The following is a 144,179-nucleotide window of genomic DNA, read 5'->3' as shown; positions in this document are numbered from 1 at the left end:
ACCAAAGCATATGAACAAGGTCTGCATCCTCATGCATGTAGCAGGAGGCACCTGTGAAACGGAAGAACTGGTTAATCCGTGAGGGAGTGAGATACGCTCTATTCAGGATGTAAAACTGTATTGATTTGAGTTGTGCGTTCTGAGAGCGAGTGGCAGGTTATGCCAGTATCATGGCCCATTCCGCGTTGCTGCATGCCCAACCCAGAAACTCATTCCACCGGTCATGGGGCATCGGGAAGCTAGGCTGGTATATTTGTGCAATGCCTTGGTGCACCATGTGATCAAGTGATGCCTGTGCCCAGTAAGTATAGGCTCTGGAGTACTTGATGAGTGCTTGGTTCGGGTTGCAGTGAAGCCCAACGTGCTTGTAGGGTGTTTTTAATTGAATTGTAAGTGAGGAACTGTCCAGGGGAGACCGGTTAGGTCGCTCAGATCAGCAAATGGGATGAGAGGGTCTGAGGAGAGGCCTCTCAAAGGATGGAGACCCCCTTCATGCCCAGTGGCAATTTCTGCCATTGTGAGATGCTCCCGTCCCCTGTCGTGCCAAGCAGAGGGAGTAGGGGGGCATACAGTACTGAGGTAAGGTGTGGGTAAGGTGTTGGCAACAGTAGAAACAGAGAAGCACCACAGACAAGAGACGCCTGAGCACGATGGGAGAATGGGCTAGGGGATGAAAGAGGTGCAATAAGCGCTCCAGTGTTCACAAGTGGAATGTCGCTGAGTCGTCCAGATCGCAATCAGTGAACCACCATGTCACCCAATGCAACTGAAGAAACGACACAATTGCCAGTGCTGAGATCCTTACTTTCAAATTCTTATTCAAAGAAATGGTTATCATGAACATAACATGGAAACCTGCTTTATAAATTGCAACATATCATTTTTAATTGCTTCTTTTTCAAAGATTATACAATTTTTCAATTTTTTACCACATATTTGTTTTGTGCATGGAAATACAAACAAACTATATACATTTATATACAACAGTGCAAAATAAAAATAAATATATACAACAAATTACACACGCTCTCAAATTCAAACACTCTTGGCCATACATTAACCCCACTACTCCCACATACTAGTCCCGGTGTCAATAAACCTGTACAAAAAGCAAAAAATGACTCCTGTTTTTTGGACAATTTATAGTTCCTTGTAAAGTTCAAAGAAAAGGAAACACTCCTCGTGCTGTTTCTAATGACAATTATGAATTGAGTGTTTTTCAAAAATGACCCGGGACCGGGTCGGTCGACGCGTTTCAAACCCCGTGATTGCCAGGGTTCTCCTCAGGACCAATATAAACTAAAAAGAAAGAAAGCATCGTTTTAGAATTCTGATCTATACTAAGACTTATGCCACCCCTATCCACTATCTTACTCCCCTAAGCCTACCTCAATTCTTGGGTCAAGGCTCCAAACCGAAAGGTCAATAACTTGTATTCCAATGCAGAGAAGAGGGAGGAGCTAGAGAGAGAGACACATATGTACACTGTTTTATGAACACAGAAAGTGCAACTCACATTGAATCATCAAACGCTCATTGCATACACTATGAGTGGGCTTACCCGTGAAATCCGCAAGTTAAATGCACACTTGTTTCATCTTCCTTTTGTCAATAGTCACACTGATTTAGAGCCATGTCGATCGCGCTACGTTTGAATCTGATGCTGTTGAGGGAAGAGAAACAGCGCGTGTTATCGCTCGTGTTCGGCTCGTCACTAGGGTTGAGGGTTCTAAGCTAAACTGTGCCTAGCGGTCTTACCGCTAATGCTCGCAGTGACACTCCTCACAGTCAAATCGCTCTGGCTCCTTCAGTCGCTCCTACTCCTTCCATCGCCCGAATGTTGAAGTGGGAAGCGCACTCACTTCCTGTAGGCGCGGCTCCACCCGTTTGAATTGTGGGAATTGTAGTCTTGTCCATACCATGTTTGCTTCGCAATGTTGCTTAGAATTCAATAGAGACATGTGTGAAGTATTTATGAATTTGGTTTGTATATTTCAGAAATCTCGTTCAGCCCCTTAACCGCTGTATTAAATTTCATTATTAACAGCGCTTCTCGCTGACTATGTCGTGCATCCAGATCCTCTCCTCGTGGATCCCTCTCGATTTTAGATAAAACTGTCCATTTTAAATTAGTTTTATCATGATTTTTAGCCACCCAATGGTTCACTAGCGGGGCATTTTCCACTTCTCGGCGAATTCTTGACTTATGCTGCGTTATTCGTTGTCTCGCTTCCTGAGTTGTTTTCCCTATGTATAACATGGGACAGGGGCAGACTATAGCATACACCACGTTCCTTGTCTTACAGTTAGTAAAGGTTTCGTGTTTCCAATTGATGTTATCAAAGGAAAAGACTGTATTTTCAATTGTTTCGTCACAACATATGCAGGTGCCACATTTATGGTGTCCTGATGTTGGGGGGAAACCGAATAGGCTTCTCAAAGTAGGAGCTTTTTCAATTGGCAAAGCTGCTCTAACAATGTGGTTTGCCACACTTTTCTCCTTTTTGTACGCAAATAAAGGGGGTGATGCGAAGTCCTCGTGTAAATCTTTGAGTAAATGCCAATTCGATGTTATTAGTTTTCTGTGTTGGTTTGCCACTGGGCAAAAAGTGGAAACAAATACCAATCTTTTTAGGTCAGATTTAACTTTCCTCTCCAACAATGTTTCGCGTGGCGTCCACCAGGCTCTTTTAAGAGAGTTTTTTAGAAGTTTTTTCGGGTATCCTCTTAGGAGAAGCCGCTCCTTGAGTTGGTTTGCATGTTCAAAATAATCCTCTTTTCTTGAGCAATTCCTACGAATCCTTAGGAATTGTCCGAACGGTAGATTCTGTCTCAGACTCCGTGGATGATTACTCGAAAAGAGTAAGGCTTTATTTTGATCCGTCGTTTGCGGAATAGGGTGGTACATAGGCCTCCTTCATGTGGCTCAACTTTGACATCCAAAAATGTGATGGATTTATTTGATGCCATACAGCTGAATTTGATATCATTTGTTCGTGAGTTCAGCCAGCCCACAAAATTGTCAAGGTCTTCACGTCCTCCAGGCAGGCTAAGAAACACATCATCTATATATCGCATATAGTTAGATATGCAATCAATGTAAGGGTTATCCTTATACACGAATTTTTCTTCGTATGGTCCCATAAATGCAACTGAGCAGCAAGGCAATAGTGCTCAAAGTTAGAGCAGCCCAGCCCAGCCCAGCCCCGCTGGTCGGGTGGCACAGTTTGGATAGCGCCACACTGTGTTGAATACCATGCCAGATAAGGTCACAAAGCAGGTGCTCAAGCAAAGTGAAAAAGGATTTCTGCAAGTAGATTGGGGCATTAACAAAATAATAATGCAAAGACAGCAGCGTCACCATCTTAGGCAGAGCAATGCATCCCACCACCAACAATGGCAAAGTCATCCAGAAAGCGATTTGCTCACAGAGGGGAACACCACTGGGCTTACATTTCCATCCGCCAGTACCTCTGTATCATGGTAAATCCATATAACGATGTAGCGGATGGTGTCCGGTTTCCACTGCACCAGTTCCTCTCCCAGCTGGAGGTCAGGGTCTACTGCACTGGCCAACAAGGGGAAGAGGCAGAATTTGCACCAATTCATTCCCAGGCCCAAGACAGCAGCAAAAGTGATAAGCAGGTGTTCAATTGCAGGCATTGACTCAGAAATATCTTGCACGTAGAGAAGCAGACCATCAGCGTAAAGCAAGACAGCATGCACTTCGCCTCCTAGCGGAATCCCCAGTCTCACCACTGGGCTCTCAGTCCTTGTGCCAGGGGATCCATAGCCAGAGCGAAAAGAAGGGGATAGAGGACTGCCCTGGCAGGTGCCACGATTTCTTCGGATAGGTTGAGAGATACCACCAGTGGTGCAGTATATATGAGTTTGATTAGTCCAAACATGAGGGAGCCCAGGCCAAATGTAGACAGTACAGCCAAAAGGCAACTCCATTCCAGGGAGTTGAACACTTTCTACAAATCCAATACCAAGCAGCCAGATTGGAGCAAGTAGCAGAGTGTCTGCTCCAGAACCCGGAAGAGGCAGAGGAGATTCATAAATGTGCTTCAGCCTGGCACAAAGGCATTTTGGTATTTTTGGATCAACTGCGGAATCATTGATGCCAGACGATCAGCCAGGATTTTATCAGGAATACATTGTCCACAATGAGCATCACCAAGGGTTGATAGCAGCCAAGATTGGTAGAGTTGCGTTATGACTTAGGAACGGAAACAATCAGTGCTTCCCTGAGTGACTGCGGTATGCAGGTGCACGAAAGTGCTTCATCATAAAGGGTTTGAAGATGGGGCGCATGCTATATAGAACTCCTCAATCACCAGAAATGTTCCCGGCTCCAGTGATTGGATGGCCTCACAAACCTCAAAAGTGGTGATAGCCATGTTGAGTTCCATTGTCAAATAAGGTGGGACCCACAGTAGGTTCACGCTCGATAAGAAAGCCTCAACAGCAGAGACAGTGATCCCTGTCGCAGGCGTGTAAAGACGCTCATAATATTGAGTAACAGCTGCATGTATCTCACACTCCGTATGCAGATCCGTGGCTAGAGGCACACCGATGGTCAGAATAGGGTGCTGTGGGTTGTCCTGTTTAATTAACCAGGCCAGCAGAGCACCTGATTTGTCTGCCCCACTATAGGTTTGAGCAGAGTTTTCAGCGCACTTAAGACAATGCAGTTGCTCCAGCAGGATTGTGTGCTCTCGCTTCACCTTGGTGAGTTGGCATCTGCCCTGGCTGAGCAGACAGCTAGCGTCTTGAGGCAGAGAAGGTCTCGGTCCGCAACATACCAGTCCAGCTGCTTTCGCATGCCAGTGACTGCACTCATAGAGTGCCCCCTAATAGTGACATTAAACGCATCCCATTCTACCATGCCTGATGATGTAGTGCCGGTATTCGCTATAAAGCACTCTAAACAAGAGGCACTCAGTGCTGCATCCTTTAGTGCCTTGGCAGAGGTGCCATGTCAGTATAGGTGAGAGTGTATTGTCCCTGCAGACCTGCACATTCCGAGGATTGTGATCTGAGTGCGTCCTCCCCAGCAGTCAGTGTGTATCCCGTGTGTGGCCAACTCTGTCGAGCAGACTATGCGGTCAAGGTGTACATGGAGAGCATGGGAATAGGAGAAATAGAAGTACACTCTTTCCCTCGCATGGCGTTGACACCATATGTCCACAAGCACCCAGTGATGTAACCAAGCACCCAGGTGTTTGGTATTGCAATTCGTGGGGGACTAAGGGAGCAGGGGGTAGGACCTGTCAAGTATAGTGTCCAGTACACTGTTGAAGTCCTTGCCTATTAACCAGGGAATGCCTCCCCAAGGCGCTAGGACCCCCTGATCAAGGAAAATTGGTTGCTCCATGTTCTGAGCATATATTGTTCTGAGCAGCAAATGGCGTCTCTCCAGTATACCCTCCTTGGGCTTCAATGGTGTGAGAGGAATAATCAGTTTTGAAAACCTGGCCTCTGTAGTGCCAGAGGTGGCACGTGGACTCTGGGTAATGTGCATCTCCTTTAAAAATGCTATGTTGGTGCCACGGCGGCGCAGATAAGAGTATATCGAGTAGCACCGGAGGGGGTGTGCAATCCCCCTGATTTTTTATGTGATCATATTAAGGTCAGGCGCAGAAGGTGTCAGGTTGAGGTGACAGGCTGAGGCGGGACGCTGTGAGAGCAGCAGAGTCTAGGTAGGGAGTGTGTGAATGTTGGTGCATGAGGGCCAGTGTACAGTCTAGAACAATAGAACAGTGACAAAATTACTATGGGCAGGGTGAAAACGATGCCCTGCCAAACTTAGCATAACAATACACCATGTACACAGTGCGGTGCAGGAATTCCAGCCAGGGAGAAAGTATGGAAAGCCTCCAGGCAGGACCACATGTGAGGGTAGCAATCATTAAGGTGTCCAGCAGCGCTTAGGCAAGCCAACCAGAGACAAGGATGGAGCAAGCAGCGCCTCTCATTATGCAGCGCGGGTCACATAGCAAGAGAGTGAAGGGGAATGAGGGAGATGGTAGCCTTCCAAGTAGGGCACCTAGTATACAGAGGCGGGCATGTAGGAGCTAAGTGCCACATAGAGAGCCAAGCCATTGACTAACACAGGAGAGGAAGCTCTCCAGAGGGGCAGAGGAGGCGTAAGTCCCAGAGGCGCAGGCGGGATAAAGGAAAGAAAGAAGAACATTTTTAGCAGGGAAGAGATGAGTGACAGGGTGAACGCACAGTGGGGGGGTCAAAGGATAACATCAACCGTCTACGGTCTAACTGCTGGCGGTGTGATCGAGCAGGACAGTGAAGAAACCACTGTCTCTCCTGAAGGAACACTGGAGACTGGCGTCAGATCCGTGGTCCGGTCAGCAGCATGGATGGACGCTGCAGCCTTCAGAGCTCATTTTCTCTCACAGATCACCTGTTCCAGGTCAAGGGGCCAAGGGGATTGTCTTTGCCTGGAAGCCTCACAGCGGCTGTGCACTTGCGGTGCTTGAACGGCACGGTGGTCCATGCTCAAGGCCGGCAGCGAGGATGTTGCATCTAAACTAGCAGTCAGTCAGTGAAGAAGAAAGATTTCCCATCAAGAACCCCAGGAAAGTGGGCAAGAAATAGCAAAGAGTGCCGGAGATGGAGCTCTTGCAGATTATGCCTGACATGTTGAAATGTGGCCCTTTGGTTATGCACCGCCAGCATGTAGTCCGGGAACAGCATCATGCTGCTACTGACCACCATAAGAGGCCTGTGGCTGAATATATGATAGTTTGCCGCATGCGTTTAGTTTAATCCTGAGGTAAGAACTCCTCTGCTAACTGCCGAGACTCGGAAACCATACGTTTCCCAGCAGGGACCAGCCTCTAACCCCCGTTAATCTAATTGCAGGCTTCTCCCAGTGCGACTGAGCGACCGGCTGGCGCACCCTGTTACATTACCTGCCGTTCTGCGGGTAAGTTTTTCCCTTATTGACCCCTTGATTCCTTGTGAATACCTCCCCTACTGTATAGTTAATCCTCTTACAATTTTCCCTCAGGAAATTGTGCCCCGCCCATCCAATCCCTCGGAACTCTACACCCTTTGAGTTCTCCCCTGGGTAAGCTTGCGCATGCAACTTATTTCGTTACTTCACTTCACTCCCTCCGATTAGACCGAGCGGCAATTAACCAAGTGGCTCTGTCCGTTATAGATACCAGCTGACCCCGAATCCCTGCGGCCAGCACCCGGTAAACCAAGCGTCTCTTCATTGCTCTCGACCGCTCACCAAGCACAACCTCACTGTGCTTGCGGCATGCAAACGTTAACTAGATCTGAGTGCTAGCCACTTCTATCTTAATTGTTGATCTTCTCTCTCTTACGTATCTTTGCGCATGTGCACTAATTAGTCACCAAGCCAGTCTTCACAATGCCTAGGGTCATCATTGTACTTAGAGGTTGACACACGATTGTGTCGTTCTATCAGGGAGGTTCACCACTTGGACCTTAATCTTGTCAGGATGTTGTAGGCATGCACGGATCACGTCTCATAGACCGGCCAGTCACATGGAGTTTCCCCTCCTTATCGCCGCTGCTCACTGTCTTGCACGTGTTGCTAGATACGAGCAACAACACCACAGCAATCCACTATCACAGATCCTTTCACTGCATATTGCATGGTTAGCCACGTTAACATAGAGCGCCTCATTTTAGAGACGCGCAACTATATTTTACTGTACCTCCTTTCCTGATTTTCCCTCTTTATTTTCCCCTTAGGCTTTCATGGCTTGTTAAAATTTGGCAACATTTTTGTCGGGATGATGATCCCTGTGACTCCTTAAAAGGGATCGAAACGCCTTCGGCTGTACAAAACACCATATACTGTGTACTGTATTAATTGCCTAGGTTGGCGAGTAATGGTGTTTATTGGAATTCCTGTTATTGAAGCATTTACAGGAAATAACAGCTTTTGCCTAATCACTCTGGTCCACTTTTTAACCTTTTCTTCTTTATGTCAAATTGTATATGTCTGGGTACAGGCTTGTGCCCTCCTCTGTGGAAAATGTTGAAGGTATTCAATTATAATATTCTTCTCTAAAAGTAAAAATTGGACCTCTGTCCGGCTGGACAAGTCACTGCTGAATATAGTGCCATTGTGTCTATATTTATTTTGTGCCATTTTTCTCTTGAGCTTGGGACCACTGTTGTTTTTCTAAAGCATGCGTTTAGGATGCATGCATTCAGAACGCCGTCTTTTGAAAGAACGCGTCTTTAGGACGCATTTGTTCAGCATGCAAGTCATTTTAACGACTTGCCTTAGGTGGGGGCTAAATGTTGGAATAGTTTAATTTAATTTTCCAACTCCAGTCTGGGCAACAGAAGGGAAATTTGTTGGACTTTAAATCCAACCCCATTTCACCAATGTGCCTACCTAAATGCAAGTCGTTGTTATGACTTGCGTGCTGAACAAATGTGTGCTAATGACGCATTTGTTCTATTGCCGGTGCCGTGTTGGCAAGCGTGAGTCTGGCTTCCTGTGGCCGGGGCTGCTTGGAGGGTGGCATCCTTGTCTTTGAAATGCTGGAGCTTGAGGACCACAAAACATGGGAGGGATCCTGGTGGAGGCCGACAAGCAGGTGCCCTGTGTGGCCTCTCAATGGAGATAAAAGCAATAAGGCATCAGATGGCATGAAAGATAGGATCCTGTCTTCCATGTAGGCCACTGTATCTCACCCATCTGCAGTTTCAGGAAGACCCACAATGCACAGATTGATTCTACAAAAGCAGCCCTCCATGTCGTCTGCTTAAGCTTCTAGTTGCTAATCACGGTCTTGTAGTGCTTACAAGCTCCTGTGAGTGGTATCAGATATGGGTTGAAAATCAGCCACTTTGCGTGCAACATCTGTCACTTCGACTGCCAGTTTCTTGTGGTTGTCATGAAGGAGGGTGAAATCCACTACCAGTGAGATAATCTTGTTTTTCATAGAAATGCAAGACCTTTCAAATGCGGCCAGCAGTATATCAAGCTTGTCCTCAGCAGGCGGGTGCATCGTCAGCTCACTGCTGGGAAGATCAGTGCCCGCCGCAGCTGGCATGCGGTCTCCAGAGTGCAGGATTTCGAAGGGTGCAGTAGATCGGAGGTGCCCCATCGTAGAGTATCTCAGCGCCTCGTAGGTCGATGGAAGCAGAAAAAAGAACCCGGGAGGAGTGCAGTAGCATTCCTGGATGCCAGGCAGAGATGTTCCCTGCTGGCCTAGGTAGGGAGTTTCTACAAGTCAGAAGGCTTTTAGTTGTGGCTGTTGCAGTGGGTCTGATAGGGGTCACCTCTCTTAATCCACAACAGGTCGCAGGGCAGACGGGGGGTAGACAAAAGTAGAGGTGAATCCATGTCACTACCAGTGCAGTGCCATGGTAAAATGCAGGGTTGTTGTGATAGTCTCTTGGGGGCCAGGAACCCACATGAACCTCTGCAATATAATGAATCAATAAATCAATCAATCAGTGAACTTTTAAAGCATGCTACTTACCCGTGAGGGTCTTAAGGCGCTGAGGGGGGGGGGGGGTGGTGCTGCTACTGCTCAAAGAGCCAGGTCTTGAGGAGCCTTCTGAAGGTGAGGAGGTCTTGGGTCTGCCGCAGGTGGGTGGGGAGGGTGTTCCAGGTCTTGGCGGCGAGGAAGGAGAAGGATGCCGCCGGAGGTCGTTCATTGGATGCGTGGTACGGTGGCAAGGGCGAGGCTGGTGGAGCAGATTTACCGGGCGGGGGTGTAGATGTGGAGTCTGTCAGGTAGGCTGGTCCTGTGTTGTGGAGTGCTTTGTGTGCGTGGGTGAGGAGTTTGAAGGTGATCCTCTTGTTGACGGGGAGCCAGTGCAGGTCTCTTAGGTGGGAGGTGATGCGGCTGCGGCGGGGACGTTGAGGATCAGTCGGGCTGAGGCGTTCTGGATGCGTTGTAGTCGTCGCAGGTGTTTTGGCCGGGATGCCTGCGTAGAGTGCGTTGCCGTAGTCCAGCCTGCTGCTGACGATGCATGCAGGTCTAGTTGCTCCGTCCCGTCAAACCAACACCATATCAACAAAGTAGAGGCTGGAAAAGACTGGGGTGCAAAGAGGGAAGAGAGGGAGGTCATCTGGCAGCCGCAAGCCAGGGGACAGCCCCTCATAAGCAGGCATGGTGAGGTCCACGTCCCCTCCCCCCAGGCTCATCCCACATCAGATCACAGTCACTGCGGGCCTCTGGGCTGTCTTGGGTCTCCACCTCCGTGGCACAGATCCTAGGTTGTAGCACAGTTAGCTTACATGTGCCATTGCAGAGTGCCTCTCTCCTCTGCTCCTCGCCCTACCCCTCCATGGGCAACAGAACGGAGGGGGATGGCCGCAATCTTCCAGGTGGGGAGAAGAGGGAAAGGGATGACAGTTGTACAGGTAGCAGGCTCATGGGGGCAACCTGCCACTCTCACCCCGCATCCCACACAATGCCCCTACCACTCCCCTCACCTTCCCCACAGGCCAACTGACAGGGGCATTAAGGATGTCCTCAGGGCACCGCTTCACTCAGTGGGCATCCAGTGGTGCTAGGTGGTAAGTGCAGGTGGCGATGTAGGGCCTCCTTTTCGGTCTGTGATTCAGCTGTGCTAAACCGCCGATTTTGCCGCTGGCCACTCTGTAAAATAAAATGTGGCAAAGCAGGTTCTACCGTGCTCCCCCATCTTTAACACTCGGTGGGGGAGGCAGATGCTTGTAGTAGTGGCCAGTTGGATGAGTATAAAGAGGCCTGTGCTTGGGAGTTTCGGAGCATTCATCCCGCCATCTTGGCTTGCCATTAGAATTAATGGAGTCACCCTGTGCCCCTCAGTACCTGGGTAAATTATACCACAAGAAAAAATGGTTCTGTTGGGTACAACAAATAATTTGAGCAGGGTAATCAATACACTTCAAACATTTGTAAGCAACACACCAACATTTTTACAAAGATAATAATACACACAGCTCTTAATCAGCAGTGAGTCGTATCTTTACTTTACAATATATAGAATGGCTGTCAGGTGACCAGCTACAAAAACAAAAACAAAGACTGTACAATGTTCAAGTGAGTCTTGAGTGACTTTCAGTGATTAGTGAGTGTAGTGCTGTACATAAAGTGATAACGTAGACATGTGAATACAACCAAATGGGAAGGGATTTTTTGATGGTCAGGTCCAATTTACAAGCATATCACGCCAAAAACCAATTTGATTTTCAGTTCAATTTAGAGGATTGTATGGACTGGTGGAGAAAGTAATTTCAACGTTTTGACCCTGAGGGATGGTGCAGATGATTATGTGCATCCGGGGCGGTTCTTCATCAGGACAAGGGGTAAACAAAGAAGGGAGGGGGACAGCATGGAGGGTGAGAACCAAAAATTGGCCTAAGTGGTGTGTTAAAAATAAAATAAAGCTGGTAAACATGGCCTACTGTTACGAGTGAGCTTACCAGGGGAGGAGGATTCTTGTGAATTGGTCTCCTATTGTGGCAATAATGCGGAGAGGTGTCAGTCGACACCTGTGACACACACCGGTAGTTCGACGTCTGGGAACAACAAAGTTTGGAACGGTATAAGAATTACAAACAGGTCAGAAGCGATGTGCTTAATTAAGTATTGCATCATGGGCGGGAACGTACCTAAAAGCTTCTAAACTTCACCAGCCGGTTGAAGTTTGTGGGTGGCCACCAAGGCGATCCTGGATCTGTTCAGGGTTAAAATTCTCAATATGTGTCCAGTTGCCAAGCATGTCATACTATTATGGTAATCATAACCCAAGTGCAGTGTTATCTAAAATCAGTGCGCACTGGGGGCTGGGTAATACGTGGTTATATGGTGGCTGAAGGGTACCATGCATTCGACATGGCATATCAAACCGAGGTAGAAACCGGAAGGCCTGTGAAAGTGTATACCGTGCGTGCTGAGGGAGCATAGTTGATGACTAAACAACCGCCAGCGGGCGAAACAGAGGACGATTACTTAGTCAAAAATGCAATGTGCCCGTATTACAGTATATTTTGTCAGCAATCGTCTTTTACTCCGTACCCTGGCCGTTGTTTAGTGAGTAATATAGAATGCACTCAAGAGTCTATTATGCGCCTGGTTTCTGAGAGAGCTCTTAATTTAATGTAACCCCCTGGCTCCACACACTTAGATACTCTGTTCTGCACGCTGGCCGTTGTTTAGTGAATAATGTGTAATGCACGCACAAGTCGATCATGCACCCGTTTTCTGTGAGAGCTTTTATTTAATGTAACCCCTTTCCTCCTTACATTTAGATACTGTAATCCGGGCACATTGCATTTTTTAGTAAGTAATCGTCCTCTGTTTTGCACGCTGGCCGTTGTTTCGTCATCAACTATGCTCGCTCAGCACGCATGGTATACACTGCCACAGGCCTTCCGGTTTCTACCTGGGTTTACCATAATAGTATGACATGCTTGGCGACTGGACACATATTGAGCCTCTTTTTAACCCTGAACAGATACAGGATCGCCTTGGCTGCCACCCACAAACTTCAACCGGTTGGTGAAGTTTAGAAGCTTTTAGGTACGTTTCCGCCCATGATGCAATACTTAATTACAAAAATAACAATTGATGGACGGAATGTTGCACAATGGCAAAACATTAACCCCCTTTGCTTGCTTGCTTTTCCTGGCTGCTGTTTTGCTGGATGTGACACTCTGTCGCTGTTGGACCCGGTCTGCGTCTCCTGAACTATCTCGCCGCTCTCAGCACTTTAAACCGCTGCTCCTTGCCGGACCCGCTTCGAGGGTCCCGCTGCACGGTGCCGTGCTGTTTGTGGGTGTTGGAGCAGAACTGAGGGAATCTCAAGGACAGGGCTGTGAGCGCGCCTGTAGCAGGACTCCATTTCCCAAGAGTCCCTGCTATTCACCTTACTGCAACCACCTGGTGACGCTCTCCCTGTTGGCCCCGCCCCCTTCTCCTCATTAAAAGCTTTTGGACACCGACCTTTCTTGGATTGCTTTTCCTGGCTGCTGTTTTGCTGGATGTGACACTCTGACGCTGTTGGACCCGGTCTGCGCCTCCTGAACTATCTCGCCGCTCTCAGCACTTTAAACCGCTGCGCGGTGCCGTGCTGTTTGTGGGTGTTGGAGCAGAACTGAGGGAATCTCAAGGACAGGGCTGCGAGCGCGCCTGTAGCAGGACTCCATTTCCCAAGATTCCCTGCTATTCACCTTACTGCAACCACCTGGTGACACTCTCCCTGTTAGCCACGCCCCCTTCCTCTCAGGCATATAATAATGATTGTACCCCCGCAGCGCGGGAGCGCGCGGGAGTGTGCCGGGAGAAGCTCGGGACAAGGGCGGGACCGTCTGTGGCCGTCAGAGGCCGAAGTAGGCTGGGCTGGGCCCCGTCCCTTTGAATTTTGTTATAATTAATATTGTTTACTTCCTTTTATTTTCTCATACGGCGTATATGTCCTGATAGGCTATTATTGTGTCATTTCTCTTTGTAAATCCTATAGTATCTTCCCTAGCTTACACATGACGGCAAAAAAACTCCATTCTGGTCGCGTCTTAGTGGGGAGATCTGGTTCTAAAACTAAATCGAACCCTTTACGTAATAAAATCACTTCCTCAATGCAATTGAAAGGCCAATGTCAGCTCTTTAATTTATGGGAGAAAGGGAAGGACAAGGCTTCAGAGACCCATCCCCTCACGGAAGCTTTAGAGGATAATGTTCCTGAGCTAGTTAACATCACTAACAAGGATAACTCTATCCTGGGCACGGTTCCTGTCCAGCTTCAGTTTGCATCTCCCTCTCCCGAAACAGTGGGGGGTTTCCCTTCGGTGTCCACTGAGTCGCAACGGAAAATGGAGCTTCCTCATGAGGCCTTGGGGTGTAATGTTAGAAAATCCGACAATGCCATCCTCCCACAATCTTCTCATTTGGTAGCACCTAAATCCATAGAGAATCCTATTATTTCTTCAGTTTTGCCTACTAAATCTGCTATTCCAGAGGGTGATTTTACACTACCAGATATTGACTTGATAGCTCATAAAGGTTTGTTGAGACTTCCTCAGGATAATGTCAGGGTTAATTCTAACACTGCTGAAGCTATTACAATTTCGAGTCCCTGTCCTCTTAGTAGTACCCCCTCAAACAAATTAGATTTTTCTCTAGCTCAGTTAAATTTTACTTCTTGTTCTGGCCCCAATCTGAACAATATGCCTGTGAGCCCTCCAAATACTAACGATAAGCTAATCTCCAATTCCTTGTCTTCTTTGGAATCTTTATTATCTTCTATTCTGAGTTTACTGGAAAAATTTGTTGGAGGCTGGGATTGCATCCTTGACACTGTAACTCAAATCCTAAGAGTACTCTTACATAATAAGAGCGGGTCAGTTCTTGAATGCCTTTCAATGCCCGTTAATTCCTTGGAGATCCCTAATAAGAGATCCCCGAATGGAAAAGTAACATTACACCCAGTTCAAACGCTGTCATATCCTGAAGGTCAGAAAATAAATAAACCAGTAGTCATATCAGCTGACCCTAAGGTTATCAAGGTGGTTTCAGCTGGAGCTAATTGTATAGTTACTCACAATGATGAGATAGACGTGTTACCTGTTTCCCCTGTCATTCAAAATTTGGAAACGCCCTCTCTTTTCCCTATATTCTCGCTACAGACAAAAAAAGAGGATGAGGCCCTTATAGCTTCTCCAGGTAATGTTGAGAAGATAGTCTCGTCAAAATAAAAAAAGAATAGAATAAAAAAGAGAACACCCATCCGAAGATTTTCTAAAAAGAGACAGAGGAAACTCCTGTTTGAAAAAAATTTGGAACCGATACTAGAAAATTCCGCCCGGACTGAGCAGTCCTTTGCTACTCAGGAAGATATGATTGTTTCTCCTAAAGTAGATTTAGTGACCATAGGGTCTGGTCTTATAAGTTCCTCTAACCACTCTCACCCTAATGTTTTATCATTCTCTGCTAATCCTCTCCCTCCCACTCTTAATCCTTTGGCAAGACCTTTTCAAGACTCATCCACAATTGCACCTATTCCCTTGGTGTCTACTAGGGAAAAAACAAATGTAGATACTTTTTTTCTAGATTTTTCTCCTTTATTTGATACTGATCTAATTCTAAATAGATCAGCCTTGCTCATTTGTTTTCAAGAGATTGAAGGCTTAAAATTAATTCAAACTTCGGACCTGGATGTGGTACTTCTTCTTAACACTACAGTAGGGAGAACAGCAAGGGTGAAATTTCAGTCTAAAGTGGTGCTAAATCATATTTTACAGTGGGCTGAGGAACTACAAATCAGAGGGATTGATGTTACTCCATATTTCGTAGAAAAACGATGTGAAAGTTTACCCTCCAATTTGTCATCTACCTCTAATATTAATTTGAAGCCTTCAGATTGGTCTTCAGTTAGATCTGAGGACTTAAAAATATGTGTGTCTAAAAATGAAAGGCAAGTTCTTTATAAAAATCCCCCTCTTCTTAAACAAACTTTGAAGGATGATAATTCAAAATGGAGTTGGTTACCGGGAGTTCTCTCTAGTAAATCTTCTTCCTGCCCTAAACCGCATTCAAATTTTTAACAGAGATTTGAAGTTTATTTCATGGAATACTGCGGGTTTTAAAGATCATAAGGAAAAACTATGTTTCCTACGTTCCCTAGAAGCGGACATAATTTGTCTACAGGAAACGTGGGTGGAAGGTAAATTAATACTAGAAAAAGAGTACTTTGTCTTAGAAGGTAGTGCAACCCATTCTAGGAGAGGTCATGCGAAGGGTGGAATAGCTTGTTTATTATCTAATAGAATTAATTGGAACTATTCTCATTATCTTGATCCGGATAAATTGTTCCAGGCAATAACTTTAAAAAACTTATTCAAGGATTGCCCCAATAGATTGCTTGTTTTGATAAATACTTATATTCCCCCAAACTGCTGTTTCAATGATGGTTTAAAAGTACTTTTCTCCTTCATAACTAAAATTATGGACACTACCCCCTCCTCTTATATATTAGTACTCGGGGACCTGAACTGTAACATATCTAATTGTGGGCTTGACTTGTTTAGAAATAAACTTAGGGAAGAATCTCTTATTATACCTCAGGCCCTGTTTCCATCTAATATCAAATCCAATAAAAGAGGTAAATTAGTTCTGGAAGGTCTGTATACAGTGGATTGTCTAATAGTAAACGGGAGACTCCCTTCTGACATCCCGGCTGCTTTTACTCACAATTCAAAAAATGGAAATTCTATTATTGATTATGTAATTGCAGATTGTTCTTTTTTTTCTTTTTTGAAAGATCTTTTGGTTATAGATACTAATCTCAGTGACCATAATGCGTTGATGCTTACAGTTTCCCTCAGCCCACCTATGGCGGATTCCTGGAACATCGACACGGATATGGTGAATTTTGGCGCCAGTTCGGGGAAATGTTTTTGGAATCACTGTTCTTTTGAGTGCTTGTTGTCGCTTTTAATCTCTACTGTGGAGAATTTATTCCACTGGGATGGGAGAGAACTGTCAGGATTTGCAGATGTTTTAGAATTAGTGATTTCAATAGCCAAAAAGAGCTCCTTCGTTAAAAAATCCTTAGTAGTCCCCCAATCGCTTTGGTTATTAAACATAGAAATAAATAAAGTAATAAGGGGGCAATATTTATCATTTAGTCAGGAAGCCCACCAGAAATTAGCACTTCTAAAAAGAAGGAGATCTAGGCTTAAGGCCCGTTTAAAAAGAAATAAGGAGGATTCCGTATGGATTCAACTCAGGGAAGCTTCATATAACGGCCAAGCCAAGACATTTTGGTCATTAATCGGCAAAGGCTGCGGTACTAGAGTCAGTCCTACGCCAATTGCCATCGATGAGCAGATCTGGGTTCAGTATATTGAGAATTTGTACAGTAATAATAATCTACAACTAAATGAGGATGTAACTTATGCTGACTCTTGTGTGCACGTTTCCCCATCTGAAAAGGAAATTGAATTTGCTATTAAGAGTATGCGCTCCTCCGGTGCGATGGGTCCCGACGAGGTTCCCATCTCTGTGCTAAAACAACAGAGTGAGTTATGGAGCAAAATTCTTTTTCCTGTGTTTAAATCTTGCTTTGCTGGCGGAATAGTCCCTCCATCCTGGAAAGGGAGTATCCTTGTTCCTTTATATAAAAAAGGGGCAAGAGACCTTCCTCAAAATTATCATCAAATTGCTTTGCTCGACGCCATCGGCAAGGTTTTTGCAAAATGTATTCTCACCTTAATCAACGATTGGGTAACTGAGTTCAAAATTTTGCCTTTTGAACAAACTGGTTTCAGGCAAAAGCATGGAACGTTAGATAACTTGACTGCACTTCAGGTTATTACGGAAAAATATGTGAAAGTCCGTGGAGGGCATGTCTATGGTGCATTTATCGACTTCTCCACAGCATTTGATAAAGTGGACAGAACATTGCTGTGGAGAAAGCTATTTGATTTAGGGATGCCCCCCTTCCTTATTAAATTAATCCGTGCCCTTTATTCAGACACCTGGTGCAGAGTGCTGCTTGGCGGTGAAAGAGGTTTATCTAGAATAATACCCACATCCAACGGGTTAAAGCAAGGCTGCCTATTGGCTCCTTTACTTTTTTCGCTCTATACAGTCGATTTACCTCTGGCTCTCTCAGCATGTTCAGGTATTGCCCCGACTTTGGGGGGCGTTCCGATTGTATGCCTCATGTATGCTGATGATATTTTGATTCTCGATCTTACTCCTAAGAGCCTGAATAATTGCCTGCAAGCTCTATATGAATATGCTGGAAACCATTATTTGTTGATAAATACTGCAAAAAGCAAAGTGATGTGCATGGCTGGAAGGAAGAAACCTACATTTTCTAACTTTCCATGGGCAGTAGGGGGTCAAAAATTGGAAACCGTGAAATCTTATGCCTTCCTTGGTAAAATTGTTATGAGTAATTTAAGTGAGAAAGCTCATATGGCCAACAATTCCCGGAAAGCCATTTCTCAGGGAAAGAGTTTGGTATCCTTGTATAAGGCTACAGGTAGAAGGCATTTTTCTATACTACTGGATGTATTTAGAGCAAAAGTTCCCGCCTCCCTACTCTACGGAATAGAGTTAATTGACCTAAAAAATTGGAGCTTTTTAAATTCCTCGTAAGGAAAAATTTTACGTAGTTTATTATCCGTCAGCACAGCTAATTCAACTGCTGCCCTAAGACAGGAACTCGGCTTACGTAGTAGCTGGGTCCAAGGTCTTGCTGGAATCGTACGCTGGGTTGTTAGCCTTGCAAGGAGTGAGCCCAATACCTTAAGACATCTTATAAAAAATGAGTTGTTGGGAAACTTTAATGACTATTCATTGATCGTAAAAAATTTCAGATATGCTGTGGGTCAATTACAACTGGATAAAGATGTTTTATTTTCCATATCATCTTATCAGTTAAAAACCCTTTTGAAGTCCTCCACGTGGGAACTAGGGTTCAGACTGGATAGAGATTTCCGGATGTTGAAAAAAGGCTGCACTCCTGTTATTGATTCCTGCTTATTGAGGAAAGCTCAACCATATACTCAATGGAACATTCCTCATGGCGTTAGACGCCTATTGTTTTTGGTAAGACAGGATTTGTTCCCGTTGAAATCTCTTTATTCCAGATGGTATGGCCATTCAGCGGTCTGTGATTTCTGTCAGATGTACGAGCAAGATTTGTCTCATGTCATTTTCGTTTGTCCAGCCCTGATGTCTCTCAGGCGAAGATGGTTAAGACCAATCTGCCTTCAACTGCACATTTTGTCTGCCACTGCTTTCAGTGCGGCTATGATTAACCCACCAAATGAAATGTTTTGTTTTAAACTGTACACATTTTTCAAATGTTTTTTGGATCTGTATTAAGTTGGTAATTTTTTTTAGATTGTTGTGTATTTTGATGCTATATACATGCTTGAAATTTTACGTTTAATGCTTTCTCTGTATGTATATTTTATGTCTTTTCATGTGGACCTCGTAAAGAGTTCCGATATCATAATAAACTAAACTTGAACTTGAACCCCCAGTCACAGATCTGGGTTTAATCTATCGTTATTTTGCTCACCACACCACCTCAGTTCAGACATGGCCATATTCAAATCTGTCTTGACCCTGTGCCTCATGGGAACAGTCCAACCCGAACTGCAAAGCCATGTCTTCTCCGGACCGGATTAAACCCAGATCAGTTGACTTGGGGTGAGTGTTTGATTTGCTCAAAAGCTCTGTCCATCATCCCCTTTGGTATCGCTTCGTTCGCCCTAAGTTGGCAGGGTATGCCCAGACGTGGGTTCCTTGCTCACTTTGCCACTGGATTCAAGCTGTCCTGGCTGATGATGGCTGATTAGCCAGAAACCGGTCCCAGGATGCTTGTTTCTAGTCCAGGGAAGATATGGCTTGGCAGTTCGTGCTGGACTGTTCCCATGAGGCACAGAGTCAGACTGATTTGCCTATGGGCATGTCTGAACTGGGGTGGTAGAGTGAGCTAAAGAATGGTGATGGATTAAACCCAGATCAGTTGACTGGGGGTAAGTGTTTGATTTGCTCAAAAGCTCCGTCCATCATCCCCTTTGGTATCGCTTTGTTTGCCCTAAGTTGGCAGGGAGCGCCGTCCATCATCCCCTTTGGTATCGCTTTCTTTGCCCTAAGTTGGCAGGGTATGCCCAGATGTGGGTACCCTGCTCACTTTGCAACTGGATTCAAGCTGGACTGGCTGATGATGGGTGATTAGCCAGAAACCGGACCCAGGATGCTTGTTTCCAGTCCAATGAAGACATGGCTTGGCAGATCTGGCTGGACTGTTCCCATGAGGCACAGGTTCAGACTGATTTGCATATGGCCATGTCTGAACTGTGGTGGTGGAGTGAGCTAAAGAATGGTGATGGATCAAACCCAGATTACTTGACTGGGAGTGAGTGTTTGATTTGTTCAAAAGCTCTGTCCATCATCCCCATTGGTATCGCTTTGTTCGCCCAAAGTTGGCAGGGTATGCCCAGACGTGGGTTCCTTGCTTACTTTGCCACTGGATACAAGCTAGCCTGGCTGATGATGGCTGATTAGCCAGAAACCGGTCCCAGGATGCTTGTTTCCGGTCCAGGGAAGACATGGCTTGGCAGTTCGGGCTGGACTGTTCCCATGAGGCACAGGGTCAGACTGATTTGCATGTCTGAACTGGGGTGGTGGAGTGAGCTAAAGAATGGTGATGGATTAAACCCAGATCAGTTGACTGGGGGTGAGTGTTTGATTTGCTCAAAAGCTCCGTCCATCATTCCCTTTGGTAACGCTTCTGACCTGTATGTAATTCTAATACCGGTCGCACCTTTGTTGTTCCTAGACGTCTACCTACTGGTGTGCGTCAAAGGTGTAGGGTGACACCTCTCCGCATTAATGCCACAATAGGAGAGCAATTCACAAGGATCCTTCTCCCCTGGTAAGCTCACTCGTACCAGTAGGCCATGTTTACCAGGCTTATTTTATTTTTAACACACCACCAAGACCAATTTTTGGTTCTCACCCTACAGGCTGTCCCCCCCTCTTCTTTGTTTACCCCTTGTCATGATAAAGACCCGCCCCGAATGCACATAATCATCTGCACCATCCCTCAGGCTCGAAACGTCGACGTTACTTTCTCCACCAGTCCATACAATCCGCTAAATTGAACTGGAAATCAAATTGGTTTTTTGGCGTTATATGCTTGTAAATTGGACCTGACCATCAAAAAAAAACCTTCCCATTTGGTTGTATTCACATGCCTACGTTATCACTGTATGTACAGCACTACAGTCACTAATCACTGAAAGTCTCTCAAGACTCATTTGAACATTGTACAGTCTTTGTTTTTGTAGCTGGTCTCCTGGCAGCCATTCTATATATTGTTAAGTAAAGATACTACTCACTGCTGATTAAGAGCTGTGTGTATTATTATCTTTGTAAAAATGTTGGTGTGTTGCTTACAGATGTTTGAAATGTATTAATTACCCAGCTCAAATGAGTTGTTATACCCAACAGAACCATTTTATCTTGGCTTGCCGGGCCACGCCCCTAACAACCTCCGATTATACCGATCAAGCTACGCATTCCATTTACTTGTGCAAGAAAAAAGGCAACTTCGGACCGAAGGAAATGGATTTCTGGTTGGACAAGCTTTGTGTCCTTTTTAGCAGATCTGAAACTGAAATGTCATGCAAGGCCATGATTGTGTAGACACAGTATTGCTTCCACTTATTGGTTACAAAAAATAGATTTGTCACCCTCTTGCTGTTTAAAGGTGCAAGTAAAACACTCAGACCCTGTTTTACAAATATTTTGCTTTGGGGCTGCTTAATTTTTTTGATGCAGCCCTGACACCAAATCCTTTGTGCTATTAACAAAGCCATGCAAATGTCACTTGGTGTGACTTTGCAATTGAAAGTAGCGCAATGCAGTGCATTGTACTGCCTTGACTTGCTTTGCATCAGGTAGGCGCTTAAATGGTTGCGCATGGCCGTTTCCGTTCATCCATCCATGGGTTTTGGTGCAAACCCATATTTACAAAAAGATGTAGATAGATGCACCTGCATGAGGCTTGCGTAACGTGGGCTTTCTGCAGCACTCATTCAAAGATGAATTAACCTCAAAGGACATTATTTGTGCAGTAAAATAACCCTTTCTGCTCAAGAACCAGAGCACAGACACAGTTTCAGTATGGTGCAAGGGTGCCTGTGTTGGAGTTAGGCTGCAACATGTGCCAGCGCAGAGAGACAGCAGCATTGCGCAATTTCTTTGAAGATTTGGCACAGTTCTGCTTTCTGCAATTGGCTCAACGCAGTGTAGCAAATGTACTTGCTGCTTCACTTTGCAATACATCTTTGCAAATGCCCCTCATTGCTTTGTGGGTATGCTAAATTTAAGTACGCTGTTTAGAGAACACACTTAGGGGCATATTAACAAGGTGGGGCTATGAAATTATCGCCGCATTTGCAGCCGTTTTCGGCCGAAAAGCGGTGATCATTTTATCGCCTTATCAGCAAAGACACGCTATCGCCTGTTTTGCTGACTTAGCGCCCGTTTCCAGCACGCCTAACTTTGCATCGCTAATGAGATGCAAAGTAGACGTGGCTGTGAAACCAGCCAGGGAAAATATTGCAAAGCAAGCTTCGCGATATTAACAAGGAAGGGTAGCGATTATTTAAATTGCGTTAAGTATGCCTTAATGCAGGAATTTAACATCTGTTAAATTCCTGACTAAGGCACACTTAACATGGGGGGTGGATTCTGTGGCTAAGACCACAGGCCGTATCATTTAGGATATCGCCGTTTTCCACCATGGAAAACAGCGATTTCCACACTATCGCTGGAATTTTTATCGCCTCAGCGATGCGTGTTGTCGATAACGCGCTAACCGGGCGATAAATTCCAGAGACAGCCAGCGATAAATATGCAAGTCCTTAGCGCGCTTTGCAATATTTATCGCTGGCCCTTGTTAATATGCCCCTTGATTCGAAGCTTCATTATTTCAAATATTTATTTTCTAAAAATTGACCTGCAAGCAAAGGCATACTAGGCACTGTTCGGGTTTTCTATTTATTTGAACGACCTTATTGCTAACATAGCAAAGTGTTCGTATAATGAGTACTAGCATGGATCCGTTTAAATGTTGAATTAAAACATAAAACGACAATTTTTTCCTAAATTATATTGTAATATGCAATACATAGGTTAACATCCTGAAACAATGGGTTGGATACCTTCAGTGGAGGTTTTAATTACTTTGCAAATAAACCAATGCAAACATAAGTGCAAAAAATAGCGCAAAACAGAACCAAAATCCTTTAGATGTACAGGTAAGGTGCCTTGCATTACACCAAAACACCATGAAAGTGATTTACGGGGCATACTAAGCAGTGCCAATTTGCGTTTTTCCTTTAGTAATTGCCCTTGGAGTGGAAATATGTACATAAAATGCAACGGATTTCCTTTAAATAATGATTTTCTGAAGGTTATTTGACCATACGAACAATTGGATTTCTTTGTTTATGAAAAATGCAAATGAACCTCATTTAAAACCTAAAGTACATTTCTCGACGCTAACAAACCTTTTAATTGCAAAACATTCTTGACAACCGGTTTGCATATATATATGACTTATTAACATATCTTTTAAGAAGATCAATTCAGTTACTGCGCCTATACAAGGATACATGATTGGGGAAAGGTTATGTATCTTCAACGCCCTGCTCGTTTCATCTAGCCTAAGAAATGATAAAACAGAAAGTAAATGGGTTTATTAGTAAAGCCTGCTTTCAATGGCTTGTGGAAATCTGCCAGAAAAAAGCATACCAGGAGGCTGTTGTTGTTTTTTACTATCTGGCATCAATGACAGGTCACATTTACATGTCTGGAGTGTAATTAGTCATTGTCTGATTACGAAAAATCAGTCATAATTTAAAAAAATTAAATTAGCATAAAATGACACGCATTAGAGGTTAATTCTCGAAATGCTCATTTATTTTTGCATTCTGATGAGATATGTTAGTCCATCAAAAAGAGTACAGTTTTGATCATCAAATAAATGTTGTAACATACTCATTAATATTCTCTCACTAGTCCATGGAAAAAGGACAGTAGTGGCTCTCCAAGAAGCATGCTTTAATGAAGCAGTCTTGTGGCTCTGACTAAGACTATCTATCTATCTATCTATCTATCTATCTATCTATCTATCTATCTATCTATCTATCTATCTATCTATCTATCTATCTATCTATCTATCTATCTATTCACTGAAAAAACATATGTTTCAGGGACATTATAGTTAGAAATTAGCATTTAAAAAACCATAGAAATTCACTGAAAGAACCACAGGTTTCAGGGACGTTTTAGTTAGTTGGACATTTCTCTCGTATAAAGCCTCAGAAATTTGGCCGTTATAGTTAGTTGAGCACCCCTGCAATGCACTGCTGATGACATCACTGATAACATCTCAAATGACATCACTGATGACATCACTGATGACTTCATCCAGTGACTGTGTGTTTCTGTAAAGTTTAAATATGTTTTTTATATATATATATATATATATATATGTTTGTATATATATATATATATATATATATATATATATATGAATTATCGGATAACATGTATTTAAACAGTTACTAAGACAATAGGCACAATAATGGTATGTCCTGTCTTACCCATTGCAATCGCAATATGCTTCTTAACAACCACTTGGGACACTCCCACACTAATTTTCCAACCAATCAAACAGTACTGTTGTTAATGCACGAGCACTTTAAATTCACGCAACTCTCTCGGTGCGTCATGTGACCAAGGCCTCTGCGAAGGCCGAAATGTTATGCTGGCGTGGTGTACTGAGAAATAAAGAAACTCACCTGCACTCTGGGTCTTCCGTTCTCTTTTTGGTTGATGGCTCTGGATTGAGGGCACGTCGCTGAGATATATATATCGCACTTGTAACCTCTTAGCGACGTGCCCTCAATCCAGAGCCATCAACCAAAAAGAGAACGGAAGACCCAGAGTGCAGGTGAGTTTCTTTATTTCTCAGTACACCACGCCAGCATAACGTTTCGGCCTTCGCAGAGGCCTTGGTCACATGATGCACCGAGAGAGTTGCGTGAATTTAAAGTGCTCGTGCATTAACAACAGTACTGTTTGATTGGTTGGAAAATTAGTGTGGGAGTGTCCCAAGTGGTTGTTAAGAAGCATATTGCGATTGCAATGGGTAAGACAGGACATACCATTATTGTGCCTATTGTCTTAGTAACTGTTTAAATACATTTTTATCCGATAATTCATAAATATTCTACCAAGGAAATCCTGAATCTTCCTATGATGTTTTACAAATGTCATATATTTACAACTATTAACAAACGAAGCCATATGCCCAATGGAAATATTTACAATTCTGTAACCGCAAATTAATTGGATAGAATGGGCTTTTTTGATAACTGTATGAATACAATTATATCCGATAATTCATAATTACCCGACCAGGAAATCCTAAAGCAATCTAAAATACATATACAGCATTTCATATATCTACAACTATATACAGGTGAAATCATGTGCACTGCTACCAATAATTACATAATGCAATTCTATAGCAGTAAATTAATCGGATAGAATAGGCTTTGTCTAATGTTTTCCTCATATTCTTGTTCAATTACCTTTTTACAGATATGTAGCGAAAAACTCACATATTTGAACAAAATGGGATAACAATTCTGCCTGCTTACCATAGCTCCTATTAACTTGCTAGTACTGTTGTTTATAAATGCCGTTTGAAACAAGTGTGATTAAAAACAATTATTGCAGATATTGTTATATACATGCAGTTTAACGCACCTGCTGAGGGTCTATAACAGGTTATTACATTGCAGTTGAATTATATAACATAGTGTCTTACTTCATATATAGTTATATTTAATCAACAGCAATGCTTGGTTGGCAGTAAGCATTTTTATCTAAAATAGCAACCAGAGATAGGACGGGTGGTGAGACGGTGTGTTTTATCCCTATTGTCTGAGCGCCCCTACAAACATGTGTAAAAATCCTCCGTAGAGTTGAGACCATTGGGACTTTTACTGTCCATCTCCAAGATGTACCTGGTCTCAAGGGCCCTTAAGATCCCATCTCGATTACCACCTCTCCTAAGGGGACCTACCGAGTCAATGGCATAATATCTGAAGAGTCCACTGTTGTTGTTGTGGTGCTCCTTGAAATGCCTTGCAACCAGGTATGTGGCATAATTTGTGTTGATGGCCCTGATGTGCTGGAGTACCCTTTTGTGGACCTGCAATTTGGTACTACCAATATATTGCAGGCCACACGGGCACTCCAGCACATAAACCACATACTCCGATTTACATGTTAACTGCTTGTTGATTTTACGAGGCACTGTCGAGAATGCTGTTAGGAACTCGGTCTTATTGAGCCCTTGGGAACATGCTTTGCAGCTTGAGCACTTTCTAAACCCTCGACTAGCTGCTAACCAGTTTTTGGGTGGAATCACCTCAGGGCTAGATTTTACTAATGCATCCTGTAATGAGTATGCTTTTCTAAAGGTGATTGCTGGTTTGTTTGGCATGTGTTCTCCAATTACTGGATCTAATTAAATCAGATTCCAGTGTTGGTTAATGATCTTTCTCAGTGCCCCGTGTTGACTGTTATAGGCCCAAATGAGTCTGACTGGCTGATCACTACTGGCCTCTGTGGTTCTCTGTGCTTTCTTGTGGATCAGCGCATAGAACTGGCGGAAGGACGTACGCCTTTAACGCTGCCAAGTTCTGGAATTCCCTCCCGTTTCACCTGAGATCCAATCCTGATCTCGTTTCCTTCCGTAAACAATTAAAAACACACCTATTCAATTCTGTCTAACTTAATTTAGCTTTCCTTCCCTCTTCTTCTGGTTCCCAACCTCTTATCCTTCACTGGTTCCTTTTAGCGCTTGGACGCCTCAGGGCAGCAATCGCGCTGTTATAAATTCACTTTCATTCATTCATTCATTCATCGCTGCGGGACAGGGCATTAGCTTTTCTGATGGCTATGTCAATCAAATTTTCTTGGTAGCCTCTTGCCAGAAACCTTTGTTTACTGGCAGCCTGTGCTGCTTTACAGTGGGAGTCTGTGCTGCAGACACGCCGAATTCTAAGCATTTCCCCGTAGGGAATGCTTCGAATTAAGTGCGGGGGGTGATGGCTACCCGCATGCAATATAGTATTGCCTGCAGTAGGCTTCCTATAGAGCTTGGTTTCTAATCTGTCCTGACTGATCTCCAAGGTTACATCAAGAAAGTGAGCTTCCTTCTGACTGATATGAGATGTGAAGGACAAGTTAAATCAATCAATCAATCAATCAATGAAATTTGTAAAGCGCGCTACATACCCGTAGGGTCTCAAGGCGCTTAAATGAATTCACATTCAAGTCATCAATGAATTTAACCACCTCATCATATGTCCCGCGCCAGATCATTAAAATATCATCGATGTATCTGTACCATCGTATGATATGGCGGGTACAGATCTCCCGGTGAATACCATTGAGGACCTGTCTCTCCCAGTACCCCATGTGCAGACAGGCGTAACTGGGAGAGAAACAGGCCCCCATGGCGACACCTCCTACCTGCTGAAAATACTGGTTTAGGAACATGAAGTAGTTATGATGTAAACAGAAACTAATCATGGTAAGCAACATCTTATTGTGCTCGGCTAGTTCTATCGGCCGCTTGCCCAAGAAGAACTCAACAGCCCTTAACCCATCTGCATGCACTATGCTGGTGTATAGTGATGAAACGTCCAAGGTGATCAACCAATAATCATTACTCCATTGCAATTCATTCAGTTTCCTCAGCAGGTCACTAGAATCTTGGATGTAAGATGGAAGGGCCAACACATGTTCTTGGAGGAATAGATCAATGTAAGTAGTGGCTTTCTCCAAAAGTCCCCCGCACGCCGAAATGATGGGTCTTCCTGGCGGCTTAATCGCATTCTTGTGTACTTTTGGAATTAAGTACAACACAGGGGTTATGGGATGATCATTCTTTAGACATTTTAACTCATCCATACTAATGAGTCCACTGGATCGCCATCCCATCAGGAGTGAATGGAAGTCTGTTTGTGCTTTCCTGAGTGAATTCACATCGCAGTGTCTGTAGCATTTTGGGTCATTCAACTGGAGGTAAGCCTCCTCCAAGTATAGTGTCCAGGGCCAGAGTACGATGTTGCCACCCTTGTCTGATTGCCTGACTATCATGTTGCCATCCATTTTTATTTTTTTGACTAGCTTCTGGTATTCATTGTTGCCATGATGTTTGCCATAGTTAGATTTCAAAGTTTTTACATGTAAGGCCTTCACATGTTTCACAACGGCATCTTGAAAAATGTCTATATTGTCGTGTGGTGTAACAGGAGTAAAGGTGGAACGTGGCTTGAGATTGCTTAAGCCACCAGTTTGAGTATTCAACACCCCCTGAGTGTTCTGAGAATTTGGAGCCTCTGCCCGTAACATTGCCAGATCCTGCATCAAAGGGATATCATTCACCACCAGCCCCGGAGTGGCTGACTCAGCCACTGACTTTCTACCAACATTGCGAGATTTGCTATTGGCGAAATGTTTTTTAAGCTTTAAATTATATGTAAATTTAAAAGATCTATTCTTGTGTTCACGTAATTAAAACTGCTGGGGGGACTGTACGACAAACCTTTTGACAAGATGCCTATTTCCGAGTCAGTGAAAGTAGTGTTTGTCAAATTTATCACAGATAAACCATTGTCCAGTGTTTGAGAAAAATTGCTTACTTGTGTTGTATGTGTTACTTCTTTTTGTTGGAGTTTCACCGTCTGTAATTTCTTTTCTTTGGCTTTACGTCTTACATTGCTCTTTCTGCGTTCTCGTCGTTTAGCGTTTGGGGTTTTGCTAGCGCTGGGATTCTTGGGCGCAGAGTTTCGCGCCTGTCCTGCCGGATACATTCCAGTTCCTGTTCCAGGGTGAGTCGTGTAAACCCCAATTGGTCTGAGATTCTCCCCGCTTCTGTTTCAGACCCGCTGTCCATGTTGGAGCTCAGATCTGTGAGGCTTGAGCCATCAGGCGAGTTGGAGCGTGCCGGAGCCGTGGCACGAGCCGCGTTTTGTCCCGCTCATGAGTTTTGTACTTTGGAAGCTTTAATTGCATCGTACTTGCGGGCAAATGTAAATATTCGGCCTTCATTATAATCCGTTTTACCGCGCTGGAACTTAAACGCCTTGCGTTTTCTAATAACATCCTCCTCTTTTTGGACTCTCTGTTCCATTGTTTCTCGATGTTTATTACATTCCAGTGCAATATCAGCATTGTCCGCACACAGGCTCGCTATTTCTAACTAACATTTACAAAAAAGTGGAGATACCTATACTAGTTACAACAACTAATTCAGTAATTCCACCATCTATATACACATCCACTCATTCACCAACAGTTCTATATAGTCACTCATACATATACTCACTCATCATCTGTACTGATACACCTATACATTCTGTTACACACTGACAGTCATCCAAAAGTTACTCACACACATACTCACACATGCAAATAAACTATTGAACATCCATTTATTTGCATATACAGATATACACACACTACCACCTTACTTCTAAGGAAACTTACACATATCTACTCTCTTAAACAATCACTTATAGAAACACATACTTATTTAAACAGGAACTCTTACAATCTCTCACTCTCACATATACTCACTTATATACATCAATACTCACATATATTAGATTAAAACATATGTCGTTACTGATAAAGACACTAGTGAGACAGTCATTCACTCACTAACACACACATATACACACTCATCCACCCATACAGTTCTGCACATATGCTGTCTTCAAAACACATATACAAACAGTGAGTCAGTCATTGATGCATCTATGTGCTAGTAATACCCCCACCAAACCATACAGACACTCATACTGATACTAAAAAAAACATCTAATAACCCATATACACACACATGTAGCTACTCACCAACCCATGCAGCCACTTATACACAAAGTGAAACACTGATACATATATTTAAATATTTAAACATTACTCGCTAATATATGTATTCACTAAGATACACTTTATAAGCCAGTTAACCAATCAATTTTTTTTTTGAAAAACATCCATTAAGACACTTATTTAAACATTTATTCTTCCATCGACCTTTACATAAACATATATAAAACATATTTATTTTTCAGAAAGACACACATTCACTGGATGGTGTCATCAGTGATGTCATGAGTGATGTCACTGACCATGTCATGAGTGATGTAATATGTGATGTCATCAGCAGTGCATTATACGCGCAAGTTATAGTGAGTCCAACTAACTATAACGTGGGAATTTCAATGGTTTTATGTCAGTAAAATTTCCAGGTAACCATAACTTGTGTGAAACCTATGGTTTTTTTAGTGAATTTAATAGGTTTTTTAAATGCTAATTCCTAACTATAACTGGTGTGAAACCTATGGTTTTTTCAGTGAATTTCATAGGTTTTTTAAAAGGTAATTCCTTTCTATATCGAGGTTCTAACCTACAATTTTTTTATAAATTTGCTGTTTCGAGTAAGTATTAATAATTTTTTTTTATTTTGATTTTTTAATCATTTTTTCCTGGGGCGCTCTGGGTGCGCGCTCCGGTAAGCTCTCTGGAAAGCGCACCCAGAGCGCCCCAGGAAAAAATGATTAAAAAATCAAAATAAAAAAAAATATGAATGAAAAGTAAATAATAACGCAAGACATTTAGTACCATACATATAAATGCAGTTTTTAAAAAATAAGGAAATGATAATGATTTTGCATTTCCGTGAAACTATCAAAACGTCATTTCGGCGCGCCGCGTAAGCGCCCCCGGAAGCGCCTACGTTCGCGCCGCGTATTCGCCCCGGAAGCGCCTACGTTCGCGCCGCGTGTGCGCACCCGGAAGCGCTCCGGTGCGCGCAGCGTCAGCGCGTCAAGTCATGTGACCTTAAAATAACACTTTTCATTGGTTGCTAACAGTTTTTTTTACAAAAAATGAAATCCCCACCCATTTCCTTCACTTCTTCTTTCACTTTTGTGACTGAAAGACCTGGCTTTTTGCTCTTGCATCTTTCTGGGTTAATCATGGCTGCCAGACCATCCAGCAGTGAAGATGAGCCTGAATTCATCGATGAAGAGCCTCCTCAGCCAAAGGTGAAGGAGCATTTCATTTGGAATTTTTTTCAATACCACCTAACCAGAAAAAGGTGAATGCTCCAAAAGTGGAGTGCAGGATCTGCAAACAAGTCCTTTCACGGGGTGACCCCAAAAAGAAATATTCTTTTGGGAACTTTACAATGATACGGCATGGGGAGAGGAGGCACCCCCAGAATTTTGCCCGGGAAAGTGTCAGGGCTCTGGCACAAGAGGTTTCCAGTGATGGGGCCTCTACATCCACCGGAGGAGCAACTACTTCTGGGAGGGGGCGATCGCAGGAGCTCGTTCCAAATATTCAACCTGCTTTCAACAAAGCTACCCTGAAATGCAGATACTGCGATCAACTCCTTACCTATGGGGAGCAAAGTGTCCTGCTCATGGTTCGAGCATTGGAGAACCATCACTGCCGCTCCCAGCCCTAATTTTTTTTGTTTTTTTTGCTCCTGTTGAGCAGTTTCCATTCCCTGTTTTTGTTTATGTTCTTTATAAAGAAAAAAGAAGGAAAAAAAAGTTATTTTCAGAACTATCTCCAATTCTCATCAAAGAGCTATATTCTTAAAAAAAAGAAAAAGAGTAAGTGAAGTGGAGTGCATTCTTAATGGAAAGGAAAATGAGTACGAAAGAACAGAAAAGTATGAGAGGAGAAAGGAAGTGAAGTAGGGGGACTGAAAACAGGTGAGTGTTGGGAAGGAAAGAAAGGAGAAGGAGAGTGAATATGGGGAATATGGATATTCAAAGAAAATGTTGAAAAGGAACAGGGGTGTGGAAGGGTAAGAAAAGATGCATTGCTGGAGTTGAAGACTTGCGACATAATGCGTCATATATTTAATATGACGCATGAGTAGAAGACTGAAGGCCTCATTTATGAGGCCATGCGCCACTTTTACGCCACCGGTACGTCACTTTTTGTGACGCACCAGTGCTGTAAAAAATGCACCTTATTGAGACATATTTACAAAGTGACGCATCTAGGTAGATGCGTCACTTTGTAAGCCCCTGCGCCACATTATTCCTACGTCAGGTGTAATGTATGCAAAAGGGACGTATTGACGCAAGAAAGGGTCTTAGAGGTGACGCAGTGAAATCTATGAGATATCACTACGTCACTTTTATGACGCTGTTGCGTCCAAATATTACGCCTGTTTCACAGCAGGCGTGCTAGCCCTTTCTCATGGGGCCTGGCCCCATGTGAAAGGATGTATTGCTGGAGTTGCTTCATTTTTGAGACACACTCCAGCAATGCATCATTTTTGCGCTTACAGATACGTCTGAAATACTGACGTATCTGTAAGTACTTGCGACATAATGCGTCATATATTTAATAAGACGCACGAGTAGAAGACTGAAGGCCTCATTTATGAGGCCATGCATCACTTTTACGCCACCGGAGCGTCACTTTTTGTGACGCACCAGTGCTGTAAAAAACTGCACCCTATTCAGTCATATTTACAAAGTGACGCATCTAGGTAGATGTGTCACTTTGTAAGCCCCTGCGCCACATTATTCCTACGTCAGGTGTAACGTATGCAAAAGGGACGTATTGACGCAAGAAAGGGTCTTAGAGGTGACGCAGTCATATCTATGAGATATCACTGCATCACTTTTATGACGCTATTGCGCCAAATATTACGCCTGTTTTACAGCAGGCGTGCAAGCCCTTTCACATGGGGCCTGGCCCCATGTGAAAGGATGCATTGCTGGAGTTGCTTCATTTTTGAGACACACTCCTGCAACCCATAAGTTTTGCGCTTACAGATACGTCTGAAATACTGAAGTATCTGTAAGTACTTGCGACACAATGCGTCATATATTTAATATGACGCATGAGTAGAAGACTGAAGGCCTCATTTATGAGGCCATGCGTCACTTTTACTCCACCGGAGCGTCACTTTTTGTGACGCACCAGTGCTGTAAAAAAATGCACCTTATTCAGTCATATTTACAAAGTGACGCATCTAGGTAGATGCGTCACTTTATAAGCCCCTGCGCTACATTATTCCTACGTCAGGTGTAATGTATGCAAAGGGGACGAATTGACGCAAGAAAGGGTCTTAGAGGTGACGCAGTGAAATCTATGAGATATCACTGCGTCACTTTTATGACGCTGTTGCGTCCAAATATTACGCCTGTTTCACAGCAGGCGTGCAAGCCCTTTCACATGGGGCCTGGCCCCATGTGAAAGGATGCATTGCTGGAGTTGCTTCATTTTTGAGACACACTCCAGCAATGCATCACTTTTGCGCTTACAGATACGTCTGAAATACTGACGTATCTGTAAGTACTTGCGACATAATGCGTCATATATTTAATATGACGCATGAGTAGAAGACTGAAGGCCTCATTTATGAGGCCATGCGTCACTTTTACGCCACTGGAGCGTCACTTTTTGTGACGCACCAGTGCTGTAAAAAATGCACCTTATTCCGTCATATTTACAAAGTGACGCATCTAGGTAGATGCGTCACTTTGTAAGCCCCTGCGCCAAATTATTCCTACATCAGGTGTAATGTATGCAAAAGGGACGTATTGATGCAAGAAAGGGTCTTAGATGTGACGCAGTGAAATCTATGAGATATCACTGCGTCACTTTTATGACGCTGTTGCGTCCAAATATTACGCCTGTTTCACAGCAGGCGTGCAAGCCCTTTCACATGGGGCCTGGCCCCATGTGAAAGGATGCATTGCTGGAGTTGCTTCATTTTTGAGACACACTCCAGCAATGCATCATTTTTGCGCTTACAGATACGTCTGAAATACTGACGTATCTGTAAGTACTTGCGACATAATGCTTCATATATTTAATATGACGCATGAGTAGAAGACTGAAGGCCTCATTTATGAGGCCATGTGTCACTTTAACGCCACCGATGCGTTACTTTTTGTGACGCACCAGTGCTGTAAAAAATGCACCTTATTCAGTCATATTTACAAACTGATGCATCTAGGTAGATGCGTCACTTTGTAAGCCCCTGCGCCACATTATTCCTACGTCAGGTGTAATGTATGCAAAAGGGACGTATTGACGCAAGAAAGGGTCTTAGAGGTGACACAGGGAATACACTGGGTTTTCACCATGCTTCGCTCCCCGGTCCGCTTTTAAACCCGCGGAACCCTATTTATAGCCCCCACATCAAACCTAGGGGATCAGGGGGGGTCTACCCTGCCCCCTTATAGTCATTTCCCCCTTTTTTTTTGCCACCTCTTGTGTCTCGATCCTACAGAGACACAAGATGGCGGCTGCTCCGGACTGTTTGGAATGTTTACAGACACCCGTGAACCAATCAGCTTTCCGCGCGCAAGTCGCGTTGCACGCCCGGTGCGCTCCCCGGTGCGCGCACCGGTGCGCGCCTATAGATATATATATTTTTTTGAACCTAAATTACTCAAAATCCACTGGAGCACATATCTTGAGACATAGCAAAGGCACATCGGGCTACCAGTCCCTACAATTTTGCCAAGTTTGGTGGAAATCCATTCAGCCGTTCGGGTTAAAAGTGAGTTCGACCGCCCTATGGAAATTAACATGGGGAAAACGTGTTTTAGGACCCCCTTTTATCTCGGCCCCCTCTTGACGAATCCCCCCGAAACTTTCAAGGACGGACCGGAGCTCCGCGAGGCCACTTTGAGGAAGTTTTCAAGCAGATTCGTCAACCGGCGCCAAAGTTACTCCGAAAAGAATTTTGAGATTTTGCATTGAAAAAAATCCTAACTATAACTACCTACTGGCGACCGCCAGTAGGTAATATATATATAGAATTAGGAGAGCCTGCAGCACATTGTCATCTATGGAAACCGCCCAAAAGGCTGCCAGAGACAGACTCCTAGAACGGGGCTACAAGTCCAAGTTGCTAGATTCTGCATTAGTTAGGGCTAATGCTAAAGACAGGAAGGAACTGTTAAAGACAACTTCAGTCTCTGCAGAAAGTGAACCATTAGCCCCTCTCAGGAACAAGCATGATCTAGAGGACAATACAGGAGACAAATTACCTTGTCTTTTTATATCAACTGACAATAGACAAGCTAAGGCCATAAAAGGTATTATAAATGCCCAGTGGCAGATTGTACTCACTGACAGTGTATTGTCACAGACCCTACCCAGTACCCTACCCAGTAGACCCAATTACACCTATAGGAAAGCTCGCTCCATGAGATCTGATCTTGTAAAAAGCAGTCCTGAATTGTAGAAAGATTGGCTTACAGGTAGTGCAGGATTCCATAAATGTAGCACTTGCCGTGCATGCAAGTTTGGAATTAATACCAAAACCTACACCACAGGCTTTTCCGAAATCCCCGTGAAACTAAAAGGTCATTACAACTGCCGCACTGACCATGCGGTCTATGTGCTACAATGCGGTTGCGGCCTACGCTATGTAGGCAGCACGAAACTGCCAGTCCACCAACGAGTTTTACAGCACCTACGTGCCACTGTAAATTCGGATAGCACATACCCTGTAGCTCGAAGAACATTCAGGGAATCTTGATATGCTCAAATATTTCGTTATAGACAGTGTTCCAAGCAGGAAATAGTGAGGTGATCGTGAAAGGAAACTTAGACAAATGGAAACTAAGTATATACTTAAACTCGAAACCAAGACCCCGAGGGGACTGAACATTTTTGAGGCTATACACCACTTCCTCTAATTTATTTAGAAGATGTCTCATTTTCAGTTCTCCAATACAGTGTTGTTTTTTCTTGAGTTGGGTAATTTGTGCAGTATGGATATAACGATGATATGTTTTCTGTTTTTTCCTTGACGCGCCCTCACCATGTAGTTAGTGAAACAGGCTGTGGCACATATATCTATATTCTCACAAATATCTGTATTTCAACCCAAGATTGATGGGGACAGTTAGATATTTTGGACATCTGTAAAATGTCAATAGAGAATAGCAGTGTATTATAGGCCTGATCATAGCTTTCTTTCATTAATTTGCTTACAGTATTTCAACCCATACGAGGGTTTGTTTTTAAACTACACTATGTGATTTAATCACCTGCACTTTACTATCGATTTATTTTTTACTGCATTGTTTATTAGGTTTGAATATTTCTGCTCAGGTTTAGCCAGAACCTGCATATTTAGGCTAAACAGCATTGGTATTGAGTGTCAGATTGAATATCTTCGTTTGTCCATTAGAAGTGGTATATACAAGTTTATGAGAAATGTTCTGAGTATGATGGCCCCTACGCATTTGCGCATTTATATATGTCAAGTACAATATTGATACTGAATTAAGCATACATTGACACACATATGTATTGGTACAGTTATATGGCGTCCTCAGATGTTCCAACTATTAACATCAAATACACAGTATTCTGGTGTATGTGTATACACTAACGGAGAGCTATTAGAAAAGTCTATTTACAATTGAGTATTACAATGGACCTAATGCTGATGTACTCAATATAACGCAGAAAAATGTATTAACTTTACATCAAAATTGAAAACTACTAAGAGTATTTGTACAGTTATGAGGTTTAAATGTATACGAATACCATTTTGTCATTGGATGAAAATTAGTTTAAAATAACTAGCCCAGCCGTTTGTTGGTTGTAGTTTTTGCATATGCAGTATTTTCTCACTGTTTATTATTTCAGTAGTTTTTTTGACATCACATGATCACAAGCACCAATGTATTTAAATGCACTTGTTCGAGCAGCTCAGGTATGTGAGCAAGGCTACTTGTTAGCCGAAACGCGTCATCCTGACAAAAAAAATCCCGCACCTGGCAAAATAAACAGTCACTGTGGCCAGCAGTGATTAAAGAAATCTTCGTGTTCGTGTTTTTCTCCTGAGGGTGGTACTAGCACCGGAGTGGTAATTGGATATATACAAAAATATACATAGGCCAAGGTGTATTGAAGAATGAGTGGGTGTATGACTGTCTGAATGTATGATTTAGTAGATGTGTGTCTGACTGTATGACTGAGTAATTAAACGTGTCTTACTGAATGCATGGGTTAGTGAATACACTTTGTGAATGTCTGTATCAGTCTGTCTGTTGGTGTGTAAGCGGCTGCATGGGTTGGTGAGTAGCTACATGAGTATCTATATGGGTTACTAATTGCTTATCTGAGTAACTGTATGGTGTTGAGTGTCTTTGTGGGTGTGTGGGGTGTCTGTGACTCACTGTATGGATGTGTGAGTGGGTGATTCACTGGGTGTATGGGTTCAAGAGTGTGTTTATGAGAGGCTGTATGAGTGGGTGAGTGTGTGTATGGCTGTGTTGGTGAGTGAATGGATGTCTCACGGGTACATGTGTGAGTAACTACATATGTGAAAGGCAGTATATCTGTGTTGGAGTATATAAATCACAATAGGTGAGAGGGAGTGATTGTGAGAGTAGCTGTGTGGATGAGTGTGTGCTTGTGTCAGTGATTGCATAACAAAGTAAGTATGTGTTGGTATCTGTATGAATAAGTGAGGTGGTGTCTGTATAACTGTATAGGTGAATACATAGGAGTGTGATTGATTATTTGCATGAATAACTAGCTGTGTAAGTAACTCTATGGGTGAGTGGCGGTGTGTGACTGTCTGTATAGGTGTATGACTGCATATGATAGAGGCGGTATTGATGAGTGACTGCATGTAGGAGTTACCATATGGGTGAGTGAGTGGATGTGTGTGTAGACCTAGGAATCAGTGAGTGGGTATGTAGTAACTGGTATTGGTTTGTGTTGGAGGCAGGAGTCCCCGTCCCGCACTACTGTCAACAAGTGCGAGACCGGGGGCTCCCCACTCAAGGTTAGGCCAAGTAAGGACACCATTTGAGAAAGCCCTGCTCAGCCACTTGGTAGCTTGGCACGAGCAGCCAGGCCTATCTTCAAGGCACAAGTGTACAGTATGTACAACCACGCCCACAGCAACTCCCGGGTGACACCACAAATGGACTATACACAAGTTTGATAAAAAAAGTATAAACTTTATACAAAAATATATAAGATCAGACCACACGATACAAAAGTCAACATAGAATAAAGGGTAATATTTGTTCTGGCTGGTTGGTAGGTTCGAATCCCAACCACCGTTTTCAAAATGCTATGCTGGTCGTAATGCTAGAATCACACATGTTTCAAATAATAGTGCACTGCTTCATGATACTGCTGCTCCTCCCTCCCTGCACTTGGCCATAAATGGCGACTGTGCAGCACAGGTGAGTGTGACCTATTCTTAGGACACCCCCCGCGCCGCACGGCCACCAGCTGTCGCGTGTGCCCCCGCCTGCCGCAGCTCTTCCGTCCTTCCTTCTGGCCACGCCCCCGCCGCCGCTTGTAGTTCTGCCGCACTTCTGCTATTTTGTTGTTTTTGTTGTTTAGTTTTAAGTGTACTGTAATTTTGTATTTCAATCCTTTTCTGCCTTCTGCTTGTATTGTGGTCTCCCCTGTGCAGTTTTCCCCTGCGCCCACCCGCCCCGCTCCCCCCTTCCCGCCGCCGGGAGTGTGGACATGCCCACTCCTTCTGTGCCCCCCCACTCCCGCCTCCCAGCTGCTCCTCCCCCCTGCACTTTGCCATAAATGGCGCCCGTGCGCCCGCGCGTGTGCGCCGATTGTGCACCGAAGGTGCACCAATGGTAAGCCCGTCTGCACCCGTCCGCGCCTGGACCGCGCCCAGTGCCAGGACCCCTGGCTCCCGCAGACACCAACCCACCCGCCGGACCTACGACGCCACCGAACTCTACGCACTCAACGCCGGTCAAATCCCGGGCTGCTATCGAGCCACCCCGAGACGCACCCACGGACCCTTCTGCTGCCACTCCTGCAAGTTCACCTGCATCCGGACCTGCACTACACCAGCTCCGACCAAGCCGAGCACCAGCAGCAACCACCTCAAGTGCATCCTGCTCAACACCCGCTCCATCCACAGACACGCCGTCGAGCTCTGGAACCTGCTCGACACAACATCACCGGACGTCGCCTTCCTCACGGAAACCTGGATGAACGCCTCCTCAGCGCCCGACATCGCCATCGCAATCCCGGACGGCTACAAGATCATCCGGAGGGACCGCGTCAACCAGACTGGAGAAGGCATCACCATCATCCACAGGAACACCATCCGCATCACGACCAACACCGACGACACCCTTGCACCCGCCGAACACCTGCACTTCCAGATCCACATCAACCCCAAGACCACCCTCAGAGGCACCCTCATCTACAGACCCCCGGGACCACGCACACAATTCAGCAAAGACATTGCCGACTTCATCAGCCCGCACGCCCTCCTCTCGGCTGACTACATCCTCCTCGGGGACCTCAACTTCCACCTGGAGAACAACAACGACCGCAACACCACCACCCTGCTGGACAACCTCGCCAACCTCGGTCTCAAGCAGCTGGTGACCACCCCCACCCACTACGCCGGACACACACTTGACCCCGTGTTCTCATCCAGCAAGGACATCACCTTCAGCCACGCCACCGGACTCCACTGGACGGACCACAGCTATGTCCACTTCAGCTTCAGAAGGACCACGATCCACCACCACCAGCAACAGGTTCACGCAGGAGCTGGAACAAGATCACAGCCGACCAGCTCGCGACTTCCCTGAGCATGAACACTCCCACCAGCGCAACGAACCCAGGCCAGGCGGCCACCAACCTCGCGAGGTGGATCAGCAACTGCGCAGACGACCTCGCCCCTCTGAAGACCCCGCCTAGCAGACCCGGCAGCAAGAAAGCCCCATGGTTCACCGACGAACTCAAGAGCTCCAAGAAGAACTGCCGAGCACTCGAGAAAGCCTGGCGCAGAGAACCAACACCGAACAACATGACTGCCCTCAAGCTCGCCACCCGAAAACACCACCAACTGATCCACACCACCAAGAAAACTGCATTCAAGGAACGACTGGACAACAACGCACACAACAGCAAGGAACTCTTCAACATCATTAAAAAGCTCTCCAACCCCAACGCCGGAAACAACGACAACACCCCTTCGCAAGCCCTTTGCAACTCCCTCGCCTTCTACTTCCACAACAAGATCGCAGACATACACAACAGCTTCAGCACTCAACCGACACACGCCACGACTGAACCACCGCCCCCCACCACCACCCTCCGCGCCTGGACCCCGATCAGCACCGACGACACCATCCGCACGATGAACTCCATCCACTCCGGATCACCGACCGACCCCTGCCCTCACCACGTCTTCAACAAGGCCGACGCTGTCATCGCACCCCACCTGCGGGACATCATCAACACCTCCTTCGACACCGCTACCTTCCCGGAGAGCTGGAAGCACGCCGAACTCAGCGCTCTACTAAAGAAGCCATCAGCCGACCCCACCTACCTCAAGAACTACCGCCCCAACTCGCTGCTCCCGTTTCCTGCAAAAGTCATCGAGAAGACCGTCAACAAGCAGCTGGCCGCCTTCCTCGAGACAAACGGATCCCTCGACCTCTCGCAGTCTGGCTTCCGGGCCAACCACAGCACCGAGACCGCCCTGATCGCAGCCACTGATGACATCCGAGCCCTGCTCGACAACGGAGAAACAGCGGCCCTCATCCTCCTAGACCTCTCCGCGGCCTTCGACACCGTCTGCCACCGTACCCTAGTACAGCGCCTCAGCAACGTCGGAATCCAGGAGAAGGCACTGGAATGCATCATCTCGTTCCTCGCCAGAAGGACACAGAGAGTCCGCCTCCCCCGTTCAGATCAGAAGCCACCGAAGTCATCTGCAGGGTTCCTCAAGGCTCCTCGCTCAGCCCTACCCTCTTCAACGTCTACATGAGCCCCCTCGCAGCCATCGCACGCCAACACAACCTCAACATCATCTCCTATGCCGACGACACCCAGCTGATCCTATCCCTCAGCAACGACCCCGTCACCGCCAGAGCCAACCTACACGAAGGGATGACAGACATAGCCAAGTGGATGATGAACAGCCGCCTGAAACTAAACTCAGACAAGACGGAAGTCCTCCTCTTGGGATCTTCACCCTCCGCCTGGGACGACTCCTGGTGGCCCCCCGTCCTGGGCAGCGCACCCAAACCAACAGACCACGCACGCAACCTGGGCTTCATCATGGACTCCTCCCTCTCCATGACCAGACAAGTCAACGCCGTCTCCTCGTCGTGCTTCAACATCCTGCGCATGCTACGTAAGATCTTCCGGTGGATCCCCACCGAGACCAGGAAGACGGTCACCCAGGCCCTCGTCACCAGCCGTCTGGACTACGGCAACTCCCTCTACGCCGGAACCACCGCCAAACTCCAGAAGAGACGCCAGCGGATTCAGAACGCCTCACCACGACTCATCCTGGACATCCCCCGTCGCAGCCACATCTCCGGACACCTGAGAGATCTGCACTGGCTCCCGGTCAACAAGAGAATCACCTTCCGTCTCCTCACCCACCCACACAAAGCCCTACACAACCAAGGACCAGGATACCTCAACAGCCGCCTCAACTTCTACGCTCCCACACGCCAGCTTCGATCGACCGGCCACGCCCTCACCGCCGTCCCCCGCATCCGAAGAGCCACCACAGGAGGAAGGTCCTTCTCCTACCTGGCAGCCAAGACTTGGAACTCCCTCCCGACCTACCTCCGCCTGACCCAGGACCACCTTGCCTTCAGGAAGCAGCTCAAGACCTGGCTGTTCGAGCAGTAGCGGACCCCCCCTCCCCTAGCACCTTGAGACCCTCCGGGTGAGTAGTGCGCTATATAAATGGTTTGATTGATTTATTGATTGATTGATACAATCCTGTGCTGGGCAAAGGAGAAATAATACAATGCGTAACGATACACCCCGGTACCTCGCAATGGGAGAAATAATGCAATGCGTACTGCTACAATCATGTACTGGGCAATGGAGGAATAATGCAATGCGTCACACCTCAATAATGTACTTTGCAATGAAGAAATAATGCAATGCAGGCCACTACAATCATGTACTTTGCAATTAAAGAATAATGCAATGCGTAACTATAATCATGTACTTTGCAATGAAGAAATAAAGCAATGCTGACCGCTACAATCCTGCACTTTGTAATGGAGAAATAATGCAATGCTTAGCGCTACAATTGTGTAATTCATTATGCAGCAATAATATCAGGCGTCATAAGACAGTCTGGCAGTTCGTTGGTAGCAATATTGGCAATGTGTATTAAGACAATCAGCCTCTTCGATAACAGTTGCCCCTCCACACTTATCAACAATAACATAGAGTACAGCTTCTTACTCGGGCCCGAGCACTGCCACTTCTTTTTTCATTACGGGCCGCAATCTGAACAGAAGCAAAGGCTCACATCATCAGAAGGACTGAGAGGCTGAGAGAGTGTCCCTACGAGCCCGCACCCCACCCAGGTAGTGATCCACATTAGCTGGGGGCGCGACCCCACTCTCCTCTCCTCCTTCAGCGAATTGGGCCTTCTGTGCAGAACTTTCTGAATGGGCCTCAGTGGCTCAGCTCGGCCTGGCAGCCCAGCTCCTCCGGGGCTGCCGGTCCGGGCTGTGACTGTTAGGAAGGTTTCAGTGGGCTGCAGGGCACATGTACCACACGCCCCTGATATTACTTTTACACCGGGTACACATTCACCACCGCACCCTCCGGGTCTCCTCTGGCACGAAGCCACAAACACAACGCTGATGGGACTCCACATCAACTCCGAGGTCACGCTCATCAGGCACTCCTTGCTACGGTCTCAGTTGGCACCAAGACACACACACCGCGCTGCAGAGACTCACTTTCTTCTGTTGCACACGATGATCAGCCGATCACCTTCACAGTCCCAGTTTGCACCAAAGTATGCACACTGCTTCACTGAGACTTACTACAACTCCGGAGCCCCGATATCCAGGCGCTCTTCACCAAAGCCTTCGGCTGCACCAAGACACACCTAACGTGTCCAAGCCTCACTTCTCCTCCGGGTCAGTCGATGACCAGGCACTCTTGACCATCGCCTCCAGTGCACCCTGAAACTAGGCTACCAAAACACAATACCCAGCCTCTCCCATACTGTCCTATGGGAAGAATGGCTTTTCACCAGTGAAAACAACATGGAGTGTTTTTCACTGTCAGGACATAGTATATATCTCAGTATATGTCCTGCCTTTAATTACATTGCACTATGCCCAGTGGTTACCCGAGACCTACCACAGGGGTGCCCAATGTGTATGCAAAAAGGAAAGTAAGGCCTGACAAGTGGTTGCACTTGTCAGGACAACATGCTAACTTAGCAAACTGCGCACAGGCTCTACACTGCAGGCCTGAGTTCCCTTCTCTGCACGCCTTTGCATTACTAGCCCTGGCACACACAGTGCACATCACTAGGGACTACTAGTAAGGCAAGCATACCAATCATGGCCAACCAATTACCATTACACTTTACATAGGAAACACTTGTACTTTGACACTGATCAGCAGTGGCAAAGTACCCAAAGGATCTAAAAACAAAGGAGGTAGAGGCAAAAAGTCATGGGTAATCACGCCAAGATATGCCAGGTCTAACAGAGTGTCTCTGGATTTGAGAATGGCAGCCTGTATTTTAGAGTGAGTGTATCAAAGGCTTTTTTGAGCTGTGAGGAGGTGCATCAGGATCACGTGGAGATGTCATCAGTGATGTCACTGACGATGTCATGAGTGATGTAATATGTGATGTCATCATCAGTGCACTGCGGGGGCTCAAGTTATACTTAGCTCAACTAACTATAACAGTCAAATTTCTCTGGTTTTGTACGAGTGAAATGTCCAACTACCTCTATAAGTTCAGTTCCTCTCACCACATGTGAAGCTATACAATTTTCTACAGTACTTACACCTACCCAACGCCTTAAAGGCATTTTACTTTATCGTCCACCAGGCAGTAAAACTGAATTTCTTGCTTCCTTTACTGACATTCTGGAATCCCTTGCTTCTGATAACACAACCACCATTCTAGGTGACTTCAACTTTGCCTTAGAAAATCTGGAAGACAAAGACACCAAAAGACTCCTATCAGATTTAGAATCGTTGGGTCTGACGCAACTGGTCCCTGACAGTACTCATGAAGCTGGCCATACGGTAGATGGTGTATTCTCTAATGACAAAAACATCAAAATAAAGGAAATCCTGCCACTAGCATGGTCCGACCACCATGCTGTTACGTTTCAAATTCAACTTAACTCTCCCATACATACTACTGCCACTACACACTCCGGGACATTTAAATCGTGGAGAGATCTCGATAATAAATCTCTTATTGAAACCCTCTCATCTACGCAGCCAGCTATCTCCAAGGATCCTAACATAGCTGCTAAAGAATACACCCATTGGCTCACCACAGCCATGAATAAATTAGTACCCACCAAATCTATTTTCAAAAATCGTAACTCACCCTCAGCTCCCTGGTTTACCAACGCCCGTAGAAATCAAAAACAGAACGACATTGGAGAAAGGCTTATACTGCCAAGGACAAATCTCTCTACAAAAACGAACTTGCAATATACAAAAAAATTATTCTGGTAGAAAAAAGTCTTTACTACTCAACTCAGATCGAGCAAGCTAAACATTCCAACAAACAACTGTATCAGGTCGTATCAGGTCATATCCAAACTTTCTAAGTTACCCCCTCAGTCACTGCCTACTCCCTCACAACTGTTCTGTAATGATCTTGCCATCTTTTTCTATGACAAAGTGAACAATATCTACACTAATTTCTCCCATAGGAATACTGATCACTCTCATCCCCCTCAAACTACCTCACTTAAGTCTACCCACCCGCATTCAGGCAGTTCTCAGCGATTAATATAGCTGAGGTTTCCAAGATCATGATCACCATCAAATCAGGCTTAGCCTATGATCCCTGTCCTCCTCAAATTCTTTTTCCTGTAACAGATATAGTGGCCCCCCAACTTACAGAAATTTTCAATTCCATGTTTTTCACAGGGGTTTATCCCGTCATTTGGAAAGACACCCTTCTTAAACCCCTTTTGAAAAAACCTCACCTGGACGCTCAGGACACTAACAACTATAGGCCTATTGCCAGCTTGCCTTTTGCAGCAAAATTAGCAGAAAAACTGATGAATATACAGCTATCCCAGTACATCAAAGATCATTCCCTATTAGACAACACCAGTTCGGCTTTCGCAAACACCATAGTACCGAGACAGCACTTATCAAAGCCACAGACGAGATAAGAACTATTCTCGATCAATGAGGGACGGCAGTACTTATCCTGCTTGACCTATCTGCTGCCTTTGACACGGTCGACCACAACATCTTGATCGACCGTGTCAATGCCATGAGTATCCAGGATAAGGCCAAAGATCTTCTCACCTCCTTTCTCTCCAACCGTACCCAAATGGTACAGCTGGGTAATTTCAGCTCCGCCCGGATGACACTCCCCTGTGGCGTCCCCCAATGCTCATCCCTAAGTCCAACGCTTTTTAATGTCTACGTGACAGATCTAGCACGGTTCATCAAGGACTTTGGGATGAGCCTTACATCTTACGCGGATGACACCCAGCTGATCTTAGCTGTAAAAAACAACAGAGAGGAAATTGCGGCCAATATCCATCATGGTATGGTGACCATCAGTAACTGGATGACAACCAACTGTCTCAAATTAAATTCCAATAAAAAGGAAGTAATGATATTCAGAAACCTTTCTCCTCACTGGCCAGGCGCATGGTGGCTCACTGAACTAGGCCCCCCGCCCACACCAGTTACCAAAGTAAAACATCTGGGAATACTGCTAGATGACAGAATAACATTTGCTGCACATGCAAATTCTAATGTGTCTACTGCATTCTACAAGCTTAAGTCCATTAAGAAAATCCTTCCTTTCCTTCCCCCCAACTCAGGTAAAACTTTGGTCACTGCTTTTGTCATGTCATCCCTTGACTATTGTAATGGACTCTTCATCAACGCCCAACAGAAAGTCATTCATAAGTTACAATCTGTACAAAATGCAGCCGCAAGAATGCTTTCAGGTACTCCAAAATTCAAACCTATCACCCAAGTGATCAAAAACTACCACTGGCTGGCGGTGAAGAATCGAATCAAATTTAAGGCACTTTGCATAGCCTATAAAGCCTCCCGTAAATTAGGGCCCCATTTTCTTATGAAATCCTTGGCATTCTATGCCCCCAATAGAGCACTACGCTCTATGAATGCCTTAATAATGACCGTGCCCTGGACCAAAACCGCCTCTTGGGGTGACCGTCATTTTACTGTTGCTACAGCTAAACTGTGGAACTCGCTTGACATGGACATCAGATCCTGCCTTACACTTACTGTTTTCAGAAGAAAAATAAAAACCTGGTTATTTAACCAATAATCTCCCCTACCATCTCTCTGGTCTGCCTCCGTTCACAGTGCCGAGACGCCCTTGGGCATTTGTTTGCGCTTAATAAATTTCATAAATAAATAAATAAACTATAACATCCCTGAAACCTCTGTTTTTTTAGTGAATGTAGGAGAGTAGGGTCTGCTTCCTATGGTTACCCCCACTTTTTGTTGTGATGCTGTTTTTTTTACTTTAGTGTGGCTGTGGACCTGCTAATCAGGCCCACAGCCCAGCTGTTCTCTCTCTAAATTGATACCATGTACTTTAGGTACATACCAGATTGGTTACTGGGTCACCCTTGTGAGCCCCTCTATAGTGTACCATAGGTACCCAGGGCATAGGTATTCCCTAGGCCTACCAGGGGCTGCAGCATGTATTGTGCCACCCCTGGTTTGCCTTCCAAACTGACGCCACAGGTCTGTTCACACAGCCTGGGTAAGGTGGTGTAATCACCCCTTACTTAGCTATAGTATACTTATATCTATATATACATATAGACACATATACACCTATAAGTCACTCCTGTGGCAGGCCTTTCACAATCCTGGAGGCAGAGTGCTTGGTTTTATGTGAGACGGTGCCCTAGCATGAGCTAAGCCCCTCTGCAGCTTTCAGAACCATCTCCTTATAGCTTTTCTATGATATAGCCATACCATATACTCTTCAGTGCATTATAATCCTTGCGGTTAATGCTAACTTTGGTTTGGCTTTATCAAAACATGTCATGTAAGGTGTCAAACACTTTGGAATACTACCCCCGCCACTCCTGGCGGCGGGAGTAGCATTCCACCCTTCTAGAGGGAGAAGACATGTAGTTACTGGTTTACCCGGTTAAAGTTAAACAGAGACTCAGCATCACAAAATGGATGCTGCTGCCACAGACATGAGTCTGCCCTCCTGCTGCTGGATGAAACTCCTTCAGGGGAGGCCTGGACAATAGGTTTCCTGCCCAACTAGGTGCTGGCACCTCCCCAGACAGGCTCTTTGTGTATTGGGGCAGGGAGGGCTGCATTCAGTGAATGCTTTCCAGACACTGGCTGGGGCACAATAGGTGCTCAATGCATTTCCGAGTTCAAACCGGTTGCTGGGACACTCAGCCCCAGCTATGGCACAAAACTGGACAAAGAGGAAGGGGTGTAACCACCCCCACCTCAGGTCCACCGATAGGAGGGACCTTAAAGTTAGTCCAACCCCTAAACTTAGTATAAATATAGGATCCCAGTCCCGAGGACTTTAGATTACCCTGGACGAAACTCTGAATTATATATCCTGGACCTTCGACATTCCATCTCGACTGGAAGACAGAAGATATCTCCCTTGTGGTTAAGGAGTGAACACCCTATCCAAACAGGCACCAAAAGCATCTTTGCTGGTCTGCATTTTCAAGGCTCCCGCCAGATCCTGAAGAATCTGTGACACAAGACATAAACTTCCAGACATCTCTGACCCTGACCTTCTCTCACAGCAAAGCTGAGACCAGTGGCAGACACGAGAGACGTGGGACCAGAACTCCTGGACATCCTGCATTTTGCTACCTGCATCAACTTCCCGAGGTATACTGAAGTTGTACATTAGGGTGCTTGAAGCCCCAGACCCGAGCACTTTTTGCACTGAAGCACAGAGCTCCACACTCCACGAGTGGCCCATGGGATTGCTTTGTGCATTTCCACACAAAGCATCTTTGTGAGTCCTAGTCTGTTGGCTAGTAAGGCCCCAAGAAGACAATCCTTTATTAAAACTTACTTTCCTGGTTGCTCCAGACTTGCTTCAACTTCCCTGCAAAGAAGAAGTTCCACAGAACTTGCTGGTCTGCACCGAAGCCCATCTTGACATCCTGCGTGGGTTGCGTTCAATCCAGATACCGACACAGCAGCCAACCAGATCCTTTGTAGGACAGCTCGAATCCAGCTCCTGGTTGTCGTCGACACCTCCTGGTCCTCGTGGCTGAATAGACAAACTTTACCTTTTCACCTGAAAATAGGCCGACATCTGGTGGCCTCTTTCTATCGCCGCCCTGGCCACTGGCAAGTGACCCAGACTCTGGCCCCTTTGCTTTCAGGTTCTTCATATCTTCAATTCACCCTTGGATCCACCCGGACACTTTTCCTCTGGTCGCCTGCAGCACTTCTTTGCAGATCTCCATTGAAATTGACGATGAAACCCGACACCAAAAGAGACCTATGCACCCGGCTTCTGTGGATGAGGTAACACGAGTACTCTGGGAGTCTTGAGGATATTGGCCCTCCTAGTGTCTAAGTCTAAAAGGGTTCCATCGTAGTTCATTTAGTAGTGTCCTTAAATTGTAAATTTGCAACTTGTTCTTTTCCCATAGAAAGTTAATGGTAACCCGCAGCTGTGTTTAAACACTGCACGCGTCTCCCGTGGGCTTCCTACATCCTAACCTTTGATTGTTTAGAGTAGCCCCAGCGATTCCACAGGCTCCAGGCCTGCTTTCTAATTCTCATGTGGTTCTTATACCACTTTTTTAGTATATGGTTTGTGAGGCCCCTAGGACAAAATGTATACTGTGAAACTTAAGTATGCTAATTAAGTAACTTGTATTGTACTTTTATTTATTTATTTTTATTTATTTAATGGTTTTATAGAGCGCGTAGTAACTCAAAGAGCATCCCAGCGCTAACCTGCTTATCCAGGGGTTTCAGCCGTCTGACGGGATTATGTTTGTGGGAAAAGAAGGGTCTTTAAAGTTTTTCTAAACTGGAGGTGGTTCCGTTCTATCCTAAGTCTCCATGGTAGGTGGTTCCAATGATTGGCCATGTGGACCGAGAAACGACGGCCACCGGTCTTGGCCTTTCTGACTCTGGGAACCGAGATCAGATTTTCTCCACTAGAGCGGAGATCTCTCTCCGCTTTGTAGGGGATTAGGAGATCTTTTAGAAGGGGGGGGGCGTTGTTATTGAGGGTTTTGTGGGCCAAGCAGAGGGCCTTGAAGATGACCCTTTCTCTAACTGGGAGCCAGTGGAGAGACTTAAGCGCTGGTCTGGCAGAGGATCTTGCCGGTGTGCCCGTGAGAAGGCGGGCAGCAGCGTTTTGGACTTTCTGCAGAGTGTTAAGGGTGGTTTCGGGAGCTCCCAAGTAGATGGCGTTACAGTAGTCCAATCTTGCCAGAATTAGACCCTGAATAAGGAGCCTCCTTGCGGTTTCGGGGAGCAAGGGGAAGATCTTCCTGCAGGCTCTGAGTAGACCAAAGCATGTCCCTGCTGTCCTTTTTGCTTGAGTTTTAAAGCTCATGTCCTTCTCAATCCACACACCTAAGCTCCTGACCTCGTCCTTCGGTGCGGGAGGGTCACCTAGGCAGCTAGGCCAGAGGTGAAGAGGCAGAGAGGGCCCCTTGTGGCCCATCAAGAGTATCTCAGTCTTGGACCCGTTCAACTTCAGCGATGAGAGATTCATCCATCGGTGGACTTCGGAGAGGCAGCTGTGAAGATCAGAGGGGGCTTGGTGGGGGTGTGAAAGGGTTACAACCAACTGAGTGTCGTCGGCGTAGTTGATAACTGACACGCCGAACGAGCTGAACCTCTTCTCCAGTGGGGCCATGTACACATTGAATAACGTAGGGCTCAAGGATGAGCCCTGCGGTACTCCACATCGGAGGGGGATGAAGGGTGAGTGGCTATCATTTTCCCGTACCTGAAAGGAACGTCCTGATAAGAAGGATTTTAGCCACTTCAGTGCCATGCCCTTCAGACCAATTTCTCCCAGTCGGTGAGTTAGGGTGAGGTGGTCTACAGTGTCGAAGGCCGCACTGAGGTCTAGGAGGATCACTGCCACTGATCCTCCCGTGTCCAGAATGCTTCTGGCCTTCTCCACTGCTGCCAGGAGGGCGATGTCCGTGCCCTGGCCTGGCCGAAACCCTGTCTGGGAGATCCCTAGTAAGTTGTTGCTCTCTAGATAAAGTGATAATTGCTTGTTTACCAGCTTCTCCACGATCTTGCTGTTTCCTGGGAGAAGGGAGATGGGCCTATAGTTGGAGAGGTCCTGTGGGTCTAGGGAGTTTTTTTTTAAAAGGCCTTTAACTGCTGCCGCTTTCCAGCTAGGGGGGACTATGCCCTCCGAGAGGGAGGAGTTGATTAGAGCCGTGAGGGGAGGGATAATAGTGCTCAACACCTTTTTCAAGAAGCGAAGGGGTGCAGGGTCGAGGGGGGAGCCACTTTTAATTGAGGCCAAGGTTGCCTCTACCTCTTCCGTTGTTACAGGGCCAAAGACGTCCAGGGAGGGTTGAGGGCTGTCCGACGGCAGGGGAGGATTAATGATGGTGATGGTAAGATCCTGATCCGTATGAGCCGGTTCGGGGGGGGTATTGCAATGAGAATTTTTTGGATCTTCTCGCCAAAGAAGGTGGCTAAGTTGTTACATTTAATTTCAGCTTCTTTGGGGTCGAGAGATTTGAGTGGGGGATCTGGAGCGTGGAGGAGTTCTTTAAGAACGGAGTAGGTTTCGTGAGACGAGCAGGCGGCATTTTTTATTCTGTTCTCGTAAAAAACAGATTTTAGTATTACGGAGCTCTTTCTTATAGGTTTTTACAGAGGTACAGAACGTTTCTTTTTTTTCCTCTGTTTTTTCCTTCCTCCAGAGTCGTTCATTCTTTTTACAAGCCTTACGCAAGAGGTTGAGTTCCGGGGTATACCAGGGTGAGGGGTTCACTCTCTTGGTGTGTTTCAGAGAGTGAGTTTTAGGCAGAATGGCGTCGAGCGATTGGGTAATCCAGGTGTTAAATTCTTTGTCCCCTGCTATGGTGTTTTGAGGGGGGTCGGGTGCGTTTTCCCTAAGTTTGGCTGCCAATACATCTGGTTCCAGTTTCTGCCATCGTCTGGTGTACGTACTGATTTTGGGAGGTTGAGGGGGCGGGGTGATAATGTTCCATACGAGGGGGACCAAGAAGTGGTCCGTCCAAGGAAGGGGGATATGGTCAAGGGTTTTCAGGTCAGGGATATTGGAGAAGATAGGATCAAGCAGTTGCCCTCTTTCATGAGTGGCCTGTGGGTTTTTAAGGTCAAGGCCCATGGAGGTGAAGTCCCGAAGTAGTTCACTGGCCTGTTTGTCAGCCGGGTCCAGAAAGTGTATATTGAAATCTCCCAGTAATAGATAGTTGGTGGTAGACGTACATTTAATGGAGGTCTGATCCGTAATTTTATTTGGGAAATCTGCTAAGTTACCTGGCGGGCGGTATACCAGTGTTCCCGACAGCGCGGTAACAGGGGAGATTTGTATCGTATAGTGGCAGCTTTCGTATCCCTTGATGTTGCCGTCAGATGTTCTACAGGTGAAGCCGTCTTTGAGGATTATGGCTAGTCCACCTCCCCTGCCCTCGGGTCTATTCAATGAACACATGAAGTACCCGGGGGAGAGTGCTAGGACGGTGTCGGGGCCACTGCTAGGAGTGAGCCAGGTTTCTGTAAGAAACAGAATGTCTAGGGCATAGTTAGTAATTAAGAGGTTCACTTCGTGTGAGTGTTTCACGAGCGACCTACAATTAAGTAGGCCTAGGAACATGCCCCTGGGTGCCGGGTTTTGTTTGGCGGGGTCGCAGGTGTTACATCCGGAGAATTGCGAATCACCCTTCAGGATGCGCGTGCAGGAAGGATGTTTTTTGGTGTTCAAGGCTAATAAGTCCTCACGGGTGTAGGTCCGGTTGTTCCTGGCTACAAAGGGCAGAGTGGCTGGGCCTAGGGCCGGCTGGGCCCGGACGGGCCCAGACGGGCTTGCCTTTGGCGCGCCTTCGGCGCGCTGACGGCGCGCCCGCTGCGCCCGTCCGCTGCGCATCCGGGGGTTGCACATCTTTTCAAGAGTGGAAAGGGGAGGGTGGGCGCGGCCTAAGAGTAGGCGTGGCCTCGTTCCTCGCCGTCAATGGCGGCAGAATTGTTTGCTTTAGGGCGTTCGTTTACCTCTGATCTCATAAAGAGTGCAGAGGGGTTGTGTTTGGAATACATACATATATGTTTGATATATACCTTGTGTGGTGTGCTTTCATTTGGTACTCAAGGGATTATAATTGGTAAAACAACTCACTTAATTCGCTCTCTGAAGTCTTAGCATGAAGCCTGCTCACCACTGCTACCCCTAGGATAGCTTTCTATGAGGTTGACTTTACAACCAACATCAATAAAGGTTGATTAGACTGGTGCAAGGTACTCACTAGAACTAGTGGACATCATATGCCAGGTTAACTTCTCACAGTGAATTTCCATGTTTTTTTAAATGCTAAATTCTAACAATAATGTCCCTGAAACATGTTTTTTTTTGTGAACTTCAAAGGTTTTTACATGATAATTTCTAACTATAACATCCCTGAAACCTATGGTTTTTTCAGTGAATTTCTAAGGTTTTTTAAATGCTAATTTCAAACTATAACGTCCCTTGAACCTATGGTTTCTCAGTGCATTTCAAAGGTTTTTTTAAATGCTAATTTGTAACTATGCCTGCAAAGGTAGGACATGTGCAGAAAGAGGAAGAAAGGCGCATAAAGAAATAAGAGAAATGCAGAAAGAGGCAGCAGAAGTCGAGAAAGACGAAAAAAAGTGCAGAAAGTAGCAAGAGATATGCAAAAAGAACCAACATAGGTGCCGAAAGAGGCCTTGTTGCTAACTCATCATGTGCCCCCAATTTTTTGCTGACTTTACTGGAGGTAACTGACTCTGACTAACCAGGCCCTGAGCCAGTGCTATGCTGAAAGACACTTAGAATACAGTGGAAAACCTACATACACTAGTTTACACTATGGGATTGGGTACCCCTGTGATTGGCATGACCTCCCCTGTAAGGCCTTAGTACATATTAGGGCAGGCCGATTAAAACTACCTCTAACTCAGAGGTACAGAAAGAGGCAAGAGAAGTGCAGAAAGAAGCAACAGAGTTGCCTCAAGAGACAAAAGTGGTGCAGAAAGAAGCAAGTGAAGGAGAGATACAGAAAGAAAGAATAGAAGTGCAGAAAGAAGCAACAGTGGCGCTGAAAGACAGGAGAATGGTGCAGAAAAAGGTAAGAAAAGTGCAGAAAGAAGCAATAGACTTGCAGAAAGAGGCAAGAGAGGTGCAGAAACAGGCAAGAGAAGTACAGAAGGAGCCATGAGAATTGCTGAAAGAAGCATCAGACGTATAGAAAGAAGCAAGAGAAGTGCAGAAAGAGGCAAGGAAAGTACAGAAAGATGGAAGATAAGTACAGAAAGAGACAACAGGGGTGCAGAAAGAAGCAAGACGTGCAGTAAGAAGCATGGGATGTGCAGAAAGAAGCAAAAGGGGTGCAGAAAGAGGCAAGAGAAGTGCAGAAAGAAGCAACAGAGGTACAGAAGGAGTCAAGACAAATGCAGAGACAATAGAGTAGCAGAAACAGGAAAAAGAGGCACAGAAAGAGGGAACCAAGGTACAGAAAGAGATAAGAGAGGGTAAGAAACAGGAATGGAGGTATAGAAATAGGCAAGAGGGGTGCTGAAATTTGCAAGAGAGGTGCAGAAAGAAGGAAGATCAGTGCAAAAGAACCAACATAGGTGTAAAAAGAGGCAAGTAATGTACAGAAAAGGCAAGAGAACTGCAGAAAGAGGCAAGAGAGTTGCAGAAATAGGCAAAAGGGGTGCAGAAAGCGGGAACGGGTGGGCAGACTGAGGCAAGAGAGATGCAACAAGAGGGAAGAGAGGTGAAGAAAAAGGCAAGAGGGATGCGGTAATTTAGAACGGAGGTGCAAAAGAAGCAAGAACATTGCAGAAACAACCAACAGAGGTGCAGAAAAAGGCAAGAGGGCTACAGAAAGAGGCAAGTAATGTACAGAATGAAGCAAAAGAGGTGCAGAAAGAACCAACAGAGGTGCAAAAAGAGGCAAGAGTGGTACAGAAAGGGGCACGAGAGGTACACAAAGAGGCAAGAGGGAATCAGAAAGATGCAGGAGGGGTGCAAAAAGAAGGAGAGAGGTACTGAAAGAGGCAAGAGTGGTGCAGAAAGAGGGAAGAGAGGTGTAGAAAGATGCAAGAGAGTTGCACAAAGAAGGAAGATGGCTGCAGAAACAGGCAAAAGGGGTGCAGAAAGAAGCAAGTGAGGTACAGGAAGAGGCAAGAGAGGTGCAGAAAGAGGCAAGAGAGGTACAGAAACAGGCAAGAGAAGTGTTGAAAGAGGCAACAGAGGGGCAGAAGGAAGCAAGAGAATTGCTGAAAGAAGCATCAAAGGTGTAGAAAGAAGCAAGAGAAGTGCAGAAAGAAGCAAGGAAAGTGCAGAAAGAGGGAAGACAAGAACAGAAAGAGACAACAGGGGTGCAGAAAGAAGGAAGGCATGTGCAGAAAGAAGCATGGGCTGTGCAGAATGAAGCAACAGGGGTACAGAAAGAGGCAAACGAAGTGCAGAAAGAAGCAACAGAGGTACAGAAGGAGGCAAGAGAAATGCAGAGAGAGACAATAGAGTTGCAGAAACAGGCAAAAGAGGCACAGAAAGCGGGAACCGAGGCACAGAAAGAGTTAAGAGAGGTGCAGAAACAGGTATAGGGGCACAGAAAGAGGCAGAGGGGTGCAGAAATTTGCAAGAGAGGTGCGGAAAGAAGGAAGAGCTGTGCAAAAAACCAACAGAGGTGCAAAAAGAGGCAAGTAATGTACAGAAAAGGCAAGAGAACAGCAGAAAGAGGCAAGAGAGTTGCAGAAACAGGCAAAAGGGGTGCAGAAAGAGGGAACAGGTGGGCAGACTGAGGCAAGAGAGATGCAAAAAGAGGGAAGAAAGGTGCAGAAAAAGGCAAGAGGGATGCAGAAATTTAGATCAGAGGTACAAAAGAAGCAAGAACATTGCAGAAAGAACCAACAGAGGTGCAGAAAGAGGCAAGAGGGGTACAGAAAGAGGCAAGTAATGTACAGAACGAAGCAAAAGAGGCGAAGAAAGAAAAAACAGAGGTGCAAAAAGAGGCAATAGTGGTGCAGAAAGGGGTAAGAGAGGTGCACAAAGAGGCAATAGGGATACAGAAAGATGCAGGAGGGTTGAAAAAAGAAGGAGAGAGGTACTGAAAGAGGCAAGAGTGGTGCAGAAAAAGGGAAGAGAGGTGTAGTAGAAAGATGCAAGAGAGTTGCATAAAGAAGGAAGATGGCTGCAGAAACAGGCAAAAGGGGTGCAGAAAGAAGCAAGTGAGGTACAGAAAGAGGCAAGAGAGGTGCAGAAAGAGACAAAAGAGGTACAGAGGGGGCGTGGCCAAGATGGCGGGGTGAGCGGACGCTTCCTCCCGTAGCTCCTCCGGCCCGGCTCAGCTCGAGCCCCGATTTCAGCGCTTCTCTCCCCCCGCGGTTGCTCTGCGGGTGAGAGGATTGTGTCGGAGTTCCAGGCGCACCTATTGATACAACTTTGACTCCTATCGCCCCGGGGGAAGTACCTCGAAAGTTGGCTTGAAGTTCGGAGCACGGAGGAGAGCCTGGGAGGCGGAGCGTATTGCAGTGCTGTCCAGGCGCCTCGGCTGGGCCTGGTGCTGAAAGCTGTTGATCCCGAGTGTTCGGTTCCGATGTGCTCCGGAGAATAACAGCGCTCCTCGGCCGAAGCCTACGTGACCGGTGCCACCGACGCGCAGCAGACCCTGGACCTTAGCTGGCACTTTGGCCCCTCGCTACCGACAACGGTGCATGGCGCGGCGTGGGGCCAGGACCTGGCGGAGAGGGACGGAGGCTTCTACGAGGCAGCCGACCTGGGCAGACCCACTGGCGGGACTGTGAGACACTAGCTGTGGACTTTCCTTGCTTATTGTGCCCCGGGGGTCGCTGACGGTCTCGCCAACACAGGCCGCTCTATCGGACCCCGCCCTGCCGCCATCTTCTCCCTGAGGAGCTGAAACTGGCGACCTCCACCCGTGCCCTTGGCGGGCAGGTGCCCACTTTCGCATTGGCTCATGTCCTGATCAATAATATACAATGAGACCCAATCCAAATGGCGAGTAAATCTATCAGTGACATAAGGGGGATCCAATACATCCCATTCCCCACTACTCTCTTATCCACTTTATAATGAGATAATGCACTGTGCTCTGCCTTGTTTAAAATATCTGTTCTCCAAGACAACCCAACAGAGCCAAGCTCTTAGAGTGACCCCAATCTTGGTTGTTCACATCAGTCCACACCACACATTGGACTTCACTCTAAATAGAGGAAAAATGTGCGAGAAGCAAGTGACCCCTCACGGAAACACCACCAAGCGGGGTAACTGGTATGCAATTTCCAGACAGGCCCCTGTCTCATCATCGGTGGTCACTTGCTCCTCGGGAAAATAAAGGTGATAGAAAGTAAGACGTGTCCAAAACAAACAACATATAAAGTGCTACGGTGAAGTGCAGAAAATTCTGCTAGTGACAAACACACACAAACATAATAATGGAGTGCCTAAAACCACACACAACACACCAATCCCTTATCCACTTTTATTCGTAGGGTGGTGATTGCGTGCTCTTGAGTGTTAAAAAGGCTGGTAGCTAGTCATGCATACCATTACCTACAGTGCCGACATGTTTCACTGCTGTATAGCGTAGAGCAGTTTCATCAGGGCTGCACTCAAGTGCTGCCACTTCACTCTTATTGGACACTCAGTTCTGTAACGTGCCAGGAGCAGCAAAGCTTTGCATACCAGCCACTCCGGTGTCAAACTGGGACCCTAGATACTTCAAGCGTGAGTGTGCCCCTTGCTTTGTAATAAAAGTATTATATCGTGACGGTCCGGGAAGACGCCTTTCCTCAGCCTCATGTCCTGATCACCCAAGGAGTGCGCTTTTGAAGGACCCTGACTTTGGCCCCCCCGATTGCCACCTTGGTCGATACAACGAGTGTCTCGCCCCGGCCTGAGCCGCCATTTTGTCGCTTGTGACGCAGCACCCTTGTCCTCGGTGGGGTCTCACATCTGGTGCCCGCAGGCGACTGAACGCATCTACAGCGGCCGGCCCTGAACCTTGCCCACTGCAGTGGCCACGATGACTGGGAGAGGAGGCTCGAGAAGGGGTGATCGCACTCTGCCAGACATGCTCAGCAGGGCCCAGCAGCTGAGGGACAGGACGCAGCCATCGCCGGGGTCCTCCCGGGCCTTGGCAGACGCAACTGGAGGAGAACCACCGGTCACGAGGTCCTTTATGGAGGACCTGTTTAGCTCCCTCAAGGACGACTTCCAGACCCTAAAGAGAGAAGTGGCCAGCGAGGTGCGAGAAGTGCGCAAGGAGGTGGAGGGCCTCGGCGAGCGTGTTGACACGGTGGAAACGGCGGCCCAGCGCCGTGACGAGGAGATAGTCCATCTCCAGCAGGACGTTCTCCGTCTCCGAGAGCAGTGCGTCGAGCTCCAGGCCCACTCGGAGGACCTCGAGAACAGGTCCAGACGGAACAACATTCGGGTGCGGGGTGTCCCATCCGCGGACGAGGGGACGGATCTGGTGGCCTATCTACAGGACTTGTTCCGAGAGATTTTGGGAGAGGACGCAGAATTCCCGATCCGCATAGACAGAGCGCACAGAGTGGGCCGACAGCGCCAGTCTTCAGCACCCCCATCGGACATTCTGGCGTTCCTGCCTGATTTCCCCTTGAAGGAGCGCATCATGGCGGAGGCCCGCAGGAAGCAACCCCTCACTTTCAGAGAGCGGCCTGTGGCGCTCTATCAGGACCTGTCCGCCATCACGCTGCAGAAGCGCAGGTCCTTCCGGATTGCTACAGACTTTCTGCGGGAGCATGAGACGCCCTACTCCTGGGGTCACCCCTTCCGTCTCATCTTTCGATGGAACAGAGTGTTGCACCAGCTGCGCTCCCTCCAAGACATCTGTGGGGTGTTGGGACTCACGGCCACGGAGGAAGACGGAGCGACGCCCACATGGAGGCGCTCGGAGAGACGGAGTCGGCGGAGATCGACGAGGAGAAGATCGTCAGCGACTGCGAGTCGCCCTGATTCCCCTACCATCAGGGCGGATATGGAGGAGGCCCTGAGAACGGCGGCCAGGAACTTGCCTGAATCCAACGGCGTGGCCATGACGGCCTGATTTCACTCCGGGGGGAGAGATGCTTAGCTTTTACGATGCTGGGTTGGGGCTGGGTGTTGGGGGGGAACGGTTGGAGGTGAGTGGCTGAACGTCCACTGGATTGTTTTCTACAGACTTGCCCGTCCGGGCTGGACTGAGACAATGGGGTGTTTTTATTTGTTTGTGGTTTTGGCTAGTTGCCATGGGTTGGTTCTGGGAGGGCGTAAGAGTTGTTTTGTTGTTGGTGGGGTCCCGTCCGATAATGCCCAAGCACACGTGAGGCCGGTCCTGGCCTTCCCTGCGCGCCTGCCCCGCGCGCCCCCTCCGCTGATCCCTTGCCTTCTGCATAGCGCTTCGATTCCCTGGGGGAGATGCCGTCCTTGAAAGTGGTGACCCTTAATGTTAAGGGTCTGAATAATCCCGTGAAGCGCAGAGCGATCCTATCCCTGCTAGAAGGGACGCAAGCGGACATATGCCTTTTGCAGGAAACTCATCTGCTACCCAAAGATTGTCATAGGCTGCGCTCTGCCAAGTTTCCCACCCAATTCTTCTCTTCGGCGGCGACCAAGACTGCAGGCGTAGCCATTCTTTTGGCTAGCTCTTTCAGGGGCGAGGTGTTGTACAAATATGCCGAACAAAAGGGGAGGCTCCTAGCGTATCGCATGCGGCTTGGGGGTATTGCCTTCACGGTTGGCTCCGTTTACAGCCCGAATGATCACCAGGATCGTTTCCTGGAATCAGTGTTGGTGGACGTCACTGCCTCGCCCGATCGCCATGTTGTCTTGGGGGGAGACCTGAACATTGTCTTCAACTCGGCTATGGATAGATCTGCCCAGCGCTCCCCACAGACGGGGGAGCTTTCTCGCGTGGTGCAGGACCGGATTGCGGAGCTGGACCTGCATGACCTCTGGCGCGCCATGCACCCCACCGATAGGGACTATTCTTATTTCTCCCACGCGCACCGCACTTATTCGCGGTTGGACTACCTACTGGTGAGTGGACCGCTGCGCACGGCCGCCACGGCGGCGGACATCGGGGTCTTGTCCCTGTCCGATCATGCGCCGGTTTCCGGCGTCTTTGCATGGCCGGCGACCCCCCCCTCCAGAGGGTTGTGGCGGCTTCGGGATACTCTTCTACATAAGAAGTCGGCCGTGAAGCGGGTGGAGGAGGTCATTCGGGACTATTTGGTCCACAATGGCAACTCCGACACGTCTCAGGCGACGCAGTGGGCGGCCTTGAAAGCGGTCCTGCGGGGGGAATTTATCTCTATCTCCTCAGCCGAGAACAGGGAGCGGCAATGTAAGAGGGACGAACTGACTGCGCAGGTCAGGGAACTTGAGCAGGTTCACCGCCGCACGGGGGCTCCACGAGTCTGGAGGCAGCTGAAAGCAGCGAGGAAACTCCTCTCTGCGCTGGACCTAGATCGAGCGGAATATGCGGCGTTGCGTCTGAAGCATGCCTTTTACACGGGCGGGGACAGATGCGGTAAACTCCTGGCCCACCGGCTCAGGACTGCGCAGCAACGCAATGTGGTGAAGGAGCTAGTGGGTGCAGACGGGGTTTCTGTTTCCGGTGACGCGGAGGTGGCGGACTCCTTTCGTAGCTTCTATGAGACGTTATATGCCGCGGAACCCTCCTCACTGAGGGACGCTGAAGATTATTTGGAGTCGGTGACCCTCCCGGTACTAGAGCCCGCCCAAGCGGATCACCTAGAGCGGGACATCCATGTGGAGGAGGTCATCTCCGCCATAGCACGATTGAAACACGGTAAAGCCCCGGGCCCGGATGGCTACACGGCCTTGTTTTATAAGACCTTCGGTTCCACAGTGGCGCCTATCTTGGCTCGCCTTTTCAACTCCTTCTCCGAACCGGGGGCTATCCCAACGGACCTTCTTTCCGCGACTGTGTCGGTTATCCCGAAGCCCGGGAAGGACCGGACCCTGTGTGGTTCTTATAGGCCTATTTCGCTTCTGAATGTTGACCTTAAGCTCTACACAGGGATCCTAGCGGCCAGACTTGGACTGCATCTACCGGGTCTGGTGGAGGCGGACCAGGCTGGCTTTGTACCCGGGAGACAGACAGTTGACAACACCAAGAGGGTGACACACATATTAGAAAAGGCCTCGCGCGTCCCGGGGGAGCGGATGTTACTGTCGGTCGACGCGGAGAAGGCCTTTGATAGAGTTCATTGGCCGTACCTTGAGCTGGTTCTCGGGAAACTGGGAATCGGCGAGAAGTTCCGCACCATGATCTTCAATTGCTATAAAAGACCATCAGCGTCGGTACGGGTCAATGGGCACAGCTCTAGTAGTTTTGACATTGAGCGCGGTACGAGACAGGGATGTCCCCTCTCACCGCTTCTGTTCGCCCTCTACATGGAGCCGTTTGCCCAGAGGGTACGCGATAATCCGGACGTTATTGGGGTAAAGATGGGTCAATATACCCATACCGTTAGCCTTTATGCGGACGATGTCCTGTTGACCCTAGATGACCCCAGGAGGTCACTCCCTGCTTGCGTCCAGGAACTGGATGCCTTTGCACGCGTGGCCGGCTTCAAGATGAATATGGCTAAATCGGCTGCCCTGGACGTGTCGCTTGCCGCGGACACCAGGAGAGACCTTCAGCGTCTCTTCCCCATGCAGTGGTCCTCTTCCACGGTGCCATACCTAGGGATCCTGCTGGCGCCTTCGCTGCCTGAAATGGTTAAAGCAAATTACTCTTCCCTTGGTAAGAAGATTAAGGAGGAACTCGGCCGATGGAACAAGGGCCTGCTCTCGTGGCTGGGCCGTATCGCGGCGGTGAAGATGACGGTGCTGCCTCAGATTTTGTACCTTTTTCGCGCCCTACCTCTCCAGCCCCCTGTGGGCTGGATACAGCAAGCGCAGGCCGACATCTCACGCTTCGTGTGGCAGGGCCGCAGGCCTCGGATGAAGAGAGTTCTCTCTACGCTTGCTCCGGAGGCGGGGGGCCTTGGCATCCCGGATCTCCGGAAGTATTTTCAGGCGGCGCAACTTCGATATTTGGTGGAATGGAGCAGGTGGGAATCTGACAAGCACTGGCTTTTTCAGGATCAGGCGGTAGCGGGACGTACCCTTCGGGAGGTTCCATTCTTGCGGCGCGCACATCGCCCGGCTAACCTCTACGCCTCCTTTGTTACCCGGGTTCCCCTGCGAGTCTGGGATGCGGTTTGCGAGCTCCGCGAGCTGACTACCTTCCCATCACCGTTTACGCCCATAGTTGGTAACCCGGACTTTACTCCGGGCTTGGAGCCGGGAGCTTTTTCCCACTGGGTAAGCGCGGGTTGCCGGGCACTTTTTCAGATTTACGGACCGGAGGGGGTGCTTCCTTTCCAGCAACTTCGACAGGAGTTTGGCCTGACGGAAGTAGACAGATTGCGCTACATGCAGGTCCGCCACTGGGCTCTCCAGCCCCAGGTGCGCGACGTAGCAGCCCGTCAGATCACCCCTTACGAGCGCTGGCTAGTGACCCGGACCTCGGAGGCCAAGCTTATTTCCGACCTATATAAGTTTCTCCAACCCCCGACGTTTTATTTCCATAATCCGGGGAGGGAGCGCTGGCACAGAGAGTTGGGCAGGACCCTGAGTCACAAGGAGTGGGACAGGATCGCATATCGGGCGAGGCACTCTGCATACCACACTGGGCTGACGGAGACCTTTACTAAGGTTTCCACCTACTGGTACTACACCCCGGAGAGGCTCTATGAGATGCACAAACTCACTGACAAGGGCTGTTGGCGGGGCTGCGGACAGGAGGGTACTCTATCGTACATTCTGTGGGATTGCCCGGTACTGACTGCCTACTGGAAAGAGGTCTTGGATGAAGTGGATAGACACTTTGAAATTGAGTTGCCGCGCTTCCCGGCGTATGTCTTGCTGGGCCTGCCCAACGATTTGATGTACCCACTGAAGTCCCGCAGGGGTAGGCAGATTGCTATTGCGCTAGGCTCAGCGGTCCAAAATATCCTTATTCACTGGCGCACCTCCACTGCCCCCTCCATCACTGGTTGGCTACATAGACTCTGGCAGGTTCTGGGTATGGAGAAGATGTCGCTTACAGTGGCTGGAAATGTAGATCAGTTTGAGGAGCTCTGGCACCCCTTCCTGGCACTGCTGTCCACAGAATTCCGTGAGCTCACATGTCCGAGGTACCTGCGCCTTCTTAGGCTGACACCACCGGCGGCCCCGGCAGATTAGGCGGGATGGGGCTGGGGGGATTTGGGGTTGGGGGTAGGCTGTTTGGGGCAGATGCTTCTACTAAGGGCTATTGGACAGGAATGTTGGGGTATTGTTTTCTTCATTTTTCCTTTTCTTGGGGCGGGGGGTTTGGAGGGACTGCGTTGTGTATTGCTGTGTTGCAGTAAGTTACTTGCTCTTAGCTCTGGCTGGGGGGTCGGGGAATATGGGAGGGCTATGCACGTTACTTTAACGCCTTACAGTTGATGCTTCTCCTTCCCCTCCTAGACCACCGACCTCCCCCCTTCCGACCAGAATTGCTGCAACGTATCTCTTTTTCCTTTATTGTACTGTATGTAACCTTGACCTCCTACTTCCCTTCCCCATGTTTCTTTTGTTTTAATAAAAATGCTTTAAACCAAAAAAAAAAAGAGGTACAGAAACAGGCAAGAAAAGTGTTGAAAGAGGCAACAGAGGTGCAAAGGAGGCAAGAGAACTGCAGGAAAAAGGCAAGAGAGTTGCAGAAAGAGGCAAGTGAGGTACAGAAGGAGGCAAGAGTACTAAGGAAAGAGGCATGAGAGGTGCAAGAGAGGTGCAGAAAGAGGCAAGTGAGGTACAGAAAGAAGCAAGATAAGTGCAGAATGAAGCAACAGAAGTGCAGAAAAGGGAAAAAGAGGGGTAGAGAAAGAGGCAAGAGAAGTGCAAAAAGAAGCAACAGACATGCAGAAAGGGGGAAGAGGGCTGGAGAAAGAGGCAAGAGGGGTGCAGAAAGAAGCAAGAAAGGTACAGAAAGAAACAAAAGTAGTGCAGAAAGACGGAGCAGAGGTGCAGAAATAGGTAAGAAGGGTGAAGAAAAAGGCAAGAGAGGTACAGAAAGAGGGAAGAAGGGTGCAGAATGAGGCAAGAGGGGTACCATAATAAGCAAGTAAGATGCAGAAAGAGGCAACAGAGGTGCAGAAAGAGGCAAGACACACCATTAGTACCAATTTAACACCCACATTTAGCAATAAGTAACAGGTGACGATTCTAGGTTTGCAAAGGGTCTTCCACCACACTGTAACACTTTTTGCTGCATTTTTGGTAACGTTTGAGCTGGAAAAAAGGCTTTTTTTGTTCAAATCTGCAGATTAGGGAGCAGATGATGGATTATGTGACTAATGACGAAAATGTAAAATTATGTGAAAGTCGGTGCAGCCAAACAGTTCCATAATTCCAGTGGCCCTGCTCATACCTCTGACTAGGTCCATAAATGCTCCTCAGTGATTCCTTCTTTTTTGTCTCACTGAGTTCATAGTTGAGCTTCTATGGAAACGAGGAAGACTAAACCTGAGGTTCCCACTCCACAACACAGACTACCATACCACATAATTACTCTCCGTAATACATAATCCCTCTCTAGATAATTCCTATACACTAAATATCACATTCTTTCTATCCACATAATTTCACTGCTCAAAATACCACGTAATTCCACTGACAGGAGGTACCAGGAGGGCTTCTTGGCCCCCAAAGTCCCTAAGGAGCAAAGTGTGTTTGCAGATTGGTGGAGAAAGGGGGGTGTGCCCTCCAAAGACGTTTTAGCAATCCCACTGTGAAGGACTTACTAGATGTAACAAGGGGGCCAACTCCCCCTCCTATTACTTCCAGCAAGTCCCACACAGCAGGATTGCTAAGTTCTCATAGCGGGCCACGCCCCCTTTGCCTACTTCTCTGCAAATGCACCTCCTGGTGCACTCTTGGTTGGGGGACTTCCTGAGGGTCCCTGGGGGCCAACCAGCCCTCCTGTTATCTGTAGTAAGCCCCACAAAGCTGGATTGCTGAGAGGTGGTCTAATGCCACGCCTCCTTTTTACACCACTCTGCAAACACACCTTCTGGCACCCTGCTACTTGGGGGATGAAGTCCACTTTAGTCCTGAGTTCACTCAGGACACAAGAGGACCTGATCGCCCCACCAGCAGTGCACCAAGAGGCACGTTTGCAGAGTGGTGTAAAAAGGGGTGTGGTATCGGACCACCTCTCAGCAATCCAGCAATGTGGGGATTACAGGAGGTTCCTGGTGGGCTAGCTGGCCCTTAAAGATCTAGCGGACTTCATACCCCAACTTAGAACACACAAGGAGGCTCGTTTGCAGAGTGGTGCAATGAGGAGGAGTGGCCTCTGTCGAAATGTTGGTTTTTCTTTAAAAAAATTATATGTTTTCAGAAGGGGGGCTGTGTGGCCCCACTTCTTTTAGTGTTTTTGGGCCCTGGGGAACCCATCCCCCAGGGCTTAGGCCGTTTTTTAAAAAAAATTAAAAAATGGGAAAGCGTCTCCTGTCCGAGGCCGATTTCAGCCCAGGGGACCCCATCCCTTGGGGCATGGCCTCTTTTTACATTTATTTAATGTTACAGGATGGGGGCCTTTGTGGTTCCCCTTCCCTGGGTCACCTCTGGCCCCAGTGACCCCATCCCCCAGGGCCCGGCCTCAGTATTTGTTTTTATTGTAAGTACAAGAGGGGGGCCACGTTGCCCCCTTTACCTTGGTCACTACTGGCCCTGGCAACCCCATCCACTGGGGCCCGGCCTTATTTTGTTTTAAAAATGTCATGAAAAAGGGGAGGGGGGCCTCGTGGCCCCCTCCCGGGCCACTTCTGGTCCCGGGGACCCCAACCCAGGGGGCCTGACCAGCATTTAAAAAATATATATATTTTTGGGGATGGGGTAGAGTGGCCCCCCTCCTGGGTCTCTTCTAGCTCAGGGACCCCATCCCCAGGGCCTGGCCTCTTTGATGGGGACCATGGGGGGAGCCCCAATGCCCCCACTGTCCCTGCCAGCTCTTCGCCTCTGCAGGAGTGGGCATTGCTTTTGGGCAAAGAGAACTGCTGACATGCAGCTCTCATTGCCCCAAAGCAATTCTGCTTTGCTTCATTAAAGCGAGAGCAGGTTTCCTGCTCTCGCTTCCTAGAAGCAAAGCAGTGTTTGGTATGGGAGGGCGGGAGCTGTGCTCCTGCCCTGCCATAGCAGACAAAATGCCCTGGGGTGGGCACCCCAGGACATTGCAGGAGCTGGCCCTGGGGGGGTGACAGTCCCCAGGGCCATCTAGGACTCCAGGAGGCGGGCCAAGCCGCCCCACTCCCATTGAGTACAAAGCCCTGGGGAGGTGGTGGTCTCACATTAATGAAGGAAGCCCCAGGAAGGTGGTGGTCACCAGGGCTTAGGGGTGCCCGCAAGGCCCTCCCACCCAAAATGTATGAAATCGCCAGGGAGGTGGGGTCCCCAGGCTTGGGCGTCACTGCGAGGCCCCCGCACCCAAAATTAATGATAGCCCCGGGATGTGGTGGTCCCTAGGGCTTGGGGGGGCTGCAAGGCCCCCCACCTTAAATTAACAATGCCCCCGGGAGGTGGCGGTCCACAGGGCAGAATTGGGGGAAGGAGCCCCCCCCCCCTTGCATTTGAAATAAAAAGCCTCAGGGAAGTGGCCCGGCAAATAATTAACTAAGCGCCGGGGAGGTGGCATTCCCCTGGCCTGCAGGGGCTCCCACTCGCCCCGTGAATTAATTGTGCATTGCCCCCGGGACCTGGCCCACCCGGGGGCTTATAGAAAACGAAGCGTGGGAGCTTTTTTATTTTTTCAGCCGGATTTGTGCACCCAGCGCAAAATCTGATAATTGTTAAAAAAATAATGTTTTTTTTGGTCCTGGGATCCTTGTGGGACCCCCTGAGCAGTCCTTAGAGGTCAGGGTGTTTGTACTCTGCCCACCTTTCTTGTTTTTTAATGTTTTTTTTAACTGTTTCTTGTGACTCGGTTACCGAGTCACAAGATGGCTGCCAACACATTCCGGTTTGGAATGTTTATTTATTTATAAAGTTTTCAATACAGTGAAGGTGATCCCGAAGGATGTCAGAGCGCTTTACTAAAGAATAGAAGGAAGGACATAAATCTAATATCGACATCAAGTAAGAATACACAACAGGAATAATCACACAATTCCCAGACAATCTAATCAAGGAGAGTAATACAATAAACAGGAATATAGCGGGCTGGGGGGGGGCACAATGCAGTAAATTAAGAGCAGCATCAAATGATGGTACAAGGGTTGTAGGATCAATGAAGTCGAGCAGGAGAAACCTGGACCCAATTAAGGTAAGAATTTGTTCATTAGGAATCTTTTGGCTTTCAATTTGAAAGAAGTCGTTGAAGAGATTCTGCGTACATCCAGTGGAAGAGAGCTACATGTCTTTGAAGCTGCTCCGGAGAAAGCTTGGTGACAAGTTCTCTTTTTGCGAGGGATGAGTGGTTTCAGGAGGAAAGTGTCTGCACTTCTTGAGGCTCTCCCATCAAAGGATAATTCAAGCTTTTGAGCTAGGTACCTGGGAGTTTTGAGATGCAGGGCTTTGTGCACCAGAACGGTAATCTTTAACTGAATTCGAGCTTCATTGGGCAACCATTGAGAGAGATTTTAGGACTGGTGGAATGTGACTAGTCTGGCCGCAGCATTCTGTGATGCCCTTAGTGGAGCGAGGGTGTATTTGGGAAGACCACAGAGCATAGCACTGCCATAGTCTAGCCTCGGCAAGCCCAGTGCTTGAACCACCTACTTGAAATCCTTGTGTGAACGAATGTTTTGATATTTCTAAGTGTCCTCATCAAGTGATTAGCTCCCTTACACACACATTGCTGATAGGATTTTTCATATTCAGGGGCTTGTCCAGTGTGATCCCGAGAGATTTGGCTGAGTCTTTGATGAGAGGGGTGCAGTTGAAAGCAGTGAGGTGAATCAACCAAAGTCTTGCTTGGGGATGTGATTCGGAGAAGAGATGAGAAGGAATTCAGTTTTGGAGGTGTTGAGTAGGAGATGGTTCTCAGTTAACCAATTTTGAGTAGACCTTAGGGTAGTGTTGAACGAGATGATGCTATCCGGGGATGAGATTTTCAGATAAAGTTGTTTGTTGTCCGCATACATATGGAAGAGAATGTTCATGGAATTTAGTGATTAGCTAGTGGTTCCAGGAAAAGGTTGAAGAGGTTAAGGGATAGGGCAGACCCTTGGGGCACACCCATGAGTACTGGAGAGGGCTGGGAGAGGGAGAGGTTTGCCATGACTCTTCGTGATCTCTGTTGGAGGGCGGACGAGAACCATGGTAACATAGGACCCGAGAAACCCATTCTGATATTCACAATGGATAGGAGGTTGCCATGATCAATTGTGTCGAATGCTGAGGAAAGGTCAATGAGGATTAGAAGGCAGGAATCATTTTGGTCAAGCATTTTTAAAATGACATCCATAACGTGCGTGAGAGCCGATTCGGTACTGTGCCCCTTCTGAAAGCTGGATTTATGCCGGTAAAGGAGTTTGAAATTCTCTATGTGGGCACAAAGTAGGGATTGTATGCACATTTCTAATAGTTTGGCTAGGGTGGCGATGTTGGAGATAAGGCGGAAATGATTGAGGTTGGTTATATCTGTGTTAGTTTTTTTTTAGTATAGGTGACACCTGAGCTGCTTTTAGGAAGTCTGGGATCGTGCCTTGTGATAGAGAAGCATTTACAATCCTTGTCCAGGTGGGGATGAGTACATTCTTGATTTCTTTGAAGATGGCCAGGGGCAACGGGTCACTTAAGTGGTTGGATGGGTTGATGTTCTGAAGAATCTTGTTGATGTCTTTTTCACTTAATGGGGTAAAGGTGCCCCATGATGCGTTCTTAGTGTTCAGGCTGATAGGTTTGTGCTTTTCTAAGAGGTCAAGGGGTGGTACAGACCCTGAGGATGGCAGTAGAGCTTTCATAGAGGTGAGTTCAATGGTGATGAGTCTTGATTTCTCAGTGAAGAAAGCAGCAAGTTCATCGCAAGAGGGTGGACTGCCTCTGGCATCAGAGTGTTTGGACCTACCACTGATTGCTGTTTGACCAATTAGCGCTCTTGATTTGTTTGTTGTATAAGCTTCTAACATCTCTAAGGAGTTTTAATTGTTCCAGGGAGGGATTGGCTCTCCAGGAATGTTTGGCTGCCCTAAAGTTACAGCATCCCGCATTTAAATTGTCATTGTACCATGGTTTGGATATTTTTGTTGAGGCATTTTTTTCTTGGAGTGGTGCAATAAGGTGGACACCCCCAGACTCATTACCACATATAGTAATGAGGTAGTATTGGCCCATTGTATTAACAGATAATGTGGTTCACATCAGAATAGCAGAAACCCTATGATTACTTTTAGATGAGCAAAATCAATGGGTTCTATTCTTGACAAGAATTCTCCAGAGACTAGGAAAGCTGCTAACTGGTTACAGCCAGCACATATTTTTATGAAATGTTCCTCTTGTAGAGCATGCAAGTTTGGCTGTAACAAAAAAAATTACTCTACTCCTTTTAGTGATTCACCCATTCCTATCTCTGGCAGCTACAACTGCAGAACTGAATATGCAGTTTATGTTCTGACATGCAGCTGTGGCCTTAACTATATTGGTAGTATGAAGCTGCAGGTGCATGTCAGAATATTACAACATATACGAGCCATCCTCCACAGGGACCCAACCTACCCAGTATCAAGAAACTTTAAAAGAATTAACGATAATGATGTAAACTGTCAAACCTATTATGTTATCAATGCTATCCCCAAACCATGGAGGGGGGCAATAGGGAACGCCAACTTAGACAGCTAGAAACAAAAATCATTTTGGAATAGGATAGCAAGAGGCCCAATGGTTTAAACAACACAGAAGATATGCATGATTTCCTTTGAGGAATTATTGATATGTAAATCTGTGTTGATAACAGCGATGTAAAACACTTGGTGCTCTTTGTTACTATCTTGACACTTGGCAAAATGTAAGATGATGAAGATAATAATGATTGTATTAAGCAGCAATAAGAACAGAATCTATAACAACTCCATTAGCTGCAGCCAACATTTTCCCATGATAGACTTTTTAATATAATGAAGTTTTAGCAATATATTTATATCATTTTAATGGTATTTTCTAGAAATTATTTTACTATTATCATTATATATGAAATTTGCATTTCATTATAGTATTTCTATTTTAGAAAAATATTCTTTTGCACTTTACATATTTTGCACTTTTGCACCATTTTGCACTTCAGGTTGTTTTTGCTGCTAGACATTTATGTACTTTACTCCAATATCTGATTGGATTTATCCAGGAATGAGTTTTTAGAAGATGACAATCATCATTTGCCTACCATTTACTTGGGATTCATCCCGTTATTTGCAGGATTACAGACCTCTAACGTATATAGTTTTATTAGTAAATAAATGAATTTGAGAAAGGATTTTGCTATTGTATTGAAACATACCATAATTGTGATGCAACATTGATGTAGTTATACAGGGAGTCATGTCTGTTTTACAGTTTGCTTTGCTCAACAACTGCTAGTGACAGCAATGCACAATGAAATGTAATGTGTTTTTCGAGCAATTGAGACTAGAGTCTGTCTTCGATATCATTAATCATGTGACACTGAGCTTTAGAGGTGGGTGCGCACCAATGAAACACTTTAAAACCAATATGGCGATGTTGTTCCACATGTGAACAAGGCCTCTTGAAGCCCGAAACGCGTTGTGCGTGGGAACAAGATTTTGAATAAATAAACATATTGCCTGAGACTGCGGGGTCTGTGTCTCCTTCATCGCCGTCTGGAGGTTGCAGGAGTTTCAGTCTTTCTGTTCTGAAATATATATGTGTATATATATATATATATATATATATATATATATATATATATATATATATATATATATATATTCACTAAAAAAACCATAGGTTTTAGGCCTTATATAGTTAGGAATTAACATATAAAAAACCATTGAAATTCCTCCTATATAGTTAGCTGGACATTTTATTGATATAAAACCAATGAAATTCGACATATAGTTAGGTCCACTAACTATATATTTCGCGCATCCGCAATCCAATGCTGATGATGTCACATATTACATCATTCATGACATGGTCAGTGACATCACTGATGACATCATCCAGTGTCTGTGTGTTTTTGTAAAGTTTAAATATGTTTTACATATTGAAGAATGAGAGGATGTATAAGAGTATGGATGAAGGATTTGATTGTATAAGTGAGTAAGTATGTGTTTGTATATCTGTGAAAATGTAAGCTGTTCTGTGTTTAACTGTATAGATCAAGAAATCAAAGTGTGATTGATTCTTTACAGGACTGAGTAGGTGTGTGAGTAACTCCATGGATGAGTGGCAGTGTGTGAGTGTCTGCATAGGTGTATGAGTGCATATGATAGTGTTGCAATGATGAGTGACAGTATGTACGAATGACCTTATGGGTGAATGAATGAATGTGCATGTAGACGTAGGAATTAGTTAGTGGGTATGTAGTAAATGGTATTGGTGTGTCAATAGTTTCAAAAATGATACTTTGTATTTTACACTAGGTGTATTAGAGTGTAAGGAGGTGCATTGTATTATCACATGAAGTATATCATTAGTGGTGTAATTATTGATGTTAAATGAGCTGTCATCAGTGATGTCATCAGTGATGTCATGAATGATGTAATATGTGACATCATCAGCATTGGATTGCGGATGCGCGAAATATATAGTTAGTGGACCTAACTATATGTCAAATTTCATTGGTTTTATATCAATAAAATGCCCAGCTAACTATATAGGAGGAATTTCAATGGTTTTTTATATGTTAATTCCTAACTATATAAGGCCTAAAACCTATGGTTTTTATATATATATATATATATATATATATATATATATATATATATATATATATATATATATATATATATTTATATATATATATATATATATATATATATATATATATATATATATATATATATATATATATATATATTTTTTTTTCCATTGGTTTTTTAAAGGCTAACTCCTAACTATATAAAGTGTATAACCTATGATTTTTTCAGTGAATTTCATTGGTTTTTTAAAGGCTAATTCCTAACTATATATAGTGTATAACGTATGGTTTTTTCAGTGAATTTCATTGGTTTTTTAAAAGCTAATATATATATATATATATAAGGCCAGAAACCTATGGTTTTTTCAGTGAATTTGCAAGGTTTTGAAAATGCTAATTCTATTAGTGGATAACGTTTAAATATGTTAATATCCTTGTGGGACCACCTGAGCAGCCCTAGGGATCCGATTTTTCATGCATGAACAATGGTTGGATGCATGATGGATGAATGATTCTTGGGTCGATGCATGGATGGATGCATGCATGATAGATGGGTGAATGGATGCATGAATGATGGATGGATGCAGGATGGATGGATGGGTGGGTGGATGGATGGGGTGCATGAATGGTGGGTGGGAGGGGGGCTGGGTGTTGGATGGATGCATGATTGTTGGCTGGAAGATGGATGGATGGCTGGTGGATGCATGATGGATGAATGATTGTTGGGTGGATGCATGATGGGTGAATGCATGATGGGTGGGTGGATGAATGAATGCTGGGTGGATGCATGATGGTTGGATGCAGGGTGGATGGATGGATGCATGGGTGGATGCATGTTGGGTGGATAGCTGGATGGATGGGTGGATGCATGCATGCATGAATGAATGAATAATGGATGTATGTATGATGGCTGGATGGGTGGCTGGATGGATGGTGGATGGATGGGTGGCTGGATGGTGGACTGTGTGAGTGGTGGGTGAGCAGTATCAGACTGCCTGCACAATGTCAGGGTGACTGTGCGTAGTAAATGGTAGGTAAGTGTGCAGGGTGAGCAGTGTTTGAGGATAGGTGAAAGGTATGCAAGTAATTTGTAGCAGAATACATTGAATAAAAATAGGTGGATCGATAGGTGAACGGTAGTGTGGATGGATGGTAGGGTGCGGATGGATGAAGGATGGGTCAATGGATGGATGAATGGATGGATGGGTTGACAGGGTAGTATGTTTGCCATTCTTCTTAATAATATTCCCCATCATTTCTTAAATTCATCATAATACAGTTACATTTTTATGTCGGACCCTGGGACTGTATCGAAATCATGGCCATAGATTCATCTGCTATATAATTGCCCTTTCCGCCCCTTTCTAAAATGCCTGCAAACACCACATGTTGGACCGGATCACTAAAGAAATCTATTCCTTTTCCAAGCTGCTATTCCTGGACCTACTGAGTCGGTCTTGGTGCACTAAATAAATACAAAAACATAAGGCAATGGATACAGTGTCTTTAAAACAGAACGTTGCATCAATTACCTAGGTATACGAGTAAAAAGGAAGCTTACACGTACATCCTTTATGGTTCAAACAGTAACATATTCTCCATGAGCCCTTCCGCTCCCTCTAGTGCTCCCTTAACAGAACACCCAGCAAGTTCCGCCCTGCTCAGAACGCTACCACAACAGCTTCAGTCACAGCTTTGATTTCCCCCGCAGGCTATTTTGGGAGGCATGCTAACTCGCAGCAGTGCTTCAATAGATATGAGCACCAGACACACTGTTTACTCTATCACTCAAGCTCCGTGATCAATATGGATTATTGGGTCAGTGTCCATATTATAGTGACCCTCCGCTAGCGCTTGTAAAAGGGGAGCCACATTGTTCCCCACGTGAAGCGGAGGTTCCAAGATAATGGGAAAACCAGAATGCCAGCCAGACGTTACAATCTTACTGTAAACTGACATGTAGGAACCGATTTGTCGCTGGCATAGGGAAGTATTGAATTCACTGGCTAGGCCTCTTTGCTGTTAATACAACCATCACCTTTCCTCTCCGTCGGTACTTCTAATCGGCATCTGAGCCGATCGGTGAGGTGAGGAAGGCCGTCAGGGCTGCAGTATATAACGCTCATTGCCATTGGAATAGCGAGCGTCACATGTATCTCAGCGAGCATCCTGATTGGCTGACTTATGAGCCAATGGGGGCTGGATGTTGTCGATACTTAAAAAGGTAAACAAAGCCCCGTAAATGGACTGATGTAAATGGCCTCGTTCTAAGCCTAAGAGGTGCAAACTTAGGTTATTTATGAGAAGAGTTGTAAGAAATTGTGAAAGGGGTAACATCAACATGCCGATGGTTATTAATTCGGCGAGTTTGTTTATGTTTTATTAATCGGCTCATTGTCAAACTTAGGTTATTTATGAGAAGAGTTGTAAGAAATTGTGAAAGGGGTAACATCAACATGCCGATGGTTATTAATTCGGCGAGTTTGTTTATGTTTTATTAATCGGCTCATTGTCATTGGAACAGCCAGGGGGAAGCGGAAACCACGTCCTCCCGGCCTCGCCTACAACCAGGCGGCGGCGGCAGCCATTTTAAGGCGGCTCGGGCCGCGGCGGTGATCTCGGCAGTAAAACGAGGGGTGAGCACCCTTGAAATTAAAATAAAACACAAGAAAATATAAGGCAGAAGCCCCCGAAGCCCCTCCCCCCCTCAAAAAAAATTCCGAAAATTCGCGGGGGTGCGCGCACGCGTGCGCGCTTATAGATATATAATTGATTTCTCTTCTAATTTTCTCAGGAACCACTGGAGGGATTTACACTATTTTACCAAAAGCGTGATCTGCATACCAGACACTACCATTTTGACAAGTTTGGTGTAATTCCCTTCAGCGGTTCAAGCTGTAGCTGAGTCTAAAGGTCCTATGGAAATTAACATGGGGAAAACACGTTTTGGGACCCCCCTTTTTTCTCAGCCCCCACTTGACGAATCCCCCCCAAATTTTCAGGGAAGGAGCGGAGCAAGCCATCTTCTTTGAGAAATTTGCGAAGATTCATCAACCAGGGCCAAAGTTATTTACAATAGAATGTTGGGGATTTCCTATGGGAACCCGTCCTAACTATATATACCTACTGGCTACCGCCAGTAGGTAATATATATATATATATATATATATATATATATATATATATATATATATATATATATAGCTATACTAATATAATAAAGAGAGAGCCCAAACCATTGAGGCGGGTAATCTCAGGAACCACAGCACCAATCACAACACCCAATACAGCGTTGGAAAGGGCAGTTGCAGCAGAAGGACATAGGCTATGCAGACGCCCACCATATACATTTAAAAGGTAAAAGAACCGTGCCAGCAAAGTAGTGCCTTGTGGGCGTGTCTGCGTTGTGCTGTGGGCGTGTGCTGGGGGCGTGACAAATGCTGTGGGTGTGTGGTACGTTCCGCCCTTCATGCCATGTCTCATATTGTGTGCTAATCCCACCCTGCTCCCTTTAAATACCCCTGCACCTCATAATCATAACCCACCCTTACTCCTTGAAATACCCCAACACCCTTAAACACTAACCCATCTTAACCCTATTAATATACCCTGTACCCCAAAACCCAAACCTATCCCTAAAGCCTAAAAATACCCATGTACCCCAAAACTCAAACCTAGCCCTGAACCCTATAAATACCCTTGTACCTCAAAACCCAAACCTACCCCTGAACCCTAAAAATACCCCTGTACCCCAAAAGCCAAACCTAGCCCTGAACCCTAAAAATACCACTGTACCCCAAAACCCAAACCTACCCCTGAACCCTAAAATACCCCAGTACCCCAAAACCCGAACCTAGCCCTGAACCCTTAAAATTCCCCTGTACCCCAAAACCCAAACCTACCCCTGTACCCTGAAAATACCCCTGTACCCCAAAACCCAAACCTAGCCCTGAACCCTAAAAATAACCCTGTACCTCAAAACCCAAACCTACCCCTGAACCCTAAAATACCCCTGTACCCCAAAACCCAAACCTAGCCCTGAACCCTAAAAATACCCCTGTACCCCAAAACCCAAACCTAGCCCTAAACCCTTAAAATAACCCTGTACCCCAAAATCCAAACCTACCCTGACCCTTAAAATACCCCTACACCCCAAAACCCAAACCTAGACCTGAACCCGAAAAATACCCCTGTACCCCAAAACCCATACCTATCCATAAACCTTAAAACTACCCCTATACCCCATAACCCAAAACTATATCTGAACCCTTAAAATACCCAAACACCCCAAAACATATACCTCAGTACCCCAAAACATATACCCCTATACCCATACTTACCTTATCCAAACATTAAAAAAAACATGCTTTTACCATTCATGCATTTACTATGAATTTCGTTGTAAATGTATGCGTGGTAAAAGCATATAAAATGTAATGCCATGCGTTATAATGGCATTGCGGAGTCATGGTACTTTTGTAATGAAAGTATGCGGGAGATGGTATGCTGAACGAAAGTTGCGGAATAATGGGTGTTTACCCTCCCCTGGTAAGTACATTGGTGGCACGGCAGCCCACATCTCCAGCAACATACTCATATTTTTTCACCACCCATTTGAAAAATGCACAGGTCTCTCTCATTGATGGCCAGCACCGACATACACTTTTAGACACACCTCCCGCCACAAGTTCTAGAATTGCAAACTTTAGAGCTGGGGAGCTACGTTTGAATCTCCGCATCAGCTCAACATCCTGTGATTCCAGTCAAATCGCTTTGTCTCCCCGTGCCTACCACAAATGAATGTGTTCTTCTGTAATGTAAATTGTGCACATGCCATGTTGTCGAGTTTGCGCTATATAATATTACAAGGAAAAATAAAGTAGGGAAACTCGAGTTCACATACTACTGAACGTGCACTTTTAAGTGCATCAGCAGTGCACTGTGAATCGGAGCGTTTCACAGGCCTGTCACAGATAAGAAATGCTATCAAAACAAAATCCTACAAAACAATATACTACTGGCCGGTAGCAATTCATACCCGGACAACGTCGGGACGGTCTGCTAGTATATATATATATATATTCACTGAAAAAACCATAGGTTATAGACCATATATAGTTAGGAATTTGCATTTACAAAACCTTGAAAATTCACTGAAAAAACCATTGGTTATAGACCATATATAGTTAGGGATTAGCATTTACAAAACCTTAATTTACTCGCACAAAACCATAGAAATTCGCAAATTCGAAAGTTGCAATAACTATATATCGCGCACCCGCAATCCACTGCTGATGATGTCACATATTACATCATTCATGACATGGTCAGTGACATCACTGATGACATCACTGATGACATCTCAAATGACATCACTGATGACATCTCAAATGACATCACTGATGACATCACTGATGACAACATCCAGTGACTGTATGTTTCTGTAAAGTTAAAATATGTCTTACATATTGAAGAATGAGTGGATGTATAAGTGTTTGGATGAAGGATTTAGTAGGTGCATGACTGACTGTATGAGAGAATGATTAAATGTGTCTCACTGAGCGCATGGGTTAGTGACTAAACTGTCTTAATTTGTGCATCATTATATCTGTAGTTCTGTAAACTGCTGCATGTGTTGATCAGTAGCTATATGAGTAACTATATGGGTTATTGATTGGTTGCCCAAATATTTGTATGGGAGAGTGAGTGTGTGTGTGGGGGTGGCTGGGAGGTGTGTGACTCTGTGCATAGATGTGTGAGCAGCTGATTCACTAGATGTATGGGTTCAAAAGTGTATGTGGAAACAGCTGTATGGGCGGTTGACTGTCTGCATGAGTGTATTGGTGAATGATTGGATTTCTCAGTGCTACATGTCAAAGTAAGTACATATGTAAAACACAGTACATGTAAGAGTTGACATATATAAATAACTGTGCATAAGAGCCAGTGAATGTGTGAGTGGCTGTATGGATCATTGTGAACTTGTATCAGTGATTGTATAAGAGAGTAAATATGTGTTAGTATATGTTTGATTAAGTAAGGTGTGCATAACTGTATGGTTGAGGAAATGGAGGTGTGATTGATTCTTTGCATGACTGACTAGGTGTGTGAGTAACTCCATGGATAAGTGACAGTCTGTGAGTGTCTGTTTACACTGATTGTATCTAAGGTTATATTAGAGTCTGAAGAGGTTCATCGTATTATCACATGAATGATGTAATCAGTGATGTGATCAGTAATGTCAAATGAGATGTCATCAGTGATTTCATCAGTGATGTCATTTGAGATGTCATCAGTGATGTCATCAGTGATGTCATTTGAGATGTCATCAGTGATGTCATTTGAGATGTCATCAGTGATGTCATCAGTGATGTCATTTGAGATGGCATCAGTGATGTCATCAGTGATGTCACTGACCATGTCATGAATGATGTAATATGTGACATCATCAGCAGTGGATTGCGGGTGCGCGATATATAGTTATTGCAACTAACTATATATGCGAATTTCTATGGTTTTGTGCGAGTAAATTAAGGTTTTGTAAATGCTAATCCCTAACTATATATGGTCTATAACCAATGGTTTTTTCAGTGAATTTTCAAGGTTTTGTAAATGCAAATTCCTAACTATATATGGTCTATAACCTATGGTTTTTTCAGTGACTTTCATTGGTTTTTTAAAAGCTAATATCTATAGCTGTAAAATATATTCTTTATTACGTGACGTATCACGTAGCAACGTGAGACGCCTCATGACGCGTCGCATAAACGTGACGTATCGTCTCTGCAGCGCAAACAAAACCCGTAACGTAAGCGCGCCAGAGCACGCTTACAGATATATATATATATTTTTTACCTTAATTAGACAAAATCCATACGTGCACATATCTTGAGGCCTTGCAAAGGCACATCAAACAAACAGTCCCTACAATTTTGCCAAGTTTGGTGGAAATCTATTCCTTTAAATTTTATTTTACTGTTTCTCTTGGTTTTCCCCTTGTTACGCTTACCGGAACGCTACCCGGTACGCAAACCGGACGCTCCAAAAACACAAGATGTCGGACTTCCCTTACGCTGCCGATTAGCTGCCCGGTTGGCGTACCGGGAAGCGCCTCTACCGTGAAAAATCGAAATTTTTTTTTCTTTTGCCCCGCGGGGCACTTTAATATCCCCCTCATCAATCCTAGGGGGTCAGGAGGGGTCTACCTTGCCCCCTTTCCTTCATTTCCCCCTTCGTTTTTCACCACCTCTTGTCTCTCGATCCTACCGAGAGACAAGATGGCGGACGCTCCAGACTGTTTACAATGTTGACACCCAATCAGCTTCTCCTCAGACTCCCGTTACGCTGCCGGTTAGCTGCCCGGTTAGCTGCCCGGTTCACGTACCGATTTGCGCCTCTACGACAAAAAATCACAATTTTTTTTTTTTGGGCCCCGCGGGGCACTTTAATATCCCCCTCATCAATCCTAGGGGGTCAGAAGGGGTCTACCTTGCCCCCTTTTCTTCATTTCCCTCTTCGTTTTGGCCTCCTCTTGTCTCTCGATCCTACCGAGAGACAAGATGGCGGCCACTCCGGACTGTTTAGAATGTTGACAGACACCGGAGAGCCAATCAGCTTCGCTTCGCAAAGCTCCGTTACGCGAAAAGTACGCGAACTGGTGCGCTATCCGGGATGCTGTCACAGATATATCTGTTTTTTTAAACATTAATTTCTCAAAATCCACTGGAGCACATATATTGAGACCCATCAAAGGCACATCGGGCTAACAGTCCCTACAATTTTGCCAAGTTTCGTGCAAATCCATTCAGCCGTTCGAGCTAAAAGTGAGGCCAAACGCCCTATGGAAAAATGAATGGGAAAAACGCGTTTTGGGACCCCCTTTTTTCTTGGCCCCCCCTTGACGGAACCCCCCCAAATTTTCAGGGGCTGCTCAGAAACAAAATGTGCCATTTTCCTGAAAATTTCAGCCGATTCCGTCCACAAACGCCAAAGTTATTAGACATAGAATTTTCAAAAGTTCCATAGAGAAAAAATCCTAACTATATATACCTACTGGCGACCGCCAGTAGGTAATATATATATATATATATATATATATGGAAGAAAGAGTTGCCCTATGGTGGGAATGCACTTACGGGTAGGAATTAATGCCACCGCAAGGGAGCGAGCCGCGAACAAAGTCCTTTTCCTGCCAGACGCGTTTCGGGCCAGCGCCCTCTTCAGTGGCAGACTATGTGATAAGACGGCAAGCGGCAAACACCAGTAAATACCCATAGTAATTATACGCAGGTGTAGCACCTGGAACAATGCTTTCTGGGACTGGTAGTTTATAAGTAGAACCCAAGTGGGTCGCCGCCGCCATTCACATGTAAAAAAGTATTAAAAGGATTGCCAATGTCCCCGCAAGCACCCCGCAAGTAAAAGGCACCTCCCGTACCACAATACGCTGCCCAAATGAGGCATCTGTGGACCCGCAGTTTTTCGCGGTAGTGCAAACCCGCGACCGGGCTGGCCGCTAACAAATGGAAGAAAGAGTTGCCCCATGGTGGGAATGCACTTACGGGTAGGAATTAATGCCACCGCAAGGGAGCGAGCCGCGAACAAAGTCCTTTTCCTGCCAGACGCGTTTCGGGCCAGCGCCCTCTTCAGTGGCAGACCATGTGATAAGACGGCAAGCGGCAAACACCATTAAATACCCACAGTAATTATATGCAGGTGTAGCACCTGAAGCAATGCTTTCTGGGACTGGTAGTTTATAAGTAGAACCCAAGTGGCATTAATTCCTACCCGTAAGTGCATTCCCACCATGGGGCAACCCTTTCTTCCATTTGTTAGCGGCCGGCCCGGTCGCGGGTTTGAACTACCGCGTACAAACTGCGGGTCCACAGCTGCTCATTTGGGCAGCGTATTGTGGTACGGGAGGTGCCTTTTACTTGCGGGGTGCTTGCTGGGACATTGGCAATCCTTTTAATACTTTTTTACATGTGAATGGTGGCGGCGACCCACTTGGGTTCTACTTATAAACTACCAGTCCCAGAAAGCATTGCTTCAGGTGTTACACCTGCGTATAATTACTTGGGTATTTACTGATGTTTGCCGCTTGCCGTCATGTCACATGGTCTGCCACTGAAGAGGGCGTTGGCCCGAAACGCGTCTGGCAGGAAAAGGACTTTGTTCGCGGCTCGCGCCCTTGCGGTGGCATTAATTCCTACCCGTAAGTGCATTCCCACCATGGGGCAACCCTTTCTTCCATTTGTTAGCGGCCGGCCCGGTCGCGGGTTTGCACTACCGCGTACAAACTGCGGGTCCACAGCTGCCTCATTTGGGCAGCGTATTGTGGTACGGGAGGTGCCTTTTACTTGCGGGGTGCTTGCTGGGACATTGGCAATCCTTTTAATACTTTTTTACATGTGAATGGCGGCGGCGACCCACTTGGGTTCTACTTATAAACTACCAGTCCCAGAAAGCATTGCTTCAGGTGTTAGACCTGCGTATAATTACTGTGGGTATTTACTGGTGTTTGCCGCTTGCCGTCATGTCACATGGTCTGCCACTGAAGAGGGCGTTGGCCCGAAACGCGTCTGGCAGGAAAAGGACTTTGTTCGCGGCTCGCGCCCTTGCGGTGGCATTAATTCCTACCCGTAAGTGCATTCCCACCATGGGGCAACCCTTTCTTCCATTTGTTAGCGGCCGGCCCAGTCGCGGGTTTGCACTACCGCGTACAAACTGCGGGTCCACAGCTGCCTCATTTGGGCAGCGTATTGTGGTATGGGAGGTGCCTTTTACTTGCGGGGTGCTTGCTGGGACATTGGCAATCCTTTTAATACTTTTTTACATGTGAATGGCGGCGGCGACCCACTTGGGTTCTACTTATAAACTACCAGTCCCAGAAAGCATTGCTTCAGGTGTTACACCTGCGTATAATTACTGTGGGTATTTACTGGCGTTTGCCGCTTGCCGTCATGTCACATGGTCTGCCACTGAAGAGGGCGTTGGCCCGAAACGCGTCTGGCAGGAGAAGGACTTTGTTCGCGGCTCGCGCCCTTGCGGTGGCATTAATTCCTACCCGTAAGTGCATTCCCACCATGGGGCAACCCTTTCTTCCATTTGTTAGCGGCCGGCCCGGTCGCGGGTTTGCACTACCGCGTACAAACTGCGGGTCCACAGCTGCCTCATTTGGGCAGCGTATTGTGGTACGGGAGGTGCCTTTTACTTGCGGGGTGCTTGCTGGGACATTGGCAATCCTTTTAATACTTTTTTACATGTGAATGGCGGCGGCGACCCACTTGGGTTCTACTTATAAACTACCAGTCCCAGAAAGCATTGCTTCAGGTGTTACACCTGCGTATAATTACTGTGGGTATTTACTGGTGTTTGCCGCTTGCCGTCATGTCACATGGTCTGCCACTGAAGAGGGCGTTGGCCCGAAATGCGTCTGGCAGGAAAAGGACTTTGTTCGCGGCTCGCGCCCTTGCGGTGGCATTAATTCCTACCCGTAAGTGCATTCCCACCATGGGGCAACCCTTTCTTCCATTTGTTAGCGGCCGGCCCGGTCGCGGGTTTGAACTACCGCGTACAAACTGCGGGTCCACAGCTGCCTCATTTGGGCAGCGTATTGTGGTACGGGAGGTGCCTTTTACTTGCGGGGTGCTTGCTGGGACATTGGCAATCCTTTTAATACTTTTTTACATGTGAATGGCGGCGCGACCCACTTGGGTTCTACTTTTAAACTACCAGTCCCAGAAAGCATTGCTTCAGGTGTTACACCTGCGTATAATTACTGTGGGTATTTACTGGTGTTTGCCGCTTGCTGTCATGTCACATGGTCTGCCACTGAAGAGGGTGTTGGCCCGAAACGCGGCTGGCAGGAAAAGGACTTTGTTCGCGGCTCGCGCCCTTGCGGTGGCATTAATTCCTACCCGTAAGTGCATTCCCACCATGGGGCAACCCTTTCTTCCATTTGTTAGCGGCCGGCCCGGTCGCGGGTTTACACTACCGCGTACAAACTGCGGGTCCACAGCTGCCTCATTTGGGCAGCGTATTGTGGTACGGGAGGTGCCTTTTACTTGCGGGGTGCTTGCTGGGACATTGGCAATCCTTTTAATACTTTTTTACATGTGAATGGGGGCGGCGACCCACTTGGGTTCTACTTATAAACTACCAGTCCCAGAAAGCATTGCTTCAGGTGTTACACCTGCGTATAATTACTGTGGGTATTTACTGGTGTTTGCCGCTTGCCGTCATGTCACATGGTCTGCCACTGAAGAGGGCGTTGGCCCGAAACGCGTCTGGCAGGAAAAGGACTTTGTTCGCGGCTCGCGCCCTTGCGGTGGCATTAATTCCTACCCGTAAGTGCATTCCCACCATGGGGCAACCCTTTCTTCCATTTGTTAGCGGCCGGCCCGGTCGCGGGTTTGCACTACCGCGTACAAACTGCGGGTCCACAGCTGCCTCATTTGGGCAGCGTATTGTGGTACGGGAGGTGCCTTTTACTTGCGGGGTGCTTGCTGGGACATTGGCAATCCTTTTAATACTTTTTTACATGTGAATGGCGGCGGCGACCCACTTCGGTTCTACTTATAAACTACCAGTCCCAGAAAGCATTGCTTCAGGTGTTACACCTGCGTATAATTACTGTGGGTATTTACTGGTGTTTGCCGCTTGCCGTCATGTCACATGGTCTGCCACTGAAGAGGGTGTTGGCCCAAAACGCGTCTGGCAGGAAAAGGACTTTGTTTGCGGCTCGCGCCCTTGGGGTGGCATTAATTCCTACCCGTAAGTGCATTCCCACCATGGGGCAACCCTTTCTTCTATATATATATATATATACAAAGCTCCAATGTCTGCCATATCTCCCTTCACTTACGGCTGGGTGCTACTCCGCAGTGACAGACTCTGCGTGGAATGATCCTCCAATGCCCACTCGCACCAAAAATGCTCAGTACTCTCAGGAACGTTGTTAACCCGGTATAATTTATTGGGTTAGTTCTGCATCACAATATATATATAATGTGATCAAGCTCCGCTTGACGGAGCGAAACGCGTCGTGGAGGGCAGCTGCCCGAAATTTGCACAAATAAATAAGTTATGACTGCTTGCACCTCATCGTGTTTTATGGCCCGTTATTGAACGTTCTATTCCTGGGAAAGAGGTCGGTACCTGCTTGGTGACGCTTGAGAATCAGCGGTTCAGGACCTTTTTTTGATATAATTGCAATCAACATCATCTGCAAATCAAAATCATATTTGAATAAACACTCTAATGAATGATTATTTGTACATACAAGAAAGCAAGTGACTGTACAAAATGTATTAGCTGGCAACATTGAATACTTTATATGGAAATGGTAAAATGATAAAAAATATGATCAGAAAGTCCATGACTGCAATTGAGCAGAAGGGACCAACAACACACTTGTGCAGGCACTAAAAGCTATAAGTGAAGAACTATAATTGGCAATTCAAAATGAGATAGCCAGTATAGAAACCTGCGGTGATTTAAGGTTGTTAAGTGTATTTTGGTTTTCAAATAATGTAAATATGATCTGGTTGGTGAGATAAAGGCTTTCCGAAAAAGAAAAAGAAAAAAATGGACATTAAATGTGGAGATTATTACTTCACAGTAAGTTTCCGTAGATCATGGTTGAATGGAAATAACATATTGTATTGTTAACTACATGTCCCACAATGCCGTGTGGCATGGAGGGCGTATAGAGGAAGTGATGTAAATTGAAATTTGAAAGGGTTTTATAAAAAACGAAAAACAATTGAGCCCAATTACCGTGAACAAGGCATTTGTAATGCCGAAACGTGTAGGGATTTGCTGTCGTCATTTTCACTGCCTATGAACTGATGCATATGGAAGACTGCTGGAATAAACAAGAATTACTTGCAAACTGTGAGGAGTGCGATCCATTTTTCCTGTGAAACCGGGAGCTCTTGGTTAATGTGAAAGCGGCATTGGTTTCCACCGCAGGATTCACGCACTACAAACAGAGCGCCACGGATACTGACAGAGAAACCGAGTTTGGAATAATATATATATATATATATATATATATATATATATATATGTATATATATATAAAAAATATATATATATATATATATATATTTTTTTTTTTTTGGTAGTTATAGTTAGAACCTAGATTCCATAGGAAAAGCGTTTTTTGATTTACTAATAACTTTGGCATTGTTTGACGAACCTTCGCGAAATTCTCCCAAAAAAGTATCTCCAGGTCAGCTCCTATCCTGAAAGTCTGTGGGTGATTTGTTAAGAGGGGCTAAGAAAAAAGGAGGTTCCCAAAACACGTTTTTCCCATGTACTTTCCATAGGAAATTTTGAGACAGGCTACAGCCCGAACTTCTGAACGGAACTACCCCAAATTTGGCAAAAAGGTAGAGCTTGGGTCAGAAAGTGACCTTTTAGTAAATGGTTTAAATCTCTTCAGTAGTTTTTGAGAAATTGAAAAAGAAAGAGTCAAAAAATCAATTTCCCATAGGAAACTTTGGGCAAGGCTACAGCCGAAACTACTGAACGGAATTACCCCAAATTTGGCAAAAAGGTAGTGATTGGATCAGATTTGGATCTAAATGATGTAAATCCGTTCAGTAGTTGCTGAGAAGTACAAAAAATAAAAGCTTTGATATCTGGGGGGAGCCTAACTCCCGAACACAAGCTTCACTGTGATTGGCTGCCAACACTCCAAACCAGGAAGTGTTGTCAGTCATCTTGTGACTCAGTAGAAGGGAGTCACCAGAAAACAGAGAAACAAAAATATAAAACAAGAGAAGGGGGAAGAGTAGATCCACCCTGACCCCTAGGCCTGCTCAGGGGGTCCCAGAAGGACCCCCAGAGCCAAAACAAATTGTATTTTTTAGTTTTGGCGTGTTTGCACAGTGGTGTAGGGAGGGGGCGGGCCTGACATAGCAAGTGTGGAAACGCTACCTGGCACATTGTAAATTGGGGGATTAAGTCCCTTTCAATCCTTAGGGACCCTGAGGGCGAACTAGCTCACCAGGTACCTCCAGTATGCGCCAGGGAGCTGCATTGCAGAGAGGTGTTGAGAGGACATGCCCATTTTTACACCGCTCTGCAATGCAGCTCTGTGGCACTTACTGGAGGTAGCTGGTGGGCTTGTTGGCCCCCAGGGACCCTCAGGACTCCAAGGGGTATAGTCCCCAATTTATAACACTGCAGGGAGCGCATTTGCACAGTGTTGCAGGGAGTGGGCGTGGCCTGATGTGACAACTGTGCAAATGTGCCCTGTGTTGCGTTTTAAGTTGAGGGATTAAGTCCCCATGAATCCTAAGGGTCCTTGGGGGCCAACTAGCCCACCAGGTACCCCCAGTAAGCACCAGGAAGCTGCGTTGCAGAGAGGTGGTCTAAGGCCATGCCCCATTTTTACACCACTCTGCAATGCAGCTCTTTGGTGCTTACTGGAGGTAGCTGGTGGGCTTGTGGACCCCCAGGGACCCTCAGGACTCAAGGGGACTGTAAGCTTGGGGTGGGAGCGGACCGGAATAACAAGCACTGAGGCCGTATGTAGTGGGCTATCTCGTAGCCGGTGTTTATTAAAGTACAGTGTTCCAAGGGTAGGGTACAAGGGAGAAGAGGGTTCGAGAGGATCGCAGGTTCTGGCTCCGGGGTGGTGAGTCTTCCTGTGGTGAAAGTCCAGGGACGGATGTTGGTCTTGACTGGAGTCGTGACTGGTCCTGTGAGGCAGCAGTCGGTTCAGCTCCCGGACGGTGGTTCCTCAGAGGTGGGGAAAGGAGAGAGAGAATAGTGGCCGTTAGTTCTGTCGGTCAGGCCCAGGGGATGAGACTGTTTCCTTCACCGGGTGTGTTGGGGCTAGAGCGAACGTGAGGAGAGGGAGGGGTAAGTAAGAGAGGGGAAGAGACAGTACGGACAAGGCGGAGGGTGATTCTGTGCCAGGAGGTGAGGGAGGGTTTATATACACTCGTGATCGTGCCACTCTCACACTACTATACACTCTATTCACAGTGCGCGGTGAAACGTGAGGGGGAGACTCTACTTTACAAGGGTCGTATTTACAGCCTACTATTTACACACACACGGAACTGATTACTCACTTGGCCCGCCGCAACTCCGTCCTTGAGTTGCGGCCGCTCTCCAGCGTCCTCCTCTGGAATCCACCAGTCCTCCGTCCAGACCTCGTCTCCTGGTTCGGGTTCGTCTCTCTTCTCCAGGGGTTCTTCGCACGCCGTCTCCTGCCACGAGTCTTCCTGCTTGAACGCGGTGTTGTCGGCTCTTCCTGCTTTTCTGTGGTCCGCCTCCGGATAGGGGGAGGAACTTCCGGGGTCGCGGGGATGCACTTCCTGTGTGTTCCGCGTCGTGACTGGCTCCTGTAGGAAAAGAGAAAGGGGTGGAGTCCTGGTTGTGATGGTTGTCCGGGTAACAGGGAGCTGTTGTTGTGACCGGGATGGGCGACGGGGTATCAGCGCTGAAGGCGCCGTGGTCCCATCACATCCCCTTCCCCTAGCTGTCCTTCTTGATCGGGTAAGCTGGCAAGGATATCGAGAAAGATAGTCAGCGTTTGCTTGATCAGCGCCTTTCCTGTGGAGAGTCCTGAACCTGAAGGGCTGCAGGGAAAGGAACCAACGAAGGACTCTTTTGTTGTGTCCCTTGTTACGGGCCATCCATTCCAGCGGGGCATGGTCGGTGTACAGAATGAATTCTCGGCCTTCGAGGTAGTAGCGGAGGCTTTCCACCGCCCATTTGATGGCTAGGGCCTCCTTTTCAACTACGGCGTAGTTTCTCTCCCGGGGTAATAGTTTTCGGCTCAAAAAGAGGATGGGCCACTCGTCTCCGTTGGGGTCCTTCTGTGACAGGACAGCCCCAAGACCCTGTTCTGAGGCGTCAGTCTGGAGAATAAAGGGCTGTGAATAGTCTGGGCTGATGAGTACGGGACGAGACAGTAAGATGTTTTTCAAGTGGTGGAAGGCCTCAAGCAAGGAGGGATGGGGTTGTCGTAGGGCCTCTTCGGTTTTTATGGACTTCTTTAACAGGTCTGTTAGGGGGGCTGCGATCTGCGAAAACCTGGGGATAAACCGTCTATAGTACCCTAAAAGGCCCAAGAAGGCTCGTAGTTCTTTCTGGGTTTGGGGAAAAGGAATGGAGTGGATAGCGGTGATTTTGTTGTTTTGAGGGCGGATCAGCCCTTCCCCCAACAGATATCCCAAGTACTTCACTGTCTGTCGTGAACCCATAGGAGCCCAGGGAGTGTATTACGCTTTTCAGGTGACATAAGTGTTGGTCCCAATCATCACTATAGATGATTATATAATCCAGATAAGCCCCGGCATACAGAACATGAGGTCGTAACACCAAGTTCATAGCCCGCTGAAATGTGGCAGGGGCCCCGTGAAGCCCGAAGGGCATCACCGTGAATTGATACAGTCCTTCGGGGGTGGAGAAGGCCGTCTTCTTTTTGTCTTCAGGTCTTAAGGGGATCTGCCAATAGCCTTTACAAAGGTCGAGCGTGCTGATATACTTGGCCCTACCTATGCGCTCAATCATTTCATCAACGCGCGGTAAAGGGTATGTATCAAAGGAGGATATTTTATTAACCTCTCTAAAATCGATGCAAAAACGGACCGATCCATCAGGCTTTGGCACTAACACAATCGGTGAGTTCCAATCGCTGCTGAAGGGTTCGATGATCCCCATGTGGAGCATCTGGGCTACCTCATCCCTAATAATGGGTCTTCGGGCCTCAGGGAGTCTATAAGGTCGCTGACGTACAGTTTTCCCTGATTCTGTTAGAATGGCATGCTCGATGACTGACGTGAGGCCAGGAGAGGAGGAGAATACCTGCTGCAAGGGCTGAAGGGCGGACCGAAGTTCCTGTTTCTGTCCGTCCCTCAGCTCCGAGTCCATACAGACCTCATAGGGGAGTTCCTGTTCTGGAAGGCTGTTCATGAGGACAGGACGAGGTCCCACCCATTCCTTCAGTAGATTCACATGGAATATCTGGGTGACCTGTCGGACAGGGTTGAGTTCTATTTCATAGGTCACTGGCGTGACCTGTCTCAGGACAGGATAGGGGCCTTGCCACTGCCCCAGCAATTTGTGGTCTGTGGAGGGCATTAGGAGGAGCACCAGGTGACCAGGAAGAAAGGAACGAGGTTTTGTGCCTTTGTCATATTGTTGTTTTTGTTTAGCTTGGGCTGTTATCAGATTCTGTCGCACGATGTCTCTTATTTGACCTAGATGGGTTCTAAGGTTCTGTACGTACTCAGGCAGGGGTCTAGTACGGTCGGGTTCCGCTTCCCAGGCCTCCTTGGCCATATCCAGCAGGGTCCGAGGGGGTCTGCCATACAGAAGCTCATAGGGTGAAAAGCCGGTGCTACTCTGGACCTTACAGCGGATGGCAAAGAGGGCTAGGGGCAGCATTTCCTCCCATCTCTTGCTCTCCAAAGCTAGGAGCTTTTTTAGGGTGGTTTTCAGAGTGGCGTTATAACGCTCCACCAGGCCGTCAGTTTGGGGGTGGTAGGCAGACGTTCTTATTTGTTTCACGCCCAATTGGGAGCATACCTGCTTCATGAGGGCCGATACAAAGTGGGTTCCCTGGTCAGTAAGTATCTCCCTAGGGAAGCCCACCCGGGAAAAGATGGATATTAACGCTTTAGCTATATTCTGGCTGGTGGGCTGGCGGAGCGGTATGGCTTCCGGGAAGCGGGTTGCGTAGTCCACTAGAACCAACACGTACCGACAGCCGCTTCGGGATGGGAGCATGGGACCTATGATATCCATCCCTACTCTGCTGAAGGGAACGTCTATCAGAGGTAGGGGCTGAAGAGGGACTCTAGGGGGTCGATACCGGCTGTTCTTCTGGCAAATGGGGCAGGCCCGACAGTACTGTTTTACTTGCTGGTGGATGCCTGGCCAATAGAACTTTTCCAGGATTGCCTGACCTGTCTTCTCATCACTGAAGTGGCCCCCAAGAAGATGGCTGTGAGCGAGAAACAATACCTTATCGCGGAAGGGCCCTGGGATTATCAACTGGGGTGGTTGTTGGGGTCCCCCTTTTCTATACAATAGACCGTTCTTCTTGTAAAAATGAGGACCTACATGCAACGGATCTTCGTGGTCCAGGGCCCTTCCCCAGGCTTCCTGCAAGACGGGGTCTTCCTGTTGGGCAGCGCAAAATTCTCAGTCGATTTCCCAGGGATGTTCGTCTACCCTCACCGGCAAGGCTGTAGAAAAGTTCCTTTTCTCCTTTTTCTTTTGTGTTTTGGTTTTGTGCACCCTGACGGGTGATGCTCCGACTGGTGGAGGGCTGCCGGAAAAAGGGGCTTCAGACCACCATTTTTCTAAGCTGGCTGTGGTCTCCTGGAGCAGGTGAGGAAGACCAGGATAGTCACTGCCCAATATAACCTGCTCGGGTAGGGAAGGAACGAGCCCCACAGTTAGGGTGCTTCCAGGATCCAGGGGGTGTTGCACCTGAATGTTGGCCGTTGGGTAAACCTTTGTGTCTCCATGCACACACTGGATGGCCACCGTACCGGTCATCGGTCCCACCGGGTGTGGTAGCTCTTGGGGTCTGAGGACGCTCTGTCTGCATCCTGTGTCTGCAAGGGCCAACACCGGGTGTCCATCTATACGCACTGGGCGTCGAAAAGCAGGAGGGGTGGTCCCCGAGGAGAGACATACATAGTTTCGGGCTATTCCCACCTCCATTGGCTCTTCTTTTTGGGGACATACCCGGGCGATGTGCCCGTAACCCCCACAATTGTAGCACTGAGGACCAGGCGGTGGTGGTCTGGACATCACCGGGTAAGGGAACAGAGGGGGGGGATCGGGCTTCCTGGCCAGGAAAGGTCTTGGGCCTCGGGTGTGTCCATGTGCTTGCGGTCTGTGGCTATGCTCTTCTTTGGGTTTCTGAAAGTCCTGGGCGCGACTGTACGCGCTGGCGATTTCTATCGCGTTTTCCAGTGTCAGACGCGCATGCTGACGAACCCACTTTTGAGTGGCAGGATGGAGCGAAGCCAGGAACTGTTCCAGATATATCTTGGAGAGGATTTCTTCCTTAGTGGCGGTAGAGGACTTCAGCCAACGATCAGCCAGGTCTTTAATCCTAAAGGAGAGGGCTCGTGGTGTCTCCTGTGGTCCCTCTTTTGCTTGGCGTAGCCGTACCCGATAGGTTTCGTCATCGATGCCCAGTCTCTCAAGGATACAGGTTTTGATGTCCGCATAGGGGGTCAGTCCCTGCAGATTAGTCTGTTGGTATGCTGCCTGTAATTCGCCAGTCAGTAAAGGACCAAGATAATGACCCCACCGGTCGGGAGGCCAGGCAGCGGCTTGGGCCAGATGTTCAAAATTAGTAAAAAAGAAATCCGGGTCCTCTCCCGGTACATACTTTTGGAGAACCACCGAAGGAAGTGAGGTGGTGGGTCGTTGTTGGCCTAAGACATCGGTGAGTTTCCCCAAAGCCTGGTCCTGGGCGGTGCCCTGACCCTTCAGGACATCGTGCAACTGCCCTCTGTCTTCTTCTGCCGTTTTCAAGAATTGCTCCATCATTTTTCCAAGATGTTCCTGGGAGTCAGCTAACTTCTTCACCGCGGCCTCCATGCTTCCGGATAATCCCACTTCTGACACCACCTGTAAGCGTGGGGTGCGAGCGGACCGGAATAACAAGCGCGGAGGCCGTATGTAGTGGGCTATATCGTAGCCGGTGTTTATTAAAGTACAGTGTTCCAAGGGTAGGGTACAAGGGAGAAGAGGGTTCTAGAGGATCGCGGGTTCCGGCTCCGGGGTGGTGAGTCTTCCTGTGGTGAAAGTCCAGGGACGGATGTTGGTCTTGACTGGAGTCGTGACTGGTCCTGTGAGGCAGCAGTCGGTTCAGCTCCCGGACGGTGGTTCCTCGGAGGTGGGGAAAGGAGAGAGAGAATAGTGGTCGTTAGTTCTGTCGGTCAGGCCCAGGGGATGAGACTGTTTCCTTCACCGGGTGTGCTGGGGCTAGAGCGAACGTGAGGAGAGGGAGGGGTAGGTAAGAGAGGGGAAGAGACAGTACGGACAAGGCGGAGGGTGATTCTGTGCCAGGAGGTGAAGGAGGGTTTATATACACTCGTGATCGTGCCACTCTCACACTACTATACACTCTATTCACAGTGCGCGGTGAAACGTGAGGGGGAGACTCTACTTTACAAGGGTCGTATTTACAGCCTACTATTTACACACACATGGAACTGGTACTCACTTGGCCCGCCGCAACTCCGTCCTTGAGTTGCGGCCGCTCTCCAGCGTCCTCCTCTGGACTCCACCAGTCCTCCGTCCAGACCTCGTCTCCTGGTTCGGGTTCGTCACTCTTCTCCGGGGGTTCTCCGCACGCCGTCTCCTGCCACGAGTCTTCCTGCTTGAACGCGGTGTTGTCGGCTCTTCCTGCTTTTCTGTGGTCCGCCTCCGGATAGGGGGAGGAACTTCCGGGGTCGCGGGGATGCACTTCCTGTGTGTTCCGCGTCGGGACTGGCTCCTGTAGGAAAAGAGAAAGAGGTGGAGTCCTGGTTGTGATGGTTGTCCGGGTAACAGGGAACTGTTGTTGTGACCGGGATGGGCGACGGTGTATCAGCGCTGAAGGCGCCGTGGTCCCATCACAGGGACTTAATCCCCCAATTTGCAAGGCACCAGGGGGTGCATTTGCACAGTGGTGCAGGGAGGGGACTTGGCCTGATGTGACAAGTGTGCAAAGTTGCCCCGTGGCATGTTTTAAGTTGGGGAATTATGACCCCTTGAATCGTGAGGGTCCCTGGGGGCCAACTAGCCCACCAGGTATGTCCAGTAAACGCAACAGAGTTGCAATGCAGAGAGGTGTAAAAGGAGGGTGGCCCATGACCACCTCTCTGCAATGCAACTCTGTGGCACTTACTAGAGGTATCTGGTGGGCTAGTTGGACCCAGGGACCCTCAGGATTCAAGGGGAATTAATCCCCCAACTTAGAACCCGCAAGGGGCTGCATTTGCACAGTGGTGAAGGAAGGGGGCGGGCCTGATGTGACATGTGTGTACTTATGCAATCAGTCTGCCAAAACCCAAGCACTTATAAATTCATCATTCACTCTCCTTGCAGCACTCTAATCATCCAGTCACTACCCATGCACTCATGCAGTCACCCATGCACTAACTCATGCACTGCTACACTACCCTGAGCAGTACCCATGCAGTCCAGCCATCTCCCTGTCACTACCCATGCACTCCTCCAATCACCCAGCAAGCACCATGTACTTATCCAATCACTCCGCCAAATCCCAGGCACGTATAAATTCACCATGCACTGTCCTTGCAGTACTCTAATCATCCAATCAGTACCCATGTACTTATGTAATGACCCAGGCACTAACACATGCACTGCTACAATCCCCTGAGCACTACTGATGCAGTCCAGCCATCTTCTTGTCACTATCCATGAACTTCTCCAATCACCCAGCCAGCTTCATGTACTTATCCAATCACTCCGCCAAAACCCAAGCACTTACAAATTCACCATGCACTCTCCTTGCAGTACTCTATTCATCCACTCAGTACCCATGTACTCATGCAATGACTATGGGTGGGCCGAATTTGCGAAATTGCCTTTCGTAAAATTCCGCGAAACGGCAAAAAATCTCTGCGAGAACGCGGAATTTCACGTGCTCGTGGAGATTTTCAGGGGCGGGGCTTCTTTGCGAGTTCTTAGTGCTTTTCCTACACTACAGCTGCATAAAGGGCGAGTTCACATGCCTCTTGTGTTTATAAAAGGTCAGAGACCGATCAGAGGAGCAGATGAGGAGAAAGAAGCTCCTGGTCACAGGAACTGCACAGAAATTGCACTCGTGAAAGTCAAGGATGCAAAGGACTCCATCAAGCATCACAGCTAATTTTCAACGGTAGATATGGGGAGAAAGCACACCTGCCCAACCTCGACAAAGCTCACAATTTTTTTGTGCTAATTAATGAGTTACTGAATTTGAGCTTCAGCTCGGGCACCTGCGTTAATAATCTGTAAGTGCTTCCTGTTGAGGTTTAATTTTTGTGACAAGAGCATCGTGCCAGAATGAATCCTGCCCTGCATATTTATCCAAGAAGACGCCACCATTTTGTGCGATACCTCTACTCAACTGGAGTCCTTCCTACTGGCTAACCAGTAAGTGCTACCTCGTTGGGTAAATATATAGTGCTTGTCCTACACTACAGCTGCTTATAGGGCCAGAAGAGTTATCTCCAGTGACCATGTGTGTGTAACTTTGCCACTGCGCCGAAGGGCGCCAGGGTCCCTTGAGTGTGCTGTCCATCCTAGTAGGTGAAGGGCGGGAAGACAGTGCACACTGCTAGTGTGTGGGGCGGGGCCAAACGGGCGGGCTTCTATGCGAGTTCACATGCCTCTTGTGTTTATATAAGGTCAGAGACCGATCAGTGCAGCAGATGAGAAGAAAGAAGCTCCTGGTCACAGCAACTGCACGGGTATTGCGCTTGTGAAAGTCAAGGATGCAAAGGCCTCCATCCACGAGCAGAACGGAATTTGCTGCCCACCCTTAGCAATGACCCAGGCACTAACTCATGGCAAATACAGAGGAGGTCATGCTAATCACAGGGGTACCCCAAAGCATAGTGTTCCCTAGTGTATGTAGGTGTTTTTACTGTATTCAAAGTGTTTTTAGCATAGCATTGACTCTGGTCCTGTTTAGTCAGAGTCAGTTACCACCACTACCGGTCAGTAAAATGTTGGGGGCACAGGAGGACTTTCTGCTCCTCTGTTGGTTCTTTATGCACATCTCTTTCTTCTTCCTGCACTTCTGTTCATCTTTCCGGACTTCTGTTGACTCTTTCAGCATTTGTCTTGCTTCTTTCTGCGCTTTTCTTCCTCCTTCTTCACATGTCCTACTTTTGTAGGCATAGTTAGAAATTAGCATTTAAAAAAACATTGAAATTCAATGAAAAAAACCATAGGTTTCCGGAACGTTAGAGTTAGAAATTAGCATTTAAAAAACCTTAGAATTTCACTGAAAAAACCATAGATTTCAGGGACATTATAGTTAGTTGGACATTTCACTTGTACGAAACCATAGAAATTCCACTGTTTTAGTTAGTTCAGCTAACTATAACTTTCGCCCCCGCAATGCACTGCTGATGACATCACATATTACATCATTCATGACATGGTCAGTAACATCACTGATGAAATCTCAAATGACATCACTGATGACATCATCCACGTCAACATCTGATGCAACTCCTCACACTCTAATATAACCCTTGATACACCCATTGTAAAATACAGGCTCCCATTATTAAAACTATCGCTACACCAATACCAGTTACTACATACGCACTCACTGATTCCTAGATCTACACACATCCACTCATTCACCCATACAATCACTCATACATGCAGTCACTCATGAATACAACACTATCATATGCCCTCATACACCTATACAGACACTCACTCACCGCCGCTCATCCATTGAGTTACTCACACACCTAGTCAGTCATGCAAAGAATCAATCACACTCCCATTTCCTCACCTATATAGTTATACACACACCACCCCACTTATTCAAACATATACTAACACATACTTACACTCATACAAACACTGTGACCAGTACACACTCATCCATACAGCCACTCTCACAATCACTGACTCTCAGGTATAGTCATTTATATACCTCAATTTGCACATACACTGCCTCTACATATATGGTTACTTGGGCATGTACCACTGAGACATCCAATCTCTCATCAACACACACATACACACACTCACCCACCCATACAGCTGTTTCCACATGCACTCTTGAACCCATACACCCAGTGAATCAACCACTCACACATCTATGCACAGAGTCACACACCTCCCACCCACACACACACTCAGTCTCCCATACAAATACTCAGGCAACCAATCAATAACCCATATAGACACTCATGTAGTTACTGACCAACACATGCAACAGCTTACATAACTACAGACATACTGATATACACATTCAGACAGTTTAGTCACTAACCCATGCATTCAGTAAGACACATTTAATCACTCACTTATACAGTCAGTCACGCACCTACTAAATCCTTCACCAAGACACTTATTCACCTACACATTCTTCAATACACCTTGACATATATATAAAACATTTAAACTATACAGAAACACACAGTCACTGGATGATGTCATCAGTGATGTCATTTGAAATGTCATCAGTGATGTCACTGACCATGTCATAAATGACGTCATCAGCAGTGCATTGCGGGGGCGCGAGTTATAGTTAGATGAACTAACTATAATGAGGTAATTTCCATGGTTTTGTACGAGTGAAATGTCCAACTAACTATAAAGTCCCTGACACCTATAGTTTTTTCAGTGAATTTCTAAGGTTTTTTTAAATGTTAATTTCTAACTATAACGTGACTGAAACCTATGGTTTTTTCAGTGAAAAAAAATATATATATATACATATATATATATTTTTAAAGGGTCTTAAGCATTTCGCAGTATTGAACTAGGATTTTTTAAATGCTTTTATCGAAATTGCAAGTTAAATCAAAGCAAGGTTTTCACTATTCCCGACAAAAACGGGCGCAAGGAAAATGCCGTTTTTCTCTGTGTCTGTGGTTAAGATTGTCTAGAAGCACGCACTTGTCACTTTAAATTTGAACAGTACCGGCCTACCTATGTCATGTCAAGCTCGTCAAGAGCCGAAACGTGGCCCCTCTCCCAAAAAAATATATAACAAACAGTGGCCCAGGGAAGGGAGGCCACGCAGTTCCTTTCCTGTTTTTTTTTTAATGCTCAGGCCCTGGGGGATGGGTCCACAGGGCCCAAAACATAGTAAAGAAGGGGGGCCACACAGCCCCCCTTCTACAAATATTCAAAACAAAGAAAAGCCGGCATCTCGCCGGAGGCCCTGTCCCCTCCCTGCACCACTCTGCAAACGCGCCCCCGCATAATTAGGTCCTTTCTAATACTGAGGGTCCCTGGGGGCCAACTAGCCCACAAAGTACCTCCAGTAAGCCCCACACATCTGGCACACTACTTGTGGGTTGATGAGGTTCTCTTGTGTCCTGAGGATCTCAGGACACAAGTGTACTTCATCACCCAAGCAGCAGTGCACCAGGTGGCACGTTTTCAGAGTGGTGTAAAAAGGGGCGTGGCCTCAGACCACCTCTCTGCAATTCAGCTGTGCGGGGCTTATTGGAGGTTCCTGGTGGGCTAGTTTGCCCGCAGGGACCCTCAGGAAGCAAGGGGACTACATCCCCTAACAAAGAGTGCGCCAGGAGGCACATTTGCAGAGTGGTGGAGAAAGAGATTGTGGCTTCTGTCCACCTCTCAGCAATCCCGCTGTGTGGGGCTTACTGAAGGTAAGAGGTAGTCTAGTTGGCCCCTAGGCAGTGAAGCAGACTTCAATCCCCATCCAAGAGCTTGACAGGGGGCACGTTTGCAGAGTGGTGGGCAAAGGGGGTGTGGCCTGTTATGAGAACTTAGAAATCCTGCTGTGTGGTACTTGCTGGAGATAATAGGCAGGGTAGTTGGCCCCCAAGGATGTCCTTGGGGGCCAACTACTACTCTTGTTTCCTCCAGTAAGTCCCACACAGTGGGATTGCTAAAACGTCTTGGAGGACACGCCCCCTTTCTTCACCACTCTGCAAACGGGCCTCATGGCAGACTAAGGGATGGGGCGAAGTCCACTTCACTCCTGAGGGACTTTGGGGGCCAAGACACACTCCTGGTACTTCCTGTAAGTCCTACGCAGCTGAATTCCTGAGCGCTGGTCAGAGGCCCAGCACCCTTTCTCTACAACTCAGCAAACGTGACTACTAGTTAAAGAAGCATCTTTCTGTACCTCTGACTTAGAGGTAGTTTTAATCCCCATGCCCTATTATGTACTAGGGCCTTACAGAGGAGGTCATGCTAATCACAGGGGTACCCCAACACACAGTGTTCCCTAGTGTATGTAGGTGTTTTCACTGCATTCTAAGTACCTTTTAGCATAGCACTGGCTCTAGGCCTGGTTAGTCAGAGTCAGTTACCACCAGTACCCGTCAGCAAAAAGTTGGGGTCAAAGGATGACTTTAGAATAAGGCCTCTTTATGCACCTCTGTTGGTTCTTTCTGCATATCTCTTGCTTCTTTCTGCACTTTTCTTTGTCTTTCTGCACCTCTCTACCCTCTTCCTGCACTTCTCTTACTTCTTTCTGTGTTTTTCTTCCTCTATCTGCACATGTTCTACCTCTGTAGGCATAGTTAGACATTAGCATTTAAAAAACCTTTGAAATTAACTGAAAAAAACAAAGGTTTCAGTGGCGTTTAGTTAGAAATTAGCATTTTAAAAAACCTTTGAAATTCACTGAAAAAAACATAGGTTTAAGGGACGTTATAGTTAGAAATTAGCATTTAACAATCCATAGAAATTCTATGAAAAAAACACAAGTTTCAGGGATGTTATATTTAGTTGGACATTTCACTCATATAAAACTAGAGAAGTGCGGCCAATATAGTTAGTTGAGCTAACTATAACTCGCACACCCGCAATGCACTCCTGATGATGCCACATATTACATCATTTATGACATGACATGAACCCCCCCTCCCTGGCCCAGTTTTGGCCTTGTTAACACAATCCGCTGGACACTTGATAAGATAGTACTGCAGCACTGCGTTACCTTTTTTAAGCACATATGCAAAAAGAAAAATACTTTCCCTAACTATTCTGCCTTTGGTAAAGTGCCTAATTTCTTCCTCTAGGTTAAAAAACATAGTAATAAGGTATATTTCATGTAGAAACTAAGAACCCATTTGGCCGCAAAGTCTCTCTACAGCACTTTGGCTGTGTTCTGGGTTTCTGCCTCAGACATACGTTATTAAGCCTCCACAAGGCCCAGGGGTTCAGGGTACTGCTACTCTGCTTCCTTATATTTATTTATTTATTTAAATGTTGTATGATGCCTTACCAATCCTCTGAGTCCTAAGATGGTGCCTGTAATTTTTCCTTCAGGTTGTGGACAGCCAATCACAACACATGCCTGAGCTTGGTGATCCATGATGGATTGGAGGGTGACGTATACATACGTTTTGAGCCTTAATTTCACTAAAACCACTGAACAGATTTTTACTAAATCAGAAAAGGCAAGCTTTATGGATCAAGCTCTACGTTTGGTATGGAAACGTGGTCCTAACTAATCACTACAGAGTGGCAACCACTACTTGGTAATAAATACATATTCACTGAAACAAAAAAACAGGGTTTAAAATGACAATATAGTGAGGTGTTAGAAAGAGACACCGCTAATGTTAAAAAAACTCAAACAACACTGAAATATGGCAATTAAAACTAAGTGAATTAACTATAACTTGCACCCATTATATGCCATGCTTATGACCTCAATACATTTCGATACATCTTTTTCAAAGTTTTCCATGTAATGGCACTTAAAATCTAAAGGCTACTCTGGTGTAGGGTTGTAGAACCCCATAGTGTATCAGCTGATATGAAAGCTCTTGTTTCCTGTGAGCTCATGCACTCTCTGGCATTCCTCAAAGGAGCTAATAACCCCACCTTGAAACATATCTGCCACTACAAAGAATCTCTGAAAATCCATCCCATCGAAAGTTAGAAAAAAGTCTGACTTGAAATGAAACAGAGTCAGGGGACATGGAAAGGGCACACATCCCCATTTTAAAGCAACCATAATCCAAACTTCAAAAAACGAGCAAGTAATGTGACTTTTGTTTCATTACTAGCATTTCTAGTCACCCATGTTACATCTCATAATGGCCTGCCTACCACTGCCAGGTCTATGTGGGATCAGTGTTCTCTTAATTCTCTGAAGAATAATTGTCCCATAATATATACCCTAAGAGTGTTTCCTCAGTTCTCTCTCGGATCACTCGCCCACAATACATACCCTTCTAAATCATGGAAAACCCTCTCCTGATTACAGATAAAGGTGACACATGCCTTCTGATAACGCCAAACCTCTCAGCTACCTCTGACACCAATGAGCATTCTACTCTCATCCAAACCATGAATTCAAGAACGGGATTCACAGGAAACATCTGTAGCATCCTCCCAGCAAGGGTACCCCAGTGCTCAATTTGTAATAAAATAAGTGCCAGGGCTGTTGTCAGGAAGCCAATGCATCTCGCACCACACCTTGACCCTCCAATCTCTTCTAATGGCAGTCCAAACACACCTACTAACCATCAAACTTGGTTAGTAGGTTAGTACGTGTGACAATTCAGACTATTCCGGTGCACCAAGGGCCATATGTATCAAGCCTTTTTCCCATTTGCAAACAGGTATATTCTCAGAATCATTATTAGTGAAGGGCTTAGATTGAGGACAGGAAGATATGGCACTCTGGCAAGTACGCAAGTAGTCTAGGATGCAAATGAATGAGCACAGTGCTAACAGGTCAGGGGGAACAAACCCAAACAAAACAACCCCTGCGAGTGTGTAAGTCAAGACCTACACAGTGAAAATAGAACAAAGTCATGTACACATGGTGTCCAACACATCGGATTCAGGAGCCAAGATCTCCCTTGAAATGGACTTACAAGTCCGTCCTCTAGCGTCCCTCTAACTTTGGAGACACCGGGAAGAACCTACGGCAACTTTCCCGAAACTACTTTTGATTAACCCGTGTCGCTACCGGGTCGGAATTATCACCGGTATGCGATTTCAATGACCTTTTGCAAACAGAACAGCCCTGTAGAGTCACAATTGTACCACGTTGTGACGAAACACGTGTCTGCTGGTTTGTTCATTCTGTATTGATCTGGATAAAAAATCCTCATTAAGATACTCCTGATGTCGATCTGCATAATTTCTGCAAGAAAGCTTATTTAATTTTGGTTTTCACACTAAAACCATCACCCTTATACGTGTGCACAGGACTTTGTTCTATATTATCAGAATCTGCCCATTTGCGAATGGGAAAAAGCCTTTTGGGATGTATCATTTCAAAAGGCCATTGCAAAATAGAGAATCGCTAAATTTGTGATTCTATATTTTGCAAATGCAATAAGGAATTGCAAATTGCGATTCCTTAAATGCAAGTTCGAAAGCACCAGAAATTTACTATTTGCCCTTAAGGAATCGCAAATTACCACCAACTTGAAGTTGGTGATAATTTGAGATTTTCTTTAAAAAAACACTTTTTAGATTTTTTGAAAGTGCCATATGTCGCACATACATGCCCTTAGGGCATGTATGTGCGCAAAATGTGCACACATACATGTTTCAGGGGTGCAACAGGGTGTCCCTTTGGCACCCTTGCAACCTTGAAATTGCATTCTCTAATTAGTAATTTCAAATTGAGAATGTCTTCCCATTCATGCCTATCGGCCTCCTAGCCCTTAGGAATGAATGGGAAGGTATTCCTTAATGGAGAATCTCAATTTGCGATTCGCAAATAAGGAATATGTAGGATTTGCACATTTTTAGCAAATCCTACATACGTTTTGCGATTCTCTAATTGTGATTCACTAAAAATCACAATTTGAGAATTGCAAAACTCTTTTTTGATACATATGGCCCCTAATCTATACGAAGGGCACAGGTGCAGTCAATGGTCATTTTTTATACCTAGCGAACTAATAAACATCTGCTGTTGTGTTCATCTTTAAATCAGACAGGCAGAGCCACAATGTAGCAGACTGTTATCAATTGTGTTAACAATTAAGTGTCAGTGCCGAGCACCGAAAACCGCCAGTTCAAATTAATCAGCACGTTCATACCTTCACTCACCACTGGTCTGTCATTCGTAAAGTTGTGTTCCACCATTTCAGGGTTATCACTAGTTGGCCTGCCAGTAAAAGTGGAGTTATTAACGTTTACGCAACCTGAAAAAGGGAGTGAAGTTAATCTACCTCCATGTGACCCAAAAGTGTTATTAGTGGCAGTCATGGTAAGCCAATATTTGTGATGCCCTACTCTACCTTTACTATGATCCCCAAAATTACCCTTGCTAGACTTTTCCCTCCTCTACCTCTTCCTTGCATCTTCTCAAACCTCGTTTACTATTCAGATCTCCCAAACAAGCCTTTATAAACCCTTCCCTCTGACTCTCCCTGCCTACTCATCCCAAACCTGCTGCTGCTTCTATGATCTCCAAATAAATACTCTAGAACCTTCCCTCTACTATCTCTCCACTATCCTTTTCAATTCAACTAACAGACTCACATGCAAAAAGCGCTTTGGTGCCTCATCAGGGGTACTAAGCGTTACATAAATACAACCCCCCCCCCCTCTGCTATTCCTCCACTATCCTTTCAACACAAATGACAGACTCACATGTCCACCGGTCAAATACATTTAAAATTTCCCTATATTAACTCACCAGTAATCCTTTTTGGGTTTCGGATAAGGCTGATACTCACCTAAAAGTGCTTGGAAGCCTCATCAGGGTTAGTAAGAGCTATGTAAATGCAATAACAAGTCAGTCCAACTACATGTGAATATAGATCCCCCATGTATCATAACCCCTTTGTTGGAAGCCGGATTCCCGTCCCGCACCACTGTCACTAAATGGAAACCCGGGACTCCTCACTCAACATTAGGCCAAAAAAGGACACTGTTTGAGGTAGCCCTGCTCACCCCTTTAGTAAACTTGGCACGAGCAGCCAGGCCTATCTCCAAGGCACAAGTGTACAGTATGTGCAACCACACCCATAGTAATCCCCTGGTGACACCACAAATGGACTCCACCCGAGTTTGATAAAACTAGTATAAACTTTATATAAAAAGATATACGATTAGACCACATGATACAAAAGCCAACATAGAATAAATGGTAATATTTGTTCGGGCTTGCTGGTAGGTTCAAATCCCAACCACCGCTTTCAAAATGCTATGCTGGTCGTAATGCTAGAATCACACACGATTCAATGGACAAACAATAGTGCACTACTTAACGACACAGTTCTGTGCTGGGCAAAGGAGAAATAATACAATGAGTAACGATACACCCAGGTACCTTGCAATGGGAGAAATGATGCAATGCGTACCGCTACAATCATATACATCGAAATGAAGGAATGATGCAATGCGTCACACCCCATTCACGTACTTTGCAATGAAGAAATAATTAAATGTGGGCCGCTACAATCATGTACTTTGCAATTAAGGAATAATGCAATGCGTAACTACAATCATGTACTTTGCAATGAAGAAATAATGCAATGTGGGATGCTACAATCCTGTACTTTGCAATGGAGAAATAATGCAATGCGTAGTTCTACAATCGTGTAATTTATTACGTAGAAATAATGTCAGGCATGATAAGACAGTATGGCAATTGGTTAGCTGCAATATTAGCAATGTGTATTACGACAATCAGCCCTTTTTGATAACAGTTGCCCCCACATGCATCAGCGATGACACAGCATCTTACTCTGGCCTCAGTACTGCCACTCCTTTTATCGGTATGAGCCCAAATCTGAGCCGAAGCAAAGGCTCATGTCATCAGAAGGACTGAGAGGCCGAGAGAGTGTCCCTTCGAGCCCGCACCCTGCCCAGGTAGTGATCCATGTTACCTGGGGGCGCAACCACACTCTCCTCTCCTCCTTCAGCGAACTGGGCCTTCCGTGCAGAACTTTCTCAATGGCCTTAGCGGCTTGGCCTGGCAGCTCAACTCCTCTGGGGCTGCCGGTCCAGGCAGTGACTGTTAGGCAGGTCTTAAGTGGCTGCAGGGCACACGTACCCCACACCCCGAGATTACTTAACTCCGGGTGCACGTTCACCACAGGACTCTCCAGGTCTCCTCTGACACAAAGCCACACACACAACGCTGATGGGACTCAACGCCGACTCAGAGTGCATGTTCACCAGGCACTCCTTCCGGTGGTCTCAGTTGGCACCCAGACACGCACATCGCATTACAGAGAATCACTTTCTTCTGGTGCACACGATGATCAGCCAATCACCACCATAGTCCCAGGTGCCCCAAAGCACGCAGGCTGCTTCACTGAGAATTACTCCAACTCCAGTGCCCCGATATCCAGGCGCTCTTCACCAATGTCTTCGGGCGCACCACGCCACGCTCACTGTGTCTGACCCTCACTTCTCCTCCGGTGTATTCGATGACCAGGTGCTCTTCATCAATGCCTCAGGTGCACCCCGACACGCACCCTTAGCGTCCGAGATTCACTGTACTTCCAATGCACACGTTGATCAGGCGCTCCTCACCAATGCCTCCTGTGCACCACGACACACACCCTGCATGCTCGAGACTCACTCCACCTCTGTTGCACATGCTGACCAGGTGCTATTCACCAGCGCCTGCGGTGCAACATGAAACGCACACAGCGCGTCCGAGTCTCACTTCGGCTTCAGTGCACATGCTGACCAGGCGCTCTTCACTAACACCTGCGGTGCAGCACGTCACGCACCCAGCGTGTATGAGACTCACTTCACCTTCAATGCAAACCTTGGCCGGGCGCTCTTCATCCCAGCTTCCTGTGCACCACAACACGCACCCTGCACCTCTGAGTTTCACTTCTGCTTTGGTGCACACACTGACCAGGTGCTCTTCACTAACGCCTGCGGTGCACCATGAAACGCACCAGGTGTGTCTAAAACTCACTTTACCTTCGATGCACAAGTTGACCGGGCGCTCTTCACCCGTGCCTCCTTTGAAGCATGACACGCACCCAGCACGTCCGAGTCTCACTTCTCCTCCGTGTGTCCAAGATGACAGAGTACACCTTCCAAGGGTCTCAAGCTGCCACAATACGCGCTCACCGCGTTGCTTGAAACTTCTCTGGAAATTTTTATGTTCCTGTGTTCCAAACAGGGAGTTATCTCACCTCGAGCCCTTGGGGTAACAAGACACAGGACAAAGCACAGTTTTTGTCAAGCAGGGGGACCCAGCGCACCAAGCACAGTCTCAACAGCCTCTTCCTTGGTTAAAACTGCAAACTGCAGACCATCCCCAGATCACGAAGCAAGGGTTGGTCTTTCCCCAGCAGTCTCTTCAGTTGTTCTTTCCTTAGCAGAGGTTCATCTTGACCACAAAATGGGTCCAAGCCTTTTCAGTCTTAATCCATTTCTGTTCCATTCCCACGTTCAGGGGTCTCAGCTCTCATAGTTATATCCCTAAATGTCTTGGAAGTTTGTTGTGCTCAGGGTCCCTGACCCCTGCCTAAATCAGTTCTGGGTGTCTCCCCCCCAGTGTCACCTTTCTCCCTTTGATACTGGGGGTCTGGATCCTTAATCACTCAGCAGGAGACAGGTTGTTTTACAGCAGTAACCCAGGCCTCTTCACCTCCCGGGGCTTCTCCTCGCCTACTCTCCAGATGCAGGTCAGCCTGTTGCCATCTTAACCCCTCCCTTGGGTCAAGACCTCCCTCAGCTCCTCTCACCTCTCAGATCCAGACAGTCAAACCACATTCAGCAGAGACACACAGAAATGCTTAAAGCACAAAACTCAGCCACTTTCTAGAAGAGTGGTTTCTGAACACACAGTGACAAAACCACTTTCATAGAAAGATGCGTTATGACACTGTGAGTTCATAGATACTAAACTTCACCTCTCCATTATAAACTTATAGGAAACTAGGCTACCAAAATACAATATCCAGCCTCCCCCACCAGTGAAAAATGAAATTGAGTGTGTGTTTCTCACTGTCAGGACATAGCACACACCTCAGAAGATATGTCCTGCCTTTTATCTACACTGCACCCTGCCCAGGGGCTACCGGGGACCTACCACAGGGGTGCCCAATGTGTATGCAAAACGGAAAGGAAGGCCTGGCAAGTGCTTGCATTTGTTAGGACAACATACTAACTTAGCAAACTGTGCACATGCCCTACACTGCAGGCCTGAGTTCCCTTCTCTATGTGCCTTTGCATTACTAGCCCTGGCACACACAGTTCATGTCACTAGGGACTGTACTAGTAAGGCAAACATACCAATCATGGCCAACCAAATTACCATTACACTTCACATAGGGAACACTTGTACTTTGACACTGATTAGCAGTGTCAAAGTACCCAACTCTATGTCAGGAAATCGGTCTAGGGGTAAAGCAAAAAGTTTAGGGAACTTCAGCCAAAAAGGACGAGTCTTACACACTTCAAATGATATCTGAAGCATTACACTTCGCTTTCAGGCACATCCGTCCACTAAGCCACCAGACCTGGCATAGAAGGTGTTAGTACAATTAATATTAGGAGTGAGCATGTTTGACACTACTTCAGCAGAAAGCTCGGGGTACGTAATTAAACTGACTGAGCTGCAAAACAGTTCCTTTTTTTAGGCAGGTATTCCTGGATTGTTGTGCAGCTAGCCCCTGATATTTATTGAGGAGTAATCCCTTTTGATGGAGTGGTTGAACAATATAAAGGGAGGAGAAGGTGAATGGTTAGAGTGGAAGAACCATATTTGTGGTGGGCCAATCTATCTTTTCTCTACTCGTTCATGACTGCTGCTTTACATTCACTCCTTGATCTGATGCAATCTTATGGAAGAACAGACTCTGATCGTTGAATGAGGATGTACATATATGAGGAATAATATGGGAAGAGCAACCCAGGAAATGACAGTGATTTGTTTGGGAAATAAAGGACCCAGTTTTATTCTATGCCCTTTTTCTCTCAAAAATGAGCTGGACCATTTGAATGTTTAATCTGGTATACTCGTTTTATGCAGCATAACTATTCATACTGTAAAATGATTTCATATCACTGTTTGAGCCTCTTTCTTCCGGATTTAGTGGGTGGCAATATGTCTTCTCCCAATCTGTTGTTTTTGTACTGGGCAGCTAGTTCTTGATACAATATATTAAAATATTTTTTGGTAAACATACCCAGTTTCGGTCTTTTTATCTATAAGAACAATAACAATAACTAAACTAGCCTCGCCCATGAATTTAAGTCTTACAATTCTTTTTTTTTTTGTGCAAAATACATGAGTTAGTCGTCAAAGAGTCATAATTTGCAGAGTACATAGTTACTATTGACATTCATTACATCAATTCATCAATAAATCAATAATCCTGGAGCCAGATACATAATATATTGAAAAAAGGTAAATGAATAAATTTTTGAAATTATATGTAACTCATATTAGATACATAATTTAAAAAAAAATACAATTGACTATGCAATAAGGCAGATACATATAGGGCTAATAAAAAAAAAAAGGAGTTACCGGAAATAGACCATCAAACAGTGGACTCTAGATGATTAGTAATCTTGCCCCAAATCTGTTGACCAAGCTTCTTTTTCCTATGCCCTTTAGGGGCATACAGACTATGCTCCATATTATGAACTGCAAAAAGACGCGCTCTCCATAGTTCAAAAGAGGGGGGTTCCTGCTGTAACCACCAAGATGCTAATAAAAGTCGGTATACCCCTGTAACTAAGAATATTAGTTTTAAATGTGGCTGTAATAGATCTGATATTACCGGCCCCATTTCTGCACCTAGCATTATCTGCGTAGCACTTAGTTTAACGGGAAACCCTAAAGTGGCTGTTAGATAATTCTCTATCTGTGAAAGTAAAAAAGATAACCGAGGGCACCCAAAAAAAATATGGAGATCGTCTGCAGATATGTAGCCACACCTATAGCATTTCCGCAATTGTATCACCCTGCCATTTCGAAACCTTGTCAGGCGTATAATATAAATTAAAAATGGATTTGTAATGCTGTGCAGATAATTTTGCCGAAAGGAATACATTTGTTGCCATCTCCAGTGAGATTTCTATCCGTATATCCTGCCTCCCAAGTTTATTCCCCCATTTAACATTTTGTTGCTGTAAATCATTCGCCTTAGTATTCAGCAAATGGCCATATAGCACTCCTATTTTTTCAGATTTGGTATTATCCTCTATCAGAGGGTTAGCTTGTGGATTACTGGCTTTTTGGGATAGAAAATTCCTAATTTGCAAATATTTTGCAAAATTCTCCCTGGGTAGCTGATATTGTATACAAAGTTGCTCAAAGGATTTCAAAGATCCATCACTAACACAATACCCCACTAACCTTAATCCTTTCTGCCACCATACATAGACCACCCTATCCCATAAGTCAATTAGCAAAAATATTGGAGACGTCAAGGGTGTATACCAAGAAATTTTCCCTATTGCAAACATTTTCCTTAATGTCTGCCAGATTTTATATGCGGCTAGTAGTACCTTAAAACGTGTGCGTTTGTAGTAGCTCCATTCCTGATGTAGTAACATACAATTTTTAGCCTTCACACCTAGTAGCATCTGGTAAATTGATGGGCACTCTGCAATATTCAGAGGACCAACACCGGTTACCAGAACATCCATCCCTTGAAGCATACAGGCATAGTAATAAAGAGTAAAATCTGGTACTGACCAACCTCCTAGATTTCTAGGTAAAATCATAAAACGCCCGGCTCGGGGGGCCTTACCACCGGCCCACATAAAATGCATAAAGAGAGCCTAGAGTTGTGCTAAACTAGTAGTAGGGACTTCTAAAGGAACACACCTGAAAAAATACAATACTTGTGGCAAAATCATCATTTTTATTAGGCTACATCGTCCTACTAAAGAGAGATGGAGACATTCCGCCTGATCCAACTGTTTCCTCACCCCTATTGTTAAGTCCTCCCAATTAGACTTGACTAGGCCGTTAAAGAGACCCTTAATTTAATCCGCAGATAGGTGACTTCTTCACACATCTGTGGATCAGAGTACTTAGGCAGATTGGCACATAGTAGCTGGGTTTTAGTAGCATTTAATTTTTAGCCAGCGACTGCCCCGAAGTTAGCGGCAATAGATTCAATCTCCCCCATTGCAACTGTGGGGCATGTCGTGACAACTGCCACATCATCGGCTTATGCTAGGACCTTGAATTGATAGTTTTGCATCACCACAGGTGGAATCCTAGAGCAAGTCTCCAGCAGTAGGTCATTTGCAGGTGGTCCAGAACACGGCAGCAAGACTGGTTATGGGGGCACCAGCTAGGACCCCCTCCAAACCCCTGCTCAGGGAGCTGCACTGGCTCCCAATAAGACAGCGCGTCGATTTTAAGATCTGCTGCACGGTCCATAGATGCATCTATGGCATAGGTCCTAAATACCTGTCTCAATCTTTGGTGCCATATCAGCCCAGTAGGTCCCTTCGCTCAAGTAGTCAAGCCTTGCTAAAATCCCCGTCCACAAAGAAGTCCAGACAAGGAGACCGGGCCTTCTCCTCAGTCGGACCTGCCCTATGGAACAGACTGCCCCTTGAAGCCAGAACAACTACTAATCACCTATCCTTTAGGAAAATACTAAAAACTATCCTTTATCAAGAGGCATTTCTGTCCATCTAATTAATGTTCCTTATTCACCGACTGAGTTTCCTACTGCTGGCACAGCGCGGAGATACCCTTACGGGATTGATTCTTGCGCTTTAGAAGAATTTAAATAAATAAATTCTTAAAAAAGGCTCAATGTACAATGAAAAGAAAAGAGGAGAACAAGGGCAGCCCTGTCTGGTATTTGTACTAAGTCCGACACGAGTCCCATGGTACTAATACGGGCCGTAGGTTGCAAATACAATGTCTGCACGGATTTTATGAATTCAGGGCCAAACCCCCTTCGCTTCATTACATCCCTTATAAAGCACCATGAGACCCGGTCAAAAGCCTTTTCGGCATCCAATAGAATTAAGCATAATGGCTCCTGGGTAACATTAACAAAATCAAATAAAGTAATCACCCGACGAACATGATCCGCCGTTCCACGGTGCGGAATAAACCCATGCTGTATAGTGGAAACTAGATTGGTAATTACCCTAGACAACCTATTCGCAAGAATCTTCGAGTAAATTTTTCCATCCGCATTTAAAAGCGAAACAGGAGGGTAAGACCCAGCAAGGTTCACAGGTTTTCCTTTTTTGTGAAAAACCACACTGCATGCTTCGCTCCAGCTCCCTGGGGTTGCCCCTTTCTGAGCATTTCTCATCGTCTCTAGAAGATCTGTTTTTAAAACAGAGAAAAAGGTCTTATAAATTTCCACAGGGAGCTTATCTGGGCCTGCCGCCTTTCCCCTGGCTAATCCGTTAACTGCCATTTCAAGTTCCTCTGCTGTAATAGTTGCCTCTAGGCTTTCTCTTTCATCCTCAAATAAATCTACCGTGCAATATCGCCTGATAAGTAAAGTAGCACTATTTATGTCATATTCATCTCCTTTGTACAATGATTCGTAAAATTGTCTAAAGATCTCTAATATTCCAGTTTCGTTGTGATGCTTCCCTTGACCTTAATTTCTGAGCTAAACATCTGCCACTTGCTTCCCCATGCTCATATTGTATTTGTTGTTTAATAAAGAAAGTTTTTGCACTTTCCTGCGACCATTTAAGATTTATCTTCACTTTAAGCCTAGCTACTGCCGTCATCTGATAATTTATATCCGCCCCTAACCGTATACCCTGCCTTAATGATTCCTCAGCCTTTGCTAATTCTTGATAAAGTTCTTGAAGTTTTATCGCCTGCTGCTTTTGATGATATAATCCAAAGCTCAGGGCCTCACCCCTGAATGCTGCTTTGAAACAGTCCCAAACATTGCCCACACTGCTTGTTCCTCGATTAATAAAGAAAAATGTTTGAATCCACTGTTTCATATAATCAGTGAATTGTTGTTCTAGTAATAACGTACGATCAAAAGAGTATGGCCTCTGTCTTTTAGCAGTTACTAAGTCCGTTATAGATAGAACCACCGGTCCATGATCAGACGTGATTCGAGGATACATTTGAATAACAGCAGATTTAAGCAATACCTGAGGAAGGAAAAAGTAATCCAGACGTACTAGCTTGCGATGGGGGAAGGAAAAAAATGTATTCCCAGGAGCTGTTCCCCTTAAAAAAGCCTATGCATCTACCAGCCCATGTGCCATGATTAATGCCTGTAATGCCCTAAACACACGTGGCTTCCGCTCGCTGTACTTTGCATCTTTATTGCAGAGAATGTTCGGGGCTAAGTTTATATTTAAGTCATCGCACCGAATCAACGGTGTAGGCCAAGTAGCTAGCTCGACATTTAAGTACTCCAAGGTTGATGCTTCATCAAGATTTGCTCCATAGACTACACAAACTGTAAAATTAACCAAGCCTACAACACATTCTGCGATTGCCCATCTACCTAAATCATCAACTATAGTTCTACCGGTTTTGCCTATATGCTTCTTTCCCAAAATTGCTACCCCTCTTGAAGAGCCCAGATATCTTGTACAAGCAATAAGATTGAACCCCAGCTCTTCGAGCAACCAACGTTTTGACCCTACTATATGAGTCTCTTGGAGACAAATTATATCGCAAAAAAGAGCCCTTAATTCCTGTGCTACCCGTCTTCTTTTATCTATTGAATTTAGCCCCCTAACATTCAGTGTACCTATCCTAATTCCCCACCTGCCATTTAATTAAATCAGATCTAGCTGGACAAGTTCCATTTATTGATTGAAAAATAGCGATCTTTCTACCAGAGTAACTCATTTCCGACCAATTTTCATGTATTATTTTATGTTTTTCCCCCTCCTTCCCCAACTTCGCCCCTCCACTCCACCCCAGAACCCCCTGCCCCCTCCCCCCACCCCTCACACCCATTATGAGGCTTAAGGACCATGTCCTCAGTGATGTTGAGGCGCTATGACCGACCCCCCCCCTCCCAGTGACCTCCCTCCACACTCTTATACACCATTTTCCCTCCCTCTCTTCTTATTAGTTGATATTCCAAAATACCCTATACAGATATAGAAAACAATCTATCTGTTATCCTATCTTTCTCCCAATCCTATTTAAACAATAAATTCACGTCATTTCTAAAACTTTCATCCACTCAGTGAGATATCTATTACATTATCAATAGTACATTGTTCAATACACCTCCTTCCAGCTTATGCAATTTAATCATTGCTAGAAAAAAAAGAAGAAAAAGGAAGGACAGAGTATCCGTCTATGTCTCAGAGAAAAACGGAAAACCTTTACACATACTTTATGCATATTTCATGGAAGAAAGGGAAAACAGTAACAAAGAAGAGGACTACAAATTACCATGTGGTGACTACCCCCACTCCATCAACAATAAACAAAATCTAACATACTCATAGAGCAATGTGCTCATTGTAACTATAACATATACTCGCTATATACACTTACTCGCTTGCAACACGGAGGTCCCTGTTTGAAGTTCAGAGGCACAGCAGCACTTTCTCGAGCGCATCAGCGTGCCAACCAACCCCTCGCCGCACCCACTCCGCGGGTGCCGCTTCGCCTGGCAGGTCACGGGGTTCAACAGCGAAGGAGCACTGAGTAAGGCGGCAAGGCAACACCGGGTGTGAGGCTTTCGCGGGGCTGCGAGCGTGCGGGGACTTCAATACCCAGAAGTCCCTGCAAGACCGACGACCAGCTTCCGGTCCGCTCTCCCTGCTGGCCCGCCCCCCGCCCTACTGAGGACCTTTAAAAAGCTTGCCAGATCAAAAACGAGTGGGACACTTACTCGCTTGCAACACGGAGGTCCCTGTTTGAAGTTCAGAGGCACAGCAGCACTTTCTCGAGCGCATCAGCGCGCCAACCAACCCCTCGCCGCACCCGCTCCGCGGGTGCCGCTTCGCCTGGCAGGTCACGGGGTTCAACAGCGAAGGAGCACTGAGTAAGGCGGCAAGGCAACACCGGGTGTGAGGCTTCGGCGGGGCTGCGAGCGTGCGGGGACTTCAATACCTAGAAGTCCCTGCAAGACCGACGACCAGCTTCCGGTCCGCTCTCCCAGCTGGCCCGCCCCCCGCCCTACTGAGGACCTTTAAAAAGCTTGCCAGATCAACAACGAGTGGGACACTTACTCGCTTGCAACACGGAGGTCCCTGTTTGAAGTTCAGAGGCACAGCAGCACTTTCTCGAGCACATCAGCGCGCCAACCAACCCCTCGCCGCACCCGCTCCGCGGGTGCCTCTTCGCGGGTGCCGCTTCGCCTGGCAGGTCACGGGGTTCAACAGCGAAGGAGCACTGAGTAAGGCGGCAAGGCAACACCGGGTGTGAGGCTTCGGCGGGGCTGCGAGCGTGCGGGGACTTCAATACCCAGAAGTCCCTGCAAGACCGACGACCAGCTTCCGGTCCGCTCTCCCTGCTGGCCCGCCCCCCGCCCTACTGAGGACCTTTAAAAAGCTTGCCAGATCAAAAACGAGTGGGACACTTACTCGCTTGCAACACGGAGGTCCCTGTTTGAAGTTCAGAGGCACAGCAGCACTTTCTCGAGCGCATCAGCGCGCCAACCAACCCCTCGCCGCACCCGCTCCGCGGGTGCCGCTTCGCCTGGCAGGTCACGGGGTTCAACAGCGAAGGAGCACTGAGTAAGGCGGCAAGGCAACACCTGGTGTGAGGCTTCGGCGGGGCTGCGAGCGTGCGGGGACTTCAATACCCAGAAGTCCCTGCAAGACCGACGACCAGCTTCCGGTCCGCTCTCCCTGCTGGCCCGCCCCCCGCCCTACTGAGGACCTTTAAAAAGCTTGCCAGATCAACAACGAGTGGGACACTTACTCGCTTGCAACACGGAGGTCCCTGTTTGAAGTTCAGAGGCACAGCAGCACTTTCTCGAGCGCATCAGCGCGCCAACCAACCCCTCGCCGCACCCGCTCCGCGGGTGCCGCTTCGCCTGGCAGGTCACGGGGTTCAACAGCGAAGGAGCACTGAGTAAGGCGGCAAGGCAACACCGGGTGTGAGGCTTCGGCGGGGCTGCGAGCGTGCGGGGAATTCAATACCCAGAAGCCCCTGCAAGACCGACGACCAGCTTCCGGTCCGCTCTCCCTGCTGGCCCACCCCCCACCCTACTGAGGACCTTTAAAAAGCTTGCCAGATCAACAACGAGTGGGACACTTACTCGCTTGCAACACGGAGGTCCTTGTTTGAAGTTCAGAGGCACAGCAGTACTTTCTCGAGCGCATCAGCGCACCAACCAACCCCTCGCCGCACCCGCTCCGCGGGTGCCGCTTCGCCTGGCAGGTCACGGGGTTCAACAGCGAAGGAGCACTGAGTAAGGCGGCAAGGCAACACCGGGTGTGAGGCTTCGGCGGGGCTGCGAGCGTGCGGGGACTTCAATACCCAGAAGTCCCTGCAAGACCGACGACCAGCTTCCGGTCCGCTCTCCCTGCTGGCCCGCCCCCTGGCCTTCACACCCCCTATATCATAACCTCTAACTCCCGCAGCGCGGGACGCAGCCCGGGCGAAGACTGGGCAAAGACTGGGCCGTTTCAGGCCGTTCCAGACCAAATAAGACCGGACCGGGCCATCCCTCTTGGCTGTACATGTAAGATACCTAGATTTACATTTGTTTCACGATATCCTACCTATCGTCTAAATAATGTCTGTTCGCGAAGCTCGGAGTAAGGCCACCAAGTCTGTGAAAAAGGCTACAGGGACCCTGGACGATTTCATTACAAGGACTAGCCTTTCGATTGATAATGAGATAACCAAACTCCAGCACAGAGTGTCCTTGGAGCTAGAGTCCGCAAGAAGGCTCTCTACCGAACTAGCATTAAGGAAAAAATCTTCCTTAGGTAGCATTGCCTCCTCAAAAACTCCTGAGCGCACTACTGGCCCCACACCAATTATCACCTTGGCCGAGGTTCACTCTATCCCTAAGGAAATAACTCCTGCTACCAATCATGACTTAATCCCCCCGAAGCTATCTATCAGTGTCGTGTCTGAAAGTATTCCATCTCCAGATCCACTGATAGAGATTGTTGAGGATACTAAAAATGCTGAGAAGGAAAAGGTGCTGGGGGAAGCTGATCCTAATAAAAACCAGGAGAGTGTTAAGGCACTACCAAAACAAAAGAGAAAACGGAAACATGTATCTGTGTACACTAGGAAAAAGGCAAAGGTAGCTTCAAGCCAATGCATTACAGGGGGGGCCCTCACAAACAACTATTGCAACTGTTGCTAAGAATGGGTCTGACCAAACGCTTCCAACCGTACAAAGTGTCAATGATAGCATAGAGGAGTTAAACTTGGACTTAATGTCTGTCCACTCTGTTAATGAGGGTGAGAAAACTTCCATATCCATGGTAGAACAAGAAGGGGAGAGGGAAGAGTTCTTAAAACTGGTATGGGAGACGCTTAAGAAACTACTTAGGCCGTTAGAAATCAGGTTAACTGGCATCGAGAACCAGCTACTCGAGGTAGAGAAAAGTGTTATAACGTTATCTAGTTTAAGTCTTAACTGCATTGATATACCTACAATTTCTATGCAAGCACCAACTACTGCCCCTGTGGTACCCCTGAACACAAATCCAACTAGTGCACAGCAGCAAAAAGAGGGAGTAGTAAAAAACACAAATACAAAATTGATAACAAATACCACAGCTAAACCAAATCCCATACCTTTGAACATGTCATCTGTAAACACCACTAGTAAACCCTCATCGAAGGGTCCTGTTCAAAGCAAAAAATCGCAGTTGGTAAACGTTGCCACTACCCACTCACCTATCCCCAATATTTCCGTTCCGCAGAAATCCTCGTCCAATTTACCTGCCAATACTCACACTACTCTTGGCATTAACAAACCTCTGGCTGATAGATCCTTTGCCAACAGACCAAACATATCTAACTATCAATCAGGCCACGCTTATAACAACTTTAAAGGAGGGTATATAGATCTGCCCCCTGGTGCTAGCCCTTTTGTAATTGTTCTCACCGGGGTACCTGAACTGGAAAACCAATATGAAGAGAACTTTCAATCCCTAAAAAACAAGGTGATCTATTGGTTAAATTCAAATAAACCCATTCCAAACCATATGAAAAGTAAAATCCTTATGGTTCGCAGGGTACCATGGGTAGGACCTATAGCTAAATCAATTGCGGGTGATTGTATAGTTATTTCATTTGAGGAACCCCATAGTGCCGATCAGATTTGTACATGGAAATCATATGGAGACACATCACCCATTGAAGCTAGGCCCTTATCGTTTTTTTATCCCCCACCTAGGCCTATACAATATGGGTCCAACTGGAATATTGTCAAACAGCACCACGGTTATGTACCAAATTTGGCCAGACAGGCTAATCGAAATATGTGGAATGGCATTCCTACCTTTAACAGGTACAGTTGCTTAGATGCTGTTGACTGACTTGAGACTATGCCAAACTGCATCCCCAAGCTATATGACACCTACTGTACACTTGGCGATGGGAATTCCTATCCCAGAGCTAATAAAAGCAAGATATCACATAGCAAGGGAGTGGGAGTCAAGACTAGTAGTAGAATGTGGGACCATCAGAATAAGGAAAGGTCTTTTGAAGCTAATAAATAATGCCATGACCTGGGTGAGGGTTGTCTTGACGAGGGAATTAATACTGTAGTAAGAGCTGTGATCACCGAGGCAGAGAACCAAACCGTCGACTTACAGCTAGGTAGTGTAAATCATCAGTTGGTATTAATGCCGGCCATTGACGACTGCACCTGTTCCAGTAGTGGACTAACCCCAAAGCTGCTTATTGTGTCATGGAACATTGCTGGTGTTGGTAAAAACCTGAAAGATCCAGAATGGGCTGATTATGTTGACTCTAGTGACTTTTGTTTATTGCAAGAAACATGGGCGATGGATATTCCGCACAGGATCGGATACAAAACCTATGGCATTGAGGCAGTCCGGTCGGATAGGGGGAGACCGTCAGGGGGTTTGATCATATGGCTCAAAGTCCCCCTGGCAATAAGGGTAGAATCTATAGACACAGGATCCCCTGATATCCTGGCTTTAAAAGTTGTAACCTCAAAGGGGAACGAATGTTACATTGTCAATGTCTATAATAGACCCCTTGGCCATTCCAAGGTCTCACCCACTCTGGAAACACTGGATCTCTTTTTGAAAAAGGTGGTTGGTGATGTTCCGGTAATCTTGGGAGGCGACTTAAACTGCAATTTTGAACCGGTTCTTGGGATCATTGATGTCTTTGAGGACGAAGACCAAGCGTATAAAATCCCCCAGCTTGAGACTTCAAACTGCGTTAAGTGCTCTACTCTGGCCGTCCAAATGTTAAGGCTAACTGCAGATCATGGTCTCAGAGCATGCAATGGCCGCCTCCCTTCCGACTTGACCAAACAACCAACTTTTGCGAAATCCAATAGTAACCTAGACTTCATACTTGTTTCACTAAGCATTTGGCATTACTTGATTGACCTAAAAGTGGCAAGTAGGGAGGAAAGTGATCACTATCCCCTAGAACTTTATATCGATGCACAAATGTTTAGTGATATTCCTGCCAATCCAGCCACTACATCAACTGAGATTGCTATTGGCAAAATGTGTGAGCAGGTACACATAAATAATAATAGGCGTGCACTAAAATGGCCCTATATTTTGTCTGATGGTAAGGCCTTAGCATCGGTATATTCGCTTTTTGGGAAAACGTTTGGACCTATAGCTGGACAATCTTTTTTACCTGACCACTTTGATCACTTTATCGAACTTTATAATGCTTTTTTCAATGAACTAAAAACTTGTTTGTCAAAAATGCCTAGGAAAAAACAACAAAATGTACGAGTAGGATGCTACGGAAAACTATGGTATGATCAATCATGTAGGTTGGCCACGAGACACCTTTTGCTTGCCATCAAAAGTAAATCAAAGGATGGAGTCAAATCTGCAAGGGAGGCATATAAGCGCACCCAAAAAACAGCAAAGAAACTATGGGAGGAATCGATCTGGGCTGAAATGTTAGCTGCTGCAAAATCAAATGACAATGTTGGCTTTTGGAGATTGGTCGCAAACAAGGGGCATGCAGGCAGAGCCGTGAAGGATATGTTTTTAGATGAAATGACATGGGTGACTCATTTCACATCCCTCTATAAACAATACGATGGTGGTGCTGATGAGATACCATGGTTCCCTCCTCCTATTGAATCCCTTGACTTTACACTGGAGGAAACAAAAAGGGCAATTAATGAACTAAAAAACAATAAAGCTCCTGGCCCTGATAAAATACCGGGCGATCTATATAAACATGACATTGAAGTATGGGCTCCTTATATAAATCGCTTGTTTAATGTTTTGTCTAAAAGTTGTCAATTTCCAGACAGCTGGCGTGCAGCAGAAGTTGTTTTAATCTTCAAAAAGGGGAATAGATCTGTACCCTCAAACTACAGACCAATTAGTCTAATGGATACCCTGCAAAAACTCTATGCCAAACACTTATTATTCCGGATTAATGATTGGCTGGAGGAATCAACAATAATCTCTAAATTCCAAGCAGGCTTTAGGAGCAAGACCAGCACCATAGATCAAATCTTCAGATTCTGTTGTATAATTTGGAAGTATGTGCACATTAGGAAAGGTCATCTGTATGTAGCTTTCATAGATCTGAGAGCGGCATTTGACCTTGTCCCCCGAAACTTGCTCTGGAGATCTTTAAGCGAAGCTGGTCTGCCAGGGTGTCTTTTGGTTCAAATAATCGAGTTGCATGCTAGAAACCATGCTAACATCAGGTGGGGTCCACATGGTATACTGACGCGTAATATTCCCATTGAGCGTGGGGTTCGGCAAGGGTGCGTCTTGGCCCCCACCTTATTTTCCTTGTTCGTCAATGATGTTCCTGATTATTTGAATTGTTGTACTAACGATTCCCCACAGCTTAATGGAGAGAGGGTGCCTGCGTTGCTCTTCGCGGATGATACCATTCTAATATCCCAAACCAAGAAGGGCCTCCAGGCACTCCTAAACTCCTTCAGCTGCTACTGTGTGACCAAGGGATTAGAAATAAATGTTGATAAAACGAAATGTATGGCACTGAATCCCAGCAAACCGGACAGAGGGATCCTGACTTTGAATGGCCAGACGTTAGGAACCGTGGAAAACTTTTCTTATCTGGGTGTAGTACTTAACTCAAAATTAAGTTGGAAGGCCCAAATTGAGAAAAGTAAGGTGTCATATGCTCAAAACGTCAAACCAATCATTTGCAGACTGAATGCCAGTACAAGCAAGAGTGTAACTCCTGTTCTTGAACGTTTTAAATTTAAAATTCAATCTGCCGTCTTGTATGTGGCGGAGATATGGGGACCTTGGGCCAGGAATAGCTTCCAGAGCCTGGACAAGAAATTTATGAGAGCTATTGTAAGGGTCCCGAACAGTACACCTTTAATTCCTCTTCAGCTTGATTTAAATTTTAAAAGAACCGATTACTTTGTTATCATAAGACCATTAATGTTTTGGATTAGGATATGGTCTACCCCAGAATTGTTTGAATATAGAAACGGCCTTCGAGAACTACTGAATCTCGACTCCTTTAATTCTATCCAATGGCTTGTGCATATCAAAAAATGGTTCTCACTTCTGGGCCTGTACTCGCTGTGGGAGAATCCTGATAATCTACCTGCTTTTGCTAAATCCATAGTTAAACAAGCCTTTTGGTCATATATGAATGATAGGCTTGTACATGAAAGTAGAGCTGGGTCCTTAATTCAAGATTTTTTATCCTTTAAAGATGAACCCCGCTTTGAATCCTTTTTGGATGAAATAGAGCCACCTATTGCGAAGTCCCTTTTCTTGAAATTCAGATATGGGAACCTTATGTTGAACTCCAATACAGAACGCTGGTCAAAGAAAAAGATGGGATGCCTGTATGGTAAAAGTGGGATATGTTCTATGTGCTCAAATTCCTGTATGAGGTCCACATGTTGTTTATATGCAAAGCTTACTCGAAGGTTCGAAAGAGATGGGTAAAACCCATGTGCACTCTCCTAGGAACTAGATCTTGTTCTACAGCATACAGGATTATAAAAACTAATACAACCCAGTTTATCGTATTCAGTATAAGTAGGTTCCTCTATTCTGTGTATATTATTCGCAGGAAATTTGGTCAGATACTCTGAGTAGGACCTCTGTATATGCTCAAAAAATCCAGCTGTTAAAATGAAATGTGTCTAAATGAGTAGGTTGAAAATTAATTTTTTGCTGTATTTTAAACTCATTGTTTTAAAGTGTTGGTGTATGTATTTTGCCATGACCCTCTGTTTTACTGTGTATACATGTGTCTTTTATGGCCAAATTGGCCGAAACAAAGAAATAAAATATTATGAAATATTATGAATATACTTTCATTTTTTAGGACTGTTCCCAAGACCCGTTAGGTACTCCTGTGCTGCCCTGGCAGTAGTGAAATACCTAGTGTGTCCTTTGAGAATGACCTTTAACTTGGACGGGTTGAGCAAAAAGACCTGAGCTCCTTTGGCTTGTAAAGGAGCTATCAATGTACGCAATTGCCATCGTTCAGTTACAGTTACAGGGCAAAAATCAGGGCGGCCAAAAAACTCACAGCCCATACCGCTCCTTTTTCTCCCAGGACGTGCTAAATCATAAAGTGCTTCGCGTAACAGATAATTATTCAAACATATCAGTATTGCCCTGGGATATGGATTCTGTTCAGCCTGCCGTTCATTTCCATGTTGACGCATCGTGAACGGGAATCTGTGTGCTCGTATTATTTCGGTTTCCCAGTTCCATGAACTCAGTTCCGGAAAGGCTTCTTTGAACAGCTGTATGATAAATTTGCGCGGTTCTGACCCTTCTATTTTTTCCGCTATGCCCAATACGCGTAAATTATTACGGCGTGCACGGTTCTCCAAATCCGTGAGTTTCCTGTCAATGTCCACTTTAGATTTCTCAAGAATTTCTATAGCTGTTTGCTGTTTCACAAGAGAGTCCTCCGCTGAGGATACCCTTTCTTCTACTACGACCACACGAGTGGTTGTTTCTGCACATGTCTTTACCAAGCGCCGTAGAGTATTTTGAAGCTTCCTTTACGGCTCCCTGTGTACGCAACCCCTCAGCTTTTGTTTCACTTCTATGTGCCATGATGGTTTTATAAATCAAACCGAGAGTGACTAAGTCTTCTTCAAAGTCCTCATCCAAGTTAAGTTGGACTAGAGGAGATTCTCGCTCTTGTTGCGAATTTACACCAGTTTCCCCAATTTTTCTCACAGTGTCCTGAGGTAAAGAATTGAATTGAATTGAATTTAAAAACATTTATTCAGCGCACCTTTACCAAGCGGTTTCATGGCGCTATGTGTAATTCAGTGGACGGCAGCAGCTGGAAGAGGCTAGGCAGTGCAAGCTCGCACAAATAGGAAGGTTTTGAGATCCTTCCGGAACTGTAGATAAGAAGGCGATGTGCGAAGGGCAGCAGGAAGGGAGTTCCAGAAAACTGGAGCAAGAACAGCGAATTTCGCTCCACCATCCTTCTGTTTTTTAAAACGGGGGGTAGCTAGAAGAGCCATATGAGTGGAGCGAAGTTCTCTGCCTGGAAGGTAGGGCTTGATAGCAGAGCATATGAACTCGGGGGCAGTGCCCGACCTAGCCTGAAAAGTGAGGCAGCCAAGTTTGAAAAGGGCGCGCTCTCTCACCGGAAGCCAATGTAGTGCTTTGAGCAGTGGAGTGGCCCGATGGTATTTAGGTAGGCCGTGAATCAGGCGGGCAGCCTGGTTCTGTACCAGCTGCAGGCGGTGGATCGCATAGGCAGGAGCCCCATTATAGATTATGTTACCATAATCAATGCGAGATAGTACAATAGCCAGCACGATGATTTTTAAAGCAGAGGGGGAAAAGAAACGGGAGACTTTCCTAATTATTCTGAGGGAAAAAAAACAAGAAGAGACCACTGAACCGACTTGTGAATGAACAGAAAGTTGTGAGTTCAGGAGGATCCCAAGAGTTTTAACTTTAGGTACAGGGAGTGGAGGGACACCAAGTGACGGGGGCCAAAAGGAGGGGGACCACAGACTGCAACCACCTCCGGTCAAGACCAGCTCGATCTTGTCCGGGTTGAGTTTGAGGTGGTTGCAGTTCATCCAGTCCTGAATGAACGTCATGACTGTCTGGACATTCTGGGCGGATGAAGATGAGTGGGAGAGGTTAAAGATTAGCTGGAGGTCATCGGCGTAATTAAACACCGTGACCTCCAGCTGCTGTAACATAAAAATAAGGGGGTAAATGTATAAATTAAACAAAAGAGGGGAGAGTGATGAGCCCTGAGGGACCCCGCACTCCACCTTACGGGAGGCCGCGGTGAAGCCAGCCAGATGGACCGCTTGAGCTCTCCTGGCTAGGAAGGACTCGAGCCACGAGAAGGCCAAGCCCTCTATGCCCGCTGCCCTGACACGGTTGAGGAGGATGGAGTGGTCCACCGTGTCAAAAGCGGCGGACAGGTCCAGGAGGATCAGGGCTTGCGGAAGGTTGATGTCAATACCTTCACGCAGCTCGTCCATTACTGAAATCACCACCTTCTCCGTAGAGTGCAGGGGGCGGAAGCCGGCTTGGCAGGGGGAGAGGCAGTGATTTGCCTCTACGTGGGTGCTCAGGGTGGTCGTGACATGGGTTTCGAGAACTTTTGCTAAGTAGGGCAGGAGGGAGATAGGGCGGTAGTTGGAGGGGGAAGATGAGTCGGCGTCAGGTTTTTTTATGATTGGAATGACAACCGCTGATTTATGTGGGCTGGGGACAATGCCGTTGCTAAGCGAGTCGTTAAGAAGAGTCAGGGGCGGGGTGGGGCAAGCTAGATAGATTTCCCTAAGGATGTGGGCTGGGGCAAAATCCAGGGGGGAACCTGATTAACCCGATGAAGCAGCGGGGGAAGTGTGTCATTGGTTAACAGCGGAATAGTGGTCAATTTAAGGGCCGTGGGGGGTGGGGAGGGATTGACAAATGTAGGGGAGGGCGGGGGGATATTGTGTTTGATTTTGGCAACTTTGTCAATGAAGAACTCATTCAGCGAGTTGCAGAGGGACTGGGAAGGGGGGATAGTGGCCGTAGCTCTGCTGGATGCTGCCAGTTCGTGGACAGTAGAGAAGATTTCCTTCGAGTGGGACTCTGCTGCCATTATCCTGCTCGTATAGAACTCCGTTTTGGCCTCGAGAATGCCCTTTTTGTAGATTTGTAGAACAGACAAGTAGATTGTCTTTTGCGCGGGGCTATAGGTTCTTCTCCAAGCTCGCTCGGCCCTCCTTGCAGCTAGTTTCTTTTCTTTTAGGTCTGGGGTAAACCACCGATTGGCTGCATGGGCCCGCTTGACTGTGAGCCGCCTCAGGGGAGCAAATTCGTCACCCGCCAGGGTCAGCCAGTTGTTAATAGCGGCCAGCTGGGAAGTAGCTGCAAGGCCTGAAAGGTCAGGGCTGGTTTTGGCCAAGGTCGAGCAGAGAGAAGGCATGTCAGTTTTGCCCCATTTCCTGACCCAGGCGTTCTTTGGGAGCTGGGGTTTGGCCATAGGGGCTAGAGCAAGGGAAAAGGTGATAATGGAATGATCTGACCAGGAGCACGGAGATATTGTAGGGGATGTGGACGGGACATTCAATGCCCAGATTTGGTCTAGGGTGTGGCCATGTGTGTGGGTGGAACTGTGGATGAGCAATGAGAAGTTCAAACTGATCATGAGGTCGGTGAACTCTTTGGATTGGGAGCTCTCAGCAGGGTCATTAGGCCAAAAGTTGAGGTCCCCTAGGACTAGTACTGATGAGTTGTTGATCACCAGAGTAACCAGGAGGGTCTGAATGCTTGAGAGGAAAGAGGGAGTAGGTTTGGGAGGACGGCAAATTAGAACAAAAGTGAGGGGTACCTGGTGGGAAGTCGAACGGGCTACAAGGTAGTCTACGTCAGGGATAGGAGGGGAGGGGAGAATCCGAAAACTGAAATCAGTACGGGCTATTAGGGCCACTCCTCCGCCCCGCCTGCCTTCTGAGCGGTCCGCCCGAATGGCGGAATATGAAGGGGGTAAAGTGGCTAGCACATTGGGCAGGGAGTCGGCCTTGAACCAGGTCTCTGTTAGGAATAAGAGATCTGGTTCATGAGTGTCGATGTAATCGAATAGCTCGTACTTATGGTTGACCGCAGACCTAGTGTTTAGGAGTGTGGCCGAGGTGTTAAATACCGCAACAAGGGGGACAAATGGTGATAGGGGAGCGAGGAGAGGCGTAGTAGGCAACGAGGCTAGATGTGGTACAATCCCGGGGGGGAGGTAAGGAGGGGGGGTGAACAGACCAAGATGCATCAAGTGAGTAGTTGTTGAGGGGTCAATGGTGCCTGGGGCCCAATACGAGCAAAGCTGAGAAGGCGAGTACGTGAATAGACGGGCAGCATCTTGTGCCCAAATTCATCCAGATCATCCTGATCGTTATCATCAGGGATATCCCCCCATTCCCCTAGATTACTGGAACTATCCAATTCTTGTTCTTTATCGCATACAGTTGTTAGGTCTGACATTGAATAGAATTTACCGTCTAAGCCAGCATACTCTGATTCTGCTCCCTTATCCGTACACTGCAGGGCAGGGTCACTGTCAAATCCTGGCTGGGAGTTGCCTTCCTCCGTGACCGGCATCATCATAGTTACTATTATTGGGATTACATTTTCTCCTCTTTCAGGCCCATTTTCATTTCTATCATGATTGCTATCTGGAGTAGCCGTAAGAATATCAGAACTTGGGTGTAGCACATTAGAAGGCACTCCAACGACTTCATCCTCATTTTCACCCGCATATTCCAGATCTGTCTCGGTGGCAACTTTAGCCTTTACTGCACGCTTTTTATCGAAAATTGCTGGGATAGTCTTTTGCTTTACAGGTGTCTCCAAATCCAAAGATAAATTTTGAGTTAGACTCTGATTTAGATTCTGGCGCTGGAGGGCCCCTTGTACAGGTGCTGCAGTCGGACCCTTATGTATACTGGTATTATCAGAAGTGGCACTCTCAGCACTGACTACAACCGATTTGGTAGTAACATTGCCTTTTATCACTCCTTTCGTTACATTTCCCTTAGTTTTAGGGGCATTGTCAGCAGTATCTACACTTGCACTACCCTCTGTAGCACTTCCAACAGGTGTGTCAGCCGCCGCTCCCCCCTTGTTTCTAGCAGTGCCCCTTCCCTTCGGCGCCATTCTTACCAGAGCTCGTGTCTCTCGATTTTTCACAGGGAATCCGGGGCTGTAAAATCTGCGCGCAGACTTTTAGACCGTAGGCTACAAAGTATCAAGTCCTTCTAAATGTCTATAATTGTTTTTTTTCCCGTTTTCCTCTCCTCTCCAGCCCACTCTGCACGGTCAAAGCTGCTCCAAGCTACTCCAAACTGCTGACAATGCTGGCACAGGGGTCTACGCTCCAGAGCTGCACGCCCAGATCTACCGGCGTCTAAAACGTGGATAGAGCTGCTGGTGCCGGTATCAGAAGCATCCAAAGCACTCAGCCTCCGCGTTCAGCCCCATCTCTCACACCTCCTCCAAGCCGAGTCAGTCAGTCGGCGGCTCACGCGCAACGTCCAGCTGCAAGAAATCCTCGCTTACGAACAGCTCCAACGCCGACCGGCCGCCAATCTCTGGGAAGCCTCACCACGAGAAGCCTGTACAAGCAGGCCGCCGCAGCTCCTGAGCAGTATTGTTTGTTTGCAAAAACCCGGACAGCCAGCCTCACCGCGACAGCACACAGGTCCTGACTCACGGGTAATCTCGGGTAATCACCACTACGGGGAGGTCAGTGGGAGTCCTGGGCAGAGCACCTCACACGGCCACAGTAGCGGCCGCCATCTTGCCTCCCAGTTGTTCAATTCTTTATGTAATGTCATTTTGAAGTTTTCCAATGCCAAATGTCCTTTCTAGGTCTGGCATGACAGCACATTTGTCTAACTGACCCATTGTTTACAATATGTGTTTATCTATTTAAAGAGTTTAATATAGCGCTGGCTAGACTCAAAGGTATCAGAGCGCTTTACATTAGGTTCCACAATGTTACAGAGAATGATAACAATTACACATTACGTCAAAAAACAAAATAGCAATATAATGGGAGAGGAGAGAAAGGAGAGACATAAATAGTGGGCCAGCATTGGTCAGCTCCCTTTAACGATTGGCTTTTTGGATAATATCCCATCAGACATTTTGTTGAAGCAGCCTTAATTACACCTAGGATCTGCTCAGAGGAGTATTGTAATCTCACAATAATGTTATTGGTCACTTGGTGTATAATTCTGCGTCCTTTCAAGAGCTTCTATTGCAAAGCACGAGGGACTATTTTACAATAAAAAAGCACACTCACTAATGACGCATTTTGTCACGTTAAATTATATACCTCAAATATAGAATTATATATAGCTAGTTAACAGTGAATAACCGGAATGCTTTCCACCTAAGGGTTGAGTGACGTCTGTGATGTCATTCAGAGGCCTAAGGTGAAAACCATCCCAGTTCTTCACGGCTACCCAGCCACAATTTGATGCTATGTATTGTCTACCCAAACTAACTAACCCTGCATTCCACACCTACAAGGGTGTGGATGGGTCATGTGGGAGCCTTAAACAGGGCCTCATCTGTCTCTGGCCAGTCATGTGTTATGATTGGTGGCTTGTCACCCACCTCAGCACCTTCTGGTCATCCCTTACCTCCTGCACCCAGAAATAGGAAAGGAATACCTGACATCTTGCCACCCTCCCACACCACCCTCTCTTCCATTCCCCAACTCTCCCTTACCTAAATATTGAAAATAAAAAAATTACTAACCACCTACCACCCCCTCAACCCTTTGCAGTTCCCACTCTCCTGAAGCTGTGCTCTCTACTTTCAAATTAGAGCTGACAGTCAGTTCTGTGAGTGCTCTGAGAGCGTGAAGTTCCTGTTCTATAACAACAGTGGAAATCAGCTTTAGTTTTCCATGATGTGATGTAGTAGCGGTGAATAGCCATATTTAGAATGAAGAGTCTCCAAATGTTTACGATGGCAGAATCTGGATTTCATTAAGGACATAGAGGCTAGCATGATGCATCAATCTTTTATTGCTACCCATGTGCTGCTATTTAAAGCAACCTTTAACCATATTCAAAACTCAAGAATTAGAATATGCTAGTCCTTATAAATAGTCCTTATAAACTCCAGTACAGCAGCCATCTTCTTCTGTACATCTGCTCCGAGGCAAAATTCATCACCATTTCTGAACTTGAACATAACAGTTAAAAAATAGAACTTCCAAATCTTTTATTGGGTTCACTTCCAAATCTTTCCTTGGACTCACTAAAACTATGACAAAAATAATTAAGAAAAAAAATTAACCTAACACACAAACAGGTCAAAATATTGTACACTCAAAAAACAAATTATCAACTGAATAATAACAAAATACATATGTACTTCACAACACCCCAGCATGGGTAGGGAGGGTGTGCTAATGCTAGCCTAGGTGTCTTTAATGAAATCCCCATTCTCCCATCAAAAACATTTGAAGAATCTACATCTTATATCAAGAAAAGAGGGTAGCATTCTGCATGTCCAAAGCTGTGAATAGTCACATCCGACACATGCTCCAAATGTTTCAGATAAAATCTTGCAAAGACAGTAGATTTAGACCAATCAGCAGCTTTTAAAATCTTTTCCAGATGCCCTCAGAAGGAAAAACTTTACTAGTCATAGCACTCCACACTGAATGTGCCCCTAATCCCACCCGATCAACACCTGCTTCAAGCATACATATTTAGACCCAGCGAGCAATGGCTGCAGAAATAACATGATTACAACGACTTACATAAGACCATAACAAATGAGTCACTCCATCCCTCCAGAATTAATTCATCTTAAGTTCATAGTCTTTCAGACACCTCACCATACACAAGGATGCTTATCAAATTGAGAATAAAAAATAGAAGATGACATAGCCTTAGTTCTTTGCGAAACCCATCTGTATTATAAAATCGATTGCTTACCTTCATCGACTTAATGTCAGAAACTCTTCTAAAATAAATACAGCATAATTAAGTTGCCAACTTACAAGATAACTGTCATAAGAACAAATACCTATTAGGAGGCCAACTCTCCAATTTGACAAAAATGTTATTCACATCCCACAAATGATTGTAGTTTGACATAAGTGGTCCATGTAACTTAATACCTTGCATGATCCTACAAATTAAAATATATCTTCCTATAGAAAACCCACAACTAATGGTCCAATAATCCATACCTTTTTCGAACAGACCAGACAAACAAATGTGATAAGTCTACGGGAGAGCCCTCACAGGATCCAAATGCTTCTAAAGGCCCCAATGAACCCAACACTTCCATACTCCAACATCCCACTTCCTAGACTCCTTCAGCAACTAATGAGACTCGTCCGAAAGACATGCAAACTGCTCTCCACCCCTGCCAAACAAGAAGGTTCAAACCCCACTTTATCACCTTAGGATGAAGTTCTCCTTCCGGTCCCAACAGCATATGTTTTTATGCTGAAATTTAAAATGTTTCCTCCACTACTAACTGCAACAACCCTGGAAACCAAGGTGGAGCCACCCAAAAAGGGGTGACCAGAGCGATCTGACACTTCTGTCTCATCACCATCAACAACACTCTCTGAATCATCACAAAAGGGAGAAACATATTTCCTTGTAAATTCTTTCAATCCTGTTGAAAATCATCGACTGTCTCCGCTAGTGGAGCCAGCCTCCAACTGAAATACAGATGAAACTGGAATGTCAGCCTCAACACAAACACAACACTTCTAAAGGACCCACAATCTCCTGTATACTCTGGATAAACTACCACTGTAGTCCCTTAAATACCTTGAATTCCAATCTGAAGTTATGTTGCTCAACCCTGGAAAATACTCTGCCTGAAAACATATCTTGTGCTCCAGACAAATAATCTCCAAATCTCCCTTGCCAGTTCTGTCAGATTATTTGATTTGCTGCCACCTAACTGGCTAATATAATGTTCTTCTGAAACATTGTCCATTTTCAATAAAACATTGCAATTTCTTAAAATATTTCCAAAACTCTTCAATGCAAAACGACTTCTCTCATTTCCAAACTGTATGTGGGTCCCAATCTCTCCTCCAAAGACCATCTGCCACCTGTCTCCTGCTGATTTGGCATGCTTCCCAACCATTAAGGCTCACATTGGTCTTCAAAACTAAATCTGGGAATATTCCAAAAATAGCTTGCCGCCATTTCAGGCATTCAAATTGTCCAGCCACCAAAGCAACTCCTCCTTTACCTCTAAAGAAAGAGCAATCTGATCCTCATACCACAAACCCCTTCCTAAACTGTCTGCCTTCAATCTTTGCAAAGCTCTGTAGTGTAGCGGTCCCGGGAACACTGTCTTAATAGAAGATGAAAATAAACCTAAAACCCTTGACCAAGTCCTCAATGAAAAATACATGTTTCACTTTGGTCTTTATTTTCACAACCCACTTTTCTGGCAAACTCAAAATAGCATGCACAGTATTCACCTGAAATCCAACACCTGATAAGGAACTAACACAGACTTCTCCATGTTGATAAGGAACCCAAGATATCCTAAACAGAGCCATCACCATCTGTAGCTGAACCTTCAATTCCTCTTGATCCTGAGACATAATAAAAAAAAGCATCTAAGTATGTTATCAAACAAATCCCCCTTTCTCTTGAAAATGCACCCACTGGCCTTAAGACCTTCATAGAGCACCAGCGAGCTGAAGCTAGATCAAAAGAAAAGACGTGAATTGATAGAGGCCTCCTAACCAGCTGAACTGGAGATATCTGTGACTGACCTCTGACATAGGGATCATAGAACAGGCACCCTTCAGATCCAGCTTGACCAATTAATAATTGATTTGTAAAAATGTCTTTTAGAAGATGGATAAGCTCCATTTTGGAATGTCTATACACAAGAAACCAATTTAGATTTCCAAAATGTATTACAGAGCATCAATGTTTGTTCTTATTCTTCACCCAAAACAAATTTTACTTTTAAATGTTAACCCTTTCTCTGATGCCTTTTATATGGCACCTTTTTAAAAAATCTCTTGAACTTCCAATTTTACCAATTTTGATTGATTCTCTGCAAATACAATCACCAAAGGCGCTATAGTTTGAATCAGTGCTTAATTTGTAAAATAATAAGTACCAGGGCCCTGACCAGGAGGCCACTGCAGCTTGCCAAAACAACTATTAACCATCTCTCTCGACTGCAAGTGCGACAGTTCAGAATATTACAGGTCCCCAAAGCTGAAGGAATGGCTGGGGAGGCAGATGTTAGCAATTTTTAATGTAGATTGTATTCATAAACAGCCGTTGTTCTGCTCATCTCTAAATTACATGAGCAGCCCTCATTACAGCTCTGGCCTCTTTTGCTAAGGGTCTGCAAATCCATAGTTTAACCGCATGCGCGCTAGCGGGTTTTCCCGCTGCGCGCTGAAAATTAAAAAAAACCTGCGTTACGTGACAAAGCCAGCTCGTCATGCGCGCAGCGCAGGTAACGCCCATGACGAGCTGGCTTTATCACCAGCATCGATGGGGTTAATAAACTTGAAAACATAAGCCAAAGGCCACCAATCTGTGCTTCTTGGGGTGTCTAACTACATCTGGACTAAGCCTCTCCTCACCCTGAGGATCTTTCGCAATTCCTTTCAGTGTCCAAATCCCAACAATCATCCCCATCTCTATAAAAGACATCATCAGGTCTAGCACGAGTCTCCTTTGTACCACTCTCTTTCCTTTTACACATAGCCTCATCCAGAGACCAGAACTCCTAATCCATATCTGAAAGTTCCTTTCCCTTTCTTTTCCTACTCAACACTGACTTCAAAGCTCTCACCTCCTTTTAAGCCATCTCCCTTAAAGTCTCCTCCTGAGTCATCGACCTGGACATCTTCTCCTCCTCACTCATTATCTATCTTTCCATTTTTTTTTCTTCTATGTGGCACAATAGGTCTAAACAACCTTGAAGGGTGCGATTCCCATAACTGTCTCACACTGATAAAACCGTTAAAAACTCTACCCCGTGAATGCCACTGCACCCAACCAGCTGCAGCACGCTTCATCTTCATCATCATCATTGTCTTTACCAAAATGGCAGCCCAAGATGCATGACTACATCATCCTACCCTCGTCTCATAACGGCAAGTCAGATTAAAGCATGCAAAAAGGAGGTACTGGACGCTTGACCTCCAGCGTGATACTGGAAGCACCACAGAAGCCTTGCACTGCAGACTGCATGCGCTCAGCTTACAATGCGACCCTAGGCAAGTAATACCAGGAACAGAGAAACAACAAACAATGCAGAACATGAATATGTAGCACACACCCTTACATCCAAAACAAAAGAATCAAAATAATAGCCTCAATTTCAGGTAAACTCAACTTTTCATAACTTAGAAATATACCTCCTGTAAATTGGGATGAAAGAACAGTAATAAAACAACACAGATAAGGGACAACTAGTTAAATGAAACATACCAAATTAAATAATATCAAGCATTTCATTCCAAATTAAGTAATACCAAGCATGTGATAAACATTGTAGCTACCTAACTGACAAAGAGCAGCAATGAAAACAGGAAGATGGCTCCTGTGCCAGGAGCTTACAAGGACTGGCATATTCCGACTCTTGAGTTTTGAGGATAGTTAAAAGTTGCTTTGAACGGCTGCACATGGGGTAGCAATAAAAGATTGGTGCATAATGCTAGCCTCCGGTCTTGACATGAAATCCAGTGTTCGAAACACCTGGCTTCAATGAGAGCCGTACATAAGGAATGGCTTGTATGGAGAAAGCTATCATGTTTGTTATTCTTTTTTATTGTAGCACCCTATTTTTAATGCTTGTGCATATTGATGGTGATGTCGGCAGTAAAACTCTGGAAGATGGTAAAACTTTGGTAAGACTTTGCTCCTAACCAAAATAGGGCAGATACATAGACGGTGGTGGACATCAGTAAGTCCTGATACAGAGTATTATGAAATATTAATAACCCGGGATTCCTATACCATGTCGGGTACTGTAGAGCCATCATTTGGGCCATCATCTTGCTAACAACGTCATAGCAGATCTGGATAAGAAGGTATGTAGAAAGCGCAGATTGCACTACTTTTTACATTACAGTGCACAGGGCAGTGCTATTCATAACAATGCATATTTATTCATTTAAATAATGTTACTGATATACATATACATTTACATTATATATGGTCTATATGGTCTATAATGATGACAGCATGCCACGTAAACGATAAATAATTAGAAAATTGAAAGGGTAATTAGGACGTATTCATGCGTCCATGTGCAGTTTATATTGTTTTTTTTTTATCAGGCAACACTGAGCATGTACAAGGTTTGACTTTGTTCTTACTAATATTGTAGACTCCTGTTTTTAATGTGAGAAAAGTCCAAAAACGAATATTTCATTTAATATTCTATGCGAGGCGGGAATGATGTACACACTGCAGATAACCTAGGCATAAACTAGCAGAACTTTAACAAGCAAATCAAGTCAACTGGTTTAGAGTTATGATGATTGGTTTTCAAATGCATATTCAATGAGTACTGACACGAAAATAAGAAATTAAATTAAGTCATAAAAATGCCAAAAAGACAATATATACTGAGTACCGAGAGAGGTGCAATGCTTCACGAGAAGCGTTCAATCAAGGAAGCTAACGTTTTTAATTAATACCATACATTTGCGAAAAGGAGACATAATAGTTAAAATTTGCAGTGTGAACAAAAATGTGCAGTGCCTTCAAGAGTTTCAAACAAGCACATTCAATGAAGAGGGCGCCTGTTCTCCGCACGCTTCACAACTTTACATCTTTTTGAATTTTTCCATTTTCCGCGAATCAAAAAAATACCTTTCACAATATTGTTTAAGGACATATTCCTTTATATCTAAAAACTTTGGATGCCAGTATTTGATGGAGGTATTATGATACATATGAGATGGCTTGGAGACAATATTCCATGTTAAGTCTCATTAACCATTCCATGCTCATGACGAGCTCAGCTCGTCATGAGGCACGGTTGAGCTGTGCTTATGACGAGCTGACCTTGTCATGAAACTATAGTATTTAAGCAATTTCAGCACAGGAGAGGAAAACCCTCTAGCAGCCAAGGCTAAAAGGAGGTTTTCACTCCTCTCATTCTCTTCAACAGCTCTTGCTGCTTAGGCGGTGACGGTCTTCACTACAACCTTGCCGCATGGATTTATGACAGCAGATAGATAACTAACTCTGGCACCTTTCTAGCTGGAAGTATGAAGCTTTAAAGAAAAATCAATTGGTCTTAAATTATTTCGTTCAGCTCAGATTTGATAGTTTACAGTTATTAATAAAAGAAAATGTGAAATAAAGTAAAAATAAGATAATTCAATAATTGAATAACAATATTTTCATGGCATTTGATTTTTGTGCCCAGGAGCAAAAGAAACACAGATCTTGGTGCATCTCCGAACTGCTCCGTTCTGTAGGATGTGCTGTTTTTTTAAAGTATGATAATCCAGGTCTCTATGGCGTTATGCCAGATGTAGTCGGAATCCCTACAAGAAGGCTGAATGTTTTACGTATTTTGATAACATATATTTTTCCCCAGTTTCCCTCACCCTACTTCATATATCACACATAGTAGTATTAGCCTCATGATGGGTGTTGCTTGGCTCACCCTTTTATCTGATGCTTGACAATATATATGTAAAACCTGCCATGAAAAATGGGCATTAGCATATATGCCATCTGCTGTCTCATCCGGAGTAATTTCAGTTCTGAAAATGTGCTCACAGTGTTTGGTAGGGCAGTTCCGGATTACCAAATAGGCAAAGTAGGCACTGGCCTATGGGCCCCACTCCTTTCTGTGGCCCGCGACAATAGATACAAATAATATTGATTTGATCTTGAAAGAAAATGACAATCAAGCTTTCTCAAAGAAACGAAGACTTTACATTTAAAACTCTATAGAGAAAATACTCTATTAAAATAACAGGTTTTCTCTTAAAAACTCATCTTCTGGCAGCTGTCAGTTTGTTGAAAAATCAGATGCATTTGGTATTAGGAGATAATTTGCGAAGGGGGCCCCGAAATTTCGACTGCCTAGGGACAGTCCACAGGGTTTCATCCAGCACGGTGGTAGGGACTGCCATATGAGGGCCAATTGTTTGATCGATGCCTCTCATGCTTCTGAAAGCCAGGGGCTTCTGAATTGTGGTCTTGACTATAGCCATTAGTTTCCTCAGGATGTGCTGCTGTTACTCAAGGGTCTGTTACACTTGCTCAACATTCCATGCTCTATGTCAATTTGAGCTTCCGTCTTGGAGTCTCCTTGTTATGTTATGTTAAAGATTTCTGGTATAGCGCGCGTACACCGGGTTGGTTTCATGGCGCTTCTCTGAGGGGACTGGGTGAGGTGTCAAGATATTACTAGTATGCCTGTTTGAATGACCACGTTTTCAGCAGTTTACGGAAACTCATGAGATTTGGGCAGGATCTGATCTCCAGAGGCATAGAGTTCCAGAATTTGGGGCCTAAGACGGCAAACCTAACCCCTCCAGTGCGTTTGAGTCTGAAGGGAGGAGTATTCAGAAGGTGCATGTTGGCGGAGCGTAGATTACGGGTGGGAATGTATCTGTTGATGTTGCTGTTGATGAATTTTGGACTCTTGCTGTTTAGGGATTTGAATATCATGCAGCCTACCTTGAACGCGCATCTCTGGGCCACTGGGAGCCAGTGTAGTTTCTTGAGGAGGGGGGTGATATGTTGACGTTTGTTTTCTTGATAGATCAGTCTAGCCGCCTGGTTTTGAACCATTTGGAGGAAGTGAGTGAGATAGGCCTGGATGCCAAGGTAGATGGAGTTGGAGTAATCAATGTGTGATAATACCATAGCAATCAAAGCCTGCGTTTTTGATTTCTGGGTGAGGAATCTACTGAATTTTCTTATTTTCCTGAGTTGAAAACCGCAAGTGGAAATTACAGAACCGATTTGATTTTTCAGGGTGAGTTCTTTATTAATTATGATTTCTAGAGTTTTAGCAGATGCAGAGGGGTTGGGTGGCTGACCAAGTTCTTTAGGCCAGAAGATAGAGCTCCAAGCGTTCTGTGCGCCTCCTGTGAGGATCACTTCCGTTTTATCCGGGTTCAGTTTGAGGTGGTTGTTGTTCATCCAGTCACGGATGAACAGCATGGTTTCCTGGAAATTCCGGATGGTCTCAGGGGAGTCGTTGATTGGTAGTATTAGTTGGAAGTCATCTGCATAGTTAAAGGTTTGGACTTTCCTTTCTTTTAGTACATGAACTAGGGGGTGGAGGTATAGATTGAACAGGTGGGGGGAAAGGGAGGATCCCTGGGGAACGCCACACATGTTCTTAATCTTAGTGGTTGTAAAGTTTCCCAGGTGGACAGCTTGATAACGGTTGGTGAGAAAGGAGTTAATCCATTCCAGGGCCGAGCCTTGGATTCCTGCGTCTCCGACACGGTCGATCAAGATGTTATAGTCGACCGTGTCAAACGCGGCAGAGAGACCCAATAGTACCAGCGCCTGGGGGGTGCCTCCATCTGCTCCCTGTCTCAGGGAATCCAGAACTGCCAATATCACTGATTCGGTGGAATGGGCTGGACGGAAACCTGCTTGGTGAGTATCCAAGTAGTCTAATTGTTCAAGAAATGTGGAGAGGCTTTTTGCTACGTGGGCTTCAAGTATTTTGGCTAGATAGGGGAGCAGTGAGATGGGGCGGTAATTGGAAAGAGTCCCTGGATCTGCTCCTGGTTTCTTCAGGAGGGGGATGACCGACGCCTCTTTGAAGGCTTCCGGTACGTAGCCCTGAATTAACGATTTGTTAAGGAGGGTTATGGCTGGTTCTGGGCAGGGCGTAAAAGCTTCTTTTAGGATCAACAGGGGGCAGCAGTCTCTGGGTGAGCCAGATTTTACTTTGTTTAAGAGTTCTGAGAGGGACTCTTGATTTATCATTGGGAGTTGATCTAGTTTTTGTTCATTTCTGGGTTTGTTGTGGCAGTTGAGCTTTGTGCCCATGGGGATGCTAGCTTTTATAATACTGATTTTCTCAATAAAGAAGTTGTTCAGGGAGTCAAACAGGGATTGCGATGGTATGATTTTTAATGTGACTCGATCGGGATTGGATACGTTGTTGATTATAGAGAAAATATCTTTAGATTGGTTTTTGGAAGTGATGATTTTGTGTGAGAAGTTTTCAGCCTTTGTGGTCAAGATCAACCTGTTATACGTTCTAAGGGTATTTAGGAAACTGGTTTTATTGTCAGGTGAGTATTTACTTCTTCATTTCCTTTCTGCTTGATGCACTGTCAGTTTTGCTTTTTTTAGTTCAGCGTGGAACCATTTCTGGGCTTTGTGGCGCCGTGCTCGTTGTATTTTCCTTAGCAGGGCATGTTTACTACTAGCTGCTAAGAGCCAATCCGTCCAGGTTTCCTCATTTTCGTCTATGGACGGTTGGTCACTGGGGATTGAATTGGCCAGGGTTTCAATGAATTGGGCTTTATCAATGGTGTTCCAGATACTGACATATCTAGATTCAGGAAGGGGTATATCGTGTTTCGTGAGGTTATATATGTGAAATTTTATGAGGTAGTGGTCGGACACGATGCAAGGGGAGACATCTGGATCTGTCAGCGTTAGATTAGATGACCAAAGTGTAGTGTACCTTAAGTAGTGTTCAACTTGTAGGGCTTGGGAGAAATCACATCCTTGATGTGGACTGCTTATGTATTTTGACGCTTCACCAAATAGCTAGACACACAAGGGAAACTAGTTTTTTGCAAACGTCATGCTTGGCTCACATTTACCGTGAGGGGCAAGCAATGCTCTAGAACATGAATACTCACAAACATTTGCCCTGGGGCCACAAAGTATTGTCTGTGGTGTGACTGAGGGCCGCACTGATGCCATCAGGGTGGCGGTAGGGGGTCTGGATGTGTCATTGATTGTGTAAGGAAGTCCAAAAAATATTAAATACATGGGCAAGCATTTATTTGCAGGTTAATAAATACTTGCCCGTTTATTTAAAACTTTTTTCCTGAATATTAGTGCTCAGGAACTAAACAGCAGCTCGTGCTGCTGTTCACCAGGGAGGCTGCATGTAAATGTCAAGAGGGCTGCAAGCGGCCCCCGGGCCGTACTTTGAGTATCACTGCTCTAGAGAAACGTTTATGAGATATTCATGTGTCACAACCTAAACAAACAACAATTCATTGACATAAATAAAGAAACTAAAGATGTAAACTAGTTTTAGGTAAAAAGATTAAAATTGAAGATATAAAATTCCCCAAAAAACAAAAAATTGTATTGTAGGTTCAAAGATTACTAAATAAAATAAACCATTCATTAGGAAGTTCTGCAATGTAAGACTCTCTGAAGAGTGGAGAGGAACAAAAGAAGTGTTTAAGAAGGAGTGCAGTTGGGAAAATTTGATCATCTAGAAACTAGTCATCTCCCATCCTGCTCCCCCGTCCTGCCAATTTAGAAACTATTCTGGAAGTCTATGAAGCTCAGGTGGTCAAAGTAGGAGGCAGTTGTAGCACCTATGAGTGAGATAATTCTAGTGCTTGCATCGGAAATGCTGTGTGTTGAGGAATAATTCCAATACATGACTGAGGGCTTCATTTGAGTGCTCTATTAATCCCAAAGAGGCTGATAACTTAAATTAGCTGCCATATCAGGAAAATAAGATTCCATAGAATGCTGCGGGTCTGTATTTTTTCACCAGTACACTTCTCCTGGTGAAAGCGGTTGAAATGTCTGGGTAAAACTATGGTAGAATAGGAAGACAAACACACAGAAATCAATGTGGAGACACCGATTTCCACATGGGATTCCCCATTAAAATGTAATCTCAGTAATCAGCAGTAATTCCCACCACCGACAGAATTATTGATGCTCATTGGATCAATAGTTCTAAGAGGGGACACATGTATTTGAATGCGTGTAGATATGTATATATATTTGTTTATACATACACATACATACACATGGAGAGTAGAGTATGTCGTTTAATACCATATTAAACTTAATTACCTTTAATCAAAAGAGATGAATGCTTGCATCAGCCATAATGTCCATACCCTCCCTCAACAATGCAAATGACCAGAATAGTATTTTCTGTGGGTTTGGATATATGGTTTATGTGATGATGATTTAAATTTTTAGTCTATATAAATATAGCTAATTTAGCAACAAAGGGCACTAATGGTTAGATCTGTGTGTTGTGTGTGTATGTGTTTGTATGTGTGTGCGTGTGTGTTTGTGTGTGTTTGTATGTGTGCGAATGTGGCAATATGCATTGAGACCTGAATTTAAACAGTCCTCCTAGGCTGGAAAATTGAAGCCCTGAGTTATGCTTTAGTGGAGGAAGTAGTGTCAGTCAGGAGGATGGAGGACATTACCTTTGCCAGCCCAGTAGTCATCTCTGTACGATTGTGGTACCAAAAATCTTGGTAGACAGTCACTACAATTTTTGATGCTGTTCGCCAAACTTTTAAACATTTTTTTGTTTTTCAGAAACAAACTCCCAAAACTGGAGTATGTTTGTGAAAAACAATTATTAATGACCCCCTCACTCAGGGAGTTTCGTCCTAGGATGTGGGGTCATTACTTTGTTTTTTGTGTCCCTCACCACAAAGTTTTGCCTCACGAAAAAATGGACATTACATCGTCCATCATCCATCCTAAATAGGGTGAGCTGAGTACTACCCTTCCTCCACCAGCGCTGGCTTCATTGTGCCTTTAGAGGAAGTTTTCTGTTGATGGAGCCTTGTTGGCTCAATCGAGGGAAACTTTACAGCCTGTCTGTCTCTAAATGAGGCAGGCAGACCGAGAATTTGGTAGACAGGAAACTCCGTCAAGTTTGTGACAGAATACCTTGTCCATCACACTCTAAATCAGACCCTCAATCTTTTCAGTGCAATTATGATATGCCTATACCTACTAGTCAAGTCAAAGGTGACCAAAAACTGAGCAGTCGCCAACTTATCAATAAAGCTTTAACCTTTGAGAATGTTGTTCATGTCAGCTTACACGATCACATAAAGTCCTCTGTATGTCACAGAAAAGAAGAGGTCTGTCATGTCTTTCTTCACAACAGGCAGAATTGTGCTACCCAAGATCCTTTGCGAGGGCTATATATGTCTGATTTTGTGACCCATGTCTGAATGTATTCCTGGACCTTGTCCAATATTTGGTAAATATTTCATATAATGGTGCAAACAGTTTCCAGTGTGTATTCTAGGAAGAACCTTCAGAGAATGTCAGGGAGAAGTTTACTTTCGTCCTCTCCTTTCTGGGATGTAAAAGAGCGCTGAGAGGGCATAATATCAATTAAACAATTAATCTTGAGACAGTTCACTCATCCTCAACAGCATGCTTTACAGGCTCTAAGATCATGACTTCCTGAACCCCTTGGTAGCCCTCAGGATGGCCTCCTGGCCATATCACACATTAATGAGTTAATGGCTATCCTGAAGATTGCCCTTAATCTTATGCTTGGGCTTGGTCATCATCCTTTATTGAGCTGGGATATAATCAAACGCATCACCCAAGGAAGATGTCAGGCTTCCCTCCTTTCTCTTTAAATACTTTCACTCAGCTGAATTGAACTTTGCCTCCCTTCCATATTCCAGAGAACAGACATGGTGGAATGTCTCACCCCATCCTCATTGAGGATGCTACAATATTCTCTTGAGCATCTTGCTAGAATGATCAAAGCTGAACATTGGTCTGAAGATGGTACAGAGTGGAGAAATTGCAATTTACCTCCCACTGGACTCATGTGGGCCTTGAAGAAGGTAAACATGAAGCTGCTTGTCCTGTGAGGTTTATTTCTCCATGGATATAATCCATGGAGAAATAAACCCAGGAAATAATTCTGAAGGTATCATGGGCTACCGCTGAAGAAACAGGGCATTTTTTGGCATGGTCCACTGCAACAATAGGTTTTGCCTGAAGTTCCATCCTCACACTTTCAAACAGGTCCCCAGATTCCAGCTGTGGTACGAACTGTACTATGTTTGACCATCAAAGTTACAAGATTTAGGGTAAGAGTGAGAGGTCTGACAGAACTTCTCCACATTTACACCCATGCTGGAGCAAGAGTCTTGTGGTCTTTTAGACCCTACTAATATCATGTTGGCGAGCTACTGCTGACATTATGTCAAACTAGCAGTCCGTCCCGACATTGTCCGGGAGCAATCAGGCTTCAAGGTGCACGCCCGCCCCGACGTTGTCCGAGGGAGCAATCTGGCTTGAGGGCCCCCGCCCGCCCCGATGTTGTCAGTAAGTTCCCCGGAGCGCACCCGCGGCTGCTTCAGCTACCTCAGCCGCCGCTCCTCCCCGCGCTCCTGAATTCACCGCTCCTTCCCGCCTGTCCGCCGCTCCTCACCGCTCCTCCCCGCCTGTCCGCCGCTCCTCACCCCCTGTCCGCCGCTCCTCCCCGCGCTCATGTCCGCCGGTCCTCCTCGTGCTCCTGTACGCCGCTCCTCCCCGCGATCCTGATGTCAGCACGCACGTCGCAGCCGGCGCTACTTCCAAGGGACTACTTTTTTTTTATCGTAAATTTTTTAAAGAACGTATATTTTTTTATTTTATATAGCCTATGTCCATCTGCAGACCCTGACAATTACAATGATGTATTGGGTGTTTGGATTGGCGCTGTGGTTCCCGAATTTACCCGCCTCAAAGGTTCCCAGTTCTCTCTTTATAATAGCAGTATAGAGTAGAAGAACATTAGACAAATGATCAGTTTTCCTGAAGTCTGAAAACGTAAGTTTATGTTTCAATTAACAAAACAAAATATTTTTAAGCCTACATGATTCATATTGCAAATGTTTAATAGCGTTCATGGTGGACCTGGCTCCCAAAGGTTTGATGTAACATTGCATGTTTTAAAACTATGATGTGAACCAACCATTTGGTAGTACAGCTACTCTAGTATATAGACAAACAAACAGCCAGACAGACAGTCGTAGAACTATTTATTATTGCTATTTAATTCCTATTCACTGTTATAGATATATGTAATCACATTTTAACCTCATTAAACTACTGCTATCATTATTTATTCATGGTATTAAATACATTGGGAATAAGCAAAACATGTTAATGTAATAGAGCATGAAAGTTTGATTTTAACATCGTTCGAAAATATACTCCCAGTTGGTTATTAGAATTAGAATTTATAAAACTACCTAAGCAATTTTTAAAATGTGTCCAGCCAGGTCTCAGAACTTGTGTCAGTCTACAGTCACTACTTATCTGAAAGGTGCGTTTAGTTTCACTATGTCAAAGAAGCTTCCACTGGATGTAATTATTCGTCTGCCATTATACAAAATACTTGCATTTGGCTGATGAACGTGGTTATTGTGTGTGCCAGGTTTTATGTTTGTAAACTAAACATCAGCGAGCATGGCCAATGTTCTGAGACTGTACTCACCAAACACCTCTACCAGCCTTTGTGGAGGTGAAGTCCATTGACTGCACTGGTTCAAAGGTGAAGGACTAAAATATTAATGTACACTATTCTTTGAGTTATAGTGTGAATGGTCTTGGTTAAAGTGCACTCCCCTCATTAAAGGATATGGCTGATAAAAACTATGTGATAGATTATTTAGTTGTTTTTTCCAGTGGGGTTAAAACGATTCCATCCCATTGAAAAGATTAGATGGAAATGGTCACATTTCCCCAACAGCATCAAATGGTATTGAGGAGAAATAATAACTGAATGTGAGTGTCTAAACATACACTTAACATATTACCTTGGCAGTTGGTTAATGCAAGTACACCCAACATTGGAAAATATGAATTTGTGAGTTTAAATTAGGATTCGCACCAATTCCAGTCTACTCCAAAGCCATGTAGCTGTTAATGATTCTTGTGTATGAGATCATGCATGATTTATACTATAAAGCCTATGCGAATACCAGTATTCTCACCCATGCTATGGTTTGGACTGACTGCTTGTCGTTCGGACCTGCATTTGATATCTTTTCCCTAATAAAGTATTCTTTGAAGCCTTTAGTACAAATAATATCTCCAACTGGTCATTCATAGGTTTCAAGTTATCTAATCAGGGGTAAGCCATCATTGGAATATTCTCTGAAGCTACATCAGTTAAGCCATCCTCAATCATATGTAAGGTGGAGGTTGATCTGGAGCTGAGACATCTCTATATTTTTTGTTTCATATTTGTTTGACCTGCAGTCTACTGCATCGTGGTTTGGGTTGGATTAGACTCAGTGTTGTGGTTGGGTCAATTTTGTAATCTTGGTATTGAAACATCAAAACATGTGGTGTTACAGTGTCCAATGACACCCTGTAAGCAAGATTAACATATTAATCTGAGTTTTATCTGGCCCTTTCTGCAGGATTATTCCCAAACTTTTTGCCTTCCTCCGCCTTTTTTTCTGACCCTTTTTTATGGATTTTGGACTCTGCTGACCAGTGCTAAAGTGTGTGTGTGCCCTACTCTAAACAACCTATGATTGATTTATACCTGTTTGGCACATTTGATTTACCTGTGAGTCCCTTGTAAAGTGGTATCCCATTTACCCCGGGCCTGTAAATTAAATGCTACTACTGGGCCTGCAGTACTGTTTGTGCCACCCACTGACATAGTCTTTCAAATCTGTCTCAGGCCTGCCACAGCAGGGCCTGTGTGAGCAGTTTTCTGCCACTTTGACTTGGCATTTAAAACGACTTGCAAGTCGTAAACTCCCCTTTTATTACCTATAGATCACCTCTAAGGTAAGTCCTAGTTAGCCTTATGGGCGGTGTGCTGTGTAATTAAAAGGTAGGACATGTACCTTTACTGTGTGAGAAAAAGCCTATTTTGTTTCTTGCTGCTGTGAGGCCTACTCCCGTATAGGCTAACATTGGAAATGTCCTTATATATGGCAATTCCTGATCAGAATGGAGTGGCATTACCATGTTTGGTATGCTTAGAATGGTAGGGATAGAACCTGTTTACTGGTGTAGTTTGATTTTACATTACTATTTTAGAAATACCACTTTTAGAAAGTGGGCATTTCTCTGTGCTTATGACTCATGACTCACTGTGCTTTGCAGCCTGACTCCAATACACATCTAGGCTGGATGACAGATACACTTTGTGCATACTTTCCGGACAGCCATCACACAGAATGGTCTGGGGTTGAGAGGGATTATATCTGCATGCTGATGGTCTTCCTGGGCTGGGAGAGGCAAAGGGCATTTCACACTCTACATTTGTACAGGTTGGTCCTGCCCTCATACAAAGGGCTGATTTACCCCCCACTAATGTCTGGAGCCAAGGCTGGCTTGTAAGGGATTGTTGCATACCTGTGATCTTTGAAGTCACCCTTTGAACAAAGACACTTCTGAGTATAGGTACAGGGGCTCTGACCCCAGGTTTTGAAACACTTTTGGATTTTAAACTTAACCTCTGACAGAAAAACTTCTGCGCTGCTTAAAGGACTCATCTGGACGGCTTTTCTGTTCGTTGCCCTGCTGCCTTCTAACTACTGTGCTGCCTAAACGGCTCAACTGGACTGCTTTTCCGCTTGTTGCCGTACTGCCTGCTGATCCATGACTCTGCTCTAAACAGACATTACTTTTGGCCTGTAACCAGATGCTGCTGGTTCTACAATTTGGACTTTGGCAAAGGACTGTTGTGTTGCCAGGAGAAACCACCATTTTGCTAACTGCCCTATCTGCATTGTGCTACCTTACTCTCTGTGCCCCGGTATTCTCTGAGGGCTTGTTGGCATGCCGCCTTCTGTCATTGAGGTCACAGGGCTATCAAAAATCTTACTTTATGCACCTTCCTTACTCCCTCAGTAGTGCAGAGCTCATCCCACAAAGCAAGTGCTCCATTGCCGGAGCAGGTTTGTTTTTGATACAGCTGGAAGGCGTGGGCTCCACTGTCGGAGTGTGTTTGGAACCCGCCACCCCCTTCTACGGTCTAGCATTTGCCAATGACATACCGAGGTCTCCATATGTGACATTTCTAGGAAGCTGCTGCGCAGAAAGAAGCCCTCCCTGCAGCTCTGCCTGATTACCAAAGCAAGCAGGAATTAGCACTGGGCCGGCGAGACTGCCACACTCACGTGAGCAGGATTAACATGTTGTCCCGGCATTCCCAGCTCGTCTGTGCCCAAAAGGTGTTCACACCGGTGAAGAGTTCGGGTTTGTGTCTGGCCCGGCCTGTTACGGCACCGTTCCTGAGACTGGGATTCACCTCGGGCAGACCCCACTTCACGAAGCCATGTCCTCCACAGCTGCTGTATTAAAGTACCATGACTCAGACTGGTACTGTCTTCACCAGTCACGCTGCACCCTTTCAGGTGGCTGCGGGTTTTCTTGGCGCCCGGCCAAAGGGATCAGTGCCTTCCTCCCTGTTACCCCGGATGGTACACCTTTAGAGCTGCCCTTCACTATATTTGTCGCTGCACCGCGTGTTTGTGGGTGGCTGCGTTTGGCTATTTTGACCGCAGGGTACCCAGTGAAGTCTCCCTGTGGATTCTGGAGTTTGTGCTCCCCCTTTTGCGAGATAAAACGTACATGGGGTGGGTATTCTCTAATTTGGCAATACGGGCGGTCTCGATTGGCCCCGGAAGTTGTTGTATCAGGAGGCTTATAAATTTCCACATTGCATATAGTAGGAGCACAGGGCTTCTCCGGCCTGTGCTTTCGACATAAACATGCTCATGATAGCTAGGCCATTGTGATGACCATTGCCCTGCTAATTGGAGGGCCGGTGTCCCTGGATCAATGATCCCTTATTGCTATTGATGTGCTTATGGTGAACTTATGTGCAATTTATTTGTCTTCTCCTAAACTAACTTATTGCATTGTCAGGATAACAAGTAATATTTCAAGATTTGCATAGTATGCACAGTATTCATGATTCATGGCCCTGTGGTCTATGCTTTATGTGCAAATTATTCTATATATTGTTATATAATCCTGTGTGGAGTCTCTTTTGTGGTGTATTCCTTGTGTTTCTGTGTGAATGTGTTGAGCAAACGCTTTACACATTGCTTCTGATGATGTGTAACCTACTTGCCCTGACTAGAGTGGTCGGTTCTGCCCGGCTTAGGTGCATACCAAAGCCAACCAGAAACCCCATTTTTAACATTTTGTTAGTACATTTATGTAAACCAGAGACTTGCTAGAAAGTTATTCACTTTCCACATACTTCTCAGTCTCAATTTATACTTGTTTATGTAGTTAAGATTTAAAACATTTTGTTAGCTAAATCTGATGTACAAACTAATATTCATGTCGTTTTTATATCACATATTTATTTAAATGTTTGTACTGGTATTACTTGGTTTTAGCTCTGGTAGCCATATTTGTTCATTGAAAGGAACCGTTGTCATAGGGGTTCCTTTTAATGTACGAAAGGTCTGGTTTACGGCCGATGTTAGTTTAGGCTGCTATACAACAAACTATTGACTTTTTTTGTTAATTGAAAACAACCTCCCAAAATGGAAGTATTTATGGAAAATAAAAAGTAATGACCCACATACCCTGGGAATTTTCACCCAGGGTGTGGGGTCACTATGTTTTATGTTCCTCTCCCTCATAATCAGCTTTTCCCGGTAGTCATGGATAGGGAAAAAAAAGCCATACACTGTCTACCCTAAGTAGGGTGGACATTGTAATGTCCTTCTTCTGACAGACCCTACTCTGTCAGTCTGTTGGAG

This window comes from Lissotriton vulgaris, chromosome 1_1, assembly GCF_964263255.1.
Source record: "Lissotriton vulgaris chromosome 1_1, aLisVul1.2, whole genome shotgun sequence".
In the NCBI taxonomy this organism is placed as follows: Eukaryota; Metazoa; Chordata; class Amphibia; order Caudata; family Salamandridae; genus Lissotriton; species Lissotriton vulgaris.
Note: the sequence above shows the minus strand (reverse complement) of the source record.